The sequence below is a fragment of the Trifolium pratense genome, linkage group LG3 (assembly GCF_020283565.1).
Source record: "Trifolium pratense cultivar HEN17-A07 linkage group LG3, ARS_RC_1.1, whole genome shotgun sequence".
Lineage (NCBI taxonomy): Eukaryota > Viridiplantae > Streptophyta > Magnoliopsida > Fabales > Fabaceae > Trifolium > Trifolium pratense.
In genome coordinates, this window is record NC_060061.1 from 6,826,573 (window position 1) to 6,944,693 (window position 118,121).

General features: G+C 32.6%; 13 protein-coding genes and 1 long non-coding RNA gene across 17 annotated transcripts; 5 read left to right on the forward strand and 9 right to left on the reverse strand.

Moving 5' to 3' along the window:
* Positions 1-2: 2 nt before the first annotated feature.
* On the reverse strand, positions 3-4,038 carry LOC123916015 (protein BASIC PENTACYSTEINE4-like). 2 transcript variants are annotated; one of them, XM_045967335.1, is made up of 3 exons: positions 3,956-4,038; positions 1,362-1,524; positions 3-1,267 (listed from the first exon to the last, which is right to left on the reverse strand). In XM_045967335.1, exons 2-3 carry the CDS (start codon positions 1,428-1,430, stop codon positions 398-400), a joined length of 939 nt encoding a protein of 312 aa, XP_045823291.1. In that variant the 5' UTR covers positions 1,431-1,524; positions 3,956-4,038; the 3' UTR covers positions 3-397. The 2 variants fall into 2 exon arrangements, with proteins under 2 accessions (XP_045823291.1, XP_045823290.1); XM_045967334.1 differs by having other exon boundaries at positions 3,846-4,033.
* Positions 4,039-4,753: 715 nt separating this feature from the next.
* Positions 4,754-5,488, forward strand: LOC123914526. The gene has a single exon (XM_045965727.1). It carries the CDS (start codon positions 4,754-4,756, stop codon positions 5,486-5,488), a length of 735 nt encoding a protein of 244 aa, XP_045821683.1.
* Positions 5,489-8,226: 2,738 nt separating this feature from the next.
* Positions 8,227-9,480, reverse strand: LOC123916016. Its single transcript, XM_045967336.1, has 2 exons — positions 8,469-9,480; positions 8,227-8,419 (listed from the first exon to the last, which is right to left on the reverse strand). Exons 1-2 carry the CDS (start codon positions 9,331-9,333, stop codon positions 8,364-8,366), a joined length of 921 nt encoding a protein of 306 aa, XP_045823292.1. The 5' UTR covers positions 9,334-9,480; the 3' UTR covers positions 8,227-8,363.
* A 1,807-nt stretch (positions 9,481-11,287) lies between these two features.
* LOC123916017 (sialyltransferase-like protein 2) lies at positions 11,288-16,637 on the reverse strand. Its single transcript, XM_045967337.1, has 12 exons — positions 16,276-16,637; positions 16,098-16,171; positions 15,340-15,429; positions 15,041-15,118; positions 14,698-14,798; positions 13,535-13,727; positions 13,354-13,444; positions 13,208-13,272; positions 12,949-13,103; positions 12,769-12,850; positions 12,400-12,509; positions 11,288-11,867 (listed from the first exon to the last, which is right to left on the reverse strand). Exons 1-12 carry the CDS (start codon positions 16,367-16,369, stop codon positions 11,672-11,674), a joined length of 1,329 nt encoding a protein of 442 aa, XP_045823293.1. The 5' UTR covers positions 16,370-16,637; the 3' UTR covers positions 11,288-11,671.
* Positions 16,638-26,228: 9,591 nt separating this feature from the next.
* Positions 26,229-29,608, reverse strand: LOC123916018 (transcription factor bHLH137-like). The gene is made up of 8 exons (XM_045967338.1): positions 28,986-29,608; positions 28,573-28,758; positions 28,226-28,291; positions 27,846-27,914; positions 27,679-27,747; positions 27,391-27,576; positions 27,030-27,165; positions 26,229-26,693 (listed from the first exon to the last, which is right to left on the reverse strand). The coding sequence occupies exons 1-7, from the start codon at positions 29,274-29,276 to the stop codon at positions 27,073-27,075; spliced, it is 960 nt and encodes a 319-aa protein (XP_045823294.1). The 5' UTR covers positions 29,277-29,608; the 3' UTR covers positions 26,229-26,693; positions 27,030-27,072.
* Positions 29,609-49,345: 19,737 nt separating this feature from the next.
* On the forward strand, positions 49,346-56,527 carry LOC123916019 (poly(A) polymerase I-like). 2 transcript variants are annotated; one of them, XM_045967339.1, is made up of 14 exons: positions 49,346-49,516; positions 49,613-49,679; positions 49,823-49,933; positions 50,648-50,745; positions 51,989-52,072; positions 52,195-52,334; positions 52,474-52,546; positions 52,638-52,683; positions 52,836-52,945; positions 53,043-53,150; positions 53,227-53,286; positions 54,058-54,119; positions 54,997-55,309; positions 55,820-56,526. In XM_045967339.1, the coding sequence occupies exons 1-14, from the start codon at positions 49,439-49,441 to the stop codon at positions 56,033-56,035; spliced, it is 1,566 nt and encodes a 521-aa protein (XP_045823295.1). In that variant the 5' UTR covers positions 49,346-49,438; the 3' UTR covers positions 56,036-56,526. The 2 variants fall into 2 exon arrangements, with proteins under 2 accessions (XP_045823295.1, XP_045823296.1); XM_045967340.1 differs by lacking the exon at positions 49,823-49,933 and having other exon boundaries at positions 49,366-49,516; positions 55,820-56,527.
* Positions 56,528-57,018: 491 nt separating this feature from the next.
* On the reverse strand, positions 57,019-60,011 carry LOC123916021 (mitochondrial phosphate carrier protein 3, mitochondrial-like). Its single transcript, XM_045967341.1, has 6 exons — positions 59,496-60,011; positions 58,606-58,967; positions 58,365-58,408; positions 57,868-58,082; positions 57,611-57,735; positions 57,019-57,335 (listed from the first exon to the last, which is right to left on the reverse strand). The coding sequence occupies exons 1-6, from the start codon at positions 59,826-59,828 to the stop codon at positions 57,296-57,298; spliced, it is 1,119 nt and encodes a 372-aa protein (XP_045823297.1). The 5' UTR covers positions 59,829-60,011; the 3' UTR covers positions 57,019-57,295.
* Positions 60,012-61,619: 1,608 nt separating this feature from the next.
* On the forward strand, positions 61,620-63,748 carry LOC123916022 (acyl carrier protein 4, chloroplastic). The gene is made up of 4 exons (XM_045967342.1): positions 61,620-61,772; positions 62,682-62,777; positions 62,866-62,994; positions 63,347-63,748. Exons 1-4 carry the CDS (start codon positions 61,704-61,706, stop codon positions 63,476-63,478), a joined length of 426 nt encoding a protein of 141 aa, XP_045823298.1. The 5' UTR covers positions 61,620-61,703; the 3' UTR covers positions 63,479-63,748.
* Positions 63,749-65,828: 2,080 nt separating this feature from the next.
* On the forward strand, positions 65,829-69,255 carry LOC123916025 (serine carboxypeptidase-like 45). Its single transcript, XM_045967346.1, has 10 exons — positions 65,829-66,434; positions 66,526-66,627; positions 66,956-67,051; positions 67,286-67,378; positions 67,461-67,540; positions 67,638-67,925; positions 68,052-68,176; positions 68,293-68,385; positions 68,479-68,596; positions 68,913-69,255. The coding sequence occupies exons 1-10, from the start codon at positions 66,179-66,181 to the stop codon at positions 69,060-69,062; spliced, it is 1,401 nt and encodes a 466-aa protein (XP_045823302.1). The 5' UTR covers positions 65,829-66,178; the 3' UTR covers positions 69,063-69,255.
* Positions 69,256-69,394: 139 nt separating this feature from the next.
* LOC123916026 lies at positions 69,395-71,456 on the reverse strand. Of its 2 annotated transcripts, none has more exons than XM_045967347.1 (8): positions 71,382-71,456; positions 71,116-71,279; positions 70,897-71,025; positions 70,550-70,785; positions 70,249-70,432; positions 70,008-70,124; positions 69,703-69,905; positions 69,395-69,596 (listed from the first exon to the last, which is right to left on the reverse strand). In XM_045967347.1, exons 1-8 carry the CDS (start codon positions 71,419-71,421, stop codon positions 69,566-69,568), a joined length of 1,104 nt encoding a protein of 367 aa, XP_045823303.1. In that variant the 5' UTR covers positions 71,422-71,456; the 3' UTR covers positions 69,395-69,565. The 2 variants fall into 2 exon arrangements, with proteins under 2 accessions (XP_045823303.1, XP_045823304.1); XM_045967348.1 differs by having other exon boundaries at positions 71,116-71,290; positions 71,382-71,444.
* A 651-nt stretch (positions 71,457-72,107) lies between these two features.
* On the forward strand, positions 72,108-78,441 carry LOC123916024 (dual specificity protein phosphatase PHS1). Its single transcript, XM_045967345.1, has 11 exons — positions 72,108-72,468; positions 72,702-72,797; positions 72,951-73,093; positions 73,781-73,982; positions 74,135-74,311; positions 74,402-74,565; positions 75,118-76,183; positions 76,480-76,626; positions 76,725-76,952; positions 77,068-77,225; positions 77,608-78,441. Exons 1-11 carry the CDS (start codon positions 72,445-72,447, stop codon positions 77,966-77,968), a joined length of 2,766 nt encoding a protein of 921 aa, XP_045823301.1. The 5' UTR covers positions 72,108-72,444; the 3' UTR covers positions 77,969-78,441.
* A 268-nt stretch (positions 78,442-78,709) lies between these two features.
* Positions 78,710-84,328, reverse strand: LOC123916023 (chaperone protein ClpC, chloroplastic-like). The gene is made up of 10 exons (XM_045967343.1): positions 84,091-84,328; positions 83,060-83,671; positions 82,617-82,732; positions 82,380-82,502; positions 82,082-82,267; positions 81,518-81,733; positions 81,089-81,306; positions 80,709-80,784; positions 80,534-80,623; positions 78,710-80,256 (listed from the first exon to the last, which is right to left on the reverse strand). The coding sequence occupies exons 2-10, from the start codon at positions 83,652-83,654 to the stop codon at positions 79,078-79,080; spliced, it is 2,799 nt and encodes a 932-aa protein (XP_045823299.1). The 5' UTR covers positions 83,655-83,671; positions 84,091-84,328; the 3' UTR covers positions 78,710-79,077.
* Positions 84,329-86,200: 1,872 nt separating this feature from the next.
* On the reverse strand, positions 86,201-87,800 carry LOC123916027. The gene is made up of 4 exons (XR_006812033.1): positions 87,710-87,800; positions 87,164-87,536; positions 86,819-87,054; positions 86,201-86,702 (listed from the first exon to the last, which is right to left on the reverse strand). It is a non-coding gene; the product is annotated as an uncharacterized LOC123916027 (long non-coding RNA).
* Positions 87,801-95,529: 7,729 nt separating this feature from the next.
* LOC123916028 (auxin response factor 2B) lies at positions 95,530-101,000 on the reverse strand. Its single transcript, XM_045967349.1, has 14 exons — positions 100,163-101,000; positions 99,937-100,049; positions 99,584-99,679; positions 99,370-99,426; positions 99,095-99,250; positions 98,918-99,002; positions 98,702-98,792; positions 98,453-98,617; positions 98,186-98,305; positions 97,812-98,059; positions 96,777-97,720; positions 96,506-96,696; positions 96,212-96,410; positions 95,530-96,065 (listed from the first exon to the last, which is right to left on the reverse strand). Exons 1-13 carry the CDS (start codon positions 100,311-100,313, stop codon positions 96,245-96,247), a joined length of 2,583 nt encoding a protein of 860 aa, XP_045823305.1. The 5' UTR covers positions 100,314-101,000; the 3' UTR covers positions 95,530-96,065; positions 96,212-96,244.
* Between the last annotated feature and the right edge of the window lie 17,121 nt (positions 101,001-118,121).

The window sequence follows — 118,121 nt, forward strand, 5'->3', positions numbered from 1 at the left end:
GACCCCAAACGGAACTGGAAAATTTCCTCATTGAATTTTATAAATGTAGAACAATAAAGGATATCCCAGGGGGAGAAAAGTTTCCTAAGCAAAGGATTTGTAATGTACAGAAAAAGGCGAGAACATGCAGAAACCAAATGAGTACCACCGAAAAAAACATATGTGCCTACATACACTGATACACATACTTTACAGCCGTCACATTCAAAAGGATAAAAAAGGATCTAGCCATACCAGTAACTGAAAATAAACAAAGGAGAACGGCCTTGTATTGAAAAATCACCTGCATGCACTAAATTCAAGCATATCATGCTTACCAAGGCATGGTTTCGACTAAAGCTGGTGATAGGCGGTCTAAAAAGGAACACATAACTCGAAACAAATGGATGTCAGGAAGCTACTTGATAGTAATGTAACGATTTGTTCCATGTCTGGCCCAATAATCCTTAAGATCCAATGGAATAGACAAATCATGGCCTTGTGATGCAAACCTACTGAGAAGTCTGATAAAAACACTGCCACTCATTTTCCGCCCTCCAATGCGAGCATGGCGCTTGTTGGGAAGTTGTGGTAGTGGATGCATTGATAATGTAGTGGTACAACAAGATGATTGCCATCCACCATTCCCCCATTTGTAGCACTGACGTGGTACTCCGGTACACGAGCAAACTGGGACAGGCATGACAGTTTCATCGAAAGCAATCAAATTCAAGCCAACATCTTGTCTATCCCATTCGGATTTGATCTTTGTTCCTTCAGAGTAAGCCTTCCTATTTAAATCTTCACCCAGTTTCTTTATTTTGGTTGGCGACTTTGATGCCTTGTTCTCCTTTGTTCTCTTTGTTAGATGAGATTTGACAGCTTCAGAAGTTATAACAGTAACCGGGGAAGCGTCTCTTATTATTATATCTGCCGTGCTATACGCTGGTTCTGAAATGTTGGATATATGGTTTGAAGAATGGTGCATCCGCTTTGATCCTCGTTGAATTCCACCATTGAATGGAAAGTTGGAAGCACCACTCCGACTTTGAAGGGCTGCAAGGGCATTATCCCGTTCCAATAGAGCATTATCCCTCTGAGCAAGTGCTTCATCCCTCTGCCGAAGGGCTGCATCTCGAGCAGCCAAGGCTTCATTCTTTTCAGATATAGCAGCCTCTAGTTCAAGTTCCAGAAGGGCAGCCTGCCTTTCAGCCATAATGGACCTAATTTTTTTATTCATAACTAGGGCATTTTGTTCCTTTATTTGATGCTGGGGATCCGTATTCCACTACACATTTAAAACCAAATCCAATTAATCAATGAAATAGTGCAACCGCAAGTTAAAATTCAAAATGCATACTAAATCTGTGCATTTTATTTACCGGGGAATGTGCTCCTCTGTAGAATTCCACCTTATGCCTACCATTTTCATATTGATGGTCATCATCCATCTTGCTCTCGGAGGATTTTGCTACAGATGCAGTAGTTGGATTCAAGAAGTTTTGAGGTTTAAATAATCAATAATCTCTGGCTGAAAGATAAATCCTGTTAACAAATGGAAAAAAAAAAAAAAAAACTTGGCATCAAGTCAACAAACAAGGCGGGATAAGGCATGTAGAGAGTTTTTTTAGAAGGAACAACAGGAAGTCATGCAGAAAATCTTCACAACTAACAAATTAAGCCAAGAAACAAGGTGCAAGAAATGCACAGTACACAGTGGTCAATGAACGAACCACCAATTTTACAAACAAAAGCACCTAAACCAAGTCCAAACTACCTAATGCAAGAAAAGCTGAAAAACACCTGATACAAATTGTGCAAATACAAGATAAAATAGCAATCACTAAATTCCCCAAGTGACTAACAAACCCCTAGTAATAAACTGCATGGGCAAACAAATCAACCAGGCAATCTTGAAAATCAAAGCTGGACCACTAAAAAGATAGCTTGCATGAATCTGCACATAAACCCACTATTGCCCACCCTGATGACAAAGCCAAAAGGCTTGGACGGTCCCCACTTTACAAGTCAGTAGTTCTTTGTTATTGTATTTGGAAACTTTGATAGTTCCACATCCACTAGAGATAGGATTGAGTAGTGCTTATAGGGATTGGACAGTCCCCACTTAACAAGTCAGTCTTGTCGGATTGAGTTAGACCCTAAACCCAAATGCTAATACGGTACCAAAGTCTATCTTAGATCTGTTATTAGGCCACAATCTATGTTATTCCACCTGGATTTGTCAACACTCCATATGTCGAATCTCACACGTAAGGAGGTATGGTTGAGAATTGAGATCATTGTTATTCAACATGCATTAGTGCACACTTTAGATATCCAGTCCTGAGAGTTAGTGATTATAAAAATTGATCAGTCCTACCTTACAACTTGGTTTTGTGGGGTTGAATTAAGCCCTAGGCACAAAGTCTAAAAGAAACATGTTGGACAAATGAAAGGTTTCCCTATACATTAAAAACTGATTACTGTTAAGAGACATATATAGATAAATCCCTTGTATTTGACACTCTAGAGAAAGCCCTTCCTGCTTAGTATAGCTACCCCAAGGAAGTCACTTTCCTCTTTACAGTACAATCAAGACCAGAGCCACAACTAATAAATTGCAACTCAGACATTAAGATACAACCGCGATACAGCTGATGACCGACCCTGTCCATAATTGATAACATAGGCATCCTAGACACACCATGTTATGTGGGTGATATATTCGAAGAAAACTGACTATTATTTTAAACTTACACCAAAAGAATAAGACTTACAATCATCTTCTAGAGACAAATAGCAATGCCATAAATACTTAATATACAGCAAGACAATGATCACTAAATAAAATATTAACCTCTCAAATCTACAAAGTGAAAGATGTTCCCCTATCACCAACAAATCCCTCCCACTATTTCCTTAACACAAATCACACAATGTATTGAAAAGAAGCAAAGAGTGGTAACCCAGAAAAGATTTAATTAAACATGGTGAAACCTTAGATAATGGTGAAACCAGAGAGGGCAAAAACTACATGGAACTGGATCCCAAGAACAGTCTTTTTATAACCATAACTATGTTATACTCCCTCCGGTCCTATATATAAGAGAGGTTTTACTTTTTAGGTTCATTGTAAAATGGATGTATCTAGAGCGGAGGGAGTACATATGAAGGATACACCATCGTTTAACGGGCAAATCTCTGCCAGCTAACCTATTGGGCACACACAAGATAGATTCTCCCCTCAAGCCAGTAACTGAACTCCGGACCACTTGCTTAACGTGCCCGAGGGTAGTACCCAAAAAGACACAAAAATGAAAGCTAATAAATTGAATACAAGCAATCAGCAACCAAAAACAATCTACAGTTTCAGAAAAGGGAAAAAAATAAAAGGCCTAAAAGCAAGTTATGCAACCTAATAAATTTCCAAGTTTTGATGACATCATTGTACTCTCCTTAAACCATTATTACATATAAAAACTCTAAAAGGAAATCTGAAAAGCAGTTAAATATCAAAAAACCACTTCAATTCCATTTGATCAGTACAACAATTTCACACCACCAGACCCATGAGTACATACAAAAAAAAAATCAATTTTTAAATTATAAGAAGTTAACATTTGGTAAAACAAAGCATGTAATAAAAGGGGGTATGGGAAGAAATTACAGTGAAGAATGTATTTTGCAGTGAAATTGGAGAATGAAGAAAGAAGTGGAAAGTTGCAGAGTAAAAGATTGCATTACCCAGAAACAAATAAAGGTTTAGAAAATTAAAATGGTTATTAGGAAAATAGAGAGAAAATAAATATATAAACAAATGTATAACGAGAGAGAGAGAGAGAGAGAGAGAGAGAGAGAGAGCTTACAGCTACTACAATGGAATCGGAAGACGAAAAACCCTGTGTGTGTGTGTGTGTGTGTGAGAGAGAGAGAGAGAGAGAGAGAGAGAATAATTGACAACGAGAGCGTCGTTCACCTCTCTGAGCGAGCGTTTCACACACTTCTTCCTTCGTTCCTCACTCGTGTCATGTTTTCGCTTCTCTGAATGCCAAAACAAAGCCGTTTTGATTTTTACTTTTATTTGGTGGTGAATATTCCGGTACACATATTATATTATGAATTTATTGAAATGTCCCTTATAGTTAAAATGTGAAAATGCTTCTTTTTTTTTAAAAAAAAAAAAGTCAAATTGCTTAGAAAACAATGATATTGTTAAAAGTAGAAACTTTTGAAAAAGATTAAATTTTGTGTAATTAATTTGTGATCAAGTTTAAAACGTGAATTAGATATATAATTATGATAAAACATTTCCTTTTTTGAATCACTAAGATGTGTCCTTAACATTTTACTCCCTTCGATCCTTAATATAAGAAAAATTTCACTTTTTAAATACATTGAAAGATTGATATATTTAGACTATATTATAGACTAAATACATTAATTTTTCAATGTATATAAAAAGTAATCTCGTTCTTATATTAAGGACTAGAGGGAGTAGTTTTTCCCATACATATATAATCTGATAAATTAGTTTAAGATTAATTAATTATTTTTTCTACAAGAGATTAATTAATTAATTGCTTGAATGCATGAAAATTTATGATTTATAAAAACAATTATTTTATTTTTTGTTCAATAGAACAATTATTTATTTTTATAAATAATCAACGGAATCAATTAATATATTAAAAGGCTTTCCAAAAAGATTAAATTTTTCTATTGGTTGGGATGTTACAATTCGGTGCCTACTCTTTCTTTGCTTAACCATAGAAAAATGAATCCCTCACCTACTTGTGTTCAATGTGGACTTCCATATGAGACATTCCTCCATTGTGTTCGAGACTGTATTTTCTCTCGAAATCTTTGGTTCCACCTTGGATTTAGCAACATTGATTTCTTCTCAATTAGGGATAATCATGATTGGTTAAACCTTGATTATTTGGGTCCTCAAGCCTTTACCTTCCGGCGAGCGCGGAGGCATCGAAATTTGATGATTTTGAAGACTTGGCCCCTTTATAGGCTATCCTACAACATTCAAAGCATGGTCGAAGATTTCATGTCGTGCTTCACTCCTTCTGTTTCTGTTGTTGCACCGATTGACAGGTTTGTCAAATGTAATAACAATAACTATCGTTGCATCATACTTAATGTTGATGGAAGTTGTCTTGGTTCTCCTGTTCGAGCCACTTTTGGGGGACTTATCAGGAATAGCTCAGGCTTTATTCACGGGTCTTCAGACATTATGCTAGCTAAATTATATGTAATCTATCATGGCCTCATTCTTGCCAAGGATATGGCAATTGAAGATCTTATTTGCTACTCTGACTCCTTGCATTGCATCAACCTTATCAAAGGTTCCATTTCTAAGTTTCATGTTCATGCTGTTTTGATTCAAGACATAAATAAGCTACTCTCTCACAACAATGTTTCTCTTTACCACACTAGGGAAACCACTTATTTTCTCTTGATTTGTTACACTATTTCTTCAATCCACTTATTTTATATTTGACAGAGAGATTTCTTTTTATGTCCAATCAAATATAGCATCACTACTTGATGATTTTGCCATAAATAAATACTAGTTACTACTTTGCTACTATTTTGTTGGGAAAGACACACCGGTCGGAGAAGAGAAGAGACACGGTGGTTTGCGAGATCAATGGAGGTTTTGTTAACCCATCCACAAATATTCCAGTCATAAGAGAATCGAGCATCACTCCTCAACTTGAGCTAGTAACTTTTTATCCTTGTCTCCCAACTTAATTACCTCCGGCTACTGAATATTTACAGTAGAAGAGAGAAAGACTCTAGTCATTGGATAGGATCCCAACTCCAATCACCATTGATTATTTGAAAACTAATTACACGGATGACTTGAACCACTGATGTACGAAATAAAAAACTTTTTCCCATAGTGACTTGAACCGTGCTAGTGTTTTGCATATTCAATCAAACATCTACTCTTTTTGGAGATGAATCAACTTAACATCTACTCAAGTTGTTATAGAATGCATATAAAATTCAAAGTGACTGCACAAACTCCACTGTCAAATTACTATTTTTGCTCCATTGTGCCCCGGGGCACTGTTTAGCATTTTCCATTTTCCAATAATTATAAGTGAAAATTCAAAGTTGCAATTTAATGCAACTGCAAACCGAGAAAATCTTGTTTGGAGAAGGACACATTGTGTGTCCAATGAGAATGGATTCTCTCAAGTGTGATTTACACTTGAGAGAATAAAGTGTAATCTAACACCATCTAATTCATTTTCTCTAAATTTTTATATGTTTCTCTCTCTTGATCAATGATCACAAACCACACTTTATTCTCTCAAGTGCAAATTACACTTGAGAAAATCCATTCTCATGTCCAATAGATCGAATTTGGATTTCGCACAAAATATTGGGTCCATGCAGTAATTACCATTGATCGTCCAATAAAAAACAAATAGCTAAGATTGAATACTGTGTTAAACTAACAAATCTGCACTGCATAGATCGGAGTAGTTCTATCATAAATTAGGGTCAAACGCCTATGGAATCCAGCACCCCAACAGATTCTCAAACAAAGATTAATACTTGCTAGTAATTGTTGAACAACAAAAGATTTCTCATACCTATAACATGAGTATACAATTTTTGCAATTTAATGCATAGCTCCCAATGCTGCTCTGAACACCTTACTAGCACTAGCACATAATTTCCCAACAACTTATCAGGTACTAGTACTAGGTACTTACTCTCCATTAATGCAATCATTAAAAAAATTCTTCATCTTCCCAAACACTAGCCTACCTCTCAATTGAACAGTTATGATCTACTAGCAACAAAAAATGGTCAATAGTTTAGTGGCCCCATTAGAGGTAGGTTTTGTCAATAGGCATTACAAGCCAGATTTGTTCTCTACATATGTAGAAGGTAAACAAGGGACTTGGATACAGTGCAGTCACTCTCGTCTGATTGAAATCAAACGGTTCAAATTTAAATGCAGTTTAAATATAACAATTCTGATCATTAAATATAAGCCGTCCGATCTGGATCCAACGGTTTTAAATTCACTGACTGCACATGCAGTGTGCAGTCAAGGGTGCTGACTGCACCCAATCCAGGTCCGGTAAACAAGCTAACCTTTCGGCAAGTACCCGATTCTGTCAGTGGAGCTTCTTTCTCTAACCTCAATCATATTTTCTCAAATTTTAAGAATGTGTCGATCCAAGGACACAGAAGATACGCACAATCATATTTCAACAAATAATAAGATACTACCTGTTACCAAAAAATAACCTAACTTTGATCCAATTCGCACCACCGAAAGAATCTAGTTGCAATGTTATCATTTCTGCCTATAACAATACCGACCACAGAGATCACCATCAAATTCACATTTGTTACGTTCAAAAGGACAAGTCCAAAAGGTTTCTGATACCACAGCATATGCACCAAAGAACAAAGAGCTTTGGAAAAAGCAGCTAACAGTAACCAAACATCAGCTCATAGAATTCCACTAATCCCAGTTATAATATAATATAAAAAATAATGCATAACAGTTGAACAAAGATCAGATTCTACCACTAACTGAAATTACAAAGTTGCAAACTTGAAATCAAACTATTACTTAGTGTTGACAATTGTTGCAGACACTGATATTGACAATGGCATTATTACAAAAAAACAAGGCAAATCAGAAGAATCAAAGCATTCCATCAAATCCATGATAATCACACAACAAACCAAACTGCGACCATATCTACAAAATAGATGTGCTAAATAGTCACAGTAATTACTTTAGACAATAACACCTGAAATGACTTGTTGTGCATCGAAAAACTAATTTTTGTTTCTACTGGAATGACAACTCTATGACAACTCGTCGAGAAACACTACCACATCGTGGTATCCGCAAAAAAAGGGATGAAAAAGAGTTGTGCAGACAAAACTCACAAGTTGTGCAAATTCAAAATCGACAATAAACACTATAAATGTAAATTAATTACATTGCAAAAAGATTGTGTATCAATTGTTGAATGATTTAGCCAACACAACAAGTGTAAAAACAGTCTACACAAGAATTTTCCAAGACTTATAATTGCATCCTTGGTATAACGATGCATAGAATGAAGGAACATTGATTCCCTTTTCTTTTAGGAAAAAACTTTCCAAGAGCGCTACAATGTGCTTATTTTAACATCATTTTAATGAGTTATCATCAAATGACAACAATACAGCTAGAATTACTTCAGGAAATGAAAAACCAACAAATTGCTCGAACAAAACTTGCAGTTATATGTACTTGCACTGGATTTCAAAAAGGATGTATCTCAAATGAGAACCTAACGATTCCAAGTCTAAAAAAAAAAGTCATTGGAGAACATAACGATTTCATTTCAGACATGCATCTGAATTATGCTATGGCTGAGAATCCTTTTCTTCCCTGCTAGTACTACAAAAGAAAAACAAGTAAAAACTCATAACTCAGGAGAAGCCCTTACCAAGCTTCTGAATAGCACAATACAATTTTCTTCTGGATCCAACAGCATTAATTCCCATATCTTTGAGATCTTCTAATGTCAACATTGGCAAAACTTCATCATCAACTTCATGCACTTCAAACACGGGCGCATAACGACCTAATCCCAATCCATTAAGCCAAATCCTAATCCCATCTTCTCCACACCTAATCCTCCCATCATTCTGATTTCTAACATCATTTTCAGATGGCCCAGATAACTCAATTCCATCATGATGATCCCTACCCTTAAAAGACCTTCTATGCCCATCAAGCCCTAAATTCTCCATTGAATGAATAGGGCTTTGTTCTTTCAAAGGACTTTCCGAATTTTCCACATCGAATTCTCTATATCCATCATCAATATCTTCAGCACCACTATACTTTTCCTCTAATTCAACAACACCGGCGCCAATACCGCCACCACCAGTTTCATCAATTCTCGAAACCCAATTCGATCTAACTCTCTTGGTGGCAACAGAACCTCTTTTCTTAGATTCTTTAACCTTCCAGCTACCAATTGCAACAGTAGTATCAATATTCCCTTCTCTTTCATGACCATCTAGGGTTTGGTTGAAATCAGCAATAGTACTCAAATTAGTTAAAGGTCGAGTCTTTGAAGGTTTACCTGAAGCGTTTGAATCTTTTTCCTTGCGTGGGTGATCGAAGGCGAGTTTCCAACTCTTGTTATTGCGTCGGGCATGAGAATCGTAAGGTGGGTCGACGCCGATGTCGCCCAATCTAACACTTGGTCTTCTCTGGCGCTTTGTTCCAATTGGTTCGGTAGAGTTCAAAATTAGGGTTCCGCCACCGTTTATCTGCCCCTCTGCCGGCTGAATCTCCGCCATTTTTTCCCTCTGTAACAATATTCTGTTGTTCTCTCTAGATTAGAAATGCAGAATTAGGGATAGGGTTTTGATTTGTTGTGAAAGAAAGGAAGAAAACAGAGAAAGTGTAATTCGGAGTGAGTGAGTGAGGTTAATCTGTAGCAAAAAGAAATATGAATGTTGTGTTTTGAAGTGTGAGGGTTGTTGTTTGTTTTATTTGTTCTCTCTATAAAATTAAAGTGATTCATTAGCTATTGCAATTGTGGATCTGGTGGCTTCTAAAGATGATCTCATAGGATCTACACTAGATACATGCTTATTAATTATTAGTAATAATTAATTAGACAATTTTGATACTCCGCGCTCTAATTATAAGAGAAGATTCACTTTTTAGATATATTAAAAATTTGATATATTTAGTTTATATTATTGTCTAAATATATCAAATTTTGAATGTATCTAAAAATTAAATACTTTCTTATAATTAGGATAAGAGGGAGTATTAAATAGAAAGTTAGTTAAAATTTTAAAGGTATGATATCATTTATCAATGAATTGGTTTTGGTGGTAATCATTTTGGACCTTAGTTTAGGGTTTAATCTCTAATTTTGATGCGAGTGGTTAGTCAGTTGCTCCTACAACCCAAGTTGAGTTTGATTGTCATGCATAAAAATCTGGTCAAAAGAAGGGAACTTATTTTCTATGTTTCATAAATTTCTAGGGAGTAATTATGCTAAATAACCGTGAAAATTGTACATTAATAGTAGAAAAACTCCAAAAACAATATGAAAATAAGATGTATTTTTAAAATTGTATATGATTTGTAGAAAATAAGAAAGGAAAAAAAGTGTTCAAACTTTTTTTTTTAAAACTAAAGATATATTTCGCATGTAATTGCAGAGATTAATCTACTCGAAATAACTTACGTTTATTTAAGAAATTAAACTCTTCTAACAAATGTTTCTCCCTAAGAACTGAAAAGTGTTCAAACTTTAAAAGACTAAAAACAAGAGACCCATAGGGTAATCATCATCATTAATATAACTCTAACATAGATAAATAATGCTTCTTTATGGGTCTGTTTGTTATAGATTTTTTTTAAATAGATTCTTGTAGTGTTACATAATTTTGTGTAAAAAAATTTTACAAAGAAACTTTTTATAAAAGATTCAAATGAAAATTTGGTTTGAATAGTTATTCTTAAAATGTGATTTTAGGTATTTGATCATTTTATTGAAACTTTTTTCGGATATCAAAATTTCGAAAAATCACTTAATTTTGAAACTATTTCAAATAGATTTTCATAAAAATCATTTTTGAAATACAACTTTGTGAAAAAATTGTTATTTTGACTATGTTTTTATCTTCAATAATGTGTGTTTATGTTATATGATGTCAAAATTAGTGTTTCAATTTAGAAAAAAAACAAATATAAAAAAACTTGTAATACTTTGAAAATCGGTTTTAGAAAATCCATTTTCAAAAATATAAAGAAAAAATTCATTTTTTTAAAGCTAAAACAAACAGAACCTCGTAGGATTATAGTGGAGCTTATTGATTCGCCACATCAGATCAAGTGAAATGCATTGAAATTTATTAATTCAAATGGTGGGTGAAAATGTGTGCTTGGTATGCACTAAAATTAACATATATATTATCTTGTTTTTATTGAATTAATACTGATTATGTTACTCTCTACGCCGAAAGGACGTAGGGGACCTAAAATTCTACTTGTCCATCGTTGTAGATATTTGACAAAGTTTCAAACATTGGTGGTAGATTAGATATGATTTCCCCCATCTTAGCAAATAGCAATGTTGTCTTGCAAAGCTTTTTTTGGGTTAAAAAATGGAGATTTACTATTGCAATAATTTCTATGCATTTTGTCCATTCAAACACTCGAAATTGCTCCATCAAAAGTGAATACCATTTCCTAGATATGTTCCTCTAGAGCATCTAAAATAAACACAGATAGTGTAAATAAATTTGAAGTACTAAAAAGGTGTAAAACTTTTTTATATTATGGGTGTACAGTTATTATTCCTATTATATAATTATATAAATAAAAAAATCATTACAGGTCAACTTGTTATGGTTCAACTAAACAGCACAGATGCCTCAACATTGTGTCCTAGCTGTTCTATCTTGTCCTCAACCAAAAATACAAGTATTCGTAGTTTTCAAACTAAAAAGAATGAAAAGATCAATTTTTTTTTTGCATATATGCCACCACACCCTGAGTAGGAACTTCAGTTGCCATTTTTTTCAAGTTGATGACATATATTAACAGAAGTTGAATGGTAAGGCAGCATGATACTTTCCAACAGCAAAAATTGGATGCATAGAATCTCAGTACGGTTCAATCAGTTGGCACAGTGCAAAGCAACCCATGTCCTAGACTATGCTCCAGAGGATACATGGTTGCCCTCTTCACATACCTTATATGATCAAGTGCCGCCTTTCGAAGGTTTGAAAGGGCATTTAAATTTCTTTTAACTTGCTTCTTAGTAATGGAACAAGAATGCAATGGATCTTCAGATCCTGCTCCAACTCTCCTGCAAATATATAATGAATTAAGAAAGTCCAACTAATTTTGGATGTAATTAATCTACTCAAAGTCAAGCTCAACTAACAACTAATAATATGCAATGTGTGATCAGACAACTGAAGGATAGCATTAGGCATTCGGGATCATTATTGTATGCCCATAGAGCAACAAACTACTTGCTATCTCTAAATATTACATTTGAAAGATAATATTGCCGTACAATGGTAAACTAACAGGGCCGAATGAGTGATGCTAAATGAAGCTTTGTCTACTCATGTACATGACTTACAAATTACTTATTATTCTATTTGTCACAGTTTAAGTTGTCTTACTAGGAGAATGAGCAAAAGAAACTAAGAGTTGATACTCCTATTATTCTTAGAGAAGCAACATAAAACCATTCACGAGCTTTCATCTAACAGCTTAAACTTTTGAATAGTTGCTTCATCAAAATTATACATTTATATGCCCTTGGTAAAATCTATACAAAAGGTTTTAAGGGGAATAAAGAAAAAATTGAGGGAAGTGGTATCATTTACCTTAGTAATTTCTCTGAGGCAATCCTAGCAGCCCTAATAATATGGGGGCTTGGAACCCATTTTACCACACGGCTTGGATCAGCTCTCATGGGAGAATGGATTTTGATCAGCTTAACAACGAAAAAGGTAGAGAACGTCAATGGTTGGAAAAACAAGAAACATGATTGTACTCATACTGCTAGGCACCAAGTCAATACAAAATAAACACCATTTGCTTATGCTTTATACTACATTAGTCGAACACTTCAATAATTGACACTTCACTTGAACCTATGAACGCCAGAATTTTAAATCATCTCCAATGCATGATGCTAAATTTAACTATTTCTAAATGATTTTTACCAGCAGTAGTAAGGATAGTTTACTTACTCCCAGGCACTCCATCATCTGGTAATAAGCTCTACCATGTAACGGCGTATGGCCTTGACGAGATTCAGAGAAATATCTTGTCCTGAAATAAATTTATAAAGCATACTGATCAAGTAATCCCCTTTCGAAGAAAGAAGTAGCTAACCAGAAATGCTAATTTCAAACAAATAATTTATTTACCACTCTTTATAGCCAGGATCCACAGTGAAACCATACATATCCACAGAATCACACATGGAGAGGGCAAATTCAAGAGCCTTAAGCCCAGTTCCTTTTGCGGCTGAACCAAAGGAAGCACCTAGCATGAGATATACAGGATTTTTTATAGGAAGTTCCTGCAGAAGACAAAAGCCGATTGCTTTGCAAATGGTCATATAGAACATGTGGTACAACAAATAAAGGATCTTATACGGTGATTTCCATTGATAACAAAACATACCTTGATCATTTTGTTCATGATGTCATGAATGGTTGTTTTTACTATCAAGACTTCTTTTCTTTGCTCTGCAGAAACAACATTTATGTAAGGCACTAGTAATTAACAATGGCATTGTAACAAGTGGAACTCATAAGAATTAGCAATACCATCTAATTCTACAACTTTATCCAGCGCTTTGGCAGATCCTCGATTTAGAAGACGGAATGTGCTTTTCCTACCCACATATTCAGTATAGTTCTGCAGTTTTGAATATAACTTAGTTGGCAAGGTCTTAATATTCATGACAAAATAGAAAGAAAAGCAGAAAAACATTGTTGATCAACTAACCTGTGTTGGAGCGCCATTTTCTCTTAAGACAGCATCATAACCATCAATCTCCTTTCCAAATTTTGTTTTCAAAAGATCTCCCGAATTACCAATAACAGCACAGCGCCCATATTGTCTAGGGAAGTATGGTGGTGTTTCAGGGAGCACTAGTGAAAGTTTCTCCATGCACAAGGTCCTGTTCTCGCAGCGGTTGCTGCAACACAGAAGAATCCTATTTGTGAGACTTTATACTAACATCAATTTCTTTCTTAAGAACCCCTAAATTTATAGTTATAAGTAATTATAAATAGGTAAACATGGAATATGGTAATTACTCCCTCCATCCCACAATATATGTCGCTTTGACACTTTTACACATATTAAGAAAGGTAATTAATGTTGTATGGAAAAGAGAGATTATGAGTTGATTTACAAAATTGTCCTTCATTTATGGTATGGAAAGAATAAATTGAAGAATTAAAAGAAGAGAGAGTAATAACTAGTTAAGGGTATAATAAGAAAAATAGCATTAAATGCTTCATTGGTAATATAAAGCGACATATATTGTGGTACAAATTTTTTTCCCAAAGTGACATATATTGTGATAGGGAGGGAGTATGTTATATATTGAGATTGACAAGCCCATGTTGCATTTAGCAATCAAGGTAGAGTGGAAGAGATGGCATAAGAAAAGATTTTATCACTTCTATAAGAGCATGAGAATGATAGACTGTAGGCTGAACCGGTGAACCTTGTAATATTGTGCGAGATAAGCCTACTTATTTCCTAATATTGAATTTTCACACTCACACCGCTAATTCAAGGGATGGTTTGTTCGCAACATCAAATTAAAAGAAGTCTTAGAATAGACAAATTTACAGATTGTCCTAGTTCACGTGATATACCACATGCCTTACTTCGAGATGAAGATCTCAATGCCAAAATCTATTGCCTTTTAGGATAAAGAAAGCTTCATACCATTTGAGGTTTTGAAATTCTCATAACTTTTGTGGCAATTTATAGTCAACTACAGTATATAGAGTATACTAATACTTTGCTCAGTACATTTCTAATAAATGAATGACTTCAAATGAAATTTAATTTGGTTTTATTCTGTGTAGGCTACCATTATTCAATGATGATTAAATAATAGTTTCGTAAGATCCAGATGTACAGTTACTTACAGTTGTATTCCTTTATTGATCCTGCGCCATGCATACTCCTCCCATCCATTCGGTAAAGAATCAATGAATTCCTTGGTGAGTATAGTGGTGCTGTTCCGCACCTGGGCAGTCATTACACACAACAATAAATGGAAGCCATACATCATAAATTCATCATTCTACAACACTTGCAAAAAACAAATAAAAGGGAGCTGACATGAATATCAATAAGATGGTACGGGTAATTGAACAGCCTTGCAGTACAGTACGAAATATATATTTAGACAGTCTAATAGCAAATCTATAATAGAATATCCAAAGCACCTGGGTTTATATCGCAAATAGCACAGACCAAGTTGCTTACCTGCTCCCATGTGGCAACAGCTTCACATAGATTAAAATCAAAAGATAGAGCTTCAAGTTCACCAGTTTTGGGATCTCTCTGTCAATAAAGAAACCTCCATAAGTCAACAATTGTTTAACTACTTTTAAACTAAATATGACAAAGTATATGTATATCACTATCCATAATTTTGAATATGCGTAAACTATTTCCCCGTGGGTTCTAGCTTGTCATAATTAACATATTTTTTTAGGATCATATATGCAAATATTATATTTTACTTCATAAAATAAGGTCAGTGATTGATTAGGGATATTTACCCATTTGGGGATAGTGTCACTGGGAAAACTAATTGTGGTTTGACAATAATCACTGCCGCTAGCTGCTTTCAGACCAAGTCCATTTGCACTCTGCACATAAATTAGCTACTCGGTCAAATCATCCAAATAATTTCTACTCGGTAAAAAAGATTGGAAGATTAAGACTATAAGAAAACAAAACGGAACCAATATATTACAATTTAAACTCCAAAATAAATACCACACTGCAATCAGTTTTCATAAACTACTAGTATTTCACAACTCGCCACCACAATCCTTTCAAGGAAACACAATATCATTCAACATTAAAAAATAGCCTTCTGAAATTCAGTTCAATAAATTTCCCTAACCTTTACCAAAGTTCCAACATTCAATATTGCTGAATTTGTTTTTCTTGGTAAACCAAAGGGGTATCCTCCGCGCGCAACTGCGGAGACTAATCCCCTCGAGGTAACTGAGATTGGTCGACCTCTCCCAACAAATGTTTTTCCGTACGCACGCACCAGTCAGGGATCGAACCCAAGACCAAATGGTTAAGTGCCTTACATCAAAACATTGTTGGCATCCAATCAAAACAAAACCAAAATTCAGATTCACAATCTCGTCCCATTTTACTAAAACAATCATAGATTCATACATATAACCTGAACAAACTAGAAAACTAAAATCACAAAAAATAATACAAATCTAAGGCAAATGCAACAACAACAACAACAAAAACTAAAGTAGTGACTACTAAACAGAAATGGAAACATTACCACACACTTCTGGAAAGAGTCGTGAAGCGAAAGCAACGATTCAGCTTCTTCATCTGTAAGGTGATAACTGCGATCTGTATCAATGGTTACATTACAATAATTATTAGATTCAACGAAATTGAAAAAATCTCTTTGAATATGAATAAGATATGATAATGCATTGTAAATACATACATACATACAGAAGGATCGGAGAGTCCAGTGATGTAAATGCAAATTGCTGCAAATCCAGATGCTAAAGCAAGCAACAAGCCTAATCGAAGAACCCTCATTGAACTTAGTTACCAATTGAAGCTACTTGATGAACTGTGAGATATGAATTAGGGTTTATGAAATTGTTGAGATTGAATCTGGTGTTGAAATCACTTGCTCTGTGAATGCAAAATCAATCTTCGCTAGTTTCTCATCTCGTGTTTGATCAAATATTGAGATTTTTAGAGTTTGGATAAAAATAAAAAATAATATGAATTATTATGGAGAAAATAACACGGATAAATGCAAAAATGTGTCTCAGGAGTGTGGGAAAAGAAATTCACCAACAATTTTCCTAATGAACGAAAATGATTTGAAGGCTAAAATGATCATGGCCCAAACAAAGCCCAACTGAGAAAGTACTTACTTTTTGTAAAGATATTATCCACACCCCCACAATTTGTACTCACACCATTAAGAAGTTAACTTTAATTTACGTCTTTACCTATATACTTTTCTGTAGAAGATAAGTATTGGATATAAACAAAGAATAAATTTTTTAAGGTATTGAACAAATTTTTATCTTGTACAATGAATGATGGACAAATGATTCATTTTAGTATTTTTAAAAAGTTGTACTTAAGACAAAAAAAAAATTCATATGATTTAGTGAATGGCAATAATTTTAGTATTTATTCAGTCATTTGCCCCTCTATTTTGTTATGTCCCTTGAACAAATTTAAAATCAAACACAATACAGTTGAAGATGTACTATACAATTTTTTGTTTTTTTAGCAGATTAAACGTACTCTATATTTTATTCTATTTATATATATTTATATGAAGAACAAGATTTTTTTAGTTTTTCTATATATAGCATATGGAAAGTATAATAATATATTGTTGGGACAAATAAGTAGAGTTGGAGAGAACCAAGTAACTGAAGTGAGGAAAAGATAAGCAAGTGGAGGACTATAATTAGGTGTTATAAATCAATGTGAAGTTCTATATTATCTTCTCTTGTTCCTCTAGACAAATGGGACATGGCCATTCAATGGCTTAAGGATTGTGTGTGGGACATGGCCATTGGGCATTGGCTGCTAGTGTCACCTGAACCATGACCATCTCCAACCATGTTGCCTCTAAAGATGGGTCCTCCCTTCCCTTACTAACACCTTTGTATGGAACCATTAATTAGAACCCTTCCAACAAAGAGGAGTGTAGGAATATATCATCTCATGTGCTGCTTATCCTCCCCGGCAACAAAGATATTAAGAGCACCCACATCCATCAAACCCATTTGAGTTATTTAAATGGGTCCCACTTAATATTTTATATTACTTCACACTTCTTAATTATTTAAATAACTCAACTATATTTTCTAAATATCCATACAACCCACCAAACACTCTAAAATGGATCCCACTTGTAGGTTAATTGTTTGAAAAAAAGCAAGTAAGTTAATTGTTTGAAAAAGAAAAAGAGAAAGCATGGCTTATGTGGCATATAAAGAGCGTTGGTGTGCAGAGTGTCGCTCGTCACTGTAGAAACGGTGAAAATATGTCAAATATCCATGTTTCGTGACAAAGAGTGGTATTAAACAGTTTAAGACACGGTAAAAAGGTACCGATATTCATGCTCTAAGAAGATACCTCACATTAAAATTACATTAATTGTTGGATCATATTATATTTTTTGTTTACTTAATTTTTATCCTTTTTCCAATCTTATAAATTTCTCCTACATGCAATACTAGTTCATGTTATCAAGTTAATTACTATGTATTTTTTAATGATTTTATTTGCAAATATATTTAAAATAATTATAAAAAGTTTTGTTGCAAAAAAAAAATTCAAAATTTAATTTATAAGTCTATATTTTTGTTACTTGAATTTTGGATGTTTAAAAAGTTATATATAATTTATCTCATGGAAATGTCAAAAAAATAAATAAATTTATCTTAAATTTTGAAACGTCCAAAGTAAAATACACACATACTTGAAAAATTTATTCAAAACATATCATACACTAAATATAAACACATCTTAATGCCTATCATTATCAAGATGAACGTTTTTTCGTTCGCTATGTGCTGACTGGATGCTCGCGTGATAGGTGGACGGGAGAGATAGGACTAGGTTGGAAACTCCCAAGAAGATGGGGTTTGCTCACTAGCTTTCAAGGCGTAAGAATGAAAATTTTATCCTCCGATAAGATTTTAGCTCTACTCCGGGACTTGATTTCATTAGAGGGCTAGCGGCTCTTGTGGAGGTTGGTAGTTACCCATCTATCAGCCATAGATCTTGCGCAATTCACACTTATATATACTTGTTACTTCCAATTTGAACATATTGAAGGCCTTAATTAGATGCAAAATGTACCCGACAAGTTGTCTATGCCGACTATTAGATCCTTTCAATATTACACAAAAAATGTACATGTCTATATGATGTTACAAGCAAGCAGATACTCCTAATAATTAAGATTATTTTTCGGGACCATATTTAAGATTTGCTTACTAGTGACACTTTTTGAGTTAGATCTTCTTCCTTCGTAAATTACGCTAGTCACTAATCATAATCGAGCTTTTTAAAAACCCGTGTGAAAAGACTTCATTTTGATCAAACTCTATTATTCAATTTTGAAACTTCTTAATCTTGCATTGTGTGATTACAATTAGAATGACTCGTGGGTTGATAGCAAATATACCGGCATACGTATCCATACATAAATGTTGGCTAGCAAGGACAAACAAACTAATCGATTTACAAAATTGTTTGGAAGTGAGAAAATAAATAGAAAAATTTTTTGCCAAGAATAATTGGGAAAAAAGAGAGTAAATATTACTAGTGACCGAACCTGGATCGGAGATGATCTCGCTGGTGATGCTTATCTTTCATTTCAGTGAATAGGTGTATCTGCAGGTGCTCCGATGCTAAAGTTAGTATGAGTGTGACACAAAATTTTCAGAGATAGATAGAATGTATCTTACTCCTCTACATGAGAGGAGTATATATAGTCCTCAGTGTTGGACCAAGACCGTTGATGGTATGTTTAATGTCATTAACGATTGTTAAAAACGGCTGAAGAGTCATGGTGAACAGTAAATACTCATCATCCATCACGTCCGTTGACTTGAATCGAGTCTTCGTGAGTTTTTTTGTTATTGGGCCTGCTCGATGGTCCAAGAGGAGGATCTCCTCAGCGATCGGGCCATAAGCTCAATCCAGAACAATTACATTGATTAATGTTTTGTAAAGTTATTGAGTTTTCAATAACTTTACAAAATTACAAGTCATTTTTACTAAAGTTATTGAGTTTTCAATAACTTTACAAAATTACAAGTCATTTTTACTAAGAAAATATTTATTCTGGGAATTAAAATCAGTCGACTTAATCTCTTAATTTTTCACTCATAAACAAATTAGTCCACATACAATTTAGTAACAGCAACAAGAATCCACAGATATTTTTGGGCAAAATGGTCTCTACTCTCTAGCTTGTGACATGAGAATGATGTGGTGGTTCTCTCACCAGGAGGATGTCACTTATAGTACTCCTATGTATTTAACCTTCCTTAATATTCTATAACAAGAAAGTTTGACGGATGGACTATGATCCTCTTTGAATATGAGAGATTTGGATCATAAGGTTGTTGGTAAGTCGTTGTGTATGGACTGTTAGTGGTCGATAATGGTCGTACTCTATTGTGAAGGAGGATGTAGTATTTATAAACACTTCGACAACCAAGTTAATAGGCACCGAAGGTGAGAAGTATATTTTAAGTTAAATGTTGAATATCTGAAGTATCTTTTTTTATGAGGAAAGAATTAGAGTTTGAAGATTGACCTAGAATATTCTTTTGCAATCTCATGTGATTGTGACATTCGTTGTCCAATGGCAGAAAGGTTGTGCTAGACATTCCATGTTGTCTCTGTTGGACGGTAACCGCCTATAAGAAGGGCATGTCCATTGTATATAGTCTATTTTGTCATGGATCTGATTACCCAGTCCATTTGCGAATGAACTCTTGGCCCAGAAACAAACTAAAATGACAAAATGTTGCAAATCGGAATACATATTAATTTACTCAAAACATTTAGAGATTAAAATGACCGGTGCTTACAACCTTAAGGATTAAGTCATTACTCGTAAAAAAATTGTTTGAATGGATATAAAAAGGACAGAAAGATTAGCTAAGTACAAGAAAATATGGTTTTGCAAATTTTGGCATCCCTTTAATTATATCTCAATCAACTTTACTATATATATGGAAAGCAAAGCAAGAAGAAAAATAATAGAAAATGTGAAAGGGGTGAAAGAAAAAGAAGACACCAAAAAATTGTTGCACCCAAATAAGGATAACCCCACTACCTTGTCAGTCATGGATGCTTGCTTGTGTCTTTTTATGACATAAAATTTGACATTTCCCATTATAACATAGAAGCACGTAATAAGACACACGAATTCGGGAAACTACTAAAGCAATTTCTTGCGATTTTCCCCCAAAGAGAGATCCAGAGAGCTAGGATTGTTACCAAACGACACAAGGATAACTATGAGCCACACTGCACTTAATTAAACTTAAGGATAACTATGAGCCACATTGCACTTAATTAAACTTAGGGTATGTTTGTGAAAATTTGTCATCCCACCCACTCACTTTTTTACCTACTCCCTGTTTTTTCATTTTTGCCATTGGTCAAAAAATTCGGAACGTATTTTCCGAATTTTTTTTGCCTTTAAAAACAACTTCGGAATGTGTTTTCCGAATTTTTTCCAAATTTGAACTAAAAAAATTTGGAAAACGCGTTCTCAATTTTTTGACCAAGGGCAAAAATGGAAAAACAGGGGGTAGGGGACAAAGTGAGTGGGTGAGATGAGAAATTTTCTATGTTTGTTTCAGATTTTTCACCAAAAAAATCTTTTTTTTTTAAAAAAAAAAATCCATTTTTTTATCTTACTTGTGTTTGTTTCAGATTTTTTCAAAAATAATTTTAGTAAAAAAATTATTGTTTTTCATCAAAATGAGAATCTATTTTCAATAGCTTTTATCAAAATCCATTTTTTTTATCACTCATCATCCCTCACCATCTTAAAAAAAAAAAAAGATTTTTATGATTGTAAACAAACGAAAAATAGCTTTAGATTAAATTTATTTTCTTGAAAATGATTTTTTTCATAAAAAATGAAAAAGTCATTTATTTAAAATCTCAAACAAACATGCCCTTATTATTATTCATAAAATCTATTTCAAGTATCAATCTAATTAGTAGACACCCAAACAGAAGAGTTCCATTTTGTAGATGCCAGTATCAATATATCATGCGGTGAGGAGTGCTAGCAACACACTCTCTAACAAACACATTTCAACACACTCTTTTTTATTGGTTAAAATTTACATGGACTCAATTATTTTTATAGGGCCCATGTAAATTTCAACCAATGAAAAAGTGTTAAAAAATGTGTTCCTAACATTATTCTTGTTGCTAAATAGGTGAAGCATCTACCATTATAGGGTGCTCTCATATATCTTGTGCATGGTTAAATTGGTAATTGGGTTGTCTTTTTATCATTTGAAATTGACATTAAGTTTGAGAAAACGTATACTTTAGGATTATTTTCACTATCCACTATTTTGGAACACCATTTGAAGTCATAATCATTGCAAAACTCTGTATGACTGTATGAATTAACCAAACAAAAAAATTTGTACCGTAAGGATTCAAATTTGAGACACTACAAGAATTTTGTGAATTACGGCCACCAAAAGTCCCCATAAACAGCCAAAAAATGCCTTAGAAGGGTGAGTTACCGGTGGCCACAAGCGACTTTCTAAGCTGACACTTAATTGATGGTTGAAAAGAGGGAAACACGCTATGAAATCTCTAACCACCATAAAACCCATCGTTCGTGTTGTTATACTTAAAATTATGTAACTTGTTTTTATTAATTGTTGAATAAATAACCAATTTAACCATGCACAAAATATATGAGAGCACCTTATAAATGATAGATGTTTCACCTATTTAGCACTAAGAATAATGTTAGGAACACACATTTCTATACACTTTTTTATTGATTGAAATTCACACAAAGTATGACTTTGTTCTTGGTGTTGTTTAATAGAATAGATGTCGCCGCAAGATCGAACAGGTTGATTCAAGTCTTAGTAGCATAAAGCCCTATAAAAATACCCTCGGCTTATCAAGAAGAAGAATACTTAGATAGGCACAATCCTAAATGATGAATATTTAGGCACATTCACATAACTAAAAAAATTTAAAGATAAATTAATTGAGTAATGTGACTAATTTATTTTTCTTTTAAGTTGGTGCCTGTTTCTCTATCAAGAAATAGTGTAAAGCAAAGCTTCACCATCAAATAAAAGTGCTACCGTCATGAAAAACAAATCGTAAACAGTACTCAATTTAACTTTTAATGTTTCACCCTTGAGAGGTACACTTTAGAGTCTTAGACATGTGTCAAGCTTCTATATGCATTTAGTTGCATAAAAGTCCGTTTGACTTTGGATCGATATACTTAGCTAGATGATCTTGAGACATTCATTAGCTCCATTCCTTGTCACGTTTGTCTGATTAGAAGGCATTTCCTGTGTTTGTTTGATACTTAGCAAAACTGTTTTTTGTTTCCCTCACATCACAAAATATTGATAAAAGATTATTTCCTTTTCTGGAGCAGTTCTTACTATTTCTTCTTTGAATTTGATTTAGTTAATGAATTTGGAAGTGCATGTTTTCACAAACAAAATATAATTGGTAAAGAAGAAACTAAAACATTATTTAAATTCAATTCCAATATATTAATATTAATGAAATGAGAGTAGCATAAATGGTTGGTTGATCGATGGGTTGGAGCATTGGAGAGAAAGAGGTGTTGATTATGAAGTTCTAGCTATTTTCTAACCCTTTATAAACCTAAGACAATGCCATTATTTATTGGTCAATTCACAGGTGATGAATGAATTTTGTGTTGTCATATAACCATATATAATTGATATAGCAGATCTAGAAATATTTGATTTTGATCGGACAATCAACAGGTTTGCTTTGCGTTTTAATCTTTTAATTAGTTAGAACAATGTTGCAGAGTTAAAATACAAATTTCACATCTTAGTTGATCGGCTGAAATCATGTGACCGCATAAATGAAGGATTATTCTAAGAGTATGTTTGGATAGAGAAATATTTTGATGTAAAGTTTTTAGGGAATTCAAATTTTTTGTCTAAATTTTCTTGTTTGAATGATTAATTTTTTTTTAAAATGATGGAAATTTTTATGAAATATTTTCCCCAAATTAAATTTAAGGAATTTCTATTTTTTTTTAATAAGTAAATTTAAGGAATTTCAAATGACATTAAAATGCTAGAAGTTTAAAATTCGTTCCTCCTATATGTTTCAAATTGACCCATAATATTATTAAAATTGCAAATTGACCCCTATTTTAAAAGAAAAATCAAATTGGTTCTTTTTTCAAATTTTAAATTCCACCAAAAAATTTCAAATTTATAAAAGTGGTCCAAAATATTTACAATAAATTTTTTCTATTACTCTATTCAAACATACACATTTAAAAATAATAATAATAATTCAAATACAATAATTAAATTACTTAGAATTCTAAATCCTCTAAAATTTCTAATTATTTCATCCAAACATAATGAAATCAAGCTTGTCTCGGTAGTCCATAATTTGTTGGTGTGTAGCAAAATGATTACTCTAGATGTGTAAAAAAAACAAAGAACTAACACAAAAAAAAAAAAGGTGTGTCAAAACTCAAAATTATGAAAAACTCCTATAATTAATATTGCTTTCCTAGTATAGCTTTTCAAAAGTTAGCAACTGCTGGTCTATAGAAGTAGAAGCCAAGTGGAAAATATGCACCGACCGGCCCATAGAATAGTTGCTGATGTCCAAATCCAGCATTGATGAACATGATTTGAAAATCATAAGGATGAGACTCATCAATGTAACAACCTTGGTTTTTACAAGCCACAATTAATAACCTGCTTTAGGCATCATTTATGTGGGTACAAACTTTTACAAACATTTAAATAAAGGATTTACTCCCCTTTCTCATTTCATTTCATTTCATTTATAGTTTTTAAAATATAACAACAATATATATATATCAATCAAAGAGATGAGTATATGTGATTGGTTTAGTTCGGATTGTGGCTTTGACATATATGCAATAATTTTGTATTAAGTATTAATTTAGTGGTTAGAATTTTGCCTTTTTAAGGTAAATAAGTGATAGAATAGTTACCGTTCGGAGATGCCGTCCAAATGATAGAGTCTTAAATCTTATGTTGCATGATATAGTTCCCTATGTGTGAATGGTGAAGATATGCAGCTTCATCCAAAATTAAAACACTTTTGTTGGAGATTGCTCCGAGGTTGTCTTCTCACTAGATTTAATCTTCATAGGCGCGGTGTTCAATGTCAAACTGTTTGCGCTCTTTGCAATGGCGCACTTGAAGATGAATTGCACCTCTGTATAGATTGCTTTCACGCTATCTCGTGTTGGAAGGAGGTAAATCTTTAGCAAAGTCTAGAGCACCAGTTCCATAAAAGTGGTAGTTTCTCCTCTATTATCTTCTCCACTTTTTGAAGTATGGAAGAGACTAAACAATCTCTCTTTGTTGCCGTACTTTGGAGTATTTGGCGTGCACGTAATGAATGCATTTGAGAAAATAAACAAGCGAACCCGATGACCTCCTGTAGGCTTGCTTCAGACCTGATCCGTAACTTTAATTGGTGTCGCAATATGCTTAATACGGATCATATACCTGCTCATGTGTTTGCTTGGAAGAAACCTTCTACAAATTGGTTGAAGTGTAATGTTGCTAGATCGTCTTTATTTCAGTCTATCTCCAGTGTTCATCATTATTATCCACCCAGTTGTATCTCTTCTATTATATTGAATGAAATACAATGAGTTCATTTTGCTTTGAGAAAAAAAAGTGAATAAGTGGAACCAGAATTTAAACTCTAATTCCTGCATATTACATCTTTATTGATTGAAGAAGTATATAATTATAGTTAGGGAGAATAGAAACAAACATGATTGACTAATGACTTTTTTTCAATGAAAGGAAAAAGGAATGCACACAGATTTTCCTATGTAAATGATTAAAGAAATCATACTCATATATGAGTTGCAGGCAAGTCAAAACTATACTGCAGTCTACAGAGTTGAATTTGGGGGAAAAAGCTGCTCACATTTTTTCAATGGATTGCATGATTTGGGCTTTGATTGAATAAATTGACTTAATATTTAAATTTACTACAAATATAAGTATTCTGAATTAGTAGAGTGATAAAGGATGATACTGAATTTGAATCTACCGTTCAATAAAAATTAATAATATATGTATATTTTTCATCAAAATATCTACCATGTGGATGTCAACGTTAACAACTATGTGCATACAATGTAACGAGGTAATAGGAAAAATAATGGTACAACAAGTTTTTTATTACGAATGATAATTTAAAGTATTTTAATTGTTACCTAAAAAATTTAAAGGATCTAATTGTTACAATTACAAATGCGAATCTTATAGGACATCTGAATACATTTTGGCTATTTTTTATTATAAAAATAATTTATATTTATGTAATAAATTCTTAATTGAGATGATTGTTGAAACAACCCAATAGTTTAGTTAATTTTATTTGTTTCTTTATATGAACATTTGATCCATGGTCTAAGATCTGTCTATGATCTGAAAATGAAAACCCAATGGCACCACACACAGTAAAAAACTAGTATTAACAGTAATTGAGTTAAAGAAAAACACAATAATTCCAAAGTCTGAAAATTCTGCAGATATATATATACCCCATGAAGTTAACTAAACAAAAATAAAAATGCATGGCATGTCTTGTCAAAAAACTGTTGAGAGTACATCAATAACATCATCAAACATTAATCATTTCTCAATAACGGTGACAAAATTAACTGCCTCAACAGAATAACTGCCACCACCACAACAACATAAATATCAATCTTATTACTAGTAACAATAATTTACATAAATTTCAATGAGTCTACTCTGATGATAAGATATCTCTCTAGGATTCATATTCATTCATACAGAGTCTCTTGAAATATGTGCATCAGAATAATTTAAGACTTTATAGTCAAAATTATTATTAGAACAAAGGATCTAGAAAAAGATATGGTCTTATTTTGTCGGCATTTTTTGTCCTTTTGGCTTCCTCATCCATTAATTTTGCTACACTTTATTCATCATGTTCATATCTCACTTTAATTTGGTGGACTAGGAAAAACAGAATCCCTTCATCACAACCAACCTTCTACTACTTGTTTGGAATTGGAATTTCACTCTATCTATACTACAAATGATAATAACACCTTGCAAAAAGATTCAAATACAATGGGTCAGGAGATTAATTATAATAAAAATATACTAAATTTAAATATGGTTTTAATCTGCGCTTTGGATTTTAGTCTCCGTAAAAAAAATCTGTTTATTCATGCAAATTCAAAAACTATTGTTTTTAGTCCCTGATGTCATATGTGGCCCAATAAAATCATGTCATGTTATTTAATAAGTTGACGTTAGAGACCGAAAGTAACGGATTTTAAATTTGTAAGGAAATGTTATAAGTATGCAGAGACTAAAAACATATATTTAAATCAATATACTATAATATGGTTTGTTTTATAAGGCATGAGTTGTGAGCTTACAACATGTTTGTAGACTTTGTAGGGCAGATATGTGAAATTGATATTAATTTAAGGAACATGTATTGTTGCCGAATCCATATGGATTAAGAAGCTTTTGTCGTTGATCTTCTACGTCCCAAAAGGGTCCATCAGTGTGCTGAAAATGATGTATGATTTTCATTAGAATATTATAAAATGATCTCTAAAATCATAATTAGGTTTATCCTTCAATTGTTATTTGAAAGACTATTATGATATCAGGTTTGTGAACATATCAGAATTGTCCACTCAGCAGATGTACCGGTAGTATATATATCTAAATAACATTGACATGAGCTAAGCCAATTAATAATCATATATAAAATCTTATGATCTAAGGTACCTCAAAGAAGGTATTTGACCTCTGTCCTTGAAGAAAAACTTGAGTTGGATAATCCAAAACATAGTGATCATTATCAGCAGTGTGGAAACTTGTGTCAGCAAAAGGTGTGGCATGGTTGGAGCTGCATATTGCTACAGATTGTAGTGGTCCTGATGTTGGTGATGGTGATGTAATGCTATTTAATCTCTGAAAATTAAATGAGAAATTAAGTTTAATTTCATCATTAGTCCACTAATTAATATATCTTCAAGTACATGAAAATTAATTTCTTAGTACTATTTTTCTTACCTGATGATCTTGGTCCATTGCAAAGTCAAAGAAGATTGGATTCACTGAAGCAAGTTTCATTGAAAGGAACTGCAAAAGAAATATACAAGTTTATAAAGTTAGGCTTGTTGGTTTATGAATCAATGACCAAAAAGTACAAATTATATATTTTTTTATGGTACCATTACCTCTACTTGATTCTGTAGGGACTGTACATAATTGATTATTTCATCCAACACAAGGGCCTTCCCAGTTATCTATTTAATATAAAAACCAAATCAAATGTGGTTGTGAAAAGAGCCTATAAAAAGATAAGTAGCACTATTGCACTAACACTTCAGATGAAAGTTGTGTCTGATATTAGGACACATGTTAGTGTTTGATACTAACATAACACGGATACATATTTACATTCGATTACTTCCATTTTTTTTAAATTAGCAAGGTGTCAATGTTTCAGTAGTAGTGTTGCGTCCGGTGTCGGTGAAATAGAAACACATAACCAATATCTCAAGTTGTGTAAAACAACATTAAAAGTACACAATAAAGATTAAAGAAACCATCATACCTTATCACAGCCGGGGACAAGTTGCTGCAATATCTTCATCCTTTCACTTATTTTCTCTCTTCTCACCTGAAATCCATATTTTGCAACATTAATTTACAATGAGACATGAAGTTTTGGGGACAATTAAGTAATTCCCTTTCGATTGTTACGGAGTAATAAACCTATGTAGCATTGACACTTCTGTCCAACGCATGTCGGTGTTCAACACCGAGACCAAACTGACTAGTGACTCATATATTTACATTAAACTATTCAATTTTTTAAAAGTACTATCAATGTTGAAGTATCGGTGTTCACTGTCCGGTGTCTGTGTCGGTGTTTTATAACTATTAACCCTATTTGTATACCCTTTCAGCAAGGCTGTGGCTATCTGTTGCCTGACCCCTTCTTGCTCTGACATGGATATAGCCAGTTGGAGGTTCTTCAACATTTTTCTTTTGATCCTTCTTCTTCTCTTCTTTTTTCTTCTCGTCTCCTTTCATCCCCTCACCACTACTCTTCTTTTGTTTTTTGCCTCTCCCTTCTTTTGCATCCTATTCAATAATTTGCAAAGTCATCACAAAGTAACAAAATCAATAACATGAACAATGATTATATATTCACACACACATAAATCAACATCTTTTTTTGTATGTTAACAGTTAACCCTCTAGTTCGCAGGGGAAGGACCCCGATAATTCAGAGTTCAGCCGCGAGGTAAGTAAAGTTCGGTCAAGAATTGTTCACACAGACATATAGTACACACATAAATCAACTTTACCTTAGATAAGGGGCTACTCAAAGAAGACTTGTTTCTAACTCTTCTCTTCTTCTCCATAGAACTCACTTTCTGAGTAACTTGTTCACCCTTTTCAAGATTATCAACAACCATGGAAGATGATTCAGGACTAAGATTCTCACATATGCTATTCTTAGAGTTTTGTTCAACACAGCTACTACTGTTTATAATATGGACTTGGTCATCAAGCTGAGAAGACATCTTAATGGTGAAGTATGGTGGTGCAGAGTCAACAAAGAAAGGTTGTTGGTAATGGTACTCAAAAGCTGCCATATCAGGAGTGAGTTATCAAGATTTGAGAAGTCTTGAAAATGAAAGAAGAAAGATGAAGGTAAAGACTGGTTTTTCTGTTTATGGTGTTGGTGATGATGATGATGATACTCAAAAGCAGGTAAGGTAACAGTGATGATGAAGTCAGGAAAAGTTGGTCTGTGACAAAAACACAGAGAACAGACCTATATATAAACATATTGTGGCATATAAAATAAGCTGAAATCTTTAACTTAACTCATTCCCATGCAGAGAACGGTACATGTATATTTGACCAGTCTAATCTCATCAAACCTCTTATGTTTTTTCTCTAACATAACATAATTGTCAATAATAAATGAATCCCCTGTATTGGTCATATATAAAAACAATATTGTTTAATTCATTTTTGTTGGCTAGTTAAATTGAATTTATTAATATTTTTTATTTACAAAATGACTCCACTGTAATTTGGAAACTTGGCATTTCAGTGGCTCCATAAAGTAAGGTCATTTTTAGATGTTGAGTTGAACTTAACAACACCATTTTAAAATTGGCTTGAAATGTGATTTTTTTTTATTTTGGTACAATGAGTTGTGTAAATTTATCCAACTACAAACATATTTTTGCTTTTATTTTATTTTATTTGATGCGAGACTCTTAATACACTTTTTCACATATCATAGTGGATGACACAATAAGTATGAAATAATTAAAGTTGAAGTCTAACATTAGTGATTGAAACATAGAATGTATGAGTGTTATAAACTACTGAGTATCAAATTTAATTCTTACTAATTGTTAAAATCTCTAGATGAAATATGACTTGACAATAGTTTATAAGTAGAGATATTTCTCACCTTACAAGTCAAGATAATATGAGTCTATTCGAGATTTGTTGGGCTACCTACTATCAGATCACTTAATTAAGTCTCGATTCAATGTTTAATCAATCATAGATATTAGAGGAATGTGTTCATATTGAATGAGATATAATATTATAATATGACCTTTATCAAAAGCTATTTCAATTGTCATAGTAGTAGAACTCAATTTTAAAATTAGTTGCATTTCTCCATGAAAAAAGAAAAACAACCAACAATTGAAGCTCTAAAATCCCTAAAAATATAACCACAAATTGAAAAACCCGAAAAATCTTTAGAAGCATAATCTATAACACAATAAAAAGGTTGAATTTTGTGTTATCTTTTTTCTCATTTTTTTTTTCCAAAAAAACAAGTAACATTGGACTCATGTACTCCCAACTTATTGCCTCTCTGGTCATTATTATAATTAAATTATTTTTTTTCTTTCACTATTATAAGTAAAAGTCGACAACTTTAAAATTATGGATAACAAGTGGCTTTTGACTGCAGTTGTTAAGAAGTCTAAAAAGAAAATAAAAATTCTAAATAAAAAAAAAGATAATTTTTAAAATTTTAAGATATTGAATACACGTAATAAACATAAATTTTTTTTTCTCTAAAAAATATCCTTGCCCCAATAATTCTTGTTAGTGTTTCTCTTCATTAAAAAATGTTTAATGCGTGTTTTCAACTAAATATAAATTGGACATTGTAGTAAATTTCACTCAAGACCTCGACCCATGTATATATATTGCGAGGTTTCTACTTCCTACCAACTGAGTTAAGCTTATAGTAACAATTCATACACTTAATAAACTTTTTAATTATTGTAAAAATATTTTTCTTATTTATAACAATAATCGTAGATAGTAAATACAATTTGTCTTTTTGAAACTCTCTCTCTTTTTTTTTCCTTTTTTTTTTGAGATTTTCATGTTATAAGTACAAATTTTTCACCGTTGTTTAAAAATGACTAATATTTGTAAAAAAAATTGTGAACGCACTAGGTGGATTTTTGCCCTTCCAATTGAGTTTTCTTCTTAGTTAAGAAGCCAAAATTCTTTTCCAATTGGACAAAGTCATTTTTAGTAACTCTATTCATCTTTCTTTTCTTTTGAGTCTGTAACTCACTTATCTCTTCTCCAACAATGATTGATTTATTGGCTAAATTATACTTTTGGCCTCATAACTTTCACAAACTTGTGATTTTGGTCCCCCTAACTTTAGCTTATTTTTTAAAAGGATGACCCCCACTGATTTTGACCAAGTAAATGCACATATGGTATGTGGCTCACCATGCTATGTCAGCATGTCTTGTCGCATGGACAATGACCCGCATGCCACGTCAACTGGCTTACCACATATGCTGACGTGGCATGTGAGTCATTCTCCACATGTACGTGATAAGACATGGTGACGTGACAATGTGAGTCATTGGCCACATTTGTGTTGACTTGGTCGGGGGGGCCAAAATCGTAAGTTTGTGAAAGTTTACGAGTCGTCCTCTTTGTGAAAGTTTAGCTTAAAACTATAGTTTTTTTTTAACATAGATTTGAAGCTTAAAAAACTATTTTCGAACATAGATGAAGGACTAAAAAAGACTAAAACGAAGAGAAAAAATATAATGGATCAATTTGTCACCTGAAATTAAGTTAAATGACTAAATTGTATTTTTTGCCTAAACTAAATCATGTTACATAGCTTAGAAAGATTGAGTGACTGGGTATATCCACTAAATAGAAGCATTTGCTACAATTGTGGCACATAAAACGTTATTCATTAGTGTCGGAGAGACAAAGCTCAAGTTGAACTTTTGATTGTGATTGTGATTGTGATGTTACAATACAAACTTGTAACGGTCCTTGCCACAAAAACCGGACAGTTATGTACCGGAAAGTTCACATGGTAGAACAGTAGAAAATATACAAGAGTTATTACTAATAATCTTTAAAACACTAGGCATTGTTTCTGGATGTTTGGTTGGTTCCATTTATTTATAGCTTTTTTCATATATACACCTTAAAAATAATCCCTTATCCACGGGGAAAAGTAACTTATTGTATACCGTACTTTAACTTGTTTAGGTAATTTTCATTTTATTTTTTAAGCAATAAAATGTTCGCATAAATAAGGATAGGCCCATAGTTTTAAAATGCACCTACTCCATAAAAGTCTCAAGTTGCACGAAATTCCATCGAAACTAGATGTCTCCACATAATTTTAATTTACTTTTATTAGGATAAAATTTAACAAAGATGTCTCCATAAAAGTCTCAAAATTTAGTGCCATGAATGAGAAGAACAAAGACCTTCAAGAAGCAATAAAAACTTTGGGGATGGCTAAAAAGTTGGATTTTTATATAAAGAATAAAGTTGTTCAAAACTTGACAAAAGTTCGCCAAAGCTAAAAAAAGGAGTGCTCCAAAAAGATTTAATAATTTTTACATTTCTAGCTTTTTTGTGTAACAGATGTATTTCGATTTTGTTGGGTGTGATTGTGGCCGCTTTTTTAGTTTTTCTTTTGATTTATATTCAGACTCAAGTGTTTTTGTCTAAGTGTTCCATTTTTTGTTCTGCTTATGGATTATGAGTGTCTTTTAGATATTTTTTGTTTTGACCCTATCCCTGAAATCGTTTCGACATGCCTTACCTGTTGGTTAGGTAAATTTTTAATCATTGAAAAAGAAAGAAAGAAGTCTATAGAAGAAAGACTTAGCTTTTCATGTATTGATTTTGTGCCTTTGTACATTATAGAGAGCTTACATAGCCACGTGTATAAAAGTGTCACAAGATTCATATTTTTCTTAAAATTAGTTAGAGAGATTAAAATAATTATAGATAAGATACATTAATTATTTAATGAATAGTAACAAAGTTTTTGCATATTCCCTACATCCTTAATTATAAACAAAAGTCAACTTTTCAGATTTATTAAATAATTAATGTATCTGGTCTATATTATAGACCAAATACATTAGTTTGTGAATTAATCTAAAAAGTATATTTTTGCTTAAGGATGAAGGGAGTAATTTAGTTGATAAAAATATTATAATATGTATAAGTTGAAATTTTATAGTAGAATTTTTCTCTTATTCCCTCCCTTTAAGGGTGTGAAATTTTGTTCATTAAACTACTAAAAAAATGCGAGACTAATATATCTCTCTCTATTTTAATTTGGCATATTAAAATTGTTCTATAAGAGAAAATTGAGTAAAAGTGAGCTAATGCACTATTCGGTTGATTGGATCATGCCGATTCTAGTATGAATCAAATTTGTTGGCCCAATACTTTATGAGATGCGGGACAAATGGACCTACTTATTAATATCGAATCTATACAAGAAAGTTGATTGTTCTGGAAAATTCAAAAATAACCTTACTTAAAAATTTGTCATGTGTTCAAAGTAAGGGTAATTGGTGTCCAAAAATTTGGCAACTGAATTGAAAGTACACAACTAACCAAGTCATCTAAGCCATATTCCATCTTGTGAGTGCAAATGTTACTTTATTGAAAGACATAGTTACATTTTAACCAAGCCACAAATCACTTAGTTACTTTTGAAAACAAATGCATGTGACAATGTCCTTTATTTTCCAAGTTGTCATAAGTTATCTTTTGGAGGCAACCTATGATATTCAAATTTCAAATTAAACATATTTATATATTACTCAATCTCTCACTCAACATCATCACTTACTAATAAAAATTTCAAAAAAAACTATTTTATACGGGGTAAATTCTAACTGATATATAAATTTTAACTATCATATGCGGGATAAATTATCACTGATAAAAAATTCAAAATAATTACCATATGTGAGACAAGTTCTAACTAATATAAATTTCAAAGATACTATTTTACACGGAGTAAATTCTAACTGATATATAAATTTTAACTATCATATAGGGATAAATTATCACTGATAAAAAATTCAAAATGAGTATCATATGTGAGACAAGTTCTTACTAATAAAAAATTCAAAAACACAATTTTACACGGACTAAATTCTAACTGATATATAAATTTTAACTATCATATACAGGATAAATTATCACTGATAAAACATTCAAAATAATTATCATATATGAGACAAGTTCTAACTAATTTTATTTTCAAAAAAACTATTTTACACGGGGTAAATTCTAATTTTGGACCAACCCTTGGTCTGATGACACTAATTTTGGAATGCAATGCAACATTTATACTTCTACGATAAATATAAAGAAAGGGGAATATGAAAAGCATATCGCTGATGGGTGGTACGATTTTAAGATTCGACACAGGCCAGAGAACTCAATGTCCATATTGAACGTAAGGATTAATATCATCTAACATGTGCCGTGTAATGTTCCTGCATCCTTTTGCTATCAAAAACTAATCTAATTTTAACTTAGTTGTTTTGAATTCCTAATATTTGAAATTTCTTTTGAACTTAATCAACTGCTCAATATGTATAATATATCTTATTATGAAATGAACTTCTTATTATGAATGTAATGTATTTGACTATCAAGTTTGGACAATGATGAAAAACTTTTTGTCGTCTCAACAACAAAAAACAATATCGTTTTCGTGAATGAATGTCCACTTAATAAAAATCTTCTACATTATTTGAAATGTCTGTCTTAAATCTTAATACAATCTTTTATTTTATTCAATTTTTTTTTATTTTAATTAACAAAGTATACTTCAACCGAATCAGTACATTCTTCAACAAATTACATGACACACTAATGATCGAACACTTACACTAATGAAACTTTCGATCAAACATAAGAAAATATATAAGATGAAACCACAAAAAGAAAAATATTCCAAAGCTTTAGCTAGCTGCAAAACACGTGTTTCATCAGGTCTAAAAAAACATGTGCTATATATTATGACCAAGTATGAGTATCTAGCTGTAGATGATCAAAAATTGAAGAAACGTCCCTATAATTTGTGCTGCATGCAGTGTATATGGTACAATCGACCGCGCATGCTTAAGGGGTTGGAGACTTCAATTAAATTTGTAGTGTTAAACATATGCACGCACCTAGCTAGCTAGATCCCTATATAGTATATACTTTTGTGCAACCCAAGCTCATTGTAAATTTATATACCATGATATGTCATTTCATATACTCTTAAAAAAAAAAAATTACTAACTAATTATTCTTCATTCTTATAGGCACAAATTCAAATAAAAAATATTTGAATATACATGCAAAAGTTTAATCGTAAAATGATTTAGAAATATTATCAACAATATTTAATTATCTTTTTTATTATTATTTTTAGATGTTTTGTCTTTTATGCTTAAAAGTGCTTGTGCTGTTGTGCAAGTATACCTCATGTTAATAATAACGATGAACACATGTTGAAATGCACCATGCATGCTCTTTGATTTTTGTGCATTTTTTAAAATCAGTTAGAGAGATTAAAATGGTCCGTGAGCATCTCAGTTGATAAAAATATTATAATATATGGAAATTGGAATTTTATCGCCGAATTTTTAACTTATTCTCTTTTTAAGGGTGTGAAATTTTGTCCATTAAACTACTACACAAAATGAGAGCTAATATATCTCTCTATTTTAATTTAGCATATTTAAATTGTTGGCCCAATAATTTCTTAATTAAGATGTGGGCCAATTGGACCTACCTTTTGGTTAATATTTAAAAAGTAATTTAAAAAAAAAATTATATAAACTAATTGAAATTTCTTATGAGACAAAATAAGAGTAAAAAACGAGAAAAAATTTGTATGACTCACTATACCAAAAAAAGCATTGAGATGGAAATTCCTCAATGGAAGTACATTTTCTATATATAGTAAGGTTGGTGTCCTTGAGGAAATGTGGTGTCACTCGAATTTAATTTTCTTTTAACAAAACCAAAAATTACTAATAATATGTAATGACTGTAGCTGAACACTGACATCAAAGGCCTCACACAACCCAATTCTTGTGGCAAAATGTTAACTTGTGAAAACATAATAAGGCAAATTTCTGCATTAGTGTTGTTGCATCTACAATATTGGAGAGTAGTTTCAATGGATGCTTAATTAACTTACTTTTTTAAGGCTTATCTTGTCTCCTACTTGTATTTAAGCAATTCTGATGAAACTAAACTGAATTTTACTCTAATTTATTAAAAAAATAACAACACATATATATACCCCCACACTGTTTTTTTAATTTGAGATTGGGTCTTAAAATATTGTTTTTTTAATGATTAAGGTACTAATAATAATACATAATTGGATTTCCTATAACTACGTGACATAGTTATAGCATTCAACTATCAGATTTAAATCGACGACCGAGATCATTTTACTGTGTAATTTGTCTGTATGATATAAACTGTCTGATATCAAATCAATAGTTGATATTTATTATTGCGTGGAACTGTGTAGAAGTACAAAGACAATCATGATCCTCTAATAACACTAATAGTAATAGAGATGATTGCTTCTTCAAGTTCCATAAATGCAACAGTGAAGAAGTGTTGTACATATATATATGGTCATTATTAGATCAACACTTGAAAAACTAACAAAGAATTGATTCAAGTGGTAAGGATATTGACACTACTAGAAAATTCGCTAATTTTCGGTCTCTAATTTAGTTTCTATAATTACTTAGTGACAAATTTTTTTTTTCTTTGACGATTGAAATTTTGGTCTCTAATTCGGTCTCTATAACAACCGAATTATTTTGGTTGTTAAATCGGTCTCTAAAACCGAACTTTCTAGTAGTGTGGTCTCCTTAAACATATGGTCAGAAGTTCGATTTCTAGTTCACGCGTATGGAGAAAATTCGGTTGGTAGGAGAGAATTCACCACCCAAAAGGAAAAGCAACTATTATTATTATTATTATTATTATTATTATTATTATTATTATTATTATTATTATTATCTCAAAACGTAACTTAATTATATTCATTTCTTTTGTTTTTCCTTTTTTTGTCAAGTAGCATTTGAAATTCAATCTCTGCATATTATGTGCAATGTCTTTACGAAATGCTTATATTGACAATTATATTCTTCTTATTGTTGTTATATTATTTGAATGAATATCAACCGGATCACTACATTCTTCAACAAATGATACATGACACACTAATGATCGATAATCAAACATAAGAAAATATTAAGATGAAAGCAAAAAAAGAAAAATATTCCAAAGCTTTAGCTAGCTGCAAAACATGTGTTTTCACTAATGAAAAAACATGTGCCATCTATGACCAAAGTATGAGTATATATCTAGCTGTAGTCTGTAGATGCAGAAATTGAAGAACCGTCCCTATAATTTGTGCTGCATGCAGTGTATCGACCGCGCATGCTTAAGGGTTGGAGACTTCAATTAAATTTATATACCATATCATATATATGTCATTTCATATACTACTAATGTAATAGTAACGATGAACACATGGTGAAATGCACCATGACATGCTCTTTCATTTTTGGGAATGAGGGTGCAGTACTTTTGCCAGTAATTAAAGTTTTATACAAAGTTCAAATGGATTGGAATCATGCATCTCACGATTTTGCCAGTGGACCCATTTGTTTTCTTAGAGTCGAGTCTTTCTCTTGGCAATTTAGAAGGATGATTGTTGAAATAACATACGAATTGTGGGCTATGTATGTAAAGAGACTAGGTTTGTTTTACATGGATAAACTAGAATTCACTCGTATTAGGGGTAAACATCTATCTATTAATCTTAATTAATTAAGGGTCTTGTTAACATGTGCCCTTAGGGCACATGATAAGATATACCAAAATAGTAATTCAACATTTAATGATACAAGAAATTTAATGCTTCAAAAGTCAAAATGCACAAATTAGCATTTAATAATTTCTATTTTTACTTCCTTAACATGTGCATTAAGGGCACAAGTTAACATTTTCCATTAATTAATGCAACTTCATTATCACGACTTCTTTTTAGAATGAACTTTTTTTTGTCGGGTGTTTGGTTAATAAAGTAAAACTTTTATCTTGAAAAAGGTTTCTAGGTAAAAACAATATCTTTCCCTGTGTTGGGAAAAACAGGCATAGAGAAAATAAGAGAGCGCAATCAACAACACAAGCATATAACGTGGAAACTCCAAACCAGAGAAAAATCACGGTTGTTGTCAAAACCGACAACCAGATAATAAACACTATGTGAAAATTGTTACAACACATAGACTACCTTCAACCTTCTCTTGGCTCTCAATACACTCACACTCTCCAAAACAAATACCTAACTACATCTCTCAACCCTTTAATACAAGAGTACAAGAGAAAAACAAAAAAGTCAAATATAAGCTTAAAGTGCTACTGACTGGTGCAATTATAAACAAAGAACTTAGGTCCATTATATAGTCTTGATCCCCCCATTGCTTCACCATTCTAAGCGATGTGGGACTTCTTTAATATAATTTCTTTGACTTTTTTTTTCTTCATTAGCAATGTGGGACTTACATTGCAATCAACCCCAACACCATGTTCCTTTTACAAATGAGGTATCCATCTTACTTGTTGGAACCGGTAGACTTTGTTTTTAGCGTCGTGTTTGGTCTCCATGCGTCAGGGGCATTGGTGGCCTTCTTGTTGTTTTGGCATACCTCGTGGTTGATCTTTGCCTCTATTCCTGAGAAGTATTTTTCTTCTCTTGGTGGTGCCTTTTAAGGATTTTAGTTTGTTGGTGGTGTGTTTCCTTGTTTCTTTGCAGTTTTTTCATGTTTGTTTTTTTGTTTTATTTGAGATTGTTGAGTTCTGGTAGAGTATATACTTCTGACACCTCATTGATTTACTGAACTTTCTATTATACTTTTCTCATATATATATATATATATATATATATATATATATATATATATATATATTATTTGTCATTCAAAAAAAATTAATGTAATCCATTGTGAAGTGTGAATTGTTATTGTTTATAATAAATCAATTATTAACGCATAAATTAATCTGACAATAACTTGCCTTATTATAGTTTAAATATATGGATGATAAATATAACAAGAAATTGTAATTCATTATACAACTAACTTAACACAATTAAGCAAGATGTACAATGTTCAAAATATAGTCTTATTTTATTTTTTGGTATGAAATATGGGCTAGGCCCTCAAAATGTTTCATTTTTATCGCAAACTATGGCTTTGTAAAAGCAACGACAAGTAGTTGGTGCGATGCAAACTCCATATGCTTCACCATAGAAACTGCAACCATGATTGCAACTTAACTTATCGCAATGAGATATCCAAAAAGCCTTTGTACAAGTTTTTTTTTGCGCTTCAACATCTGCACCAGTTATTGAACATATAAGTTAATTAGTACTAGTATATATTTTCATATAGATAGATAAACAAATATTGAGAAAGTAAAAAAAAAAAAAATATTGAGAAATGTGAGGAATACATGTACCTAAGCCAAGTGAAAGAGTTATCATCAGAACTATTAGAAATGTGAAGAAGGTTTGATTCTTCATTTTTTTCTTGGCGTTGAAGAGTATTATCTTTTTTATTTTATTTTATTAAGAGTATTTTCTAGTGCATACGTACTTGCATAATGTAAAAATCATAGACATATATGTGTATATATAATAGTTTTAGTTATTTAACATTCAAAATTAAATTGGTAAATATGTCAAAAAAAAATTAAATTGGTAACAAAAAATTAATTGGTCAAATATATTTTATTTTTTTTGGTATATATTGGTCAAATATTTTAATGATAGTAAGTTTTTAAATTTGGTCAAGCTTCGATATTATCAGGTCAGCTCTGATAAATCAACTATAGTAGGTCCAGTCCAAATTGTAAATAACTTGCAATAAATAAATCTCAGTCAATCCAATCAAAGTCAACAATTTAATGCAAATTCTATCTCTCTCTTCTAACCTCTCATTCATTTTTTATTTCTTTGTCAAATAATCCGGTGAATATAATTTCATCTTTAAAATATATAATTAGAGCTGTAAAAAGGGCCTTAAGGGGCCGGCCCTTTAAGGGGCGGACCCACTTATTCCTGATTATTAATTTTATTTAAATTTTAAACACAGTTTTTTTAGGGTGCCGATCGTGGACAGTGCTGATTGAAGAAAAAGAGAATAAGTTCACGACACTAGAAAAATTGTTTAAAATTTAAATAAAATTAATAATCAGGAATAAGTGGGTCCGCCCCTTAAAGGGCCGGCCCCTTAAGGCCCTTTTTACAGCTCTATATATAATTGAACGGTTTGGAATTAGATTTTCAATTTCTACGTATAAAATGATGTTCTTACCAATAAAATTAAGTTCACGGAATTACTGTAAAAAAAAAAAGTTCACGGAGATATTGCTCATTCATTTTATATTAATTGCTTTTGTTAACATAATTCAATTTAATTCTAAAAACTTGATGTATTTAAAAGCAAAAAAATAAAAAAGAAACATACCTAGTTGGCCGTAAATTATTTTGTCAAAAAAATTATAATTTTAGCACAAAAAATATATTTATCTGTGATTTGTAGGGTTAGATCGAGTTCAATTAAGTTCTTTACATTCGTAATACTTAAAAAATACAATTAGATTTAATCAATGATCTAGATTCATTGAAAAGAATAATGATAGCATCTATATTCCCACATTCAATTTGTGCCCTTGACACTAGAGTAATACTTGAAAATGATCATTTGAAACTCTAATAAGAATCAAGTAAATCTTCTTACGTACTTTCTCCGATCTAATATATAATAAAAAAATTATTTCTCAGGTTTATTTAATTAACTTGAAAAAGAAGCATTTGCTATATGAGACTAGAGAGAGTATAACTGTAAATCCATAGTATTACTTGTCGTCGTCATTTGAACGGTTTGGAATTAGATTTTCAATTTCTACGTATAAAATGATGTTCTTACCAATAAAATTAAGTTCACGGAATTACTGTAAAAAAAAAAAGTTCACGGAGATATTGCTCATTCATTTTATATTAATTGCTTTTGTTAACATAATTCAATTTAATTCTAAAAACTTGATGTATTTAAAAGCAAAAAAATAAAAAAGAAACATACCTAGTTGGCCGTAAATTATTTTGTCAAAAAAATTATAATTTTAGCACAAAAAATATATTTATCTGTGATTTGTAGGGTTAGATCGAGTTCAATTAAGTTCTTTACATTCGTAATACTTAAAAAATACAATTAGATTTAATCAATGATCTAGATTCATTGAAAAGAATAATGATAGCATCTATATTCCCACATTCAATTTGTGCCCTTGACACTAGATTAATACTTGAAAATGATCATTTGAAACTCTAATAAGAATCAAGTAAATCTTCTTACGTACTTTCTCCGATCTAATATATAATAAAAAAATTATTTCTCAGGTTTATTTAATTAACTTGAAAAAGAAGCATTTGCTATATGAGACTAGAGAGAGTATAACTATAAATCCATAGTATTACTTGTCGTCGTCATTTTTTTCTTGAATGGTGACTTGTCCCCATCATTGAAATTAACATGGTCCAATCAATGCTAATATTCATAAAAATAAAATAAAAAACATTATAAGCATGTCAAATATAAAAATTAGTTACAAGTTAATTGTGAATACCACATGTAAATTTAATTATGTGGCTTATTCTCATTAATTGTTCAGCAAATAACCTCAAATTATCTATGTCTCACCTTATATTAATTCATTAATTTGTTCTTATTATATTGGACCTTCATAGGTTTTTATAAAATAAATTCTCATAATGTAATATAATTTTGTGTAAAAATAATTTACAAACAAATGATATACTTGACACACTAATTAATGATATCTCGATACACTTATAGATGTAGCACTGAAAAAACATGTGCTATATATATACCTATCTATGACGAAAGTATGTATGAGTATCTAGCTGTAGATGATCAGAAATTGAAGAACCGTCCCTATTATTTGTGCTGTAGATAGTACTAAGAAGCAATCGACCGCGCGTGATTAAGGGTTGGAGACTTATAATTAAATTTGTAGTGTACATGCACACGTCTATCTTCAGGTAATAAAACATATGCATGCACCTGGCTATATATATATATATGCATGTGTAAAATGCATGGTGTCCATTCAATTTTATTTTATATTATACTTTTCTGAAAAGCCAAGCTGATCATTGTAAATTTATATACCATGATATGTCATTTCATATACTCTTAATTATTAGTTATTACCTTTTTTTACTAACTAACTATTTATATATAGATCGAGGAATTCTTATATAGGCATAAATTTATAAAAAAAATTTTAATACACACGCAATTTAAAAAGTTTAATCGTAAAATAATTTAGATATATTATCAACATTATTTAATTATTTTTTTATAATCTATGTGTGTAATGTGGTTGTGCTGTTGTGCAAGTATACCTCATTCATGTTAATAATAACGATATGAACACATGCTGAAATGCACCATGCTCTTTGATTTTTGTGAATCACAAGTAAACTAGCGGCAGGTGGATATCCTGCTTTTTTATATTCCTGTAGTTACTCCGCCCTGCAGTAAATCTCAACCATCCGATTTAAAATTGGTGGTTGTGATTGTTTTAATCATAAAATTGTGTGTACCATCAAAGCCGTCCACAATTTTAAATGAATGACTCGAATTTAATACATTGTGAAACTGTGTGAACAACAAAACTGCAGAAAATCTAAATTCCAGACTGATGGATGAGTGAAGGGTTATGAAGCCCGGATACGTGATACGATACTGCCGCGATACATTATTTAAAAATTAAATAGATAAATGCACAATATATAAACATAACTAAAATCAATAATATTAATAATAATAATTTTTTTTAAAAAGGCAAAAAAAAAAAATTATTATTATTATAGAGAAAAGCCGATGGTCATTATAAGGATTACAAACAAGCCAATAAACTTGCACAAGAACAAAACAGTTTGGGGCATAACATAGCAAGGGCTCTCCTTACCAAAGACATATAATAGCTAAAAATAACAATAACACCAATATAAGAATGAGAAAATAGAATATGCATTTTCTCTTCTCCTTCCAATTTTTTTTTTGTTTTAATTTGTTATTTACTCTTCTTTTTAAACTTGAAAAAAAAAGCAAAAAAATTAAAATTAAAATAAAAAAATACTGCATACGTATCGCGTGCGTATCATACTAAAATCAAGTCGTATCGGACCAAAATCAAGCCGTATCGGACACGTATCGGATATTATTTTTTTATTTAAAAATAATGATTTAACCGATACTTCTCCGATGTGTATCGAGACGTATCGAAGGCATCGGTATCGGGTGCGTATCAGACACGATTCTTCACCATTTTTAGAGTATCAGAGCTTCAAAGGTGAAAGGTATAAGGCTAAGAAGATTGTCTTATTGAGCCTTAAGAAAATATAAGAATCTTACTTAAATAAAAGGTCCTTATAATACTAGCTATTTTTAAAATTAAAATTAGCTTTTTTAAAAAAAATTAAGAGAATGATGAATTATTACATATAAATTGGTGGTAATGATTATTTTAGAATGGTTCTTGATAGAATTTGTTGAACTCTTGCCAGTAAAATTTTATACAAAGCTCAAATAGATTGAATACTTTTACCAGTGGATAGAATAATGTTTGTACTATCTCGAATGAGGAGTTTAATACCTCTTATACTATTTTTATTTTGAATATATATATTGAAGAGTAGTGTTATTTTTACGCATAAATCGACAAAACTTATTACATTATTAAAATAATTTGAATATATTGATGATAAATATAACAAATAATTTGAATATATTAATCGACAATATAGGTCAGATTCATCTATTATTTAATGAACTTGAAAATAATTTTTTGCTTATATTTAGAATATATAGGAGGGAATATATGATAAGAGGGATTAATGTGTTGTCAAATTTATTTTTCTTTCTACAAAACTAAATTACACTAACATCAAAGGTTTGACAGATCTATAACAAGTCTTCTAAGGATTATAAATAAAGAGTACATCATATCATTTTTTATTTTAAAATTATCTCTTTTGATTTCTTAAACAAAGTCTTAATAATATATTGTTAACATTTCTCTAAAATTTATAAAGAAGAAAGTTTTTATGTCAATGTTATAAATATAACCTAATGACTAGAATTTCATATTTAATATGAATAATTGGAGTATCCGAAATTTCGTACTCCGATTCCTATACATAAAATACCATATTTATATTAACCGAGTTAAACTCACAAGTATATTACGCTTGTGTTATAGCATCTCTAATAAATGGAGAGTAACTTCAATGTGAATACTTAATTTACTAACTTTTTTAGAGTTCAAATCTCTATCTAGTAAGTAATTTGGAAACAATATTGAAGTAAATTTTTCTCTAATTGTAAAAAATAATTAATCAACACATTTAACCCCGCACATTTGTTTCTCATACATGTTGAATTTATTTTTAAACAACCGATTTTGTCTTTGGATAATAACTTCACTGTTATTTTTACGCATAAGTTAATTTGACAATAACTTGCATGTTATTAACACCATTTAAATATATGAATGACAAATATAACAAGAAAAACTGTAATAATTCATTAACAACTCACTTAACACAATTAAGCAAGATGTACAATTTTCAAAATATAGACTTATTTTATTTTTTGGTATGGAAGATGAGCTAGCTAGACCTTGTTTCATCTTAATTATCACAAACTATGGCTTTGTAATAGCAACGACAAGTAGTTGGTGCAATGCAAACTCCATATTCTAATTTACCATAAAAAAAGCATTCATGATCGCAAGTTGGTTTATCGCAATGAGATAAGGTAAAATCCTTTGTACAAGTTTTTTTCTGCGCTTCAACATCTGCATCGGTTATTAAATATATAAGTTAGTACTCTCTCCGTCCCAATTTGATTGACACAGTTGACTATTGTGCACATTGACACATATTATTTTGAAATTATTTTTCTACTAATAAACAAAAAAATAAATATTAGCATATAAGTTGTTGTTTGATTCGTCTCGATGAGTATTTTCAAAATATCAAATTTTTATAATTTTTACTATTATACAATTAAAAATATTAACCGTCAAAGTTATGCATCGACATGCGTAAAACAATCAATTGTGTCAATCAAATTGGGACGGATGGAGTATATATATAGATAGATATAGATAAACAAAATTTGAGAAATGTGGGAAATACATATACCTAAGCCAAGTGAGAGAGTTATCATCAAAACTATTAGAAATGTGAACAATGTTTGATTCTTCATTTTTTCTTTTTGGTGTGGAAGAGTATTAACTTTTTTTTATCAAGAGAGTATTATCTAATACGTACTTGCATAATGTAAAAATCAGAGACATATATATAATCGTTTAGTTAAATTAAATCGGTAACTATGTACCCCAAAAAAAAAAAAATTGGTAACTTTCAAAATTAAATTGCTCAACAAAGAAAATATTAAATTGGTCAAATAATTTAATGATGGTAAGTTCTTAAATTTGGTCAAGCTTCAATATTTTCATATCAACTCTTTTTTAATTTTTTGGTACAAATTTTCATATCAACTCTAATAAATCAACTAAGTGCATTGTATAAGTAGGTCCGGTCCAAATTAAATAACTTGCAACAAATAAATCTCACTCAATCCGATCAGATCAACAATTTTTTGTAACCCCCCAAAAAAAAGAATCAACAATTTTTATAGCTATAATTCACCTTTAATTAAGTGAAAAAGTAGAGTGTTTTGGATTTAAATTCCATGTATATAAACTATGATGTTCCAATCGGCTGAATTAAACTCATGAGAGCGTTTCATTCATTTTTTATTAATTGCTCTTTGTTAACATAACTCGTATTTACTACCTCCGTTGCAAAATATAAAATTTCTTTGTCAATTATTTACATTCTCTCTCTTTTTTGCTTATCAAAAAAAAAATTACATTCTCTTTTTCAAAATTACCTTTCAATTACTAATCGTTAGTTGATTCAGTAGTGATTGACACTGAACTTGGTAAGGAGGAGCACAGTTCGATCCCACTTGATGTCAGTACTGACCCTCGAGCCAGATAAAACTGGTGGTGAAAAAAAAAAATTACCTTTCAATTATTAAGAGAAAAGTGGTGATCTTTTATTTTTTTCATTTATTTAGGGGCATTTTTTTTAAAAAAATAATAATTAATGCACCTTAAACTTTTTAAAATGGTCTTATAAAATGAGACAAAAAAAAATTTTAAAAAAGATTTTATATATTGAAACGGAAATAGTAATTCCTAATCCCAAAAAAAATAGTAATTCCAAAATTTTGCAGTATTTAAATGCAAAATAAAATAAATAAAGAAACGTGTAGTTGGTCGTAAATCATGTATATTTTGTAAAAAAACCATGAAAATATATTTTTATGTTAACTCTTCGGTTGTTAGGGAAAAAAAATCTTATTAATCTGGAGACTAAATTAGTGTTTTTGTCCCTTATTTTTTCATTCGGTTTCATTTTAGTGCCCTAATTATTTTTCGGACCATTTTAATCCCTTAACTATATTTTCTTAGTCATTTTCCTTCAATTCAAACCCAAAATTGTCAAGAATAAAAAACATTCATTTTATTCATTAAAATATTTATCTTCTTCATCCTAATTTTATTTTTAGCATACTTTAAATATAGACCAGATAAAAAACATTCATTTTATTTATTAAAAAACATTCGTTTTATTTATTTTTAGCATATTTTAAATATAGACCAGATAAAACGTTCATTTTGTTCATTAAAAAACATTCATTTTATTCATTAAAATATTTATCTTCTTCATTCTAATTTTGTTTTTAGCATACTTTAAATAATGTATCTAGTTCATAATATAGACCATATACATTAAATATACAATGAATCTAAAAAATTCATTTTTGCTTATTGATGGTGGCTCTGCAAGTGTACAGAATCGCTACCAAGTAATAAAGTAGTAAGTTATCGCCTCCACAGGAATTGTGTCAAAGCTACCAGTTTCAGTTAGGAATTAGGATAGTTTTGCTGTCACTTTATTGGTTTAAAAAGGTTTTGACAAATAAAAGTAAATAGCAATTAAAAAGACAATTAAAATAAAGAGACGAGTTTCATATGAGAACGTATGGTTAAGTACTTTTGAATCTCTCCTCTATTTTATGCTTGGTAATTGGCGCTATATCTGCTCAATATTGAAGTATTATATGGAGATTAATTTCTATTAAAATAAGCCTAGTTTTACTAATCTTATTTCTATTGCAATCTGACTTAGGTCGAACCAATAAAGCTTCGATAGATTTATCCTTCGTTATTTCATATCATTACCTTTAACGGGTTCAGCCTCCCTAGAGTACGTCCTAACCTTTAGAAGTTAAGAATTTAACAAGTTCTCTATGCCCGCTCGATTTCCTAATATCATTGCAGAATTTAGCTGAGTGTGATTCTTAATCTCAAACTTAACCGCAAATACTTAATTTAATGGTTTCATATTGGTAGGTTATAGTATCTCTTTGATTATGTAGTCTTAGATGTGTCACGGTATCCACTTCGACCCTAGTTACTAACAAAATATGCGCGCATTCATATATGCTAGTGTATTTCAATAAATAGAGATAGTAACAGATAATAAATGAATAGCAATTGTAAATAGTCTTGAAAGAAACCAAATTACATGTCTCAAGCGGTCTTAGGTGAGTTCATCTACTTGACCTAACCCTGATGAGTTTAGCTACAAAAGACCATACAAAAAAAGAAAGAAAGAATAAGCATAAAGAAAAACCTTATGCCTTGAGAGCTCATTAGCCCTCCTTTGCTCCTCCTCCTTTGCTCCTTAGAGGCTTATAGCTTTCTAAACTTCATTTTTCCATCGTTCGCGTTGTACCCATCGTGCCCATGGTGCTTCACAGATTTCTTATCGTGGCCACAATGCGATCCATCGTGCTTCAATTGATTGATTTGTTATAATATTTTAACCGCCTTTCATCGTACCACGCTGCTTCACATCGTGGGTACGATGACTCGCCCAATTTATTACGTTTTTGCCTTTTTTTTATGCTTTTTCCACTTTTTTTGCTTTTGGGCCAAGTAACTTCATTTTTCCAGGTATTTGCTTGCTTTTGGTCTTCAATTGCTATTAAAACTACCCTAAATTAATACTAAAAACATCATATAATTGACTGTCATCACTTATAAAGTGTTACATATGGAGTACTTCAATAACAACTAGTGTGTCATGTATCATTCATTTTATTTATTTTTAGCGTACTTTAAATATAGCCCAGATAAAACATTCATTTTATTCATTAAAAAACATTCATTTTATTCATTAAAATATTTATCTTCTCCATCCTAATTTTATTTTTAGGTTACTTTAAATAATGTATCTGGTTCATAATATAAATTAAATACATTAAATATACAATGAACCTAAAAAATGCATTTTAGCTTATAAAGTGTTACCATGGAGTACTTCAATAACAAGCTAGCGTGTCATGTATCATTCCTTTTATTTATTTTTAGCATACTTTAAATATAGACTAGATAAAACATTCATTTTATTCATTAAAAAACATTCATTTTATCCATTAAAATATTTATCTTCTTCATCCTAATTTTATTTTAGCATTTTTTTTTGGTTTTCACCACCAGTTTAATCTGGTTCGGGGATCAGTTCTGGCATCAAGTGGTTCCAGCCCCTTCCCGATCGCAGTTGCGGGGGATCGAACAGCGATCCTCCCTACCAAGTTCAGCTCCAATCACCACCGAACCAACTAATGATTGGTTATTTTAGCATACTTTAAATAATGTATCTGGTTCATAATATAGACCAAATACATTAAATATACAATTAATTAAAAAATGTATTTTTATTTATAAAGTGTTACGGATAAAGTACTTCAATAATAGTAGTATTATTTAGCATAAGCTGAATTCACTCAAACTTTAGAGATTTTTGTCTCAAATCTGCTTAGCCAAATTTCTTTTTCTTTTAAACTTGAGTTCTAACGAACAAACTCATTATTAAATTGTGATGTCTTACTCCCTCCGTCCCATAATGAGTGAGCCAGTTAACTGAATCACGCATGCCAATGCATAATTTTGATGATTAATATTTTTAATTAGATAATAGTAAAAATTATAAAAGTATGATTTTTGTTTTGTTATAATAAAAGTATGATATTTTGAAAAAAAATAAATAAAATGAGGGAGGAAGTATTTTATTTTATTTTATTTTTGACAAGAGTGATGTCTTACCTACAATAAAAAAATAAACAAAAATCTGAAGAAATAAACCCTTAAACCCTATCTTTCTCTATCGACATCAACCATAGCAATTTCCATTTCCATGGCAATTTCAACCTTCAAGTTAGTCTGCAAACCCAATCTTCATCTTCGCACTATCCCATTCCAATGTGTGCACAAGGTTTCATCTTTATCTCAACCTTCTAAATCAAATTCTTCAAAATTCAACCTTTCTCTCTTTTTTATTTTCTATTTTTTTTTTTTACGCTTCTTCTAGGTTGTGCCAAAATCTGTACCTTCTGTTCATCCAGAGGAATGTAGTAGAAGCTTAATTCTCAAACAAGGTAAGTGAAATTAGTGCGATAAATTGAATTGAAGTAATATTAATAATGTGCAATTGGAGTTTTTTTTTTTTTTTTTATTGAAATTTTTTATTTTGAAATGTTCATATGAATGATTATATCTTGGTTTTGTTAAATTGGTGAAGTAAATAATAAGAATACACTGTGGAAGAAATTTAATTCCGAAGAGCTTGGATTTCGAGATTATATGATAGCTAGTCCAATTAATAAGGTTCTCAACAAGTTGAAGAAAAAGGGTATGTGTTTTCTCATTCCTCATTACAGTATATATTTGGGTTTTGCATGAAAGAAACAAACATAAACAATTTGTTTTATTTTGCGTCTCAAAAGTGCTCATTTCGGTGCATTAATTTTTTTTCCAATTAAGATAACTGGGTATAATTGAGAGAAAAAATGATAAGCTACAAGCTACTGTACTTCAATTAGCTTATCAAAATAAGCTGTAAGATAGTAAAATTAAGCTATAAGTTCATGAGAAAATGATGGTTATCAAACAAGTCTTTTTTAGTCATATGAACTTATAAGCTGTAAGCTAGCTTATTGTGCTTGCCAAACAGACCCTTAAATATGATATACACACCTCTTTTGACGTCAAATGTTTTGGAAAATATATCCTTAATTCTGAATGACTTTCCGATGCAATTCATTAGTCTCAATTCTTACTTTAGAAATTATCATTTTGTATCCTCACAAGTATTAGACATGGTTCATTATTATTGTGAAGTGTGAACAATCCTGCCTCTGACTTATATTTAGTGTAAAAAAGTTCTTAATGTTTCACTTGTGAGTTATATTTAGAGTAAAAAAGTTCTTAATCTTTATGCTGTGGTATATGTTTTGGTGCGTCTCGGTGCATTACTGAAGTGTGCAATTCCAAGGTTTCTAGGTTTATGTCTTTGAATTAAGGGAGGGAAGTGCATAGTTGGTAACCTTTTTTCTTCTTGTTGTAGGGTATGATGTTTACCTTGTAGGAGGTTGTGTACGGGACCTGATACTAATGCAAACACCAAAAGATTTTGATATTATAACTTCAGCAGATCTTAGAGAGGTTACCTTAATTTCCTATTTCGATCTTATTTTTAAATTATTTGTTTACATGGTAGTTTACCTGGACAACTCTGTAGATCAAGAGCAAAGTGATACCAGTTAGACTGTTAGAGCTTAGAAGGGCTTCAACAATTTTTATATCGGCATCTAGTGTTTGTAACATATGGACTTTATATGCCTTTATCTATGTAGGGAGTGACTCAGGTGAGGATACTTGGTTATTGTGAGAAATGAGAACAAACAATCATAACTTTAAGATCAAAATCAATCAAAACTAGCAGTCTAGATTATTATTATTATAAGACGGGAGATAGCACACTTCCTCATATCCATTGTTGCCTATCATTGTGTAACAGAGTACTCTATTACAATACAGCTCTTTCTGATGTTAACAAAATTTACACTATAACGGAAAGAAAAACCGAAAACCGATATGCGCATTGACCCAACACTATCAAAGATATAAAGTTGGGAATTTTTTCTATAGCAATTGCTTTGATTTGTCAGATTCCGTTTCTTTTTCTATGATTTTTTTTCGTCTTATTTTAATTATGCCCTTCAATGATGCTGCTTCATTTGAGCTATTGCTGCACTATTCCGATTTCTTGGTTTTCTAAATAGCACCACCAATGCTTTGCGCTGTGAAGATTTAAAGGGGAAAAACAACGGCTGAGCGATGAAAGGAAGGACCATTATTTTAATCTTATAGTTATGTTTGTTTGTTCTTATTTCTCACAATAACCAAATGTTTTCACTTGAGTCGCTCCCTATATATATATCCCTATATATATATATATATATATATATATATATATATATATATATATATATATATATATATATATATATATATATATATATATATATATATATATATATATATATATATATATATATATATATATATATATATGGCTTTGATCTCCAGTATTTAAAAGTCACATTGGGTTTTTTTTTTTGGTTACAAGTCACATTGGGTTTTGAGTCTTGACTAATCAGATTCGAACTGAGTAGACCCAATTAAATGAGTAACAAACCTCTCCCAACCTTCTATTTTCTATTCACAGAATTTGAATTTGAGACCTTAAGGGAAATTGAGTTCCTTACCAGTCAAACTAATAGGCAGGCAATGGTTGTAACATACAGACTTTGCATGAAATCTAATTTCTAAATTGAAATATATGTTTTCAGCTTGTCGTCTTCAGACCTTAACTTTGCTTGGTGAATCTTGACTCAATTTTTAGGTGAAGAGAACATTTTATTGGTGTGAGATAGTTGGCAGAAGATTCCCAATATGTCATGTTCACATGGATGGTATCATCGTTGAGGTTGGTATATTTCTATGTTTCTCAATCTGTTTTTACCTTTGGTTAGTTATCTTTACTGGGGCGATTGCTTGATATTCCCCTACTCTGCTTTTCATGATAATTCTATTCCCCCTTCCAATTAGGTTTCAAGTTTTAAAACCTACAGATGGAAGCCTGGTAGACACTTTTCTCATGATGTCGAATTCGAGGCACCCAAGGGATGTGACAAGGAGGACTATCTTCGTTGGAGAAATTGTTCGAAAAGAGATTTTACAATTAACGGGTTGTCCACCACTTCTTTCAATTTTAAAAGCAGCAACTCTATTTCCTTGTTTATTTTGCTGCAAGTGTTTGTTTATGACATTTCCCATTTATATACAATACAGTTCTTTCTGCTGTTAACAAAATTTACACTATTTCAGGTTCATGTTTGATCCATTTGCAAAAATAGTATATGATTACATGGGAGGAATGAAAGATATTATAAAAGCTAAAGTATGCACGTATCTCTTTGAAGCTGTGGTTTCATATATTGCCTTTTCTAATCAGAAATTTAAACTTTTCTATCATGATTTTATGTAAACAGGTCCGAACCATGGTTCCTGCAGCTACTTCTTTTCAAGAGGATTATGGTGAGTTTTTGTTGAGCGATTCACGATCACAATATAAAAACCTACTTTGCCACCATTTCTCATATTTAGGGCAGTGTAAACTTCGTTGGACATACCTCTACTCTTCTGAATAGTGAATACATAGGTCTTTCTTCTTCCATTTGTTTCTGCAGCTCGCATTCTTCGTGGAATTAGAATTGCTGCTCGCTTGGGGTTTAGTATTTCAACTGAAACTGCTCGTTCTATTAAAGCTCTTTCATATTCAGTATTAAGACTTGATAAGGTATTTACAGTGTTATTTCTTCTCCCTGCTTTATCTTAGACATAGATGAGAATATTATGTGGCTTAGGTCCCCTTTTTTACTTTTTTAGCCTTTTAGGGTAGGCTCCTGATGGAAATGAATTATATGCTAGCATATGGATCTGGTGAAGCTTCTTTGAGGCTATTATGGAAATATGGCCTTCTAGATATTCTTCTTCCCTTTCAGGTAGTTGATGATTCTGCATTATAATTTCTAAAGCTTAATCATGGAATGCTAGCTCAGTTTGCTTTTGACATTACAGGCTCTTTACTTTGTTCGTCGTGGATTTCGGAGACGAGACAAAAGAACCAATATGCTCTTGGTAACCCCCATTCCTTTTTATGAAGTTTATACTGAAAACATGCAGAATTCAAGTTATGAATTGGTGGTCTACCATACAAAAGACTAGTTTCTTAAACTAACTCAGAACTTGTTGGCTATGCACATGTACTTGCTCTGTGATCCCTGATCTTTGGTCCTTTAAGGTTCGAGCACACATTTACCCTTGATTCATTTTGTAAAAATAAAATTTATTAAATGTATGACCTTAGTTCTTGTAAGGTTTCACAAGGAAAAACATGCATAGTTGTATCTTGATTTCTTACAACAACCAACGTTTTAGAACAAAAATAATTTTTTTGAATGACTAAAGATTAGGGACAGAGGGAGTATGTTTGGCAACTAATGCAATTCCTTCTGCCGTGCTTTTACATAATCCCTGCAAATAAGTATTAAACCATAATATGCATAATATTGAGTTCCTTGGTTCCACTACCTGAGGATATATCAAACTCATCTAGAGTACCTAGACTACTTATTAGCATAATTGGGTGCTCGGTCTTATTCGAGTATTTTTGGTGTCTGACTCTGAAACAGTGAAGGTACTCCTATTAAGAAAGAGGCAGAGGACTTTCAAGTTCTGAACAGGAAATGGAAGGGGCCAGTGTGGGGGTTTATTTTTCTTAATTTGTATATGGCTTGGTAGATCATCTCAGAATTACTAATGTTATTTGAGTATCAATTCTAAATCCACAACATTTTTGCACCACATTGGCACATTTTTTTTATTAGATCTTTGGAATTTTATCTGCAGTCTTTCTTCTTCAATTTGGATAAACTTTTGGCACCTGATCGTCCGTGTCATAGCAGCTTATGGTAAGACCTATGCAACAACAATGCATATTTCTTGTTTTTACAAAGAACTTTAGTTTCCGTACTCATAATTATCGAACTCAATCCCTTAATCAACAACTTTGTTGTGTTACGAAGCAGTTTATAAAATTATCCAGCTGCTATTACTTTGTTAAATTTTCAGTGCCTATGGTTTGCCATGGAATGTTCTGTAACATCTTTGCATGATTTTAGCCCAATACTTTTTCGCATGCATCAATGTGGTCTAACTTGGTGAGTTTGGGGGTAATGTGAACAAGGGTTCTTTCCTCCAGAAATGAGATCTTACATGAGATGAAACGCGGGTTTCATCTCCTATGCATAAAGAGATGGTTTCATCTCCTATGCATAAAGAGATGGTCTCTAACTATTAGCCATTGGAGTAGAGTTCTTTCTGTAATCATCTATGCCATATTTTTCCTTGGGGAAGCTAGTTTTTTACCATGAGGCCAAAGCTGTTTCTCAGTGCCATTAGATTTGGTATCTAGGATGAAGAGTGTTGCACCTACTTCTAAGAATTAATGTTTTCTACATCATTGCTGTTTTCTATTTTTTATATTTTTTTAAATCAACGCCAGGTTTCAGTTCTTCAGAAATTTATTTTAAAATTGATGATTCGGGAGCTTTTTGTTGAAGTCAGTTATATATCTAAATTGTTTGGTGACTAGTTTTACAATTTAATTTTCTATATTATTGAATTTGCTTTTCATTATTCTCTTCAATGTTAAGAATAGGTTCTAAAAAGTTAGAACTATTAGGGTCCATGTGATATAAATATCAGATATACTTGGTTAGAATGATTTACAAGCTGATTACACGTTAGGTCATTACAGAAAGACTCATAAGGAATCTATGCTTTCAGGGTTGGTATTCTTGCATTGCATAAATCTTTGAGTGATCAACCAAGGAATCCCTTGGTGATTGCTGCATTTAGCCTTGCAGTTTATAATGGTGGAAATTTGCTGGAAGCAGCAGACATAGCTAGGAGGATCAACCAACCACACGACATCAGATTTCCTGAATTATCAGATCCTTGCGATCTGAATGCGAAGGCTTTGGAAAATGAGATTTTGGATCTTGCAGAGTCAGTTAAAGTCTCACTGCTGCAGATGACATCTAGGCACTCGGTAGCTCGAGCTATGGCTGACTATCCTAAAGCACCTTATTCAGATATGGTGATTATATCTTCTTTTTTTATGATAAAATCATGTCTTTTTTTGTTGATTTTATGCATCTTGACATTATTATCCAACAAGTGGACTGGAGTAGGGTATTATTGAACCTTAATCATTCACCATTCCCTATAAAAGAAACACAAATACTCAATACTATCCCCACCCACAAACAGAACATATGCATGTGCAAGCATTCAAAAAAAGAATGAATAAAAAATTATCCTAGTGCCACCACTAGCATCAGTTCAAAGGTTGAATTTTCCAGTGAGATTGAATTGTAGTTACCTGGAAAATTGAACTGCTGTTATAATGTTTGAATTCATTGTTTAATGGTTGATGATTGATGGTAGACAATTCAAAATCTCAACCATATCTGAAGTATATGATAATCTGATTTTTTATTTTATTTTTTTTAATTTGGGATATCTTTGTTGATCTGTTGATTTAATGATACTGATTAACATCACCACTCTGTCATTTGTACATTATTAATCTTTGACAATTTGATAGGTGTTCATCCCATTGCCAATGTACCTAAAAGTTCTTGGCATTTTTGACTGTCTGAAAGTAGATGCTTGTAAGAGATTATTGTCCAAGGAGGGCAGAGAAATTGATTATGAATCCTTAGCTCGTGGTGACCTGCGAGAAATGCGGCGCTTGTTTGCAAGGGTTGTATTTGAAACTGTATATCCACTGGATTTTCAGGACAGTACTACAGCAGTTTGAAGCTTTACTATAAATTGGGAGAATATTGATGCTGGAGTAAACAGCTAAGGTGAAAAGTGGAACAGAGGTGCGGTGAAGGCCCGATTCCAGCATCTGATATTTGAGTGGCACTTGCAGGAATGATCCCCAACTGTCATGGGCCAGTGACAGCTTCTGGGCAGGACTGCTATGCAACGTACCTAACTCAGACTAAACAGTCCACGGAAAAATCATAACAGAAGAAAACTTTTCCAATCCCCCAACAAAATTCACTTTTTTTTCTTTTCTTTTCTTTTCTTTTCAATTTCATTTATTTATTTTAGTTATAGAATTATTCTTTTATCAAGCATGAAATTTCCATGTTGTTCTTTTAGTGTGATGTAAACTTTCTACTACCAAATTTAACATTAATGTTGTATGCCTAGTCAAAATATAATAATGTTGTATGTACAATAAATTCAGATGGCAAAGTCATTAAATATTTAAATCTAAATCTCCTAAAGTTCAATATTATGAATTGTTCAATTCCCTTTTCTTTTTTTTTCAGCTTATAAAAAAAAAGTGGTTATTTTTCAAGTAAAAATAAATAGGAATTGCTTAAGACCACAAACGCATCCTTTGTCCTCTTTTATTTTCCTTAAAAATGTTTTTTCTTTTGCCAGCCCTTTTGCTCTTTTAGCTCATCAATTCAAAAGAAAATACATATAGCTCAATTGATTTTTGATGTGGGATTATCTGATAAACTTTTATGTATACTGGCTGTAAGATGAGAATTCTTATTAGATGCGGTGTATGTTTGAGATCACGGTGAGTATGTCAGAATCACGGAAATCCACAGTGATTTTGCAGAAGCTACATAGTGTAACTTTTAAAAATCACGGTGGATCACTGTGATTCTGATTTACCGATTGTGATACCAAACATAGGCGCAGAACATTTGTTTTTTACACCATATCATTGGTAACATGGGTTATTATATATTTTACATGACACATGCCCAAAAGAATGTCATAGTCTTGACATGACTAACAAATCATATATATGATTAAATTAGAAAAATTCAAACTATTGTTAAACTGACAACTGAGTGATCAAAATCAAGTACCGATTGAAAAAAGTTAAATGAAGGATAAAATCTGAACATTCATCTTAATAATATACTATATGGTGGTTCTTTGGCAAAAATATGCTTTAGCTGATAAGCATTAGAAATCTAACATTATTTGTCTGACAAAATAATCTCTCTTCTGGATAACCAAGCATCTGTTGTTTGAATTGTTTCTATTTCACAGGTGCAGGAGCAGCTCCACCAGAAGTTGGCCTGAAAGAGGAAACAGCAAAATCATTAACAGGAGTAATAATGTAATATGACAAGTACAGCATGTAGCAACTATATATATGATGAAAGCTATGAAACGCATACACCAACGTTTGATTCGGCTCTGACACGTAAGCACTGGTAATAATTTAATAAAATAGAAGTGATTGAATATAATTACATGTGTGTGTCCGACACCACCATACACATCTTTAATAAAAAAGGTCGATGCCACACAGGATGAAAGTAGGTCATAAAAGATAAGAGGAGGTACTTACAGTCCTACAAATACTTTAAATGAATCATAGAGACCCCACTGAGCTCCAGTTAGTGTTCCAATCATAACTATACGAAGAGGAAGGCCGCGAGTGAAAAGACCAACTACTCCGATCTTCTTCACTGCCTGCAAATTCAACAGTGAAAAGACTCAAGTTAGCAAACATTGCACAGAAGAACATAACATGGAAGATGCAATTTTTACACAGAATAACATGTGTGTGTGTGTGTGTACGAATGTACGCATGTATCAACTCACATCACCAACAGTGGCTCCCTTAGCATTGTTGAGAAAAGAAACAAGGTTATCGGCAGGGTGTGAGACAATTGCGCACAGTACACCTGCAATATATCCTGCTGCAAAACTGACTCCAAGTTGCTTACTTTTGCTGCATTGTGCTTTGGGGGTTGGAATGACATTTTTGTAGATCATCTCCACAATAGTCTCAAATGAAGCAAATTTCATCATTGTGTCTGATAAAGCCAAAATGTTTGTGTAAAGGGGAAGAGCAGAGAAAAAAACGAAGGTAAACGCATATATATTAAATAGAATGCGCCTTAAAATTGCATGATAGAACAAGCATGAAATTTTGCATTCAACGGAATGTGTAACATGAAATTTTACACAACACAAACAGGAAAATATGAATTATTAGTTGTTTTCTTTCCTTCCAACCAAGCAAAGACAATCAAACGAAATTCAAAATAAGTCAATTCATTCAAACAGATCTTTTGAACATAATTTCACAGACTTACATGGTATCTGACGGCCCCAAAGAGGAACAAGTCCTTTATACAACCTGCACATCATATCAAATTCTGATCATATTTGGAGGTTACAAAATCTAAAACTACTATTCTACTATGAAGCACTGACATAGACATGAACATTATATATACGCCTTCCACATGAAGTGTCGGTGTTACATAGCTAAATTATGATAAGCAACAACAAATGACTAGAGGCAGTTAGCATTTAGGATAAAGCAAAAAGTACCCGGAAACACCATCAGCCTTGATAAACTTAGGTAACCCATCAGACAAACCACGAGCATAGCCGGGCTGAGTTTGAACACGAACTTTTACCGCCTCCATAGGACAAAGTGCAACATCAGCAATAACTTCAGCTGAAGCAGAACCAGCTAGATATATGAAAGTTTTGTACTTGACTGCATTCTCTGGTCCTGCAAGATCTGAGTAATACTTTTTGAAGAATTCATAGAATCCAAACTTGCATGCTCCTTGAGCACTGTAACCAAGCAAAGTTGGCACCCACCCTTTGAAGAAACCTTTAGCACCCTGCTCCTTCAGTAAAACTCCAAATCCTGAAGTGATGCTCTTATACTTTTTAGGGTCAATCTGAGAATAACAATAACTCACATTAATTTTGTGTTAAGTTGAAAATTTAAAATTATAGTATTTTACATCAAACTTGCTTTCCAAGTAAAAACATCTAAACATTAATCACATCTCTTCAAATTCAATGGTTAACAATTTTATCATTATCGCGTCTCAATGCAATTTATGTTAGTTTGTAGCTTTTATTCGAATGTGTGTTAGGTTGAATTTCATCGCGATATCAAACGAATTAATTTTACAGAATCAATTCGATTCAAAATCATTTTCATCAAATGCTGAACCAAACAAATTTAAAATTTCATTGGAAACACCACTCATGGTGAAATTCATATGACATGGTATATCTAATTTCAAAATTAATATATATTAGATTGAGTTTAGAATAATTTTTCTTTTATTTTCTTATTATTGTTATAATATGTATCTTATGTTTGAATTAAGTGGTTATCTTCTGACCGCAACAATTTTTAATCAGACTTTATTTATCTTCTGACAAAATATCTTAAGGTTTCTAATATATATACAAACCTGCATGTTGCACTTGACGAGATCAAGAGGAGTGACAGCCATGTGAGTAAGACCACAGCTGAAGACACCGCCAGCACTGCACGCAGCATAGTACGCGGGAGAAAACATTGGAATACTCTCATTTGGTGAAGGGATCATAGGAATATTTTTCCTAGTCCATTCATGTGATCGTGATGGTAATGATGATGATGATGAATGTGATGATGGTGGTAACCCTGCATGATTATTAATGGTGTTGTTGATTGATGAAGAATCCAAATGGGAGAGTGCATTTGATGAGTAAAGAAATCCAGGAACAAGAGAGTGGCGTGGTGATTGGTCAAAGAAAGCCATTGAGATTGAGATTAAAAAAACAAAACAAAACAAAACAAAATAGTTGTTGTGTTTTTATGTTTATGTCTCTATAGCTAAGTAATTAAGAAAAGGTGGAAAATGGGAAATATTAGTTTGAGTGGAAGAGATAGATTTATGAGCGATAAAAATGGGAAGATTTGTGGTTAGAAAATGAGAAAATATGAATTAAAATGGTAATGGAGTGTGTGTATATAATATGAATGAAAATGAAGGGAGAGAAGAAAGAGGTATATATGTGATTGTGACCATCATTTTCGTTTAGTCTTTGACTATGTAATGTAACGTCTTCCACTTTACATGTTAGTTAATACACCACCTTAGCTCTTCACTATATTGATTGATTTTGGTAATTTCTTCCTCGAAATCTATTTAAAATATGATTTTTTTTTAATATAAATGATCGTGTAGACCAGAAGAATGCGAGTCCGTCGGCGCTTACGGTGGTTGAGAGCGTTGAAACCCCTGTTGAAGCGGATGGGGGTTGTGTACCTGCAGGCACTCCGACGCTCAAGTCAGTTTGTGTGTAAAGGTTTTCTTGGCTAAAACTAATGCGTACCTCTGAATGAAGGGTGTTCATGTATATATAGCCCCCAGCGCTGGGCCAAGACCCTTGATGGCATTAATGGCCATCAAGTGGTTGCCGGAAAACGGCTAAGGAGCCATGATATCCCGAGCGTTGAGGGCATGTCCGGCAGTTGGGGGACTACCTCGACTATGCGAGCCCGTTGATTTGGGTTCCGAGCGTCCAAGCTCGGTCCAGAACAATAAATTAATATGAAAATATGATATGATATTGAATTTTGCATAGAGGGTATCGATACCCAAAGTTGAATATCAGAGTATTCACCATTAATTTATCCTCGTATGTTCTCTTTATCTTGATAATTCTATTTCCGATAATTTTATTTGAGATGTGTAAGATAAATGTGAATACTTATTCTCTTTCGGGCAATATTCAAATTTTAGTATGTCAATCTCAAAAGTATATAAATATAAAAAAAAAATGAAAAAAAAAAATATGAATTCCTTAATCATTTTGCCATTTTGAATCCTAAAGGGTTACTTACTTACTTGCTACGTCTCGCTGACTCCCGCCTCGCCTATCTCTCATCAAAGAGTATCAGAAAAGTGAGTGAGGGTTTCCGGTGTGCTAAAATCAGCAGCTATAGAATCTACCTTACCTTCTTGACTGTTATATGAAAAATTCTATCGGAGAGATGATGTTTAAACCATTCTTAGTAAATCCAAGGAATTAGTATGTATATATATGGATAATTTTTTTTATATGAGAGTTTTTATTTAACGGGTAGTAGATCTTTTAAATAATTAAAAAAAATTCAATAATTATTATTGTTTTAATGAGTTAGTATCAATTTGCAAATTTGATGGTAAATTTAGGAATCATATCAATGGTAAATTTAATCGTTCGATCATAAAAACTGTTTGATTTTAATTGTAACTATTTCTAAAATCACAAATATAAATTATTATTTTGAAAGAACACAAATATAAATAATGATGATTTGTTTTGAAAGTGTAAGTAATGTTCATATGAAGAGCAATGTTAAAATTGGGAAGGTAATTAATTGTTCATATGTGCATTGAAAAATTGTTAGCATTGAAACTTGCCACATAATAATTATTGGATTAGATTGTTACATTCCAAGAGCAATGTTAACCACTCAAAACATCACACATAAGCCAATTTTATTTCTGACATGGCTTTACTTTCCAACTAAGCACCAACTAGACTAAACAACACTTATCTAGTATATCACCATTTCATCAACCCAATCCATATCTCTTACTTTTCATTCCTCTCTATATCTCTATTGTCTTAGCTTCAATACAATAATGGCTTCAGTTTCAGCTACTTCTCTTACCTTTCAACCCTCTTTCATTGTGTCTACAAGGAATAACCAGGTTCAAATTTTTATTCCATTTCTCTCTTATATTGCATATAATTCCTTCTAAATTAATTGTCTCTACACTTAAATAGGTTCATGTGATTAGAAATGTTATATGATTTATTCCGTAAGTACAACTCAGTTGGTAAAAATCTGCGGGGACATTTGATATGTTGCGACGCAGGTTTGAACCTGCAATGCTCCTAGTGTGTGTGAGTTTTATAGCTAGACCCATTGAAAAAAAGTGCTATATGTGGTTGGTACATATATTAATGCATGAAATGACTTGGTTAAAGTTTACTCCAAAATATAATATATACTACTTTTGAAAATTTCCAATTGTAATGTTCTTCACATGCAAATTAAAGGCATGGACGAGAAGTGTGTAATTGATAACTTAGGTGATGGAAATTGAAGTATAATTAATTACATAATTTACACTGGTAGGTTCATAACAATGTAATTAAGAGAACATACTCATACAGTCATACCTGTGTTAATGTTTTGGCTCAAGGCAAAATCTCAAGTTCACTTTTGTATTTTGTTTTGTTACTTTCTCTGTTTGGATAAACAATTAAGCCTTTATAGCATAATAAGTACTTGTCATATAAGTGCTTATATATAAGCTATTCTTATAAAAAAAAGATAGTACAATAAAGTCAAACTGTTGCCATATAAGTGATAAGCTGTTTTCATAAGCTATTCTGAAACATTTATGAAAATAGCTTTTGTACATACTGTAAGTTGTTACCATAAGTTATTCCAAACATTTTCACAAGTTTTTATGCTAGTAGATAAGCTCAAACTAAAGACAACGACACCTGCTTTTGGCGGGGGACACCATATAGATTAAGAAGACTGATATATAGATAGTATCTATTAGTTAGGGTCTTCTTGGTAACACTATGGTTAAAATATGATGCAGGTTTCTTACAGAACTTCAAGTTTTAGTGCAATTTCTGTGGGATCGTCGAGGAAGAGCTTTCCTTCTTTGAGATTGTCTCGTTTTCGCATTTGTGCAGTAAGTTTGATTCCAGTTTAAATACATTTTATTTTACCTTTTAAGAACCTTGCAAATAACAATAACAAGTTTGAATTTTGTTATATAGATTCAGGCAACACCTGAGACAGTGCAGAAAGTGAGCAACATTGTGAGAAAACAACTTGCTTTGACTCCTGAAACTGAGCTTACCCCAGCAACCAAGTTTTCAGCACTTGGTGCTGATTCCCTTGACACCGTAAGAAATTCAATTGTCATCAAACATTGTTACTACCTTCGGTCCTTTTTATAAGAAACAATCCATTTTTCAGGTTCATTGAATAACTGGTGTATAGATCAGATACACCAATTTCTCACTATTGAGCGGACACTTATGGACATTACTATATTTGACATGTCAGAATCAAATCTAACAATGTCCGTGAGGTGTCAGCTCAGTAGTGACTAAGTCGGCTTCTCATTACTGACCTGACACCTCATGAACTCTGTGGATTAAATTTGATTCTGATGTTTGTTTTGTTTATGTTTGCATTGTCAGTTTCCATATGTATGGTCTTATTGAATTGATTGATTCTTATTTTATGTCGCAGGTGGAAATAGTGATGGGTTTAGAGGAAGAGTTTGGCCTTAATATTGAAGATGATAGCGCCGAAGACATCACAACGATTCAAGAAGCAGCTGATTTGATAGAGAAACTGGTTCAAAAGAAAGATGAAGCTTAGCTCTATGGAAAATACATTGTGAGAGCTGAATTGCAATTGAGTTAGGATAATCATCAGCAATTTTAATTTTTGGCCACTTTTGGCCATTTTTGTAACTTTGATTTAACTTTCTATTTGTTTCAAGTGGTGACAGAAAATGTTTTATTTTTTGGAATCAAGATAAGCATGCCATTTGATTTTGCAGGGCAAGATTATAGGTAATGTTTGCCTATTTTGTCTTTCATGTTCCATCATTCACACATTGGATAAAAAAGTAAATGTTGAACGATATATAAATGACAGAATCTATATGTTCAATGTATTAAGATTTTTCGTGAATATGTGAGGGTCCGTATAGTTTGGACTCATGAAAAGATTGGTCCAACTTGGATCTTTCTTTTTTTCTACCATTAGATTAAATCTTGCCTCCAAATTTTATTATGGTTCATCCACACCAAATCTATCAAAGAGTACGTAGCTACCCAAAGTAACAAAGAACGCTTGAGCAAAAATAAGATTCATGAAGTTAAGAGTAATGAATAACCCTAAAATCTACTAAAAAAGAATAACCCTAAAAGAAAAAAAAAATCTTGCTCAAGACATCCATCTTCTTTTTCCACTCCAAAACTCTCCTAATGTGTCAAGAAGTAACCCAAAAGATAATTTGTAAGATTTTTGAATGCATGTGTAATTATCAGTTTATACAAATTAAATTCTCTAAGATATAATTCAGACATAAATTTCCTAAAACATGAAGAACAAGATTGAATTAGTGGTAGAGTAGAATTTGTGTTGAGAGTGAATAGAATATATTATGATAATAGTAATAATATAGATGAATTGCAGTCAAAGTGGTAGAGTTAATGATGAAAGATGTGAAGCCTTTTGTAAAAGCCTTGAAGGTAGGGGCTTCTCTTTACCACTTCCTTGGGATTCTTGAGCTGCATATATTACAAAATCACACTCCCCCACCCCACCACATTATATTTGTCCATTTTTAGTTTGTTTTTTTCATAGTGCTTCTCTTCAAAATAGTATTTCCTAAGCTTAATGGAAGTTTTTCTTAAAAATATTTTCCAAGAGAGTGGATTCTCAATGGTTGATATATCTGTTGAGATCTATCAAGTATAAGTTAAGTCTCACATTAGTTGGAAGAGTTAAGGTTGAGCATTTTATAAGTGAAATGACTCATAAACCTAATGCTTTAAGGTTTTAGGTGAACGTGTGATGTCAAACTCAAAGTCACTTGTACGGTTGTTTAATGTCCAATGTATTGATCCAATCCAATGAGCCCCTCACGGCCCAACAATATCATTACATTCATACAATCAACACATTGGTGACCATTAGAAATTCAAAATATGCAGATTTTGGTTATTTCTGAAAATTCAAAAATACCCAACTAGAAATTTGAACCATCCAATCTTAATTTGATCTTCATTGATGTGCTAACTGCGTGAATTCAATATATGCGGACGGACTATACTTTGACGATATACTCAGTATTGATTAGACTTTGAAGCAATTACCCTATGATTAGACCATTTTTCCCTTCAACTGTACTTGGATAGGGTCCATTGATATTCACTCAAATATGTTTTCCAAAACATAAACATCCATAAATTGAACAATCACGTTGCTAGCATACAAATTTAACACAGCTTGTACAAGTGAAATTTGATGGTGAATGGAAGAAGGACCCGCTACCCCGACCAATGAAAGCTCAGCATGGAAGGTTTTGAGACCATGATGGGAACATGTGGCTCCTTATAGGATTGCATGTGAATTTTGTACATAAAAGTGATGGATGATATAGAATAGTCGCTTTCTATAAACAGGAAAAAAAATGCTTGAAAAATAAATGGAACTAATGAATGTGTAACACTGTCATTATAATTAGAAAAGCTTTTTCACAACTGTCCCAATAGAATTATGAATGGGAAGAATGTTGGATTTATCAGAGAAATGACTCGTGAACCTAATGCCTTAGGTTTTGGGTGGAGATATGGTGTCCCCCTCTCTTGTGATCCTGGAGCATTTGACCCGTTGTTTCTCCCGAGCTTCCCCGGACTCCCCAGCAAGTGGTATCAGAGTCGTGGTTCAGCTTGGTGGGGGAGCAGCATTAGGTGTTTCCCTCTCTTGTGGTCTTGGAGCATTTTACGCGTTGTTTCTTCCGAGCTTCTCCGAACTTTCAACAGTCTATTTATTTTCCTTGGAATAAAGTCTTGCATGTACTTGTTGGTCGAGTGAAGTTAATAAATCAAACAACTTTTTGAGAAAAAACAAAAAAAAGAGAGCTGTGTATCTCTGTTGTCACCCTGCAATACCCCCCAGGTTGCCAAGAAATGCAGATATTCTCTGAGTGCTCAGCACAGTACACAGAAATCAGAATTTTATCAAACAACCTGGGTCATTTTCACACATTTTTTGAAGAATAAAACAGGCACTGTAAAGTTATTTTTACCGTGATTTTTACACTTAAATTTATTGTTCAACCCACTCTCGTGTAAACGTGTCCACACATAAATCATTTTTTGCCGCGTTAGAACCAAATACACACCACATGTATTAAGAGGCCCCAACTATGAGTACAGTTTTCTTTTGCTGCATGATATAGTCAAAACCAAAACACTCTAATTTGTATCCCTCAGTCACATCTCTTTCAACACCATTTTCCACCCTGCAAGAAAATATATTGAGCCTTGGATCATTCAGTTTTCAATGATGTGCTGGCAAAGATGGAAAACCATGACAATGACTGTGGTTTTGCTTCAACTAAGTTTTTCCATGAAAGTCTTCTGTTACTCTTCTCATGCAGATAGAATTGATAAGCTTCCTGGACAACCTCACATAGGTTTTCAACACTTCTCAGGATATGTTACAGTTGATGAAAAAAAACACAGATATCTCTTTTACTATTTTGTTGAATCAGAAACTCATCCATCTTCAAAGCCTCTAGTCCTTTGGCTCAATGGAGGTCTGCAATCTCTCACTTGCTACAACTATACTTATGTATTGCATGAAAACTAGAATTCAAACTTCAAGGCTATAATTTTTGTTTGGTACAGGACCAGGTTGTTCTTCCCTTGGAGTAGGTGCATTCTCTGAAAATGGACCTTTCAGACCCAATGGAGAAGTTCTGATTAAAAATGAGCATAGTTGGAATAGAGGTACTTTATTGATCTTTGAATTACATCTTTAAGAATTGTACCATTATGATATTGACTTAGAATTTGTTTGGATAAACAATTTAATTAAGTGCTTATCGTATAAGTGGTTATGTATTAGTTATTTCTATGACAAAAAATAAAATAAAGTCAAAATATTTTTATATAAGGTATAAGCTTATGGAAATAAGCTTGAAAAGTTTATAGACATGGCATAAACTATTTCCATAAGCTCCTCTCAAACAATCGCACAAGTACTTTTTTCGATAGATAAACTCAAATAAGTCGGTCGAAACAGATCTTAATTACTATGCATTACTTTGTGATGCAGAGGCAAACATGTTGTATTTGGAGACACCAGTAGGAGTAGGGTTCTCTTATGCTAAAGGTAGTTTCTCCAATATTAAAGTGAATGATGAAAAGACAGGTAATCTATTTTGTATTAATACTATTAACAAAATCACTTTAGACCTTTGTTTTCTTTTCATCTTTTGAGACATGATTTCCTCTTTAGAAAGATCCTTTGAATCCTATCATCTGAGTAGAAAAAGGTAAAATATTTATGATGCTTAGGCTTTTTAAAAGTTGTGACAAAACTTTGATTATTCTTCATGTTTTATCTTCAAAGTTAGCCATTATTGCTTTTGATTTTTTTTTTTAGCTAGGGAAAACCTTGTGTTCTTGCTACAATGGTTCAACAAGTTCCCTCAATACAAACACAGAGATTTGTTCTTGACAGGAGAAAGCTATGCAGGTAAATGTGTCACTGTCACATCATTTCTAGAAAAGCTGGTTAACATGCAGCAATCACTCTTTTTTGTTTTCTTACACATTAGGACATTACATTCCACAACTAGCAAATCTCATGATTGGAATCAACAAAAAGGAAAAGATATTTAATCTTAAAGGCATAGCAGTAAGTACTATTATACCGTGTGTTCTTTGTTTGCGTTTTTTAGTATCTGTTTTCTTTTCAACTAAGGAAGCTCTTCTAACAGGTTTTTTTATTGCAGTTGGGGAATCCGCTTCTAGAATATGTCACCGACTTCAATTCAAGAGCTGAGTTTTTCTGGTCTCATGGATTGATATCAGATTCAACTTACAAAATGTTCACTGCAGGCTGTAATTATTCGCGGTATGTCAGCGAGTACTATCGAAACTTAATTTCGCCTCTTTGTTCGAAGGTAATGAGCCAAGTTAGCAGAGAAACCAGCAAGTTTGTGGACAAATATGATGTCACCCTTGATGTATGCATTTCCTCAGTACTTTCACAATCCAAAGTTTTTTGTCCACAAAACCATGTAAGTCTTGACATTACTTCTTTTTTTATCGACAAATGTTAGTTAGTGGTTATGTTACTTCTGATATTGATTTTCAAATTGGCTTGGTCATTGTGATCTGAAAATTTCCTTTGTGTTTCATAACAGCAAGCAAATGAGAGTATAGATGTATGTGTAGACGACAAAGTTACAAATTACTTAAACAGACGAGATGTACAAAAGGCGCTCCATGCCGAGCTTATTGGAGTTTCAAAGTGGGATGTATGCAACAAGTAATTTCTTCTAAACAAACAAATAAATAATTGTATCTAGTTTATCATTTATAAAATTGGTTCGTCGTTAACCATAATAGAATTGCTAAATTGTCCTACATTGTGTTGATAAACAGCATCCTACAGTACAATATGCTCAACCTAGAAGTACCTACACTTCATGTTGTTGGATCGCTTATAAAAGCTGGAGTTAGGGCATTAATTTATAGGTATACTAGAACGAAAACTCGTTGATGGAACTTGAAGGCTTGTATATATATGCTATAATTAACTAACTTTACTGTGTTTTTTTCTCACTATAGTGGAGATCAAGATTCAGTAATTCCACTGACCGGTAGCCGCACCTTGGTTCAAAAGCTAGCAAAACAGTTAGCATTGAATACAACAGTCCCTTATAGGGTATGGTTTGAAGGTCATCAGGTATATAATTAATAGTCCCTTAAATTAAAGAATATAAATCAACTTAGTCCCACAACTAAAATATGTCTTTAGGTAACATCTATATAAGCATAAAAGCTCTAAAATTTTGGTGCTAAATTTTGAAAAAATGGACTAAATTGACTACCATTATTCAGTTTTAAGGGAATAGACTGTCTTATATCTGCATGCAGCCATTCACAGCATTTGTAGAAAACTTTTCTCATGAAATTAATTCACTTCAAAGTTCAAAACATAAATCCAAGAGTAAACCAGCATTTTTTATACTAATGTAAGTTTATCGATGTTTTTGTTTTAGGTTGGTGGATGGACTCAAGTTTATGGAAATATTCTCTCATTTGCTACCATTAGAGGTGCCTCCCATGAAGCTCCTTTCTCACAACCTGAAAGATCACTTGTTTTATTCAAGTCTTTCTTAGAAGACAGGCCTTTACCTGAAATTTTCTGACAAATTGTTTGTGTTTTTTTTATTTAGTTCAGAGATTGTAAGTAACTCCAACATTTGTTCTATATTATAGTATATAATTAGTAAAGGAATGTAATAACTGTGCAGGATTTCAAAAGAAAAGCTAGTAAAAATGATTTTAGGGAAAAAGGGTTGCAGATTAATGTATCCAACTTACAAGTATATGTGGTTGCATGCTATATAGCCTTTAATGAAAGGATACAATAATAAGTAGACAGAAGATGCTACAGAATTTTATATGTAACAACAAAATTTAACAAACAAAATTATGTAGATACAATTTTCAAAGAATAATAAACAGTATAAACAAAAGATCCAGAACATCATATCGGAATCCATATTTAGGTGTGAAACGTCACATAGGTAGCAAATAGAGAGAGGTTAACATTTAAGAGTACCACAATCAAAAAGATCTATTTACAAACATATTGTTCTGCTCCCATAGCCTACTTAATAAAGGTCCAAATTTGCATGACATCCATAACCTATATCGGAATCCATAAATTGCCAGGGTACCTGCACAACAATAAACGGTTAATTGGAAATTATCTCATAGACTAAATCATATCATTACGAATACGCTTACTAGGAAAAGGAAAAATAAAAATGAGAAGTGGATTACAATTTGGTAATGTCAGGCTTTATAGCCCTAAGACGAATGACCCGTCTCTGATCTTTACCAGCAAACACTTCTGCTTCTAAAGTCCGAGCACTGTCAGCACGCCCAATTTGAAAGTTAAGACTATAAATGGTTCCAGAAACATTATCACTCCTATACGCAGTCATGATTTTGATAAGTTCCCAGTCACGCCATTCCATGTTCAACTGCAAAAAAGGCCATCCGCCCAATCAATATTAATTCACGACGATAATTTGAAAAATTAAAACAACATTGACAAATGGTAGCCATATATACATAGAACCTACAGTTTGGATTAGATGATCATGCATTGCCAAGGTGGCACAATCCTTAAGAATATCAGTGTCCTTATCACTCAATTTGTCAAGCTCGAGGTTGACAGGGTCACTCCCTGGAGCAAGGATCTGAGCAGGAAATAAATAATAACAAATTAAGAAATATAATTAAAAGGAAATAACTAGGTCACAATGGAGAGTATTGAAAATCATAATATCTTCAAGAATAAATAGATAAAAAATGTAAGTCTACCTCGTCCCTCTTTTTAGCCCGTTTATTGCCGTATGTATTCCTGCAATCCTCGCCCATTATCTCCGGAGGCGAGAGTAGGTTGTATTGGGGCTCGGGAAAACCTGGAGGAAAAATCACTCCTGGTCCTCGAGCCTTGAGGTATGCTTGAACATCAGGAGTGGATGGATAAACATAGGATGTAGACCTGAATCAATTTCCATGGAATTATAAACTGCTTGCATATAAGATCTAGAATATCATGGGTGACATTCAGGTATAAAACAACATGAAAACAACCAGAAAATACATAGATAACAATCACCTTGTCAGTGGAATCCATAAACTGCCAGAGTACCATTTGCTGCTGCGAGGTTTTAGAGTCCTGAAACCATTGGTACGTCTGCCAAGTCTAACACTATCCCACACGTCTGCTTGAAAAGTATGGTGCACACCATGAGCATTCTCGGCTTCAAACGTAATGTAGTACCTGAATCCAGAAACTGTAACCCTAGCCACCTCAACAATTTTGAGTAGGCGCCAGTCGCGCCAGTTTTGCAACTGCAAAAAGGAAAGACACACCCACCATCAATGAATAATACAATACCAATTGAAGGGAATACATAGTTATCAAAATTACAACACGAAACAGAATTGATATGTAGTACATACTTTTTGTATAGCATAATCCTGAATGGCCAAGGTAGCACAACCGTTAACAACATGAGCAGTCTCTGGAGCCAAATTGTCAGCGTCAAATTTGATATAGACACCCAATCGACCAATGTTTTTCGGATTCCCCTGAATGATGAGCGAACAGTAGTAAATAACTAGGTCACACACAATTCCTTAAAGGGTGAAAATCTTAAAATTAATATCTAAAAAACATACGCAAGAAAAATGTTGTTTTTCCTCAGATTTTTCCTCAGTCTTTTTAGCCCGTTTACTGGGCTGTTGGTTGTTTGAACTTGAAGCCTCATCTACCATCTTCTCAGTGACAGGGTTGGCAGATTGTAATTGCATCAACCTTGAGGATCTTCTTAGATTGGTAATGTCTGATCAAATTCTAGAGAAACAGAATTATTATACTACATTAACAGAATTAATCACAATTACACATTCAATCAACGGCAAGTAATAATAGGATTAGGGCTTACAACGAGATTTAGAACCTTCTAGATCAGAAGCGACATTCATTTTGAGGCTGATTTACAATCCTAATTAGTAACCCTAGTTACTTCTGGGTGAAGTAACACTTATAGTAATCCTAATTGGTTCACCGTTGATATTTATTTTGACTGTATTTTTTTACTAATGTATAAAGATAAATAATATCGATCTTGTTTGATTTGTTTGAATGAATATTTTCACAATATTAGATTTTTAGAATTTTTCATGAAAGAAAATCAAATATATTAATAATTCAAATTATGTATTGGTATGTCTAAGGATCATTGTTTTGGAATTAGTTAATAATTTTAGAATTTAATGTACATCCTTCAAAAAAAGACTTTAATGTACATATATATGTATTTTTTGTTTCATTTTATTTTTTAAAAAAAAATTCAATTAATCTATCGAGAGGATTTTTTCTAATAGAAGAGGGTAATCTGCCGTGAAGAACATAGCAAAATCTTAGTATTCACCACAATTGACGATAAAACTTGAAAAAATAGTTTTGAGGTTTTTTATATATGATATGATTTCTCGTAGGTTGTCCCTTCTTAGGGTTTCGATAGAAAGGTATAAGTAATTATTTGTGAAACGTGAGTCTTAAATATTTTATATATGATATGAAAATATTCATGTGATGATGGTACTAATACCATAGTCCATGATATTATAATAAATAAATTTATAAAATATAGTACATCATCCACCCTCCACCGTCATGAAAAAGAGTACATCACCGATTCACCCACCGTCATGATTTTCTTCATTCAACCTAAACTTTAATTTCCTTCTCTATTTAGGTAACTAATAACTGACATGACCCATTTCCACACTGAATTCAACCACCATCCCAATACTTGTACTACTTTTGTACCTTATAGTTAGTTATTATTATTGTTAATTTGTTATCATACAACAATTGGTTCAAGCACCCTCCAAAATCTCTCTCTCTCCCTCCCCTTAAAATAAGCACATTGCTTACTTTGCCTCCTATTGATCCGTCCAATTTTTGTCTTCTAATTTCACCACAAAACACTTTTATACCATATGGCAAAACATGATCAAAACCAGGTTAATTAACATTACCAAACAAACCCTCTTTCATAATACATCATTTATTCATTCATATACAGACACACCAACATATATGATCATAGATAGATTCATAAATAAATAATAATCATGGCTTTAATGTTATATCTTAAATCACGTGCATGTTCTTCTATATTGTATAATTGCATTGCACATCCATTTTTACATTAACATCAACATTTTTTTCTTGCATGTGGCAATGTACATTGCAGGAAAAATACCAACAAGACAAGCAATTGGAATTCAAATGCGACAACGAGGCTGAATCTCAAATTGAGGCGCCATTGCCTCTCACCGTCACTTCCAGGGTCAGTCTTCTATATATTTTATCAAATTTCTTATTATTTTAGGGTATTTTGAAAATGCAAGTGTAAATGCATGGATTATTCATGAATGAATCAATGTTTAAAGTTTTAAGCTTTTTTAAATTGTTTGTGAAATGATGAAAATGGGTAATGCAGGCTTTGTATATGTTGGGAGATATAACTGCAGGGCCTGCGTTTAGGTTCACGCAATGGCTCCAATTGGTTCGTAAACGCACTTCCAATTATCGCTCTTCTGGCTTTCCTCGTCGTCCTTCAACCACCATGCTTTCTAATTCTAGGTTACTTTTTTACAACTCTTGTTGCCAAATTCGTCATTCATCGATATTCCAAAATGATCCTCAAATTGCAAAATTTTAATCAAATTTGTCGGTATTTGTAGGGACTAGAATGACATTAAGTTGGTAATATCGGAGATGAATTTGAATCTAAGTGAATAATGTCAGGGATGCATTTGATAATAAATTTAAATAGATAGACGAGACGAACTTGGTTGAAATATTGCAACAGGGATCATTTTGAAATAATGATAATGTGGGGTATTAGATTGATACAACAACTCTGCAATTTCAGGGACCAATTTTGATATTTACTCGTTTGAAGTTTCTTTCTTGAGTGAATCACTAAAATAGTCCCTTAAATTGTAGGGTGGTGAACTTAGTCCCTAAAATTATTAATATTCCAAAATAGTTATTGAAATTGAAAATACTCTATCACATTGATCCTTGGTTAAATCAGTTACATTGATCCTTTGTTAAATCAGTCAATTATGTTCCGAAAATTGTGCAACACGGACTAATGTGATCAAGTTTTTCAATTTCACGGATTATTTTATAATTCTATTAATTTCAGAGATCAAATTATTTAATCCTTACAACTTCGAAGACTAAAGTGACGATTCAAACGATTTTCATTATGGCATTGATAAGTTAACATTGTGTCCATTGGCTATGTTAATCTGTTTTCAGCGTCAAAGAATCAACTGAGGATCTCAAATGTGATATACAGCCTGATCAAACAGGAATTAGCTTATGGGAGAGACTTGGGAAGGCTGCAATGTTGGATATTGAATCAGGCTCCTTTTCTTGGGACGAGCTCTCTTCACTGCACCATACTGAACACAGCAGTAGTAATGAACATTCTGAAGATGAAATGAACAAAGCTCTTGAGGTTTATCAGTTTTCTACACTCGTTATGTACACAAGCATTTATATAAAACTTTCCGTGTTTAATGGAGTGTTAATGTTGAGGAGTGATGATGCTTCTCCAAATGAGTATGCATCAATTTTTGTCTTAGTTTTTCCTCACCTGTGTGCACATAGGTAACCGTGAATTCTGGAGGTGTTGTCTTCTTTGCGTTTTTCAATTGTCAAGGGAGTGATGATGCTTATCCAAATGAGGCGGCAGCTGTTATAAAAATAGCATCGTCAAGAATGGCAACACAATCTGAACGCCTCGGATATGAATTGGCTAAGTGGCTGGGAATCCAAACTCCACAGGTAACCCTTTGGTTTTTATAACAGCCACCACTTCTTTAATATAGGCTATCATACAGTAATTATACCAAATTCATTCTCTTTTATTTGCAGGCTAGAGTCATTCACAATACTAGTTCAGAATGGCAACAAATAAAGGAAGCCACAGAAAAAGCTAGAGAAGCGGCGGCAAGTTCTGGGAGTGATGAAGTTGGTGAAGTGACATGTTGTGAACTTTTGGAAGCTCTTGAGCTTAGCCGGTGTCTGTTTTTAATGAGGTGTGGTTCAAATCTGATTTTAATATGATCAGGCATATAACATGTCAGCACATAACATCTTTGCTCACTTAGACGTTTCCAATAAATTTGGCTTAAATATAGCAAGTATATATCGCCAATACGCCGCTTTTGTTTATTGAATTCCTATAAGCTCAGTACATGAATCTTGTGCTGAGATGACCATTTACATGTCTCAAGTAAATATTTGATATATATACTAGTATTCTTTCTCATATATGAAAGTTTCATTGCCTTGTATAACAATGCAAGTGTCTTTCTTGATACTTGTCATGTCTTTCTTGACTTGGCCTGTTTCTCAAGTTTCTCCTAGTATTTCTAATAAAACACATGAAAGATCTTAGCGGACCCTTATCTCTATGTATTTGTCAATTATTAGTGCTATATACGTCTTAGTTTATATTTATAATAGGGGGAAAAGGGTATGTGCTTACATCCTATAGTACTAGTCAGAAGCATAAAAGTACAACTGCACGCACAAACGTGCAAATAAAATTTGATTGTTTATTTTAAATAATTATCATTTTATTGCAGTTATGTGCATGGTTCACCATTGCTTGAAAGCCCTAGTGCCTTTGAGCTACGGGAATCTGCAGAAAAAACAGCGGAAGCTCTTGGCAGGGTACTGATGCTGGACTTAGTCATCCGAAATGAAGATAGGCTCCCTTGCCGTGAGCTTAGATGGCGTGGGAATTCTGCAAATTTGTTGTTGGCTGAAAAGATGATCTCTGGAAATACAAATACACTAGAAGCCGCTTTGGATTCTGCGATTAATCAATATAGACCAAAGGTGGTTAGGGCAATTCAAAAAGAAAGAAGGTCAAGTTCAGTAGATAGCAAATTGAATTCCCATAATCCCGGCTTGATCTCGCAAGCCTCTGATCTTTCTGAGATCATAGATTCACCGAGATCCGCTGACATGACCCTTATAAGTCAAATATCAGGAGAACCAATGTGTTCTGACCTTAACATTGTAGTCATTGATTCTGGTGTTCCTCGGCGACCCCCTGCTGGAAAACGTGCAAATGATCAGGTTAATTATCCTAAGTTGGTTGAGTTGCTGATCAATAGTTCTGAGTATGCATCAAACCTGTTAAATGATATAACTGGAGGGAAATTAGGATGTCCTCTACCAGAAGACATGGATGCAACTGATATACATGCAACTGATATGACATCAGTAGTTCAAGCATTTCGTACTGGTTTCCGAGCTGCTCTTAGGGATCTACAGGGATTCCATATATTCCTACTCACCCTTCATCAAAGACTTGATACTTTGTTGCGATCATTCATGAACATTATAAGCAAACTATCTACAGGGGAATCTGACAAGGAGGACGTATTGGTTCCTGACTCGCCTTCACTTGCTGGTAGTTCCTCTCCAATAAGTAGACATGCTAATGATAACAATCAAGATATTACTGATTCGGAATCACAGAGAATTACTTCAAGGTCATTGTCTTCATGTAATAGAGATTGCAGTGACTCAACTTCAGCGTCAAGAGAGAGTTGGCATGGAAGGTCCTGTAAAGGATATGGGGAGCTACAGCGTAATCTCCGTTTGACAGCCAAGCTCCGTGACTTTAATAAATATGCCAAGGTTGGTAGCATAATATGACCTGTTTACTAGTCATGGTTTTGCGATGCTGAGCTATACTATGCTGATTTGGTGAATCTTTTCGATTTCACTTTTTGGATAACATCATCAGTCTATAGCATATTGCTCTAATATGTAAAAAAAAAAAAAATAAAGACAAATTTATTGCTTGTCTATACACAAAATTGACTAATGTAGACAATGCCTATGTTTCTGACTAATGACAACAATGCTTATGTTTTCACATTAAATATTTACCAGCATTTCACATGAGTTTTATATTTTATCATGGTTTTCAGGTTGATGCTGAATCTAGTAAAGAATTGGAACAGTGGAATGAAATGCTTAAAAATGATGCCGTCAAGCTATGCCAGGAGAACAATTTCAATACAGGATTTTTTGAGGGCAGTGAAAATCACAGTGTCGTTGATGCATATGAACTGAAGGTTATCTTCACTTCTGCATATTCAAAATTGAAATATATTAGACTCCTTCCACTTATGAGGGATTCCTATGTTTGATGCATTATCCTTTCAACTTTCAGGTCAGACTTGAACATATTCTTGAGAGAATTGCATTGATATCTGAGGCTGCAAATACAGAGAAACCATCTGCTGTTACAAGCTATCTGTTCATTGGTGGCGCACTGGCTGCAAGATCTGTATACACTATGCAATACTTGGGAATCACACATATTTTGTGTTTGTGTACAAATGAAATTGGTCAATCTGAAACTCAATTTCCTGATATATTTGAATACAAAAATTTCTCGGTAAGTCATGTTCACTTGTCTACAATATTACTTTCTATTATAAATTTACTTTTTAACATTGGTTTGTTTTAGGAATGTATTCATATTGGTATTATTTACTATCCCATTTGAACAGGTGTGTGACAGTGAAGATTTTAACATCACCACTGTATTTGAAGAAGCGTGTGATTTTATAGATTGTGTTGAACAAAAAGGTCAGAAGATTTTAGTCCATTGCTTTGAAGGGAAAAGCAGAAGTGTTACATTGGTCCTTGCTTACCTAATGCTCAGGAAGTAAGTGAAATTGAAAGTTATAAAACATTATACACTGTTCCAGATCAATTCAACATTATATTGCTAATTTGCTATGTGATTAAATAATTAATCTTAATATATACATATCGCCACTAATATGTTTGAACAAACTATTTGTGTTGTTGGATATTCAGGGCTTATTTGAATTGGTTTATTGAGCTGTTTGGAAGAACTTATGGAAACAACTATGACATGTTAAGGATAGTTTATGAAAACGATTTGGCTTTATTTCATCTTTTGTTATAGAAATAACTTATATATACACACTTTTATGATATGTGTTTAATTAAGTTGTTTATCTGAGTGTTCTTAAGATTATTACTGTTAGGGAAGTTATGAACTGAAAGCTTTCGCTATGCAGGAAGTATACTTTATTAAAAGCATGGCAAAAATTGAAACGAGTTCACCGTCGAGCACAGCCAAATGACGGTTTCGCAAAGATCTTACAAGAACTGGATCAGAAACTGCATGGGAAAGTTTCAATGGAGTGGCAGCATCGGAAACCAACCATGAAAATTTGTCCCATCTGTGGAAAAAATGCTGGGTTAAGCAGTAGTTCACTTAAGTTACATCTGCAGAAATCACATAGAAAGCTATCATCAGGTAGTGTAGATAGTGCCATGACAATGGAGATCCAAAAAGCATTAACAGCTTTGAAGATTAGCCAGAGTGGGAGTATCAGCCCCACACAGAAGACTTCTCCAAACAGTGGCAGTTTATAAATTGTTGTGCAGAAGCCAAAAGGCTCAGAATGTGTGTCTTTTCCTTGTTGTTTTTCTTCTGTGAATTGTAAATAAAACATAGTTATGAAAGTAGGTCCTATGGCTGCCCATTTTGTTTATATGTTGCATGGGAGTTGTCATAATCAAATTAATATTACAGGCCAACTAATGTATTGGTTAAGAGGTTAATGATGCAATTTTGAACCAAACTCTGTGTTCGTATAATCAAGAGCATCGTTGAATTCTTTGGAAACAAAATTATGGGGAACTTTAGATTGCCTCAAGTTCATTTTTGCAGATTTTAGTTTACTCGAATTCTCGTATTACCTTTTAAGTTACTTCATGAGGAATGTAATCTGACCCATGTTTTTAGAGAGATTAACCAAGTGGTTGATCTATTAGCAAAATATAGTCTGTATTTGAACAATTTTTAAGACTTGTGATTCTCCACTCTCTTTGTTACTAGTGATTTCTTAGACTCTACTTGTATACCTTCACTAGGGAGCATGAGTTTTTTCTTGTTCAAATCTTAGCTACATTTCAATATGAATTAGTCCCAACTTGTAATTTACTAACATAAATACATGTTAGACAATTTATAAGAGTCTATAGAAACAGTACATGACATATTTATAAATTCATTAATTAATGTTAACTTTTTTGGGTAAGCTATATGATAAATGTTTATGGCATAAGCACTTTTGATTAAATAATTTATCCAAACAAACCAAAGATCAAGTAGCAATAGTAAGATTTGAGCATTTATTACTGCTATCATCATCCGCCATTGCGATATAAAAAATCTATCTAAAGTTTAAGTAAAAATAGTTTACAGACTACCTTAGACAATACATATGAGACTACCAAAAGCCTAGCACTAAAAAACACTTTGAAATGTTGGGCATTGATTGAAAATTAAATTGTTCAATTATGCAGAGCCTATCCAAGGTAGATCCCCAACCATTTTCTACTTTGCTTTGTTGGCTATGGGAAAACTTGCATTGGAATACCAATAATCAATTTAATTAAAAGCTTCGTGTCCATTGATAACTAAACAGACTGTGACTCTTATGCAAGTACACAACTTGGCAAAGGCAACCATATTAGCACTACACTGGAATAGCTTCTGGCAATGAATCTGGAGCACCACTGCTACCGTTGAGCACAATCACATTTCCATCAGAATCAGCATCCACTATAACAGAGTCGCCCTCTTTAATCTCCCTGGAAAGCATCTTCTCAGCCATGCTGTCCTCCAAAAGTCGCATTATGGCTCTTCTTAGAGGCCTGGCCCCATAACTAGGATTAAAACCTTCATCGACGACTCTCTCCTTGAATCTCTCTGTCACTGAAAGCTCAATCTCTTTGACTTTCAATCTCTCAAACACCTCCTTCAGCATTATATCAGCTATTTCCTTAACTTCTAGTTTTGTGAGTTGCCTGAAAACAATCATTTCATCCAGCCTATTCAAGAACTCTGGCCTAAAGTATTGCTTCAGCTCCTCGGTGACCAAACTCTTGATTCTATTATAACTGCTATCTTTCTCATCATAATCCAGATCGAATCCAAACCGACGGCCTCCTTTCTCAATCACACTGCTTCCAACATTTGATGTCATTATAAGAAGTGTGTTCTTGAAGTCCACAGTTCTTCCCTTACTATCTGTTAGCCTCCCATCTTCCAAGATTTGAAGCATCATGTTGAAGACATCAGGATGGGCTTTCTCAATCTCATCAAAGAGTACAACAGTGTAGGGACGACGACGAACTGCCTCGGTCAGTTGACCACCCTCGGTATAACCAACATATCCAGGAGGTGAACCGATGAGCTTGGAGACTGTGTGCCTTTCCATAAATTCACTCATGTCAAGCCGAATCATGGCTTCTTCAGATCCAAAGTAGTATGTGGCCAATGTTTTGGCCAATTCAGACTTCCCCACACCAGTAGGACCAGAAAAGATGAAGCTGGCTATTGGCCGGTTAGGGTTCTTAAGTCCAACACGTGCTCGACGGATAGCCCGACTAATGGCTTCAACTGCTTCATGCTGACCAATAACGCGTTTGTGTAAGGTATCTTCCATCTTGAGAAGGCGGTCAGATTCGTCAACCGAGACTTTGTCAACAGGGATACCAGTCCAGGCAGCAACAATATGCTGTATGTCAACTTCAGTCACAAGTGCACCAACATCTCCTGCCTCACTCTCTGCCTTGTTCATCTCCTTGTTTTTTTCAATAAGTGCTGATATCTGAGTCTTAAGATCCATTTCTTTATCCCGTAGCTCTCCAGCCTATTCAGAAATTAAGGTATCATAAGCCCGCTAATTATTAGCCAAAAAGTAAAAGAATTTGGAGATATGATTGAAAGAACAAACCATTACAATGTCTTCAAACAAAAACTAGAGACTGAGGTATAGAACTTTAGGAGAGAGAAAATAGCCTTACTTGGCTTACTTCTTTTTTTAGAACAATACAATGTAATTTCATAGGAAAAAAGGCGGTTGAGTATCCAAAAAATGTTGGGTAATGTCAAAACTTTACAAGTTAAATCTCAAATTAAAGCATTACCTTTTCAAATTCTTGGTTGCGAACAGCTTCATCTTTCTCCTTGACTATCTGCCTAACCTCCTTTTCAAGACCTCTTGCTTCTTCAGGTAACTGCAAGTATGTAAATCTGGCACAATTAGCTCAAAAATAGAGGAGACAAGAACTGCTGGTTCAGGGAATGGTAGAAGAACAATACCTGTGCATGCTGAAGTCGGACTCGGGAACCAGCTTCGTCAATCAAATCTATAGCTTTGTCAGGCAAAAATCGATCACTGCAGAAGGCATAATTATTTGATTAACTAGAAAACACTCAAGATAAACAACATATAGAAAATAACAGGATAGAAGGTTCTGTTTGATTCCTTCATATTCAACAACAATATGGGAGTTCAAAATAAATGTTGTAAAATAGTAATTCAAAGGATAGATAATGCTAAATTCCAGAAGATTAACTTGGGTTAAAAATTTATCATTTAAACATGTATCGCCGGAACTATAAAAAATTTATCTCCACCACAGCATAAAACAAAATTGAAAATGAGTAGAGAAAGTGCATAAATATAAATTATGAAAAACCTGATATATTGATGTGACAGCTCTGCAGCAGCTACAAGAGCATCATCGGTATAACGGAGCTTGTGGTGAATCTCATAGCGCTCTCTAAGACCTTTAAGAATTTGTATGGTTTCACTCACAGTTGGTTCTGGCACTTTAACTGGTTGGAATCGCCTCTCCAATGCTGGATCTTTTTCAATGTGCTTCCTATATTCATCTAGTGTTGTGGCTCCTATACACTGCATAAGAATTTTAATTATGTCTTCGGTCTTCACATTTCATAGCCAATCCAAAGTGATCATTCAGAATTTTAAATTTTATACTATTAATTAAGACAAACTGTTGAAAGTGTGTACAGTGTACACTTCTTTTACAGATAAATATAATCCAAAACTAATTATTGGAACTTCTGCAAGCATATGTTCATTGAGATGTCAAAAAAAATATTACCTGTAGTTCACCTCTAGCAAGAGCTGGTTTCAATATGTTTGCCGCATCAATTGCCCCTTCAGCTGCTCCTGCTCCAATTAGAGTGTGCACTTCATCAATGAAAAGTATTATTTCATCACTTTGTTTGATTTCCTCCATTAGTTTTTTCAATCTCTCCTCAAATTCTCCACGGTATTTAGTTCCAGCTACAAGTAGGCCCATATCTAGGGTTATAACCTACATCAAGCAGAACATGGTATTCATGTCATTCAGGACACCCAGTAATAGTATGCTAAAATTCCATGTCTAAGAATTTTAATCAGATCCAAGACAGAAATGCAAAATAAATATCACACAATCAAGATACTGAAGGCAGGGTGCTCCATCACTAGTCTAACCATCTTGACGCAAGAACATTACTTCCCAGTCAACATGTAATATTTCACAAGTGAACATAGTAGAAAATGGACAATATGCTGGAATCACATTAATAGACCGGGTTCATGGTGTTGAAAATGAAAGAGCAAATCCCCTGAATCAAACCAACACCAATCTATGGAGTAGAAATTAACATAAAATACCAACCTTCTTTCCCTCTATGGTTTCAGGGACATCACCATTTGCAATCCTTTGAGCGAGACCTTCAGCAATAGCTGTCTTTCCCACACCGGGTTCCCCAATAAGACAGGGATTATTTTTTGTACGACGACCCAAGATTTGAGTGACACGTTCAATTTGTGCCTGCCTACCCACAACAGGATCCAATTTTCCCTGGGATTGTAATTTTTGGGAACGGGTGCAGAAGAGAAAAATAAGTAAGCTTCAACACACAGTGAGACATCATCTACAATCTATAATGAAGAAAAATGGGATATTAAGTTACCTCCTCTGCTAGCTTGGTCAAATTGGTGCCATACTCCTCCAAAGTTGGCATCTTATTGTTACTACTTCCAGAGCCAACAGTTGCCCCAACACTGTCAGCACCCTCACCAACCATGCGAATGACCTGTTCCCATCCAGTGGAGTACAAAATTAACCCACAAACAAAAACTACTATGAAAATATGTTCCTATAAAATAAAAATATGTGAAAGTAAAATAAATGAGGACATAATACTAGCCTGGGTTCGAATATTAGTTGGATCAGCACCCAGATTTTCAAGAACACGTGCTGCCACACCCTCACCTTCTCGAAGAAGACCCAAAAGCAAGTGCTCAGATCCGATATAATTGTGACCTGGAAATTCCAAAATGTGAGCCAAAATTTCAGCAAGCGTAAACAAAGCATTACACGTGAATGCAACTTTTTAACCACACTCCAAATAAGAAAGAAAGAGCAAAAAGGCCGGCCAAAAGATAAACTAACACCAATTCATATATATAAATTTCAACTAACTTTTGAATGTGTTTAATTCAAATTGGTCAAACCATCAGATCAATCAAGGCAACAATGAAGTCATGTTTGGAATATATTGTACAAATAATATGTCATGGACACATTTTTTGTAAACAAAGTAATTAATTAGATATGCAAATCAACAGATAAAGGTAGGCTATAGTTTACCAAGTTGGCGAGCTTCCTCCAATGAGAGTTCCAAAACCCGCTTGGCACGAGGAGTAAACGGAATCTCAACAGCGACAAAACCACTACCCCTTCCAATTATCTTTTCCACTTCCACACGTGCATCTTTTAGGTTAATTCCCATAGACTTTAGAACCTTAGCAGCAATGCCAGTACCTTCACCAATAAGACCCAACAGAATCTGTTCCGTTCCAACAAAATTGTGTCCCAGCCGCCTTGCTTCCTCCTGAGCCAACATAATAACTTTGATTGCTTTCTCCGTGAAACGCTCAAACATGGCTCTTGTTACACATCTGCTACCTCTACCACCCCTTATTCTATTAGTACCATCAATTTGAGAGAGCACTTTAGAATGAAAAGGCTGTTGAGGTCTCAACATAGAATCCAACGAGTTCAAACCAGAGAAACTAGACAATCTCGGTGCAAAAGTCAATCTCAATCTCGGTGCAACAGTTCCTGTGGCATACATCATTCTAACAGACCTTCTTCGTCTAACCGATCCATTGCTGTTATTGTCATGTCTTCGACCAGCCACTAAACCAGGAACAATAACCGACTGCGCCAAAACCCTAGACATGATTCCTAAATTGTTCACTGCATTTACCAACATATTATTAGCAAACAAGTAGTAATAAACATGAAATCACACAATACTTTCAGAAAACTAAATTTGTTCTTGCCTTTGCCTTCTAACAAACATTATAATACAAAAAACTACAAAACGATAAAGTCAATGATAAATCAAATTTTTCAATTTAAGCTATATATTCACTCATAAACAGTACCAAAAAAAAAACATAGAAATCATGGTGTTGATTTAACAATTGAAATAAACATTATAATAAAACATTGAATAAAAAACCTAGTGTGTGTGTACCAAAGGAAAAAAAGGAAGTGAGAAAATCAGAGAAGTAAATTTCGAAAACCTAATTGAAGTTTGAGTGCTATAGAACAAAACAATGAAAATAAAACGCAATAGTTGATAAATAAAGAGAAGAGAAAGAAGAAGTTACCAGAAGCAGTAGAGTGTGGGAATTATCGAATAAAGTGAAGAATTGAATCGGAAGATAGAGAAAGTGAAAGGAAAATCCTCTCTAGAGAGATAGAGAGACGAAACGGCGTAGTTTCAATGGTTGGGTTGGGAGAAGGAAGGAAGGAGAAAGGGGGCGAGGAAGAAAAGAAGATAAAATGGAAAACTCCGACTTCAACGACAACCTAAGTATATATAAAAAAATATATATAAACAATTCTTTTTTTAATCAATCATTTATCATATTTATTCCTAACACTTTGATTTTTATTTTTTTTTATATAGGTGATTTATCTTTTATAACGTTCACATATAAATTTTTTTCCAAAATTTTTATTGATAAAAAAATTATATTTTGTTTTCGTGAACTTAGTTCAGTTGGTATGGACATCGTACTATATATGCAGGAGACCGGGTTCGAACCCGGGATACTCCATTTATTCAACCACGGAATAGTTGACAAAAAAACTATACTTTTTTAAAAAATATAATTTTTACATTAAAAATAAAATAAATCTAGAATTTGATGAATATATTCATCATCTTCATCTTCTTTCTTAAAAGAAAAAAAAATTGCAACTCAATATACTTCAATTTAGTATAAATTTATGTTTCAAAAAAAAAAATTAGTATAAACTTATGTGTTATGTTATTCTTCTAAACTCAAAAATCAAAATCCAATCAATAACCCTAAATCCATTATTCACCTTTAAGGTGGATTTTCTATCTACTGGACTACTTGATAAAAAAAAAACTATACTTTAGAAATAAAAAAAAAATAAAAAACATAAATCCAACCTAGAAGAAGAACCACACCACCATTGCTTCTTCATTTTTATGGAGCTTTTCATCTTATGGAGAGCAAGTAGGATATGGGTATTGAGATTTTGGATCCTTTAGATATAGACAGAATAAAATACAAAATATAGATATAGATTAAAGATTAGTTTGTCCATATTTTAAAAATGTTAGAGACTAACTTGAGTTTTACGATTGAATTAGTCAAAAAAATTAGGAGGAAGGGAGGAGAAACTCTGAATTTTATACCTCTCTTTTGAGGCACAAATTAAGAGTTTGATGATATAGGCTTTTAGTTGGTGAATTTAAATAGCAGCTATAGCGACGCTATATAGCATAGCGGAATTTAAGCAAATCACTATTGTTGTGCGATACACTATCTAGAAAACAAAAAACACACGTTTTGGTTATCTAAACGCATAACCAAACAGAAGCTTAGTATAAAATGTTGGCGATATCGATTATATATAGTGGCATGGAATTTGAACATACCGCTATTTTATGCAAATCTGCAAGTGACAACACTTCTTTTAGGAATGTCTTTTGCTTCTCTAGAATATTGTAACGATAAAATTTATATTGGTCATCTCTACTCTCTAGGAATAAGAATGAAGTTTGAGTAGACTCTTGTTCGCTGATATTGCAATTGTTACATGACCTTTATATACAAAAAATCTAGCTATTAGAATTTAGAACTTTATTTGCTTATATGAATCCGCTGATCGCAATGGTTCATTGCATTTATAATTGCAGGGCTTTAAGAAAATTGTTCAAAGTACTACAATTCTCACTCAAATTCTTTTTTCTATTACATTCTCACTCAAATTCTAAATTAAGATCGCAAATAGCTAATTGCTAATTATTCTTATGTTATCTATATATATAGGACTATTATTTTTCATTTGTTATTACAATACCACTTCCATCATCCCACATTTTAATTGCTAATTTCTACCAGATATGGAATTTAGATATCCCTGTCGATACTGCCGCTTCTCATGGTAGGAAAAAAGATAGTACTTCTGAAGATGGGGGGAAGAAGTATTTGATGCCTCCAGAGGATTACTAATGATTTACTAGGGGAGATAGCTGAATCTGGAGTGGTAGATTAAACACATAAGGTTAGCTAGCAAGTTGGTAATTTTAGCAATGACAGATATTTGGTATCAAACAAGTTCAGATTTAAAACCATTTTCCCAATATTCAGTTCAACAACATCACTATAAACTCTAGGCACGCACTATCAACATCCCTTCTTTCCATATGTGAAGTGCAAAGACTATCTACTACTCCACAATAGATAAGAAGCGTCGATAGTTAAATGAGCCATTTGATTTATTTCATTATCTCGAATAGTCACAAAATGTAAAATCGTTGACTCCATAGGACATAGCATACTGCCCTTGAGAATTGAGATTACAATCGTCATCATGCTCATTATGCAAGATTAACCAACAAAATTTTAAGTTCACAGTTGGGAATAATGCAACTAAAAGTAACCCAGCCAGCCACCAAGCAGTCACATAAAGCACAATTGGACTTCACCACGAATCCACTACCGAACAGCCCTTGCAGAATAATGTATCTGACTTACAAGTATCGGGGTTGCTTGCTTGCTATAGCCTTTAATGAAGGATACATATTTAGGTGTCAAACATCACACAAGTAGCAAACAGAGAGAGATTAACATTTAAGAGTACCACAATCAAAAAGATCTATTTTTAAATACAGTGATCTACTGTCCAAATTTGCATGACATCCATAACCTATATCGGAATCCATAAATTGTCAGGGTACCTGCACAACAATAAACAGTTAATTGGAAGTTATTTGATAGACTAAATCATATCATGGGTGACATTCAGGTATAAAACAACATGAAAACGACCAGAAAATACATAGATAACAATCACCTTGTCAGTGGAATCCATAAATTGCCAGAGTGCCATTAGCTGCTGCGAGGTTTTAGAGTCCTGAAACCATTGGTACATCTGCCAAGTCCAACACTATCCCACACGTCTGCTTGAAAAGTATGGTGCACACCATGAGCATTCTCGGCTTCAAACCTAATGTAGTACCTGAATCCAGAAACTCTAACCCTAGCCACCTCAACAATTTTGAGTAGGCACCAGTCGCACCAGTTTTGCAACTGCAAAAAGGAAAGACACACCCACCATCAACGAATAATACAATACCAATTGAAGGGAATACATAGTTATCAAAATTACAACACGAAACAGAATTGATGTAGTACATACTTTTTGTATAGCATAATCCTGAATGGCCAAGGTAGCACAACCGTTAACAACATGAGCAGTCTCTGGAGACAATTTGTCAACGTCAAGTTTGATATAGACACCCAATCGACCAATGTTTTTCGGATTCCCCCGAATGATGACAGTAGTAAATAACTAGGTCACACACAATTCCTTAAAGGGTGAAAATCTTAAAATTAATAGATAAAAAAACGTACACAAGAAAAACGTTGTTTTTCCTCAGATTTCTTCTCACTGGTTTTAGCCTGTTTACTGGGCTGTTGGTCGTTTGAAGCCTCATCTGCCATCTTCTCAATGACAGGGTTGGCAGATTGTAATTGCATCAACCTTGAGGATCTTCTTAGATTGGTAACACCTATCAAATTTTGAGAAACAATAATCATAATCTATCCCAATGTAATAACGAGGATACAAAAAAAATTTGGTGTGGACTTTTCATAATAACATGGATCACACAGACAGGCGCGGTGGCGGCTACTAAATAATAAATGAATAATAAAATTAAATATAGGAAAGACAAGAACCAACTAGAAGGTGGTGGTCAATCGCCAAGGATATTAGGAGTGACTGATTCCGGCAGTATTATTTACTTCACCACCAATGTCAGATCAAATTTTCGAGAAACGGAATTATTATACAAATAACAGAATTAATCACAATTACACACTCAATTTGAGGCTGATTTATTTATAGTCCTAATTTCTAACCCTAGTTACGTATGGGTGAAGTAAGACTTATAGATTTGATTAAAAAGAAAAAAGTTTAATTAGTTTTTTTGTCCTTAAAGATATTTTAGGTTTCACAATGATCTCTTAATGACGCATTAGTTTCTCAATTGATCATTTCCGTCAATTTTTTATAAAAAAACGTTAGTTTTAGTTGGCTGAATTGTGGATGTCATTAAGTGTAAGTGGTCCACCAAAAACCTTATTAATTTTTAAAATTTTAACTATTGTAATTTTTTATTATATTTGGAGTTAAATTTAACGGAAAATGGAAATGACCAATATGGCAAACATATATGTCTTTAAGGGACCAATCCGGAACTTTTTTTCTTTAAGGGATCAATCCGAACCTCTTTTTCTTTAAGGACCGTTGTGAAACCTAAAATATCTTTAGGTGTGTTTGAAAAATGAGATTTTGGACCTTAAATATCTTTAGGACCGTTGTGAAACCTAAACCTCACATTATGGAGTTTTTCATCTTTTAGAGAGCAAATAGGATATGGGGAAAGATGAGATTTTGGAGAAGGAACCATATAACCGAATCTTTTAACAGTTCAGTTCCTATATGAATGTGTGTTTATATGTGTAATTGTGTATGTATACCTTGTTTGTATAACGCCTTCAACGATCTAACATTGTACGGTGTCGTTTTGAGTCAAAAATTTATCTTAAGTGTCAAACTATTATTCGTTTAAGGAATGTATTAAATTAGCCACGTAATTATACTTAATTAATTTGACCAAAAGAATATATATATATATATATATATATATATATATATATATATATATATATATATATATATATATATATATATATATATATATATATATATATATATATATATATATATAATGTATAATGTATATGTATATATTTGTAGATATAGGTTGATTCATATCTATACATTTATATTTATTTGGTGTGGACTTTTTATAATATCAACAATATTCTTGATTTTTTTTTTAGCAACAAAAAATTTTTATTAACAAACTAACTGCAAGTCTGTTTGTTCACAGCAAACAAACATTCCAACCAACCTTGTTAGATTTAGATACTTATTGTTAGTAATAAAAGAAATAATGTATTTTAGGTGCTACTTTTCAACATAACTTGCTACTTTTTTTTTTTTTTTGGTCAGGTAGCCTAGTGGCTTGAAATTCCACCTTTAAAGATGGAGAAGTGGAGTGTCCAGGGTTCGAACCCTGGCTCCTGCATATAAAATGCTGATGTCCCAACCAATTGAGCTAAGCTCATGGGGACACATAACTTGCTACTTTGTTTGTCATAAAAGTAATAACAATTTTTTGTCACCAAATTTGATGTTTAAATATCACTCCTCTTCTTATTAACATTAACTTAGTTTATACAAGAAAAAATAATTATTGTGAAAATAAGATTAAAATAAGCTCAAATAGGTTTTTGGTACCATATTCTCACTAGTTTATTTATTTATAAAAAACTCAACAACAACAACAACAACAACAACAACAATCAATCAATATTGTTTAATATTGTTAGTACATAATGATTAATCTCTTACGAAATTGTATACTAATATTTTTTAAGGAATTGTATATTAACAAAGTATATTAAAATTTAATATAAAGGATATTTTGGCCTTTTCAATAATTAGGTTTGAAGAAACGGTTCACGTGTAATGAAAGAAGCAACTGAGAGTTGAGAGATATTAGGGTTTGTTAGTGGACCTTGTTTGAATTTTGGTTGTTTTTATCTATTTGGGTTTTTGGATCAACATAGTAATATATAAATAATAATAAATAAATAAATAAATATATATATATATATATATATATATATATATATATATATATATATATATATATATATATATATATATCGGTCGGGTCTGGTTTTTGGTGGCTCCAAATCATCCACCCGAAACCCACCAATATAGACCAAGTGAAACCGGGCTTGTTGACACGCGAGACCAGTGTTGACCCGTCAATTGACCCGCGAGTGTGTTGGGCCGGGCGAGTAAAATTTGTCCACCCATAAGATTGTTGCTCTCATATCAATAGTATCGCTGAAATGTATGAAAAGTCATATAGCGAAACAGGAAGGAGGGGAAATAGAGAGAATGAAAACGTAGTGAAACCATCGATGAGCGAAGGGGATCAATGAAGAAAAGGTAAAGACCGGTTTTAACCAAATCATCACTGAGGATACGAATGTGGCCTCTGATGAACAAATCATTGAGTATCTAAAAATGTCTCCAATGCTTTGAACATTTCAATATTTCAGTGATTACGAAGAATACAAGGGATCGAAAGGTAATTTAATTAAATTATGCATAATTATTTTGTATTTATTAATTAAAAATTATAGTGAATATTTACTTTTTGGTTAGGGTATCAATACTGGCCTAAAATTGCACTCGTTTAAGGGTTCACTCGAAGAAGAATCGACATATCGTGTTGTTATTATTACTGTATATAAAAGGGATGTGGTATTTGGTGTGAAAGACACACTAGTCTTACAAGTGCATACAAGTAATATGGATTTTGGCCCTGGTTCGGTTAGCTTCATCGAGAGACATTTATTCATCGCAATGGAGAGTGTCCAATCGGTATCACCAACAGTAGAGACGTCAGATGAAATCTTTGGAGGAGAAGAAAACATGATTTCAATTAAAAATAAAAAGAGGAAAAGGTCGAAGAACCTTTGAAGAACAAACTTCAAGCATTGTTGGTCCTGGTTACGAGTCAGATCATTTTCATGCACTCTATTTATGTATGATCAATTATTTATGTTTGGACCTTGTTTGCATAGGGTCCGGTTTTCATCGGGTCCAAACCATCCACCCGAAACCGACCAATACAGACCAAGTGAAACCGGACTTGTTGACCCGCGAGTGTGTTGGGTCGGGCGAGTAAAATATGTTCACCCCTAAGATTGTTGCTCTCATATCAATAGTATCGTTGAAAATGTATGAAAAATCATATAGCGAAATAGGAAAGAGGGGAAATGGAGAGAATCAAAATGTAGTGTAACCACCGATGAGCGAAGGGGAGCTCAATGAAGAAAACGTAAAAACCGGTTTTAAACAAATCATCACTGAGGATACGGAGGTGACCTCTGATGAACAAATTATTGAGCATCTAAAAATGTCTCCAATGCTTTGAACATTTCAATGTTTCAGTGATTACGAAGAATACAGGGGATCGAAAGGTAATTTAATTAAATTATGCATAATTATTTTTTATTTATTAATTAAAAATTATGGTGAATATTTTTTTTGTTAGGGTATCTATACTGGATTGCACCTGTTTAAGGGTTCGCTCGAAGAAGAATCGACACATCATGTTGTTATTATTACTGGATATAAAAGGGATGTGGTATTTGGTGTGAAAGACACACTGGTCTTACGAGTGCATACAAGTAATATGGATTTTGGCCCTAGTTCGGTTGGCTTCATCGCGAGACATTTATTCATCGCAATGGAGAGTGCCCAATCAGTATCACCGGCAGTAGAGACGTCAGATGAAATCTTTGGAGGAGAAGAAAACATGATTTCAGTTAAAAATAAAAGGAGACAAAGTTCGAAGAACCTTTGGAAAACAAACTTCAAGCATTGTTGGTCTTGGTTAGGAGTCAGATCATTTTAATGCACTCTATTTATGTATGATCAGTCATTTATGTTTGGACCTTGTATGCATAGGGTCCGGTTTTTGCTGGGTCCAAACCATCCACCCGGAACTAACCAATACAGACCAAGTGAAACCGGACTTATTGACCCGCGAGACCAACGTTTACCTGTCAGTTGACCCACAAGTGTGTTGGGTCGGGCGAGTAAAATATGTCCACCCCTAAGATTGTTGCTCCCATATCAATCGTATCGCTGAAAATGTATGAAAAATCATATAGCGAAACGGGAATGAGGGAAAATGGAGAGAATAAAAATGTAGTCGAACCACCGATGAGCGAAGGGGAGCTCATTGAAGAAAACGTAAAGACCGGTTTTAAACAAATCATCACTGAGGATACGAAGGTGGCCTCTAATGAACAAATCATTGAGTATCTAGAAATGTCTCCAATGCTTTGAACATTTCAATTTTTCAATGATTACGAAAAATACAAGGGATCGAAAGATAATTTAATTAAATCATATTTGTTACCACACACCCATCAATGGAGCATAACATATTTTAGGTATTATAGTATAAATTTTACTACTAATTCATTCATAAAAAATTAAACAATCATTTAAATGGATTTAATATTTATTTTTGCATTTCTTAACATTAGAAATAATAATTAAACTAAAAAGACCTCTAGACTTATTGCATGTGTCTGAAAAAAACAATACACTAATTCCAATCCGGAAGCACAACCATTGCAACCACAACATCCACATAACGGAAATCTCCAAAATCTCTATGATTCACTCAAGCCATTAATTTGGAGATGAAGCCAATAATTCAGACCGAAATGCAACGTTGACGGCGTTCGCAGTTGGGCCTTGATTGCTTATGACGTGTGCACACGGTGATTGACTAAACTATAAACGAGTCTCAACAAAAAATGGTACATTTTCAACGGGCCTGTTGTGGCTACGAAGCTTAATTGTGATATGGTCATGGTACAGCTTAGAGGTGAGGGCGTGGAAGAGATAGAAGTTGGAAGGTTTGGCTTCGGGAAATTGGAGGTTGGGGAGACTATAAGCATAATTATTTTGTATTTATTAATTAAAAATTATAGTGAATATTTTTTTTTGTTAGGGTATCTATATTGGCCCAAAATTGCACCCGTTTAAGGGTTCACTCAAAGAAGAATCGACATATCATGTTGTTATTATTACTGGATATAAAAATGATGTGATATTTGGTGTGAAAGACACACTGGTCTTACAAGTGCATACAAGTAATATGGATGTTGGCCCTGGTTCGGTTGGATTCATCACGAAATAAGAAATAAGTCTCGTTCTCTTGTATCAAAAGACAAAAGATTTGAATTTAACATGTCTAAACCTGATGAGGAGGGATCATGGCTTTAAAGCATTGTTATAGTTGCATTCGACCAGAGAGCATCTCGTAAGTTGTTGTTTTCATTATGTATAATTTGTTTCATCTCGTGAGTTGTGAGTTTTTAATTTTGTTTTATTTCCAATTAATATGGTTGAAGTTTTTTGTTTAAAGTATAGTCTTTTTCTTCAATTTATTTGCCTATTGTGGATGATTTATTGTCTTATATTTTATTAGATTGTTGCTCCCAAATCAATAGTATCTTTGAAAATATACAAGAAATCATTCGGTGAAAAAGAACAACAGAAATTACCGAAGACTAAATGGGAGCTCGAAGAAGAAAAATTGAAGATTGATTTTGACCAAACCATTGTTGAGGATATCGAGATGACATATGATGAAAAGGTTATTCGGTATGTAGAAAAGTCTCTTATGCTTGAAACATTTCAATGTTTTAATGATTATGTCGATTACAATGGAGAGGTAATTTAATTAAATTAATCATAATTATTTAGTATCTATTAATCAAATAATATAGTGAATATTTATTTCTAGGTTAAGATGTCTACTATGGCCCATTAGTGTACAAGTTAAAGAGTGATGATCAATGTGATGAACCAACATATCATGCCGTTGTTGTTACGGGATATGTGTGGCCCTGCTGTGTTGGCTATATATCGAGGCATTTGTTCATGGCAATGAAGAGTATCAAATTGATATCACCAAAAGTAGAAACATCGGATGCTATCTTTACTTAACCTTTTGAAACATATGCTTTATTAAGTTGGAATATCACATGTTATTTGTTTTTAAACAAAAAATATGGCGAAAACTGATTTTAAACAAAATATATATATAGATTCAAACCCTCTGAAGTTTCTCGTGTTATTTGTTTTACTGAAATATCGTAATGGCCAAAACTTGCTATAAACCAAAGTAATCAAAACCGGACTGATAATTAAACTGACATGCTTATTGGTTCAAGATTCAATCGATCGGATCGGGGTTCAACCGGTCGGACCGTTTTTAATTAATTATATACATTTTTTTTTCTTAATATTCATAAAATAAAATTGAAAATCTTAATGCGAGCTTTACCAACCCTCAACACCCTTGGATCATATAGGGTAGAATCTGCCATTAATTAAGGTTAAAAGAAACTAGCAATTTAAAATGATGACTATTAATAAAGTGATGGTCCTGTTTTTTGTGCGTCTGGTGTGGCCGTTCCAAGGCTAACATTCTCTCTCTTTCAGCAATGCAAGAAAGATCATGACAACCTTTGGAGCAAATCAAAGCAATGTTATTGAATACAGCTGGTTTTCATGGAATAGCTTACTGTCCTACCAAGAAACAAACAACTAGCTACCATTTAAAATGGTTAATTTAGCACTAGTTCGTGTTGGGAGAGTCGATAATATGACTTCCTCTAAGAAAAAGTGAATTCGTCCATCGTGTAAAAAATATCGGTCACACAAGTAACTTTAAGATTAGTTTCGTAGCGGATCAAAAAAATGAAATCTTTGAAACTTTGGGACCTAGAAGGAGCCAAAGACTTATGTGAGTCAATTTTGCAATTTTACTGAGTTTCATAGTCCAAGTGTAGGACTTTGGCTCCGTTGGAATTGGGAGATATTTTCACACAGATTTCAACAATCAAAAGCATTATCGTTTTTCAACTTTTCCATGTTCACGTTGAAATAAAAGTTGACAAGAGACTACTAAAATGTTAAAATCTCTATAATATGCGCACAAAGAATACTTTAGTTGACAAAATAAATTTTGACAAGTCTCATAATTTTTTCAACACTCTTTCAACTCATCTCAATTCTTAAATTTCAATGTCCAAAACATACTAGTAATAGTAGGACATGGTCTTTATCTTGAAGCACTTATTTAACTTTTTGTTTTTCCTTTTGCCTTATTTAACCATGCTCACAACAAAAAAAGACAAATTTACTTATAGAAGATATATATGAAAAAGATTTTACTAGACACTATCTTGTGAAGAGATGAGTGTAGAAAAACTGAAATGAAACATGATGTATCTGCAGAAAAAATTAAAGGTTTCGCCAACCATAGTCCCCACTTAGAGCCCTACATTTTAACCTATAAAATAAAATAATGAATCGCATGGTCCAAAGATTGTTAGACATAAAGGACAGAACCCATGAAATAATGAGGTCCACAACGTGCTTATATATAGTGTATGTTTTTTTTATAGACGATAAGTACAATAATTATTTTTTATCAAAAACTATATAATGGGGACATTCAACGGTGGTGCTTTCACGGAATGAAATTTAATCACGTAACCACGTTTCAATTACACCAATGAGGACTTAGTATAGGACCACACCATAGCTAGTAGTACTAGTAAATAGTGCCACCACCACAATTAAACCACCAATACCATTTCATTTCATTCACTGAGAATTTTCATTTTCAATTTCAACATCCTTCTCCATTATCATATTTCCAATACCACGTGTCAATTTTCTACTTTATTGACATGACTTCATCTTCAATCTACACCGTCCATGTCTATACTAGGTTACTACTACCACACTCACCAAACAAAAGTGCACATATGTGAAAAATAACAAGACATAATTTAATTTAATTTAATCATACACATAGAGCAAGCAAGCAAAATGCAAATTGATATCCACAATAATTTTTTCAACATAATATTTTACTAGCACAATTTTTCTACTAAAATAAGTACCAATCAAAAATAAAAATCAGATAAACCGCACTTGTATATGATCTAATTAATTACATTAATGGGTTGAGGGGAAGGGGTGTTCTAGTCATCTAGAGATGAGAAAACGAAACTATGAACAAGGTAAGGATTTGATGAAAAATGCAAGGCAATACACCCCATACCATATAGCCTTTGCTCAAGACACAAAATTACTTACTATACTAAAAATATATACTAGGACTATATATTATAATTGGAAAGTCATATATTGAAATATACTAACACTAATTCCACGACACTGTCCAAAATCGGATGGAAACTCTACTCCAAATTCTGATACCAAACACATACATTGTTGTTGTCTCTTCAGAATTAAAACTTTCTTGTTCAGGTCATACACATATTCTCTAACTGGATCATGTTTTTATGACAGTCCTCTACTTCTTTCCATTCCAAAGTCTTGGAATCTGGATAAAACAAAACATTGTTCATACTTTATGAGATTTTTCTAGGAAAATTGTGTCAGTGTTCATACATGGCAACAACAATAAATGTGACAAGATGTTATTATAAGTACAAGGTAACATTATTGAATGAGGAAGTAATGTCATACTTGGATGCTACGAAAATCGAATCTACCAAACAATCAAGCATCTGAAGCTGATGGATTCAGCTGAGACTTGGTTTCTTGTGCATCGCCTTCAGTAGCTGAATGATTCTCTTCATTTTTTGAACTCAAGGTACCGGGGCTCATTTTCTGAATCTCCTCCTTCGGGTAGATGTAAATTTTGCGGACCATCGAACAAAACTCCCTGAGTTTGTGTAAACAGTTATGTAAATAATGTCATTCTCGAGAAAAAATAAAATTAAACAGGCTACTAAGAGAAATATAAATAGGGATCCTTACTGCCATGGGTCATCGCCAACAAGCATCATGTCACCCTCATTATCGGTAAAGACAACAAGCCAATCCTTTTGTGGAGATATTAATTCACCTCCAAATTCAAACAGCTGATCCAATTCAGCGGTCAATTCATCATAGTCACTAAACTTTGTAAGGTCCACTGATCTACCAAGTGCAATCCCTTTCTTGTGAACCTAAAATAAACAGTGTTTTCTTAATATTCTCGAACTGTTTATTTTGTCAAAAATAGAATGATAACAATACAGAAACTTACTTTTGTGCAACTTCTAGCAGAACCATTTTGTGATTTGAATTGAACATCTTTAACATGAGGCTGAGAAATTTGCAACAGCTTCTCTTGATCGTCGACTACAACTGGATTATCAGCTGCTGGTTTTGAACTCTTTGAATGCTCAGACTTTGGATCATCTTCAAATGTATGATGTTGTGATGAAATTTGCATGTGACTAACTGGCTCACTTGTATTATTTCTTTGCGATATAGAGGGCTCTGGCATTGTGGGGCTACTGAGAAGTGAGAAACCAAAAAGCTTACAGTCACCGTCTTTCGGTTTTGCAGCCTCGCTTGTATTTGCAGATACTTGTTTGTGAGGCAGTTCTCTTGAACGAGGACTCTCATATTGAGTTGGAGGTGGTGGTGGCATCAAAAAGTTTCCATGTGGGTTTTCTACTTTGTGTCCATGAAGCACAGAATAATCACCGAATGCACTGTACCTCATATTCCCTGGAACTTGGTAGGTTGAATTATCACTGCCTTGTGCAGAACCTCTCGTATTAGAGTGCAAGAAATTGAGTGACAGACCAGGTGGCATTGCAGGCCATTGACTTAGCACATTATGCTTGCCTTCACGGTCAAACATACTTTTCCTACTGTGATTGGCCACATGACCGGTTTGATCGACAAACAATTGTTGGGAAGCGTGATCTCCACGGGCACCACCAAATCCTGACAGAAGATCTGAATATGTTGCTTCCTGCCTTGACATTGACATCCAGTTCTCTGATCCAAACCTTCTTGAAGTAGAAACAGCATCAATCTTTTCTTCATCATTTCCTGGTGGCCATGCAACTGACTTCTCTGCAGTATAAGGGTCATTGCTTTCTGCCAAATTTCCTCTCAAGGTCGATGATTCTTGACCTTGCAAGACCCTCGGAAAACCATTGGAGGGCAAAGGGTCCATGCTTACTTTGGATGATGCTGTTAATCATCAAAAACATATTAGGCTTCACACAAACATAAATGTTTTGAAAAAGAAGGAACTCCTAAAAATATAAATTTCTCACAATACCTTCGCGGGTTAGAACAGAAGAATCTGGGGATGATGGAACCACATTAGCTCGGGGCCTTTTCGGCCTGGGCATTGGAAGGGGATTTAGAGCTGGAGGAGCAAGAGCAGGCTCAATTTTCCAAGGGGAAACTCTTTCGGGACGAGGTATGTTAGATGTTTCATCCCATCTAACCTTGAGACATCTCCATTTAGATTTAGGCCATCTTTTGGAGTCAGAGTCTTCAATTCCAACAATGGTTCCCGTAAACCTACAAATATAAACACCAGATCAAAAAATACAATTAGAGAAAGAAAAAGGGAAGAAAAATAAAGCAAGCAGTAACAGCATTACAACTTAATCAGAGAAAAGGACATAGCATATTAACCATTAATACCTTTGCTCAGGTGCTTCTTCACCTTCAAATCTCATTTTGAACCGCATGCCTATGGTATAATTATTCTTAAGAGACTCCATGTATTGATCGTACGGAACAATAAATTCAGCTGGACTGGTCCTGCAAAAATTGGGAAAGAATGGTGTCAATTCTTTTGCACTGGGAAATCAATTAGAAAGAAACACTAAGTCTATCACTTATCACTTAAGTCAGACAATGGTTAGAAAAGAACAGACATATAGACATAGTTAAGACAAAGTTTCATACCGAGGCTTGTAATAGACAGTGAACATGGTCCCGGTCAACACAGCATGCCAAGCAGTTGCAAGGACACCAAGATGCATACTATGGCTAGAGATAACCGAGGACGGAACATTTCCCTGCTGTCTCATTGCACGCCTGACACCAACACGAAGCTCCCCATTCTCACCTCTGAAAATTCCTAACTTAGTCAAAAACACCAACAATAACAGAAACAATGTAATTCAAAAACCATATTCTCACAATTTAACAAACCTTAGAAATATAAATGCATCCCCAGCAACCAGCCTCTTAGAACTGACAAAAACACTCCAACCACTTTGCAGCAAATGTCTACGTGGTTGACCTGAAATCAATTCACTACACATCAGACAAAAAACAAAACAAAACCATAGAATATAAATAAATAAAATGAACAAAATATAAATCAAGAGATCAACAATTGAAGATAAATGATGAGCTAGTAATTACCACGAAAGATGTGCCTAAAACGCCACTCATTCCCATGTAGATCTTTGGCCACCAATTCCTGTGTAGGTGGTTGCTTTGACATATCCTACCAACAAACAGAAAAAACTATCAATTTCAGTTGTAAGATAAATAAAATAAAACAAAAGAAGCCACAATACAGGGAACAAAAAATCAAACCAGTGGAGGTAGACACTCATCAGCGTGACGCCTAAGAACAGAAAAACCACCATGAGTACTAGTGTCAGATGCGGTCAACGTTTTACAAAACGAATGGACGTGAAACCGCGGCGGAGGAGCAGGCGGAGGTTCTTTCTCCACCGCATTCTCATCTTGCTATAATATCATTCAGATCCACATTCCAAAACAACATAAAAAAAAAAACATAAGCACATGATGTGTCTAATGCTCAAAGCCAAAAAACCAAAGAGAATTTAGAAGATAAACAAACTTACATTTGGCTCTGGAACCAAAGTCACTTGTGCAAACACCTCATCAGTATCTGGCTCAGCCTACAAAAAAATTCCAGAAAATAAATCAATAATTAAAAAAATATATTTAATTCCATAATTACACAAACAAAACAACTATGTCATTGTTAGAAAACATAAGAATTTAATTAATTAAAAAATAAAAACAGTAGAAAATAAGAAAATTAAGCAAAATTACCTTCAACATAACGTTGATAACCCGACAAAGGATCTTAGGACGGAGATCGTAAACCGGCATGTGTTGTTCCGACGCCTGATTTGTTGAAGCCTCAACCTAATGTATGTTTCAATGTTAATTTTACCATAATCATCATCATAAACATCAAAACATAAAAAAATATATAAAAAGGAAAAAATCCAGAATCTGCAAAATTTGTAGCCAAACAAGTTAAGTGTACCAAATCTGAGTTGAGTCTCAGAAAAAAAAACCGCCAACAGTAACCAACTAACTAACCAACCAGAAGAAGAACCAAACCATGAATTAATTATCGAAAAATTGAAAATGAAATGTTATGTTTATGTCTCTTTTACCTGTTCAATATGTCCCTGAGGAAAATAGAACACAAGTTCTCCTTCTTTTGGAACTGTTACCAAAGGTCCAGCACACGCATGCCATAGTTCTCTGTAAAGTGCAGCTTCAGCTTCTGAAAATTAACAACAACAAAAATTATCACAACAAAAATACAAAACAAAACCCTATTCTGAGAATCAAAACAAAACAAAACGAGGTTAACGTTGTTGTTGTTGTTGTTGTTACCTCTTCCTGATGATGAAGATGAAGAACCATTTTGACCATCGGCAACACCACCATCGTTGGTTTCACCTTTTCCGTTAACAGAATTTCCCTTCATAGATACTTCAGATGATGTCATGTTATCTCTATCTTCCAGATCTCTCATCACAAACATTCACTCTACATGAAAATTCTTGATCCAACAAAAACTATATAGATTCTTCTTCTTCTTCAAAAACCTCACAAAGTTCTAACAATTCTCAAGACCAAAAAAACCTTCAATTGACCCTTTCAACTACCCACTCTCTCTCTAGAATTCTCTCTCTCTCTAGATTTTTATTTTTTTAATTTCTCTCTCTTTGAGTTGATAAATGGTTGAAGGAGGACCAGAAGAAGCAGTGTCGGAAGAGGGGACTTAAACTAGAGTGGTTAATGATTTTAACTGCGGTTAAAGAAAAGAACCGGTAATAAACGGTAAAGGTGGTTTAAGAAACCGGGAATAGGAAGTGAAGAAGTATTAGTGCTAGGGAAACGCAAACAACGCCATAAATAAAAGGCGGCTCGGGGGTAGAAATAAACGGAGTTAAAAAGTGTAATGTAACGGAGTTAACGGAGTGTGTCTTAATTAACGGTAGCGGGGAAAGTTGTCCTGTTTTTATTGGGAAATGGCGTTGTCGTGGTGTGGACGGGCAGTGTAATGGAAGGGGTACGTACGGTACGGGTAAGAGGGGGTGCATTTAACACCCATCCATCCGCGTAACTTAACTGTGGTATGGTATGGTATGAGTTGGTTTGGTTCTCCTTTTTTTCTTTTTTTTTTTCTTTTTCCTAGATTTATGCATTTCCATAATTTTCATTAGTTAATTGCAAATTTGGAATTGGCGAAAATTTTAAGCTTCATGCGTCTTGTGTGTTTTAATGGTACAAATTAGGGAGATATTGACAAGTGTCTTCTGAAATTTTTTAAATATTTTAAATAGTAAATTTTATTTCCTTTTAAAAATTATTTAAATAAAATACTTAAAAATTGTTTTTGGACACTCGTTAACAAAACACAAAAAATTAAATGGAGAACTTTGTTCTCCTTAGCATAGCTAAAATGGTAGGGACAATACATTTTAGGGTTTTGTTAAACAGTGTTCTGATACACTAGTTAAACATATTAAAAAAAGAAACAATTGACAAAATTAATGATGAGAGAATATAATTTTTTTACATATTTAAGACATTGAATGCACGATTTACGAGATGAAATTTCTATTTTGATATCCTTAATTAGAGTTTCACGAACACTGTTTAACATTTTCCTACATATTACGTATTTCAACCTACGGTCTCCCGCGTCAAAAAAAAAAATTATAGCGGAATCTTTCTCTTATTAATCTAAAGGATGAAATTTTAGTCTTGACAAAAAAATATTTAATTAAAATAAACTAATTTTAAATAGACTTTCGATTCTTTTATAAGAAAAAATTGACTTTTTTATTTTATTGAAGAATTGATGTATATGATATATAATATAGACCAAATACATCAAATATTATTTTATATTTTTTTGTTACCAAATATTGTTTCAACCATAAAGACTAAGAAAGTCGTGACATTTTATTTCTAAAGAGTATTGTTGACATTCGTTAAACTTGGAGTAATCATTTTATGCATTGCTTATAAACTTGGAGTATTGTTGAGTGACATAGTCAAACTTAGAGTAACTCAATTGATCAAAATATTGAAATTGTTAAGTTGGACACTATTATGACCAGAGTTTAAACATTGAGCTCTCTATTTTTATGTGTGAATTTTCAATGGTATGTGACCTCTCTATGATCAGAGTTCAAACATTGACCTTTAGTCTTTAATATAAGAAAAAAATAAACTTTTAAAATACATGGAATGATTAATGTATTTGGATTAAAAAATAAACCAAATACATTCTATGAATCTGTAAAACAAGTTATCTCTTATATTAAGGACTAGAGGGAGTAATGTTATTTTTTTTGTCAAGTAGTTTAATGACTAGAAAATTCATCTTAAAGATGAATAAAAAAATAAGTGTACGAGGTTCGAACCTCAACTCCTACACATAAAGTATAATGTCTAGGTCAACTGAGCTAAAATCACAAGACAACATCAATGTGATTTGATCTCTAAAAAATTTAAACACTAATCTTATATGTACTATAGCATTAATTTGAATAAATAATAGTTAAATTTGTATGGGCAGTTTCATTTCATTTTAGTATTAGTATTTTTAATTAAAATTTAATGAGACGGTTGTGTTGTGATAATAAAAAAAGAGGGTTTGATGGGCAGCAGTGAAACGTGAAGAAGATTGAACAGGGAGTTGTCGCCCCCATTTCCGTCTTTCACATCGCTTTTCTTATCAACAAACATTATTGCCCCTCTATTTGGCCATATTATCACTACTAGCAAAATTATTTTCCAACATTCCGTGTCCAATGTGAAAATTATATTATAGTTTATAGGAGTCGATCACAATTAGTAGGATAAAGAAACAATTAATTTATCAGTCAGAAAAGAAAAAAAACAAGAATTTAGTTAAGGGTTAGATTGAGAGAATTCAACTTGTGTGAAGCGGAATAGAGTAGATATTTTAAAATGGAGAGGAGTAAATTTTGCATTCAATCTTATCTTCCAAATTGGAGGGGAACAAAATTTAAGATATGTGATGGTATGAGATAAAATTCATTCTATCATATTACATTTTCAAATCAAAATAATGGAACATTATTCTATTTCATTTTTTTTCACTCTATTTTATCTCATTCTACCAATCCAAACATAGTCTTAGATTTTAGGACGAGCAAGCATGGGCATAGGCCTAATTCAGAATAACAAACAATTACAAAAATTTCACAATTTGATAAAATTTCAGTGTTATTGTGATATCAAACATATGTTGTGAATATCTATTTTGATCTTTTTACAAAAAAACAAAGAGGACAAATCAATTTTTAACAAAAAAAAAGAAAATTAATTTTGTCAAATAGTCTAGTAGCTGAAATTTCAACTTTTAAGGTGAATAAGTGGGAGAATCGGGTTTTAAACTCCGGTCCCTGCATATAACATGCAATGTATCTATCAATCGAGTCATCCTCGCGGGGACAAAAAAAAGGGACTATTATTTATAGTCTCATAACAAAATAAGTTGGGATAATTTAGTCCTTTTTTTAAAAAAAATCCTAATAATTTTTTTTCCGAAGGACCTAAATATCACTTTATTGTTAGATACCTAATCATGTTAAGCAAAAATAAAGTGGTATTTAGGTTTGCAACAATTTTTTGTAGATAAAATTGCATGATGACGAATGTCATTAAACCTAAATAGTATCTACTTGTTAGCGTGGATAAATCTTGCGATTCTCACGAGAATTAAGAAGTAAAATTTAAGTCATGATTTTATGATAATTAGATTTACCATTTCCCATGGCAAAACTCTCGTGATGGTTATCTCATGAGAACTAAGAAGTAAAATTCAAGTCATGATTTTATGATAATTAGATTTACCTGTATAGCCCAAGGCAGAATTCCCGTGATGGTTATCTCACGACAACTAAGAAGTAAAATTCAAGTTATGATTTGATGAAAAGTATATTTAGCGGGAATCGAGTGACTTTGAATCATTAGTTTTCAACAGGGTCGACTATGGACTATGGTCAGAAGTGCCACGGCCTAATGTCCAAGATTTAGGCTCCGTTTGGATTGATGGTACATAACGGAATGGAGCGGAATGGAACATAATGGAATGGAGTGGAGCGGAACGGAATGGAACACAAATTACGTTCCATTGTTTGGATATTCAATGATGGAATAGAACAAAATTACCACTCCATCGTTTGGGAAGTAAACGGAATGAAATAAATTAAAACAATTTTATTCCAATTTTACCCTTATTTTAAAACAATAAACTATAAGCAATAACTCCAATTCACTTTCATAAAAAATAAATAAATAAATAAATAAATAAATAAAAATAAAATAAAAAGACCTTCTGCATATTATTTGTTCTTTATTCTCAATATTGTGATTGATGAAGTAGGAAAGCGCACTCATGCTGGAAGCTATAATATACATTGTTGTTATCGTAAGGGAAATTGTATGATACCCACTTCCATCACTCCATCACAAAAGTTATTTTTTTACAAAGAACTAGCATCCTGACCTTCAATGCATGGTAGGTAGTGGTACGGTCACGATACTAGTTGGTATTGTCATCATGCTTCTGGCATATATGGTGAAGCACTACTAATTCTATTTTGAACGATGCAATGAAATGCGGTAATACAAAAGAGATATTTTGGTCATTAAAAATTTAATAGGTTGCATTCCATCCTATACACCCCAAATTGGAGGGGAAGAAAAATGAATAAAAGGGATGGAATAGAATGGAATGTATTCCATTGTGTTCCACTCCATTCCATTAAAATTTTAAATATCCAAACAATGGAACCTCACTATATACCACTCCATTCCATTCCACCTTATTCCATCAATCCAAACATAGCCTTAGGGGTCCAAAATTTTTGTATGACTACCTACTTTTTTAGTAGTGATATAAAAAAGGCATGTTTCAGGAAAGCATATGTCAATTAAGCGATTTGACAACTTTATCAATTGAGAATGATATGCGAAAAACATTGATGTTGATGTGATTAGTATCTCATAATGCTCGGAGCCACCTTTGAGTACAATAACATTTTTTGATATCTTGTAAAATTGTTATTATCTATTAAGACGTACTATGTTAAATTAATAAAAAATCCTCGCATTCTCGCATTTTGTCTTGAAAGTTGAACACGGGGGATATATTAGTTTACCAAAAAAAATTATAATTATAATTGTGTGTAAAATTATGAATATCAATTTAATTTTTTTAAATCTGTAAATCCAACACAATTCAAACTCTTAATTTCTTGTAATTTTACGATAATTATGTTTAATGTATTGACATTATTCTTGACGTAATGTATTAATTTTCTACATTGTACTCTAGAGGTAGAATCATCCATTGTGGTTTTGTTTGAATTAACGAAATACTCTCTAAAGTTGTACGTAAAAAATATTTTTTAATTTATGCATATAAAAACACATTGATATTGGACTTGGACAATTAAATTTGACATGAGTGATTTTTTTGGTCAAGTTATTAAATTATAATTTGTTGATTCTTATACGTGAATTTCATTCCATTTTGTTGATTCTTCTTTGAGATTATGAATCATTCTCACATAAATAATGTGTGTGGTTACTTCTACCATAATTTTCCTCAATTTCATATTTGTTTGATTTCTTTTATTATTTCTTGCATTTTATTCTTCCATATTAAACGAAATGAAACACACGCCAATCTCCATCATGGTTTATAGTAGTGTTTTTGAAGTGATCATTACTCTATGTGTATGACTAATTACGTGCTAATGCTTTCTTATTTGAATTTAATTTACATATCAGTTTAAAGTTATTTTTACACATGCGTCCAAACTCATTAATTCACGTGAAGCTAAACTTCTTTTTTTGGTTACACATAAGCTAAACTTTAAATAATCAATAGCCAACTTCAACAACTTAAATATTCTCCACACGTCAGTAACATAAGCACAAAACCTACCAAAAACTTTGAGAAACCATACAAACCATTTGTCATAATCTTCCACACGAATCACCACCACAATCTGGAAGAATTCTGCACTTATTAACTCTGTCTAGTAATTAGTAAGAGACTTGTTTGGTTAATAATGTAAACCACACACCACACCAGCATGCTGATAAAACTTACCATATACCATCAAACATATCTCCAAGGTAAAAACTACCTAACAAAATACTCTTCATATATACACCTCTTTATTTCTATATTGCCACATAGTACAATGATAACTTTTAACCGAAACATAGTCAAATGTTATTAATTTTGTCTTTACAAATGACATAATTTTTTTGCCATATACAAATTTGTTTCTATCATTGAATAATTAATAAATTTCATCGTGGAATCGATATATCACAGACATCTTATTTGATCTAACAACATCATTTGTATTCGGTGTTAAAATGTCTCACACAGGCTGCGAGATGACCTATAAGTGAGGGCAATCCTCCACGATCTACTAGTCTGTCTGCTATTAGGTTTATGATCGGGGTATCGACGATTTATATCCGCGCCGTAAGCCTAACAACACTAAGCGATCATCACTTTGCAAGCCAATTCTGCAGGGTTGAGACAAATGTAAACCTTTTTTTTCACCACAAGTATCTGACTCACTATATCGCTTAATCTAGTTCGGAGGTCAGTTCTGGCATTAAGTGATTCCGACTCATCGCAATTGTGGGGAATCGAACCGCGGTCCCTCCTGCCAAACCCAGCATCAATTACTACTGAACCAACTAACTATCGCTAATATAGCCATTCCTATTGATGGGACTTTACCTTGAACCAACCAGACATTAACGTGCACGTGTTTCAACTTTCTTCGGTAGATAGTAATAAAGATGAAACTTAAATTACGACTAAGACAAGTTGAAAAAGACAAGGGAAGAAGCAAGAAAAATGTGTTTTGAATTGTACTATTTTTCTTCATCTCATTCTCATTTTTAATCTACACACGCACTAAAACCTTCATCCTTCTCTAGAATCGTTGAACTTGAACAGATGGAGGAAGTAAAAAACTAGTATAGCTATTTTTGAACCAACAGATCAAAAGTTTTGGCGTGCAAATCTGGCAATTTTTATAGTCATGCACTCTTTATTGTGTCATGTGTCCAACATATTTTTATTTTTTAGAAACACACACATCACACATGAACTAAACTTTATTCCTAGTGATTCCATCGGTATATAGAAAAAAATTAGTTGACATAGAAAACTTATCTCGTATGTCTCATAAATTATTTAATAGTGAAGATATTAGTCACCATTAAATAACAATGAGAATTTAATATCTATAATATTAAAAAAAAAATCCAAAATCCCAAATCTTAAAAAAAAAAAAGTGTAAACGTCCATAAAAAAAATAACATTAGAGTAAAACTTCAAAAAAATGTACGCACTAAATGACTACTCCCTCTGTGATATTTTACAAGCAAAAATGTACTTTTTAAGTTCATTGTATTTTTAATGTATCTGTTCCATAATATAGTTCATATACATTAAATATACAATAAAATTTGAACGTGTATTTTTGCTTATAAAGTATCACGAAAGGAGTATATAATTTCTATTATTCTTTTATGGTGAATCTTTATGAAATCCGAATCACACCCTTAATTTCTACTGAATTAAGTTAAGAGAAGATGAGAGTAATTTTATCTTTAAGTTTAAAATATTCTATTTTGTTAAGTAACTTTTAAAGGGTCTCATTTCAAATTTCCATTTAGACCCTCTAATTTAATTTGTTGGGTGAGTATTGTCTGTCTTTATATAGGAAATATTGTGATGTAATTTCAATTTAGACCCTCTAATTCAATTTAGAAATGAAGTAATTTTTTATTTGAATTTTTTCTCTTCAAATTATCATTTGTTTTTAGACGTTTTTAAGACATGGTTATGTAAGAATTTATTAACACTGATTGGTATGAAGATGTTGACAGTTATGTATATATATATTCGAGACTCGTATGTAACAATACTTTGATATTTTAGGTAAACATCTTTATACACTAAGAATATTGTGTCCAAAAAGATCTATACATTTTAGATATTTTATGCATACTTTCGTTTATCGTATATTGAAGACAAGTATAAAACACTTAGGAATGCAAAGATATATACTATATACTGTCAACACTTCTTTTTTTTTTTATAACGAAATGACAAAAGTCATCATAAACTCACACATACAAAAAAGAGAGTTGGGGTTGAATCACAGTCATGATGTCCGGTTTAACACTTTGGATATTTTTTGCCACTTGTACTAGGACTTGCGGACATATATATAGTGTCAATACTTTAAAGGTTTGTTTATTGAAAAAATTAAAATTATACTCCATCCGTCCAAAAATATAAGAACTAGTTTGACTATTGCAGGTATGCTAACACACAATTTTGATCATTAATATCTTTAATTGTCTATTGTAAAAATTATAAATTTTTTAATATTTTGAAAATACTCATTAAAACAAATCAAACAAGATCTTATATTCTAATATTTATATCTATATATTATTAAAAAAATATGGTCAAAGTAAGATAAGTGAATAATGTCATTTAATCAAAGTAGCTCTTATATTTTGAGACGAAGGGAGTATATATTAAATAGGGGAAATAAAGTGAAATAAAGGAAATAATTGTGAGAGAAATAAAAAATTCCAAACCGAAATAAAATTAGACTTGTGTCAAAGGACATAAGTGATTCTGCAAAGATAAGGAATCAGAGAAAAAAAGAAAGATTAAACAGATATAGAACATATATAAGTCCATTAAGTATGCTGGTAATTAAGATAGTTTAAAATGGCCATGACATGAGGATAAGAAAACAAATTATTTTTTCTCTTGGTTTTGTATATGTTGGGAGGTGTTATAGGTGTGGCAGATTTTTGCATCCAAGTATCATCGTAGTTGTACACTGTTTTGGAGTGACTTTACACATCTTGTGCTACTTTAATTTGCTCTTGATCAATAATATTTTGCTTAAAAAAATCGATTTTTTTTCTTTCTCTTAAGCTGTGTTGTAACATTGCAGCTGTTAATAGATAACTTTTTTACTTTATTTTGTAAATACAACTTAGTTGGTAGTTGCGGATACGTTGATATGCATAAAATATAAGTTCGAATATGAGATTCTTCACATATTTATGTACATCTATCGTCTAAGGTGTGAGTCTAGTAATTAAATTATATGATAAAAAAAGTAGTTTTACTCAAATAGTGGTTAATAGATGAAAAAAAAATTATCCATAAATTTTAACTCAACTAAGCTAAGTATTTTCATCTGAATTTGAATCCAAATCTTCCGGTGATATTTTACGCTTCGCCTATCCAATAAAAAAAAAGAAAAAAAATTTAAAGTGAGAGGACAATATATACCTCATTCACTATCCATGTGCACCAGTCATATATATAGTATTTCTTTTTTAAAGTGTGTATTATTTTAAAATTTAAGTGTTCAAAGGTTCCCAAAGGTTACATTGTAAGTCTAAGGGACATGTTAAGTTTGAATTTTTTTTTTTTTTTTGTATAAAATCTCAAATCATTTTTAATATTTTTTATTGTGTGGCTTCTAGTGCACTCACTTGTGACATTTATAAGTAAATTTCACCTTTTTAAATTCATCGTATAAAATAATGTATTAAATTCTAAATTTTGACATGTCTTTAACTTAAATTTAGATTAAATACATTTTAAATTTTTATTTATATTTAAATCGGGAAGGAGTATAAAGAAATAATGAATGAATAACTAACATTGTGTCACCAATGGAGAGAATAAAATTTCATTTAAACCAATACTTAATAAATTATTTTGTTGATTTAATGAGAGAAATTACTTGACCAAAAACATAAACAATCTACAATAGGCTTGTGAAGTTTTGAAAGAGACGAAAATTGTTGAGATGCAACTACCTATAATGTTGCAGATGTGTTTGAGTTTGATCATATATTTTAGAGTGTCATCCAATGAGTATTTCTATACTAATCATCTTTTGATCTTCATTCATAAATATTCAAATATAAGTCTTAGTTTTTTTTAACGGAGAGGATAAATATTGGTTTTAATAAGGGAGATTCTATGGTACATTCCTTTTTTAGACTGTTTTGGTGCAGTCCTTTTTTTTAACCAATAAAATTCATTTTAATTCTCACATCAGCGCAAGTCTATGGTAAGTCCTTTTTTTAACAAACTTTTATTTATTGCATATGAGTCCCCCATCAAGTAAATATTCATTTACAAATTACAAACAAAAATAATAATTTACCAAGTCTATGATAAGTTAGTACTATTAGTTCTGAAAATTATGGCAGACTTATAACCCGATTGAAATTTGATCAAACCTAATTATATTTGCATCTTTTGTTAATTATATTTTCATATATATGTTGGTACGGCAGCGATCTATTACTCAACAAAATTTCAACTATGATATAATTAAATGGAGCTGGAGTTAATCTATGGTGTTGTTAACACCGTTGTGCTCAGAAAGTCAGCCACTGCAGCTAGCAATACACACAAAAGTATATCTACAGAACCTCATCAAATATAAAAGCAAAATTTAAGAAAATGATTTCAGAAAAAGATGCAGTGCAGGTAGGCTATTCTCAATGTGTTGCAGTTATAAATTGAATGGATTGATCATGTGTGGAAACTAAACCATGGGATTGATCAGGATGTTATGGATTGATCATCACCTACTTTTCTCGGAGACAAAACACCGCACAACTTGACCAAACACAAGAGCAGCTATATCTATTCAAACATATTCCCGGCTCGCAATTGAAAATCAAATTTATATAAAGACAACAAATTATATTCAAAAACAAATTAAACCATAAACCCTAATTCCCAAATTGAAATCAAATTGATTCTTAATAAATAATTACACATAAATATAACAAACATTCCATATAACAAACATTCCAGTTTCGTATTTACCTTAGCAATTGTCTTTTTGATAGACCACACACAAACTTATTTTCCAATCTTGCTGTCGAATGGAGTTCCGTTCGCGAAAACAATGATGAACGCAGATGATGAACAACGAAGTTTCAATTTTAGTGATGATGAGCGCATGTGATGAACAGAGAAGTTTCAATTTTAGTGATTTTGAGACTTAGAGATGAAAGCAGGTGATGATGAACAGAGAAGTTTCAATTTCTTTTCCTTCTTTTTTTTTTTTTTTTTTGATATCGTAGAAAGCCAGGTGACTTTGTTTTTTGTTTTTTTTACAAAAAACAATTTAAATATTGGGATAGTTTTATAACTTTTAATATGTTATGGACTTAGTTGAAATATTATTTGATATAAAGATACATGGTAGGTACCATATAAGTGGTTTGTACCATATAATTTAAAATTAGTCAATACTTCATCCTCATTGGTTAGATTAAGACTGCACCAAAACAGTCCAAATAAGGGGCTGCACCATAGAATTTTCCTTTTAATAATCATGAGGTTTTTGACGAAAACTCGTCTAACGCATGCATCGTTGGTCTTTAGAGGAAGACAACAGCAATGAGGTTATGGGTAATTTGGTAAGTGTACTCGCACTCAAAAGTAATAATTTGGATTCAATTTTACTTTGCCGTTAAAGCTCTAATTTGTTGCTTTGAAGTAACTCGCGTTTGGAGGCTAAATTCACGATTCAGATAATCAAATTTGCAAATATTCAAACATAAAAAAAAATTCCTTCCAATTGCGTTTTGAATATAGACTCATGTTTAGGGACAGTAAACGCAGAACTAAACTAGTGCTAATGCCTTTTATCACCAACTGTTGTTTCCGAGGTTCAAAATTGTTAAAATAATTTTCAGCCACCGAAGAGATTACTGGACTGAGTCGCGGGTGAATACGCTTTCTTTAAGACGTTTCGCGGCACTGCCCAAAATTGTGCAAGGCAGACGATCAACCACGAAGTCTCCAGGATAAAACAGCCCAGTTCTCTACTGATACCGATAAATACTGCACTGTAGATATCGGGCAAGAATTACACCCTCAATTATGATACTTAAACCAGTGCGCTATGGTTTTAAGTTCATTCTAATATGGTGCTATAACCATTCCAATATGGTACTGAGACCATTCTTATATGGTAACTAAGACCATTCAAATCATAGGGTATATGGTTCTATGACCATTCTTAAATTTGAAGGAACTGTGATACTAGGATCACTCTTAAAACATAATAATAATATTAATACTAGTATTACTCAACTTGAATAATATTTAGTATTCTCTGAACAATTATAGGAAGAAAAAAAACTAATCCAATTCTATTTTAATTTGCATAACAAAATAACGAAACCAATTAATGTAGCTAATTCATTCATTCTAGTTTCAATCTTCCAAAAATTAAACTCAACAATGGTACTAGAATTCGGTCCTAACATTGATAATAACTGAGTTGTATTATTCAATACCTGCGTATTCTTAATATTAACAAATTACACCATGAGTCAAATAGAATTAGTGTCATGCTATTAGCCTCCATCCATAAACTAATTACTTGCCCATTTGTTTCAAATAAAATAAATGTAACATACCTTAGCATAGATAGTTCATAGGGCTTCGATAGAGTTATCATCTCGGTGCAAAATATGGAATCATCAGCTTAATTAATCAAGCTAGATGAGGCATGACACGAGTATACAAATAAACTAAGTGTTTGCTATTTGTATCGTAATCCTAATAGCAATAGAGCTTGGAGCGAAGGTTTCTAAACTGTATATTTTGCTTGGCGGCAGCTGAAGTGGTGTTGTCATTTTTATTAGGGTAATCCTCAAATAACACAACACTTTTATATAGCAAAAGAAAATAAATAATGCTTCTTAATAGGAACACATGCTCTGACTTTTTCTATTATCCTTCCTATTATTTAGTAACTCAAGTAAGTTTCTACAACATGAGTCTACTTTCATTATTTTTATTCTCAAAATACAAACTAGTATATAATACATACTAGTATGCTCTAGTACCCGATGTGGGCCATACAAATTTTATTTTTAATTCACACAATATTGTGTTCTTTGTTCCAACAATCCCCCACTTGAATTTAAAAGAAAATTCCAAAATAGCGTAGGACGCTTCTATATATAAGACTGTGCATAAGCAAAGGTGACGCTTGTCTTGAACCTTCACATAGCGAGTAAGAGCCCGATTTAACAAGAGTGACGCTTGTCTTGAACTCTATCTCAGATTTTTCTCAAACCCGCACACAACCTCTCTTAAGGTGTATCTTAAAAGCCCGTGCTTTAATGGCCCTGCACGTGTATCCCGGTTTCATGAACGCTCTAGGAGTTCGCCTCAAAACTCCATAGGAACCGGCCTCAGTTCCACATTCATATAGGTGAGTCTATCTGGAGTACTCCTGAAGCTTGGTACTCCACTCATATTAGAGTATAGATCTCATTAAGAGTTTCTATTATCTCATCCTTTCACATCCGCTTCAGGATTCATGCTTCTTCACTTGCATGATCATTTCCTACCACTCACAACTTGTTGTTTACCCATTGGAACCTAATTCTTGGGATCTCCAGTCTTTTAGGTTGGGTTACCATTATGAGCAATTCATAGGCATTAGTCTCATCTTCTTTGATGTATTATGGACTTCATTTTTAGCTATTCCTTTCGTCAAAGGATCTGCTAAACTTTCATCAGCGTGTATATGACCCATTCTTACAGCTCCTCTAGAGAGTAACTTTTCTCCCTATGCTGTGTTTTCTTCTTATTTGACGTCTCTTACCGTTATAATAACGGTTCTCAATTTATGCAATAGCCGCGGTACTATCACAATGGATCAACACATCTGGTATAGATTATTCCATAAAGGAATCTCAGCTTGCAAGTATCTCAACTATCTTGCTTCTTCATTAGCAGTCGATAATGCTATCTCTTCAGATTCCATAATGGACAGAGCCAATATGGTCAGTTTCTTTGATTTCCAAGATACAGTTTTCTACTATATACTAAATATAGTTGCTAGTTGTTTTGGAATCATATGACAATATATTCCAATCTACATCACTGTATCCTTCAAGTACAACAAGAAATCTCTGCTAATATAATCTGAGATTCATGGTCCTTTTAAGGTATCTCATGAACCTGTCAATAGCATATCAATGCTCATTATTAGGTTTACTAATAAACCTGCACAACAATACCACGCCATATGCAATGTCGGGTCTAATACAATCAGTGGCATACCAAAGGCTGTCAATGATGCTCTCATACTCAATTTGTTTAACACATTCACCAGTGCTCTTAAATAAGTTTACACTTGGATCGTAAGGTGTGCAAGTACGTTTACTTATACTTCTTAAAGATCTTCTCAACATAGTGAGATTGATTTAAAGGAATTCTCATTATGAGTTAATAATCTTAATAACTAAGATTACATCTACCTTTTCGGACTCTTTCTTATCAAAGTTGTTAGACAACAATGATTTCACTCCATTCACAACACGGATGTTTTCTCTAAACATGTAAATCATTTACATAGAGACTTATGATAATGCAAATGCTATTTACTAGTTTATAGTAAATATATTTGTCAGTTTCATTCACTTTTAATTCATTTGATATCATGAAATTGTCAACTTTTCATGACATTTCTTATGGCTTATTAAAGACCATACAAAGTACTATATGACTTATAGACTTTAATTTTCTTGCCACCCACGAGTTACAAAATATTCAGGTTGTTCTAAATAAATTTCTTCTTCCAGTCACGGTAAAAACAAAGGAAAAACAGTTTTGACATCCATTTGGTGTACTATTCAGTTATAAATAGCATCAAAATATTTTAGTACCACTATGGATGTTATTCTTGTGACAGGAGAAAAACTTTTGAAGAAATCTAAATTTTTTTCTTTATCTAAAATCCTTGTCTACAAGGTGAGCCTTGTATTTATCAAAAATTCCATTATGTTTTACATTCTTTTTCAAAATTCATTTACAATCCAGTAATTTGTACTCAGGAGGCAATTCTTTCAAATGTCAAGTCTTATTAGACCATAAAGAATCTATCTTATCTTTTATGGCCTCTTGCCATATATCAGCCTTCAAGGAAGACAACCCTTCTTGAAAGCTAGTTAGATTTTTTTTCTAATGTATAAACTATGTAACAAGGTTCACACTCTTTAGCAACTATTGCTATCTTACCTCTTCGAGGTTCTATAACATCTTGTTCGATGTTCTCATCATTGCTTCTGATCACTGGAGTGTGATCAGTTTCAATACCCCCACTAGTGCCCCCACTATTTCTCAATTTAAGGAGAAATTCATTTTCATAGAAATCAACATAATTTGATTCTATGATCATTTTACCATTTAGGTCATAAAACCTATAGGCTTTACGGTTAATTATATACTCAATGAGTATATCTTCATAGGCTCTACTAGTGAGTTTAACTCTCTTGGTCTATGGAATTTGAACATAGGCCAGATAAACCCAAGTTCTAATATAAGACAAATTTTTTTTTTGAAGAAGCTAAATTAGCCCACCCAAATTGGCGCCAGAGAGAATCGAACCTCAGACCTCAAGAGGAGCACACTCCTAGGTCCCAAGTCAATACCAATGCACCAACCCAAGTGGGTACCTAATATAAGACAAAATTAGATTGTCTTTTCTTCAAAATTCATAAGTTGAAATTTTGTTCTTGTGCTTGGGCACTCTACTTTGCACAAAACAATCAATTAATAAAAATTTCTCACACTAATATAATGAGATGCAACATTGAAATTAAGCATGATTGCAACAATAACTAGCTCGGTAAAGGTTCTATAAATTTTTTAAACTTTACTGTTCATTTCAAAAGAGTAAGGTGCAGTTGTTTCATGATAATTTCATACTCATTGAAAATGTGGGAATCATACTTTTATGCCTCTATCAAAATCATTTGATTTTGTCATTGAATTACTTTTCAATTTCAGTTCCATATAATTGGAACATGTCAAAAACATCACTCACTTTTATTTTTCATAAGATCTATAAAAAATATAACTTGAACAGTCATCAATAAAAGTGATGATTTTTTTCTTCTGTTTCTAATCAAAGTACCATCTAGAGTTTTAATTCACATTGTGCATCCGATTCTTGAATAATTTGTCGGTTGACTTCAGACTTGTGAATTTCTTTCTAGTGTTGTTGTTCAAGACAACAAACACTTCATTTTTCTGATCTTTCTTTCTAGATTCTTCTTCAAAGCGAAGACATGTTATCAGACATTTGAGGGAATATTGTTTTGCCTTTTTATCCTTATTCGGTTGTTATTTTTCAAGTAAAATTGGAATATCTTTCTTCAAAACAATAGCAACTCTGTTGTTATAGCAACTCTGTTGTTATTATAAAAAACATAATTTTTTGTTGCCAATATTTGAAGTGATTTCCTTCAAACCGAAATGGTTTGTTCTAGTTAACAACATCATAATCCGAGCCAGTAATTTCTTCGGTAGACATGGCAGAAAGGAAACGTCTTAAAATTGTTGTTTCCGAGGTTCAAAATTGTTAAAATAATTTTCAGCCACCGAAGAGATTACTGGACTGAGTCGCGGGTGAATACGCTTTCTTTAAGACGTTTCGCGGCACTGCCCAAAATTGTGCAAGGCAGACGATCAACCACGAAGTCTCCAGGATAAAACAGCCCAGTTCTCTACTGATACCGATAAATACTGCACTGTAGATATCGGGCAAGAATTACACCCTCAATTATGATACTTAAACCAGTGCGCTATGGTTTTAAGTTCATTCTAATATGGTGCTATAACCATTCCAATATGGTACTGAGACCATTCTTATATGGTAACTAAGACCATTCAAATCATAGGGTATATGGTTCTATGACCATTCTTAAATTTGAAGGAACTGTGATACTAGGATCACTCTTAAAACATAATAATAATATTAATACTAGTATTACTCAACTTGAATAATATTTAGTATTCTCTGAACAATTATAGGAAGAAAAAAAACTAATCCAATTCTATTTTAATTTGCATAACAAAATAACGAAACCAATTAATGTAGCTAATTCATTCATTCTAGTTTCAATCTTCCAAAAATTAAACTCAACAATGGTACTAGAATTCGGTCCTAACATTGATAATAACTGAGTTGTATTATTCAATACCTGCGTATTCTTAATATTAACAAATTACACCATGAGTCAAATAGAATTAGTGTCATGCTATTAGCCTCCATCCATAAACTAATTACTTGCCCATTTGTTTCAAATAAAATAAATGTAACATACCTTAGCATAGATAGTTCATAGGGCTTCGATAGAGTTATCATCTCGGTGCAAAATATGGAATCATCAGCTTAATTAATCAAGCTAGATGAGGCATGACACGAGTATACAAATAAACTAAGTGTTTGCTATTTGTATCGTAATCCTAATAGCAATAGAGCTTGGAGCGAAGGTTTCTAAACTGTATATTTTGCTTGGCGGCAGCTGAAGTGGTGTTGTCATTTTTATTAGGGTAATCCTCAAATAACACAACACTTTTATATAGCAAAAGAAAATAAATAATGCTTCTTAATAGGAACACATGCTCTGACTTTTTCTATTATCCTTCCTATTATTTAGTAACTCAAGTAAGTTTCTACAACATGAGTCTACTTTCATTATTTTTATTCTCAAAATACAAACTAGTATATAATACATACTAGTATGCTCTAGTACCCGATGTGGGCCATACAAATTTTATTTTTAATTCACACAATATTGTGTTCTTTGTTCCAACACCAACAAATAAAGTTCAAATCTCCTTAAAATAGTTGTGCAATTGTCATTAGCATTTAATATATCATGTGATTAACTTGTAGTTTTCTTCCTAAAAAAAACTTAGTTCGACATTGTGTTGGTCGTTATCTTATTGCAGCGTTATTTTGTTATATTTGTCTTGGTGTGACGTTTGTTTGATTCAGGTTACCATATTGGATTTGATTCGGTGCAGATTCAAACAATGACTTTGACGTTGAAGTGTTGCAGACTCGGATCATGATTATTTCGAGCATTTCAATTTCATCATATTTGTAGGCATTTTAGCCTTGCACGCTATTAACATTGGTACTTTGAGTTTGTTCACATATTCATACTTTTTAGTTTTTAGCGATTTTAAATTATATTATTCGATATATTTTATCAATTTGAACGGATGAATATCATTTTTAATAAAAAAATATATAGTCATTAGTATTTAACAATAATTTTCCTACCTCAATCTTTTGTTATATTTTTTTTGGTACAATCGTTTGTTATATTTTAATCTACTTTAAGCTTATTGAGAAATATGAAAATGTTAGTTTATAAA

What these genes read in the sequence shown, in the direction of transcription:
- LOC123916015 (XM_045967335.1), bottom strand. Translation starts at nt 1,430, where the DNA reads ATGGATGATGACCATCAATATGAAAATGGTAGGCATAAGGTGGAATTC. An exon ending in ACAGAGGAGCACATTCCCCG is followed by an intron (nt 1,268 to 1,361) that starts GTAAATAAAATG and finishes TTAAATGTGTAG; the next exon opens with TGGAATACGGATCCCCAGCA.
- LOC123916024 (XM_045967345.1), top strand. Translation starts at nt 72,445, where the DNA reads ATGGCAAAACATGATCAAAACCAG. An exon ending in TGGGAATCCAAACTCCACAG is followed by an intron (nt 74,312 to 74,401) that starts GTAACCCTTTGG and finishes TTTTATTTGCAG; the next exon opens with GCTAGAGTCATTCACAATAC. An exon ending in CGGTGTCTGTTTTTAATGAG is followed by an intron (nt 74,566 to 75,117) that starts GTGTGGTTCAAA and finishes ATTTTATTGCAG; the next exon opens with TTATGTGCATGGTTCACCAT.
- LOC123916022 (XM_045967342.1), top strand. Translation starts at nt 61,704, where the DNA reads ATGGCTTCAGTTTCAGCTACTTCTCTTACCTTTCAACCCTCTTTCATT. An exon ending in CTCGTTTTCGCATTTGTGCA is followed by an intron (nt 62,778 to 62,865) that starts GTAAGTTTGATT and finishes TTTGTTATATAG; the next exon opens with ATTCAGGCAACACCTGAGAC. An exon ending in GTGCTGATTCCCTTGACACC is followed by an intron (nt 62,995 to 63,346) that starts GTAAGAAATTCA and finishes TTTATGTCGCAG; the next exon opens with GTGGAAATAGTGATGGGTTT.
- LOC123916026 (XM_045967347.1), bottom strand. Translation starts at nt 71,421, where the DNA reads ATGAATGTCGCTTCTGATCTAGAAGGTTCTAAATCTCGTT. An exon ending in AAAAACAACATTTTTCTTGC is followed by an intron (nt 71,026 to 71,115) that starts GTATGTTTTTTA and finishes CTCATCATTCAG; the next exon opens with GGGAATCCGAAAAACATTGG. An exon ending in ATGATCATCTAATCCAAACT is followed by an intron (nt 69,906 to 70,007) that starts GTAGGTTCTATG and finishes CCTTTTTTGCAG; the next exon opens with TTGAACATGGAATGGCGTGA.
- LOC123916021 (XM_045967341.1), bottom strand. Translation starts at nt 59,828, where the DNA reads ATGGCTTTCTTTGACCAATCACCACGCCACTCTCTTGTTCCTGGATTT. An exon ending in AAGGCTGATGGTGTTTCCGG is followed by an intron (nt 58,409 to 58,605) that starts GTACTTTTTGCT and finishes TATGATGTGCAG; the next exon opens with GTTGTATAAAGGACTTGTTC. An exon ending in TTTAAAGTATTTGTAGGACT is followed by an intron (nt 57,336 to 57,610) that starts GTAAGTACCTCC and finishes TTCCTCTTTCAG; the next exon opens with GCCAACTTCTGGTGGAGCTG.
- LOC123916017 (XM_045967337.1), bottom strand. Translation starts at nt 16,369, where the DNA reads ATGAGGGTTCTTCGATTAGGCTTGTTGCTTGCTTTAGCATCTGGATTT. An exon ending in ACTCTCCGATCCTTCTGTAT is followed by an intron (nt 16,172 to 16,275) that starts GTATGTATGTAT and finishes CCATTGATACAG; the next exon opens with ATCGCAGTTATCACCTTACA. An exon ending in GATCCTGGCTATAAAGAGTG is followed by an intron (nt 12,851 to 12,948) that starts GTAAATAAATTA and finishes AATTTATTTCAG; the next exon opens with GACAAGATATTTCTCTGAAT.
- LOC123916025 (XM_045967346.1), top strand. Translation starts at nt 66,179, where the DNA reads ATGATGTGCTGGCAAAGATGGAAAACCATGACAATGACTGTGGTTTTG. An exon ending in TGAGCATAGTTGGAATAGAG is followed by an intron (nt 66,628 to 66,955) that starts GTACTTTATTGA and finishes TTTGTGATGCAG; the next exon opens with AGGCAAACATGTTGTATTTG. An exon ending in TTAATCTTAAAGGCATAGCA is followed by an intron (nt 67,541 to 67,637) that starts GTAAGTACTATT and finishes TTTTTATTGCAG; the next exon opens with TTGGGGAATCCGCTTCTAGA.
- LOC123916019 (XM_045967339.1), top strand. Translation starts at nt 49,439, where the DNA reads ATGGCAATTTCAACCTTCAAGTTAGTCTGCAAACCCAATCTTCATCTT. An exon ending in CTTCAGCAGATCTTAGAGAG is followed by an intron (nt 50,746 to 51,988) that starts GTTACCTTAATT and finishes CTCAATTTTTAG; the next exon opens with GTGAAGAGAACATTTTATTG. An exon ending in AAGATATTATAAAAGCTAAA is followed by an intron (nt 52,547 to 52,637) that starts GTATGCACGTAT and finishes TTATGTAAACAG; the next exon opens with GTCCGAACCATGGTTCCTGC.
- LOC123914526 (XM_045965727.1), top strand. Translation starts at nt 4,754, where the DNA reads ATGAATCCCTCACCTACTTGTGTTCAATGTGGACTTCCATATGAGACA.
- LOC123916023 (XM_045967343.1), bottom strand. Translation starts at nt 83,654, where the DNA reads ATGTCTAGGGTTTTGGCGCAGTCGGTTATTGTTCCTGGTTTAGTGGCT. An exon ending in GGAGGAAGCTCGCCAACTTG is followed by an intron (nt 82,733 to 83,059) that starts GTAAACTATAGC and finishes TGGAATTTCCAG; the next exon opens with GTCACAATTATATCGGATCT. An exon ending in AAACCATAGAGGGAAAGAAG is followed by an intron (nt 81,734 to 82,081) that starts GTTGGTATTTTA and finishes TGCTTGATGTAG; the next exon opens with GTTATAACCCTAGATATGGG.
- LOC123916018 (XM_045967338.1), bottom strand. Translation starts at nt 29,276, where the DNA reads ATGGCAGCTTTTGAGTACCATTACCAACAACCTTTCTTTGTTGACTCT. An exon ending in TGAGTAGCCCCTTATCTAAG is followed by an intron (nt 28,759 to 28,985) that starts GTAAAGTTGATT and finishes ATTATTGAATAG; the next exon opens with GATGCAAAAGAAGGGAGAGG. An exon ending in GCCACAGCCTTGCTGAAAGG is followed by an intron (nt 28,292 to 28,572) that starts GTATACAAATAG and finishes TATGGATTTCAG; the next exon opens with GTGAGAAGAGAGAAAATAAG.
- LOC123916016 (XM_045967336.1), bottom strand. Translation starts at nt 9,333, where the DNA reads ATGGCGGAGATTCAGCCGGCAGAGGGGCAGATAAACGGTGGCGGAACC. An exon ending in TTGTGCTATTCAGAAGCTTG is followed by an intron (nt 8,420 to 8,468) that starts GTAAGGGCTTCT and finishes TTTCTTTTGTAG; the next exon opens with TACTAGCAGGGAAGAAAAGG.
- LOC123916028 (XM_045967349.1), bottom strand. Translation starts at nt 100,313, where the DNA reads ATGTTTGTGATGAGAGATCTGGAAGATAGAGATAACATGACATCATCT. An exon ending in TTTTAGGCACATCTTTCGTG is followed by an intron (nt 98,793 to 98,917) that starts GTAATTACTAGC and finishes AATTGATTTCAG; the next exon opens with GTCAACCACGTAGACATTTG. An exon ending in CTGCTAGAAGTTGCACAAAA is followed by an intron (nt 96,697 to 96,776) that starts GTAAGTTTCTGT and finishes TGTTTATTTTAG; the next exon opens with GTTCACAAGAAAGGGATTGC.